The 131,598-nt window shown below is 45.0% G+C and overlaps 2 protein-coding genes across 7 annotated transcripts; one reads left to right on the top strand and one right to left on the bottom strand.

Annotated features, from left to right (window-relative positions):
- Nucleotides 1-11,565: 11,565 nt before the first annotated feature.
- On the top strand, nt 11,566-80,772 carry SFI1 (SFI1 centrin binding protein). The gene is made up of 32 exons (XM_036277282.1): nt 11,566-11,692; nt 13,629-13,756; nt 19,923-20,084; nt 21,919-21,990; nt 28,158-28,268; nt 29,631-29,725; nt 33,259-33,376; nt 35,981-36,083; nt 45,356-45,512; nt 47,680-47,841; nt 50,142-50,212; nt 51,139-51,231; nt 53,976-54,073; nt 55,434-55,500; nt 62,143-62,273; nt 68,083-68,164; nt 68,437-68,615; nt 69,366-69,441; nt 69,938-70,099; nt 70,427-70,503; nt 71,595-71,697; nt 72,817-72,913; nt 75,258-75,418; nt 75,869-75,943; nt 76,646-76,720; nt 76,864-77,040; nt 77,115-77,374; nt 78,026-78,130; nt 78,279-78,510; nt 79,571-79,902; nt 80,434-80,545; nt 80,623-80,772. The coding sequence occupies exons 2-32, from the start codon at nt 13,734-13,736 to the stop codon at nt 80,770-80,772; spliced, it is 3,918 nt and encodes a 1,305-aa protein (XP_036133175.1). The 5' UTR covers nt 11,566-11,692; nt 13,629-13,733.
- Nucleotides 80,773-80,808: 36 nt separating this feature from the next.
- Nucleotides 80,809-122,837, bottom strand: PISD (phosphatidylserine decarboxylase). 6 transcript variants are annotated; one of them, XM_036276993.1, is made up of 8 exons: nt 122,742-122,837; nt 113,165-113,244; nt 109,806-109,981; nt 83,605-83,841; nt 83,254-83,392; nt 82,844-82,990; nt 82,454-82,614; nt 80,809-82,055 (listed from the first exon to the last, which is right to left on the bottom strand). In XM_036276993.1, the coding sequence occupies exons 1-8, from the start codon at nt 122,831-122,833 to the stop codon at nt 81,831-81,833; spliced, it is 1,257 nt and encodes a 418-aa protein (XP_036132886.1). In that variant the 5' UTR covers nt 122,834-122,837; the 3' UTR covers nt 80,809-81,830. The 6 variants fall into 6 exon arrangements, with proteins under 6 accessions (XP_036132886.1, XP_036132889.1, XP_036132887.1 ...); XM_036276996.1 differs by having other exon boundaries at nt 82,454-82,500; XM_036276994.1 differs by lacking the exon at nt 122,742-122,837 and adding an exon at nt 85,178-85,343.
- Nucleotides 122,838-131,598: the final 8,761 nt, after the last annotated feature.

Below are 131,598 nucleotides of genomic sequence, written 5' to 3'. Positions count from 1 at the left end.
GAATGATCACTTGGCAACAGAGAAAACAATTATGATGAAAATGTTTTTCTTTTTCTCTAATACTGAATAAAACGTGTTTCTTACAAACTATTTTCTCTGCAAGCAAGAGGCAGAGGGAAGCGTTTGCAAATGGGCTGAGTTTGCATCCCAGCTCTACCACACCCTTCAGGCTTTGGAGAATTAGGCCATTTATTTATTCTTAGCCTTGTTTTTCCTATCTGTAAAATTAGGACGATGTTAACTCACTCACAGGGCTGTTGTCAAGATTAAATACGATAAGCTGGGTAAAAGGCTTCATACAACCTCCATAAAACTGCTGGGGGTGGGGGGTGTGTGTGAGTGAAACCCAGTACAGAGCCCTGCTGGTGTGACTCAGTGATTGAGAGGGCCCAAGCACCTGAGAGGTCATTGGTTCAATTCCCAGTCAGGGCACATGCCAGAGTTTCCTGCTTGATCCCACTAGGGGGCTTGCAGGAGGCAGCAGATGGATGTTTCTCTCTCTCTCTCTCTCTCTCTCTCCCTCTTCCTCTCTCTAAAATCAATAAAAACATTTTTTTTAAAAAAGCTCATACAGAGACACATTGGCGGTGATCACACAAGGGCCATTTTTTTTTTTTTTATCCTCACCTGAGGATATTTTTCTATTTTTTTTTTTTACAGATAGAGTGGGAGGGAGAGAGAGGAAGGGAGAGAGAGAAACATCGACGTGAAGGGACACATCGAGTGGCTGCCACCTGCACGACCAACCAGGGCCGTGGACAAACTGCAACCGAAGTACGTGCCCTTAGCGGGAACTGAACCTGGGTCTCTCCGGACCGCAGGCCAACGCTTTAACCGCTGAGCCAAACTGGCCAGGGCCACAATGGCCATTTTAATTATTACTTAAAAAATCAAGCTGCTTTCGAAATCCAGGTTTTTCCTAATGTTGGAGAAATGGTCTAATCCCCTTGCCATTATGGAATAGTAGAGAAGGCCTATTTTTTGAAGCTCTTAAATCCTGATTTCTGCTACTTAGAGTGAAACTCGAGCCAGTCATTTCACCTTTCTGGACCTATTTATTCATGCGTCGAAAAGGGATAGCAGTATTGACTTTTTAAGCTTGTAGCGGGAATCAGACATACTAAAAACACTGTTCTGGTTATTTACTGCTTGGTAACAAACCACCCCAAAACTCAGTGGCTTAACTCAACATTTTGCACCCCAGTCTGCAATTTGGGCTGGTTTTAACTGGGACAGCTGGTCTCTGCTCCATTCAGAATCAGCTGGGGTGGTGGAAGACTGGGGCTAGGATCATCTAATGGCTCACTTACATGTTTGCTGGTGGCTGTCAGTTGGGACCATTGAAACTATTGGCTGAAACACATATGGCCTCTCTGTGGTCTGAGCCCCCTCACAAGGTGGTGGCTGGATTCCGAGGGCAAGTATTCAGAGAGAACAAGAGAGTCAGATAGTTGCTGAGTTTTCTAACCTAGCCTCGAGATCACTCAGTGTCTGTTCTGCCACATGTCACATTCTGTTCTTTAGCTAAGAGTCACTAACACTGGCCCATGTTCAAGGGGAGGGGACTTAGACTCCACCTTTATATGGGAGGAGTGTTAAAAGAATTTGTGAACATATTTTAAAATTACAAATCACGTGTGAAATCTGCTCAGGGTAATTTACTATTGTGATATTGGCTTGGCCTGGAACTAGGGCCCTCTGGTTTATGCTAGTTAGGATATACTCTTCCAGTAGGCTCTTCTTTAATGTCTTGTAGAACCTTGGTCTCAACTTACCTCTCTGAGTCTCAATGTGTCCTTATGAAAGAAGACAATTACTCAGAAATAAAGGTAATAATTTACTAAAAGAGAGCATGTGTAAACTACATTTACCTGTGCCATGCAAAAACTAGATGCTTGCAAATACTTGTTTCATTGTAGCATTTTATAAAAATAAATGTTTTTATTGAGGAATTATATACATACAGAAAGGTATACAAATCTAAGGGCTCATCTCAATAAATTTTCACAAGGCAAACTCACTCATGCAACCATAACCTGGAGCAAGGAAAAAAAACATTTCAAGAAGCTCTGTTTGCTCTGGTCGACTGGCTCAGTTGGTTGGAGTGTTGTCCCATACACCAAAAGGTGGCAGGTTCAATTCCCTGTCAAAACACATACCTAGGTTTTGGGTTTGATCCCTGGTTGAGGTTCAGGTCGAGGTACGTATGGGAGGCAACCATCTATGTTTCTCTCTCTCTCTCCCTTCCTCTCTAAAATCAATTTTAAAAAAATCCTCAGGTAAGGATTTAAAAAACAAACAAAAACCTCTGCTCATGCTCCTAAATCACCAACTCTCCAAACGGTTCATTGTAGCTTTTGAATATTATTCTCCTTGGCAGGAATGATAATTTGTAATTCTAAAGGCTTCTTTTTGCAATTAATGATGAATTTTAAAATATCAGTGTGTGAAATTCCTTGATAGTAAGAGATTATTTAGTTGCTTACTAAATATTTGTAATATTTTGGTTTAGTTTCAAATTATTCAAATTTTGGCCAAAGGGGTCTCAAAGGTTCAGAACAGTAGAGAAGCAAATGAAAATATTAGAAACCTAGAAAATTTGAGAGCAGCCTTATCTCAGAAAGTTGGGATTACACCTCAGTGGTCCTGCACTAATCTAAATGGTTTTTTTTTTTTTTTTTTTTTTTTCCTATTCAGTTTTTCTTGTTTCAAGGGTAATTCCTAGTTATGAGAAACTGGGATGTAAAGTTTCACAGTTGTGCCATCATGGACTCAGGTTAAGGACTATAAAAAAATTACTAAGGGACTTCCAGAAAAGCACATAGCAAATTATTTGCAGAGCCTAGACCCCCTTCTGGCATTTCACATCTGATTTTTTATATGGGAAGTACTTAAAATAGAACCTGACAACGTGTAAGTGTTGAAGCACTAGCTATTATTCTGTACTCTTATGTTCTAATCTTTCCCAGCAGGACTATTTTCATCATAACTCAGGTGGAAATGCCTTTTGCCTTTCATCCCTTCTTAAATTAGTCCAAGCTGATGGTGGTAAATGCACGTGATAGAAAGCAAGCGCCAGCAAGTCATCAGGAAAGCATGCTTATTGGTTTATTATCTTGGATATATCATAATTTATATGACTAATTAAAAGACTAATTTTATAGTAATAAATATTACAATGTTAATTTAGAAACATTGATGGGAGAAACATCAGCTGCCTCCTGCATGCCCCCTACCTAGGATGGAGTCCACAAGCTGGGCATGTGCCCTGACCGGGAATTGAAGCAAGAATTGATCTGGGACCTCTCAGCCCAGTCTACTAAGCCACACCAGCTGGGCTAACCAATTTTTAAGTTACAAAAATTAACACATGTAACCCTGGCTGGTTTGGCTTAGGGGTAGAGTGTGGGCCTACAGACCAGTAATTTGAAAGTTTGATTCTAGCCAAGGGCACATACCTTGTTGCTGCTTGTCCCCAGCCCTGGTCCAGCTGGTGCAGGAGGCAACCAATCGATGTGATGTTTCCCTTTCTCTCCCACTGTCTAAAGCTCAGTTGGAAAATATCCTTGGGTGAGGATTAAACAAACAAAGGAACTCCCAAAATTAACATATCTGGAAAATAGAGTAAAAATGAAAATTACCTGTTATTCTAATCCTGAGGCACCCAACAATTTATTTTTCCTCATCTTTTTTTCTTTAAATACTTTTTTAAATTGATGTTTAGAGAGAGAAAGAGGGGAAGGGAGAGGGAGAGAGATAGAAACATGATGAGCGAGAACATCGATTGGCCACCTCCTGCATGCCCCCCACTGGGGATGGGGCCCACAACCCGGGCATGTGCCCTGACCTGGAATCCAACTGCGACCTCTTGTGCCTGGGTCCAAACTCAACCACTGAACCACACCGGTGGGGCATCATGTTTTTAATGTAAAATCTTTCAGGCATTTAAACGCATCATGCTAGCTTTTGCTCTCTCCACCGGGCATCTCGTGGGCTTTCAAGCGATGTTTTACAAAGCACAGGAGAAAAGCATATAAAAGTGTCTCACCAGCCCTCACCCAACCCTAGTAAAAGATGATCAGAGTGGACTCAAAAATTTAAATTTAACAACTATTTACTAACAACTAGTGCTTGTTAGTTACATTTTAAAGGAAGGGTTAAAAAGATATCAGCCTGGGATAATTTCAATTAGGGGGCTGCAGAACAACGCCCCCAACTCAGTAGAGAGACAATCGCCTGGTCTACGCAGGCGCGCGCTCTACTCCCTGGGGGCCACCTTACATTCCCTGGGAATTGTGGAGAACCAAGAGCCAGAGAGGCTCATGCAGGAGTCTGGAGGTGCGGGAAGGACCTTCGAGCCGGCCTCCAGACAGAAACCTTATTCCTAGTGCTTGCCGCGCAAAGCGTAGCTTGGGAATCCGCTCAGAAACAGCTCCCACTCTTTGTCCAAGAGCAGCAGTAGGAAGCTGTGCTCAGAAAGAAAATAGCGGGCCAAGGAGGTAGGGAATCCTCCATGATGCTGTCCAGACGGTGCGTTTACCCACTCATCTGCCGAATTCCCGTGGCTGGCGCTGCTAGGCTGCCGGAGGGACGAGCGCACCTGCCGGACTGAGGCTGCGCGAACTCCAGGGCCCCTGGCGCAGCGTCTCTTACGCATGCCGCGTCGCCTTGGAGACGTGGGCGGGGCCGGCACGAGACTTGCGAGTAGAGGCGCGGGAAGCGCTGAGCCGGCGTGGGCCGCTGGAGCGCCATAAGCCAATGGGCATCGGCTAGCTCCCCCGAGACTTCCTAGAGGCGCAAGCCCGGAGGGCTTGAGTTCACCCGGTGTGAGGCCGGGTCTGACCGTCCTCAGCCTCTTTGTGGCTCAGCCTCTCGGGTCCGGAGCCTGGCGGCGAGAGCATGCTTGTCCTTCTGAGCTGGGCCGGGTGACTCTCCTGTGGCAGCCTCGGCTTCCTCCTTTCTCTAGAAGTGCAGGTGAGGCTACCCACTCATGGGGCTGGGTGGAGCGTGAAGAAAAGAACACGCAGGACGGTTCCCGGAGCCTGTCCTTGTCCAGCGCGGCGCTTGGGTCGTTTGGCTGAGTGTTGCCTCTCGTCACTGTTTTGTCACCGGGCCGCGCATCTAGTGCTTTGCAGGGAGGTGCCTGTGCGGGTGTCCCTGCAAGGCTCATTAGCATTCGCTAATCCCATTCCGGGGTTTCTGGATCCCTGCTGCGTAAGCCGAGGGAGGGGCTAGTGTAAATAGACCTCAGGGGCCCCCATCTGAACCCCAAGGGGCCAACTGGGCAAACATTGTGAAGAAGCCTCCCCCTCTGTGGGAGATTAGTGCTTCCTTTTATTTGCTGGGAGGCCTTTCAGATTTCTTGTTAACCTCTTTGTAGATGTATAGTAAATATTTGTTGAGTGAATGGTGTTAGGGACCTGAGTATCAGCCCCAGCTGTACCATTTAGCAGGTCACATGGAGCACTTCGTCTATAAAATGAAATGGCCACCCTTGTTGGGGTAGTTATATTAAAACGCAGGTTTAATGCCCTGGCCCTGTGGCCAATTTGGTTGAGCGGTCGTTCCATGCACCGAGAGGTCGCAGGTTGGATTCCTGGTCAGGGCACATGCTCAGGTTGTGGACTCGGGAACGTGCAAGGGGCAGCCCAGCCCATCGATGTTTCTCCCTCTCTGCAAACAATGAACACATATTTTATAGAAAGCGGGTAATTAAACGTGCTTAGTACTATACCAGTCACAGAGTATCCACTCCATAAATGTTGTTTTTAAATCGTTTAATTGCAATCACTATTATTCTGCCAATAATCCACTAGAAATGGTTTTTGTTTTGCCTTTTTTTTTTTTTTTTCAAAGAGAGTAGAAGGGAGGGAAGGAGGTTAAGAGAAAGAACTATCATGTGAGAGAGACACATAGATTGGTTGCCTCCCACACAACCCCGACAGGGATAGGTGGGGGCAGGGACCAGGTATGTGTCCTGAACCTAAAATTGAACCCAGGACCCTTAGATCCACAGGCACATGCTCTAAACTCTGGGCCAAGCTGTCAGGGATGTATTGGTTTGTTCTTTGCCCATGTGTGAATGACCTGCACAAGTGGGTTATTCCAGGAGAAATTATAGCGGAAAAAAGACACTGATAGAAGGAAAATGTAAAGGAAACATTTAATTCTCCTCACATTTTATAACCATCTGATGATCCACATAATTTTATTATATAAACCTCTTTACAGTTTCAATTTATTACCATTAAGCCTTTTATATAAAATTTACTGTGGCTAAGAATTATATATAACCTGAAGTCCACTGAACTGCTACTAGAATTTCTGCTGATACTATTTCCAGTGTAAATTTAGGTTGAATACAGGAGTGGGCAAAAGTAGGCTTACAGTTGTGAGTACAGGAAGCAGAGTTTATTCATGTGTTATTTGTATTACAATTGTAAACCTATTTTTGCCCTCTCCTGCATAACCCCAAATAGTTTTAAAAATGAAAAACCAATAGAAATTCACCACTTCAGCAAGTTAAAAATCTTTCTAGGCTACAGTTAAAAAAGAAAAAGTTAGATAAGATAGTGAGGTTTTGTTTATTTTATTTTATTTTTCTAATTCTTACCCAAGGATATTTTTTCATTTATCTTTCAGATGGGGCAGGGAAGAGAAACATCAGTGTGAGAGAGACACATGGACTGGTTGCCTCCCACACGCCTGGACCAGGGTTGCGGACGAACTGCAACCAAGGTACATGCCCTAGACTGTTCATGGTATTCCATCGTGTATATGTAGCAGAGCTTTTTATCCATTCATCTATTGATGGACACTTGGGCTATTTCCAGATCTCAGGGGTACATATATTCTTTCTGATTGGTGTTTCAGGCTTCTTTTTTTTTTTTTTTTTTTTTATCCTCACCCGAGGACATTTTTCGATATTTTGTTCAGATAGAGTGAGACGGAGAGAGAGAGAGAGAAACATCGACGTGAAAGGGACACATCGAGTGGCTGCCACCCACACGACCCAACCAGGGCCGGGGACAAACTGCAACCAAGGTACATGCCCTTAGCGGGAACCAAACCCGGGTCTCTCCGGACCGCAGGCCGACGCTCTAACCGCTGAGCCAAACCGGCCAGGGCTGTTTCAGGCTTCTTAAGATCTATTCCTAGAAGTGGGATTACTGAGTCAAATAGAGTTCAATTTTTAATTTTTTGAGGAAACACCATATTGTTTTCCATAGTGGCTGCACAGTCTGCATTCCCACCACCAGTGTACTGGAGTTCCCTTTTCTCCATACCCTCGCCAGCACTTGTTTGATGAATTGTTGTTTGCAGCCATTCTGGCAGGTGTGAGGTGATACCTCATAGTTGTTTTAATTTGCATCTTTCTGATGATTGGTGATGTTGAGCATTTTCTCATATGTCTCTTGGCCATTTGTATTGTCCTTTTTGGAGAGGTGTCTATTTAGGTCCTCTGTCCATTTTTCAATTGGGTTCTTTGTCTTCCTTTTGTTGAGTTGTATGAGTACTCTATATATTTTGGAAATTAACCCCTTATCTGATGTATCATTGGCAGTTATGCTCTCCTATATGGTGGGTTCCCTTTCCATTTTGATGTTTGTTTCTTTTGCTGTGCAGAAGCTTTTTAGTTTGTTGTAGTCCCATGTGTTCATTTTCTCCTTTGTTTCTCTTGCCTTAGGCATTGTATCAGTGAAAATTCTGCTGCTGTGTGATGTCTGGAATTTTGTTGCTTACATTTCTTTTAGGATTTTTATGATTCATGAGTCACGTTTAAGTCTTTTCTCTATTTTAAGTTTATTCTTGTGTATGGTGTAAGTTGGTGGTGTAGTTTCATTTTTTTGTATGAGGCTATCCAATTTTCCCAACACCATTTGTTGAAGAGGCTGTCTTTACTCCATGGTATTCTCGTGCCACCTTTGTCAAATATTAATTGAGCATAATGTCTTGGGTCAATTTCTGGATTGTTCCATTTATACCTGTTCTTGTGCCAGTACCAGGTTGTTTTGATTACAGTGGCTTTGTAGTATAATATAATATCTGATATTGTGATCTCTCTTGCTTAGCGCTTATTTTTCAAGATTGCTGTAGCTATTTGGGGTCTTTTTGGGTTTCATATAAACTTTTGGAGTATTCTAGTTTTGTGAAATATGTCATTGGGTATTGCATTGAATCTATAGATTGCTCTCAGTAGTATAGACATTTTAATGATGTTAATTCTTCCAATCCATGAACAAGATATATGCTTCCACTTTTTTATACCTTCTTCTATTTCTTTTTTTAGTGTCCTGTAGTTTTCTGCGAATAGGTCCTTCACTTCTTTGGTATGTTTATTCCTAGGTATCTTAATTTTTTTTGTTGCAATGGTAAATGGGATTTTTTTAGCTTTCTCTTTCTGTGAGTTTATTATTGGTGTATTAAAAATGCCATCAGCCCTGGCCGGTTTGGTTCAGCGGTTGGAGCATCGACCTGCAGACTAGAGAGTCTGGGGTTCGGTTCCCACTAGGGGCATGTACCCCCCCCAAAAAAATGCCGTCAATTTCTTTTTTTTTTAGCTTTTTAAAAAAATTAATTAGTTTATTTATTTTTGTTACAGATGTTTCTCTATTTTTCCCCCCACTGATACCCTCTCCCTCTCCCTCCTCGCCCTGTCCCCAGCTTTGTTGTCTATGTCCATTGTTCATGCATACATGCATGTAAGTTCTGTGGTTTATTGCTCCCCAACCCCTCTTCTGGGGATTGTCAGTCTGTATCCCACTTCCACGTCTCTGGGACTACCCCGTTCCTCAGACTGTTATGTTCATTATATTCCACAAATAAGTGAGATCATGTGATATTTGTCTTTCTTGCTTGGCTTGTTTTCCTTAGGATAATACTCTCCAGGTCCCCCCATGTATTCTCAAAGGATAAGATATCTTTCTTACAGCTGCATAGTACTCCATTGTGTATATGTACCACAGCTTTTTTATTCATTCGTATACTGATGGACATTTGGGCTGTTTCCAGATCTTATCTATTGTAAATAGTGCTGCTGTGAACATGGGGGTACATATATTCTTTCTGATTGGTGTTTCAGGCTTCTTAGGGTATATTCCTAGAAGTGGGATCACTGGATCAAAGGAATGCCATCTATTTCTTTTCTTTTCTTTCTTTTTTTTTTTTTTATCCTCACCCGAGGACATTTTTTTTTTTTTTTTCCATTTTTTGTACAGATAGAGCGGGAGGGAGAGAGAGGAAGGGAAAGAGAGAGAGAAACATCGATGTGAAGGGACACATCGAGTGGCTGCCACCCGCACGACCAACCAGGGCCGGGGACAAACTGCAACCGAAGTACGTGCCCTTAGCGGGAACCGAACCCGGGTCTCTGCGGACCGCAGGCTGACGCTCTAACCGCTGAGCCAAACTGGCCAGGGCTCTTTCTTTTTTTTTTTGTGTGGTATGTGCCCCTAGCGGGAACCGAACCCAGTACTCTCTAGTCCTTATGCCGACGCTCAACCGCTGAGCCAAACTGGCTAGGGCGCCGTCCATTTCTTGATGTTAATTTTGTATCCTGCTACTTTGCCAAATTCATTTATTAGCTCTAGTAGATTTTTGATGGAGTCTTTAGGGTTTTCTGTGTACAATATCATGTCATCTGCAAATAATGACAGTTTCACTTCTTCCTTTCCAATTTGGATGCCTTTTATTTTTTCATCATGTCTAATTGTTGTGGCTAAAACTTCTAGTACTATGTTAAATAAGAGGGGTGAAAGTGGGCAGCCCTGTCTTGTTCCTGTTCTTAAGGGAAATGCTTTTCATTTTTGCCCATTGAGTATGATGTTGGCTATAGATTTTTCATATATGGTCTTTATTATGTTGAGATATGATCCCTCTATTCCCATATTGCTGAGCGTTTTTATCAGAAATGGGTGCTGGATTTTGTCAAATGCTTTTTCAGCGTCTATTGATACGGTCATGTGTTTTTTATCTTTCATTTTGTTTATTTGGTGTATCACATTTATTGATTTGCAAATATTGTACCAGCCTTGCATCCCTGGGATGAATCCCACTTGGTCATGGTGAACAATTTTTTTTAATGTATTACTGGTTCTGATTTGCAAATATTTTATTAAGGATTTTGGCATCTATATTAGGGATATTGGCCTGTAGTTTTCTTTCTTTGTAGTGTCTTTATCTAGTTTTGGAATTAGAATTATGCTGGCCTCATAAAATGAGTTTGGAAGTCTTCCTTCTTCTCCCCCTTCTTCTTTTGCAGTTTATTTATTGAAAGAACTGGGTTGTTTGTCCCGTAAAGTTTCCTGTATCATTGATTTTGCTGATTGCAAAGTTATTTTATTTGTCCCGTATATTTTTGTGTAAGTTGGTACTTAGTTCTAAATGAGACTTTATAATATTTAGATTCAAGTTTTTGGCAGTAGTACATCTCAAGTGGCAGCACTTCTTCAGATTCCTTTATTTTGCTCTTTTTCTTTCTTGGAGGTCATTTCCAAATGTTTTGTGATTCTTGACTGTCCATTCATACTGATTGTCAGCAACTGAGAAATTAGTTGGAAGCTCCCATTGTCTGAGCAGGACATGCAGGTTTGTGAGTTTCTCTCTAGGAGCAAACCTGCCTTTTCATTGATAGAGATGGGGCACAGATGTCAGAATCTGGAGGTCTGTTAATTCTTAGCTTCTGAGGGACTCTTCTAGTCTCCTATTGGGAGGTACCAGTCTAGCTGCCAGAATTCTGGAGTCAGTGTCAGGGTAGGATAGCTACATGAAAAAAAAAAAAAAATACCTGGCGGGGTTGGGGAGAAGACCAGGGGCCCCAAATGCTCACCATATAGACTTTCATTCAGTCCTCTCATTTGTGGCCTGTGGCTTCAGTTCTCTGGGAGCCTTTCCATGTTTCTTCTACTTCTGGGCTCTTCTGAGATTCTTTTGGCCTGCTTCTCTTTGGTATCTCACGCTGTCGGTTTTTACTTAAATCTGTTAGGTTAATTCATTTTTCTCTTTCCTCTTTCTTGTTGCAAAAATTTGTGGAAATCTTTCATTTCCTATGATCTCATCTCCCCTCTCTTTTATACCCCTTTATTCTTTACTGTCATCTTAGGAGGGCAATCTCTATATATTTAACTGAGAGTCCACACCTAATAATCTTTGTTTTTCTTGGGCTCTCTTGTATGCTTATCATTAATGTGTATTCCAACTCAGAGGCAAGTTCATATTCATATCCTTACAGAGATCAAACCGATGTCCTGGTCTTTCCAGTATTTATGTATCTCACCTATCAGGTTCTGGATATTGTTTTAGGTGCTGGAGATTCAGTGGTGAGAAAGTCAGATATGGCTTCTGTTTTCATGGAATTTGTACTCTAGTAGGAGAGGCAGGTATGTACATATAGTTAGAATGTTGGCACAGACTGTATAGCAAAAAGGAGTCTTTGACCACAGATCACATTCCTTAGAATCATTATAACAAGACATAAACTCAAGGAAATGACCCATTTATTATGGCAGTATTTTTTATCAAAAATCCCTATTTGAATCATTCTTCCATTTAATTTATTTACAGAAATAGTCACTAATGGTGACCTTTTTGCGTTGGAGTGTGATACCAGGAAAGACTAGGACAACCCTGGCTGGGTGGCTCAGTTGGTTGGAGTGTCGTCCCATGTACCATGTGGGTTCAATTCCCGGTTGGGGTATGTATGAGAGGCAACAGATAGATGTTTCTCTCTCCCTTCCTCTCTCTGTAAAATCAATAAATATATCCTTGTGCTAGGATAAAAAAAAAGACTAGGACATAGGTTTGATCTCAGTGAGAACTATTAATTTGTATATTTAAACTCTCTTTTCTGGTTAATTCCTTGTCCGGTTATCATTGAAATATGTGATCTTGATTATAAAGGATGATGTTAACCTTTTAGAATGAATGTCTTATTATGAATGCACCACAGTTACACAGTTGCTCAGCATGGGACTTGTCTACCCTGTTAGCTTTCCTTCACTGTGTACTTAAATCTTATTCCTTTGTCTTAGTACTTATGTTAGTTTCCAAAGGCTGCTGTAACAAAATACCACAAACTAAATGGCTTAAAACAACAGAAATTTATGAAGTTCTAGAGGCTAGAAGTCTGAAATCAAGAAGTTGACAGTGCTGTCCTCTTTCTGAAGGTTCTGGTAGAGAATCTTTTCCATGCCTTTCTCTGAACTTCTAGTATTACCAGTAGTCCTTGATGTTCCTTGGCTTGCAGACATACCCCTCCAGTCTTTCTCTTCATCAGCATATGCAGTTCTTCCTCTGTGTCTGTGTCTGTGTCTGTCTGGGTCTTCACCTGACATTCTCCTCTCTGTATCTCTGTCCCTGTGTCTCTTCTCTTTTTGTAAAGATAATAATCATATTGGATTAAGGGCCCACCCTATTCCAGTATGTCCTCAATTTACATCTTAATTACTTCTGCAAAAGACTGTGCTTCCAGCCCTGGCCAGTGTGGCTCAGTGTTTCCAGCGTCTGCCTGCACCCCAAAGGGTCTCAGGCTTGATTCCTGGTACCTGGGTTGCAGATTCTTGTGTAAGAGGCAGCAAATCCATCTGTCTCTCTCACATCTCTCCCTCTCCCTCTCTCTCCCACTCCCTTCCTTTCACTCTAAAAAAAAAAAAAAAAAAATCAATGGAAAAAATATCCTTTGGTGAGGATTAGCAAACAAACAAAAAAGGACTCTGCTTCCAAATAAGATCACATTTATGGGTACTAGGCGTTAAGACTTCCACTTATCTTTTTCAGGGACACAACTCAGCCTACAACATTGCTATTCTTTTCCCTGAGAAATAAAAGCCATGTTATTTATTCAGTTCATAATATTATTGGTAGAAATTATCTCTAAATGAAAGTGAAAACTGTACACAGTACTCTACTACTGATCAGAACTGCCTGAAGCCCTGGCCACTGTGGCCTGGTTGGAATGTGGGTTGTAGGTTTCATTCCCAAATCCCAGTCAGGTCACATACCTGGGTTGTGGGTTCAGTCCCCTCTTGGGGGGTGTACAGAAGGCAGCCAACCAATCGATGTTCTCTGTCATCCATCTATCTCCCTCCTTTCCCTTCTCTCTAAACTAAAAATACTGATCCTTGGGTGAGGATTTAAAAAACAACAACCACCATCTGCCTGAAGATTCTTATAGGTAACATTGACAATCAAGTAATCTTGAGGGAAAAAAAGAAGTTTTGGTCTCTATTGGTGCTCTTATGAAGGGAAGTTGAAGGTCTTGGAGCAATATCTGGACAGGAAGAATGGACCAATCATAACCATTTGAACGTGGTTCACTCTCCTAGTTTCCTTTTTTAGAAAGTAACTTTTAAAAAATGCCCTTAATGCCCTGGCCAGTTTGGCTCAGCGGTTGGAGTGTCGGCCTGTGGACCAGAGAGTCCTGGGTTCAGTTCCCGCTAGGGGCGCATACCAAAAAGAAAAAGAAAAAAAAAAATGCAGCTAAAAATATTTCAAATCAAGACCTTGCATGTTCACTAAATGTTAAGAAGGAGGGGCAGGAGAGTAGGAGCTGGCATGTACCTGTTCAGAAATGTGGCTCCTAAGGGGCTTCAGATAATTTACTTTCTCTTTAATTCCCATTTCTCTTGTAGTTAGAAGAGAAGATAAAACGCTTTGATTTATGAAGAATCTGTTCACTAAGAAGTTCATTATCAAGCCACTGGTTGAATTTCCATCAATAAGAGATTAAGTGGGGAATGGAGAGGAAGGTTGAGTCCAGGTGAGTGATGGGACTTGACAAAAAAGATAACTGAAATTATGGCTCATATAAAATCCTGTAAATATTTTTTGTGTGAAAATAACCAATAATTTTTTTAAAAGTTTTTCCTAAATCATAAGTGGTGAAATAGGAAGTTTGGATAAGGATATTTTGTTATTGATTTTTGGGTTTCTCATCCAAAGTATAAAGTACAATGCACATACCTTACGTTACAGTCAAAAACCATTTTGCGCCCTGGCCGGTTTGCTCAGTGGTTAGAGCGTCGGCCTGCGGTCCTGAGAGACCCGGGTTCGGTTCCCGCTAAGGGCGCGTACCTCGGTTGCAGTTTGTCCCCGGCCCTGGTCGGTCGTGCAGGTGGCAGCCACTCGATGTGTTCCTTTCGCATCGATGTTTCTCTCTCTCCCTCTGTTCCTCTCTCTCCCTCCCACTCTACCTGAACAAAAAATGGAAAAATGTCCTCCGGTGAGGATTAATTAAAAAAAAAACACAAAAAACCATTTTGCATGTGTGGCAATATCTATCATTAAAATTTTTATTTTGATTCAATTATTGAGCCCCAGGCCCTGCACTGGGTTCTGGGGCTACCCCAGTGTGTAAGACAGACTGTACTATATTCTCTTAGAGCCCACAGTGCACAGGGAAACACTACAGTGTGACAGGACTCTGTGCCTGTGGAGAGTCCTGAAGAAACAGCCTAAACTCCCTGACAGCAAGGTGGCTGGGTTGGTAAAAATTACTCTGAATGATTTGTTGCAGGGGATGAATTAAATCAGGCCCAGTGCCATGAGGGAGGTTGCAATTGATGTCCCAACTGAATAGTGATCAGATATGAGAAGACTGGAAAATATGAAACCAAAATTGAAACAGGCTATGGAATGGCCCTTTAAACAGAGTCTAGAGTCTTTCACTTGAATGGGTCTTCAGCCACCTGAAGGAGTTCTCCATGGGCCGCTTGGATGCTCTAAAAACAATGATTGCAAAGGCTTTGGCCAGTGAGAGTGGATAGAATTTTCTAGCCATAAACGGGCCTGAATTGAAGAATGAAGATGTTGGTGAATCTGAAAGAGCAGTTAGAGGGATCTTCTGAAAAGCAAGAGTAAGAGTGGTGGCTCCTTCCCCCATTTTCTTTGATGAACTGGATGCCTTAGTGGTTGAACAGGGCAGTTCTTCAGATGCTAGGAATATAGCTGACCGTGTTTTGGCTTGGCTCCCAACAGAAATGGATGGCATTGAACAGTTAAAGGATGTGATGATTTAGGCAGCTGATAATTGCCCAGATAGGACAAACAAGATCATGATGTGGCCTGGAAGAATCAATAGAATTGTCTATTTACCAGATGCAGCAACAAGGAGGGAAATATATATATATTTTTTTATCACCTGAGGACATTTTTCCATTTTTTATTCACATAGAGGGGGAGGGAGAGAGAGGAAGAGAGAGAGAGAGAGAAACATTGATGTGAAAGGGACACATCGAGTGGCCGCCACCCGCACGACCCAACCAGGGCCGGGGACAAACTGCAGCCAAGGTACGTGCCCTTAGCGGGAACCGAACCTGGGTCTCTGTGGACCACAGGCTGACGCTCTAACCGCTGAGCCAAACCGGCCAGGGCAAGGAGGGAAATATTTAACCTGCAGTTTCACTCTATGCCAATCAGTCTGGATATTGATCTGGATTAATTCATCCTCCAAACAGACGCATTCAGAGCGGAGATCATAGCTGTCTGTAGAGAGGCAGCCCTTGTGGCACCGGAAGAAGACATTCAAGCCAACTGCATTAGGAGAAAACATTTTACTCAAGCCTTGAGCACTGTGACACCGAGAATTCCTGAGTCATTGAGACTTTTCTATAAAGATTATCAAGAGCAGAGGGGACTATAGACACTGAAAAAAAAAAAAAAAACATATTCATTATGCTAAAAATGCTTTCTAGAGAAATCTTTTGTTTTTAAATTTTGTCTTGTGAGTGTTAAAAAAAGAAATCCCTAGCAAACAAAATGTCTAAAGTCCTGTATGTTGACTGGAATAAAGGGGCTTCAGTTCTTGTAGACATTTTAAATCATATGAGTACAATGAAAATAACCATGAAAATCTCTGGATAGGAGTTTTCGTCATTTTTATCTGGAAATGTATACTGAGTGTTAAAATGCAAGCTTCTAGCCTTTTCATTTTGGACCTGGTTCCTTCATCCCATGAAATGCTTTTCTTACTCCAGAATTCATTTCAGTATATTTCTTTTCCTTTTCTTTTTTAAAAAATGTTTTTATTGATTTTTAGAGAGAGAGAGGAAGAGAGGGAGTGAGGGAGGGAGAGAGAGAGAGAGAGAGATAGAGAGAGAGAGAGAGAGAAACAAACTCAACGTGAGAGAGAAACATTTATCAATTACCTCCCATATGCACCCCGACTGGGGATGAGTGGAATGAAAGCCTTATTTATTTTGGAAATTTTTGTTAATCTTTTATTTTGAAATAATTTCAAGTTTAAGAAAAAGTCGCAAGCATAGGACAAAGAACTATATACCTTTCTTCCAGATTCTCCTATTATTAACATTTTACCACATTTGTCTGTCAGTCTCTGTCTCTCTCTTGGCATCTTCATGTCATTTGTGGGCATGAGCAGAGGGGCAAAAAATTTTAGTCATCCAGTGCACATGTTCCCAGTTGAAGTCAAACAAGGCAGTGTTCTGCCTTCTTGTTTCAGCTCTTATACTGTAAACAAGTGTCCTTTTTTTGCAGCCCATGTAGGGCCATGTTTTCACAGTTTTGTGCTTTTCATTGATGATTTTGGTGTTTAAAATGGCCCCAGGCACAGTGCTGAAGTGCTGTCTAGTGTTTCTAAGTGCAAGAACGTCGTGATGTATCTTATGGAGAAAATAAGTATGTTAGGTAAGCTTTGTTCAGGCATGAGTTATAGTGCTGTTGGCCATGAATTTAATGTTAATGAATCACACTATATGTACTAAATAAGGTGTCTTTAAACAGAAGTACACATAAAACAAGGTTATGTGTTGATTGATTGATGAAAATGTTTTTGAGCCCTTGCCGTTATGGCTCAGTTGTTTAGGTGTCGTCCTGTGCACCGGAAGGTTGCTGGTTCAATTCCCAGTCAGGGCACATGTTTAAGTTTCAGGCTTGATTCCCTGTAGGGGGTGTGTAGGAGGCAGCCAATTGATATTTTGCTCTCACATGGATATTTCTCTCTCCCTCACCCTTTCTCTAAAAAATAAAATCAATAAAAAATATATTCATTATAATAACAAACAAAAAAGAAAATGTTTCAAAGACTCACAGGAACATAACCATCCTAACCATGTATTTCCCCTAAGGACAGTGGTTCAATATATACACTAATTCAGTGTTTTTGTTGTTGTTGTTGTTGTTTTACATTTATCTCAGATAGAGTGGGAGAGAGAGAGGAGGGAAGAGAGAGAGAGAAACATCGATGTGAGGGAGACACATCGACTGGTTGCCACTCACATGACCCCAACTGGGGCTGGGGACAAATTGCAACCAAGGTATGTGCCCTTAGTGGGAACCGAAGCTGGGACACTCAAGGTCCGTGGGCCGATGATCTAACCACTGAGCCAAACTGGCCAGGGCGCTAATTCAGTGTTTATTTGACTTTGTAGAACATAATTACTACACCATTTGAGAGTAAGTTGCGGCCAGTTGTCCCCAAAATACTGTTTATAGCAGACAGAAAACAACAAAATATAATAAAATTTTCTTTTTTATTCCTATCCTTTCTGGTCCAGAATCACACATTGTATTTTTCTTTTTTTTCTTTTTAGTCCCCTTTAATTTGGAGCTCTTTTTCAGTCTTATTTTTTATGATCTGAACAATCTTGAAGAATTCAGAACACTTAACCTTTTATATCTATTTTTCAATTTGGGTTTGTTCAATGTCTTCATGATTAAATTCAGCTTATGCATTTTTGGCAGGAATGTTGTGAAAGGGATGCTGTGTTCCTCTTGGGACATCAGTATCAGGAGACATATCATGTTGACTTGGTCCTGTTACTATCAATGTTAACTTTTTTTTTTTGGTTAATCCTCACCCAAGGATGTGTTTTCCATTGAATTTTACAGAGAGTGGAAGGTGGCAAGGGTGGAGTTGGGGGGTGAGAAACATTGATGTGAGAGTGAAGCATTGATTGGTTGCCTGCTGCACACGCCCCAATTGGGGCCAGGGATCAAACCTGCAACCCAGGTATGTGCCTTTGACCAGGAATTGAACCTGAGACCCTTTGGTGCGAGGGTGGATGCTCTAACCTCTGAGCCACACTGGCCAGGGCTCAATGTTAACTTTTTTTTTTTAAGTCCTCACCCTAGGATATTTTCCCATTTATCTTTAGACAGAGCGGGAGAGAGGGAGGAAGAGAGAGAGAGAGAGAGACATCGATGTGAGAGAGACACATTTATTGGTTGCCTCCTGCACGATCCCAACTGGGGCTGGGAATGAACTACAACTGAGGTACGTGCCCTTGACCAGAACCTGGGACTCTTTGGTCTGTGGGCCGACGCTCTAACCACTAAGCAAACCAGCCAGGGCTCGATGTTAACTTTTTTAACACTTGGTTAAGATTTACTTGGTTAACACTTGGTAATCTGCCAGGTTTCTTCACTATAAAGTAATGAATAAGTATTTTGTGGGGAGATACATTAATATCCTGTTTCTCATCAAACTAGCACCTACTTTTTTTTGTATCTATCAATGATTCTTATATGAATCAATTATTACTGTGGTGGTTCTTAAATGATGCTTTTATAATTCCCTTCTAAGTTTATTAGTTGGCATTCTACTGCAAAGTAGAGCTTCCCATTCTCCCACATGTATTTATTTACTCATTTATTTATTTATATCAGTGCAGGTTTACAGATTTCTACTTTATTCAGTGGGTTTTTCACCTATTACTGCTCAAATTGTCCCAGATATGGCTGGTGGGAGCTCTTTCAACCTGGCTCCTGTGTCTTTTTGACATGTCCCCATCATTCTCTGAACACTTCTTTATTTTCTGACCTAAAAAGATATTCCAGGCTCATCTCGTATTTTCCTTTTTTTCAAACCTGAAAATCATATCTCCAAGGAGCCCTGGTTCCTTTTAGTAGGGAATGATACTTTATAAAACAATATTTAAGCTCTAGGTATGCTCATTGCTATTGGAATGTCATTGCTTCTAAGTATTTCCTGCAGGCAGAGCTCTGCCATGCATTTCTTAAAAATCACGAGTTCAGCCCTGGCCGGTTTGGTTCAGTGGTTAGAGTGTTGGCCTGCGGTCCAGAGAGACCCGGGTTCGGTTCCCACTAAGGGTGCATACCTCGGTTGCAGTTTGTCCCCGGCCCTAGTTGGGTCGTGTGGGTGGCAACAACTTGATGTGTCCCTTTCACGTCGATGTTTCTCTCTCTCTCCCCCCCTCCCACTCTATCTGAACAAATATCGAAAAATGTCCTCGGGTAAGGATTAAAAAAAAAAAAATCATGAGTTCATCCCACTAATGTAATCTCTTAATATTTCTACAATGGGATTAAAAGTCTAATTTAGTGTTTAGTAAAAGTGTGTGGTTTCATATTGATATAAAAGTCACATTATCTGAAAATCAATCCTGATTGTTTTCTATATAAAACAATCTTTCTAATTTATAAATGATTATCTTTAAAATGACACATTAAAACGTTAGGACTACTGACTTCAAGATACTCTCTAGCTCTGTAGTTTCTACCTTGAGCCAGCTCAGCAATACCCACCTCCGGTAGCTGGCAGGTATTTCTGTCAGAGATTGGGTTGCTTATTGTCCTTTTTTTTTAAGTCCTCACCCGAGGATGTTTTCCCATTGCTTTTTCAGTTAGAATAGAATGGAGAGAGAGAGAGGGAGAAACATCGATGTGAGAGAGACACATCGGTTGGTTTCCTCCCATATGACCCTTACTGGGGCTGGGGATCACACCTGCAACCCGGGTACATGGTCTTGACTGGGAATCAAACCTGAGACCCTATGGTCCATGGGCCAATGCTCCAACTGCTGAGCTAAACCAGCCAGGGTATTGTCCTTGAAGCATAGTTATTTTCAGTCTATCTCAATGAGTTTATTTAATTTCAGTTGTATGTTAAAAGGTATTTATATCACATGCAGAGAATGTAATTCTATTCCTTACTCCTCAAATTTAAGGTCTTTTAGGGATGGTGCAGTTAAGAAACCTTATTCTCCAAAGATATTGTCCAAGAAGTCTTCTACTTTCTTTGGGATCCGGAGTGAGATACCTCGTTCTAGTCATCTATTGCAGTGTCACGCTCGGACCCAAAGGGGCCGATTAAGAGAATTGCGCATCAGGTGAGCATGTGAGTGGTCATCTGTCTCCAGTGATTTTTTTTTTCCATTGTTCTCCCTTCTTGGTTAAAATGGAGGGATGATTCTTATTCTCCTATCTTAACTAGTTGGACACCTTGATGTCTGCTCTTTATGGCAGAATGTTCAGAAGAAAAGGTAATATGTAGGACTCTGCAGACATAAAATCTGTTATTGAGTGTTTTCATTCATGTTCTCCAGTTGTACCCCATAATGTGTAAACTATAAAGAATCTTCCAGAAAAAGTCTAAACATGATCCAAGAAAAATGATAATTCTTATTATTTACTTTTTTGATAATCCTCAGCGGAGGATCTTTTTTCTGTTGATTTTTTTTTTTTTTTTTTTTTTAAGAGAGAGTGAAAGGGAGGGCGGAGGGTGGAGAGAGAGAGAGAAAAAAAAAAAAATCGATGTGAGAGAGACATATTGATTGGTTGCCTCCAGAGCTCGCCCTGACTGGGGCTGGGGATTGTACCTGCAACCCACGTACGTGTCTTTGATCAGGAATCAAACCTGAGACCTTTTGTGCATGGGCCGACGTTCTAACCATGAGCCACACTGGCCAGGGCAATGATCATTTTTTATATTCTTGATTAGGTCCATCAAAGGTATCATCCATTTATGCATTCAGTAAAATTCATCAGGTGTCAATTTGGCCAGGTATTGTGCCAGATGCTGAGCATACAGGGTGAATAAGACATTCCTGGTCCTTGACCTCATGAAAGCTTAAAATCAGGTATACTTGACAGACTGTTAAACAAGTCACAACAACAAAGTGTGATAAGTGCAATGAAAGGAGAGGATGTGGCTCATAGGCTCATGTGGCAAGGACAGCCATGCTAGTGTAGCCAGCAGTGACTTCCTGCAGGAAGCGAAGTTTAAGCCAAGTCCTGAAGGATAATGTAAGAATACACCAGACAAAGGGTAGGAGGAAGAAGAGCATTCCAAACCAAACCTGGAGATTAACTGGCCAAGACAGACCAACTTTTTGTGTGTGTGCCAGGACTATGCTAGGTACTGGGGATACTGTGAGACACAGTCCCTGCTCTCAGGGGCTCAAAAGGTAGAGGGAACTACAGGAACCCTGAGAGCCAACAACTGTGATTTGGTGTCATAGTGTTACATAATAGAACAGAGTGCTGAGAGTACAAAGCTATTCACTCTGGGTTGGGGAAGGTCCAGGAAGGCTATATATAGGAGCAAGCATTGAAGATGAGCCTTGATGGGTAAGTGGGCATTTGCCAGGCATTTTAGGAAGGAAGAATAATATAAACAAAAGCATTATTATGCACTTCCTTTTCCTCAACTCTGAAGTCTTCTTTGACAAAATACTTTATATTAAAAGTATTTTTTAAAAAAATAATCTCCTTGATTTAACTTTATAAATCTGTCCCATCCTATGCTCTGCTTGATGCACGATTAGCTATGATTCACCTTTTGTTTTGTTTTTTTTATCCTCACCTGAGGACATTTTTCCATTTTTTGTACAGATAGAGTGGGAGGGAGAGAGAGGAAGGGAGAGAGAGAGAGAAACATCAACGTGAAGGGACACATCGAGTGGCTGCCACCCGCACGACCAACCAGGGCCGGGGACAAACTGCAACCGAGGTACGTGCCCTTAGTGGGAACCGAACCCGGGTCTCTCCGGACCGCAGGCCGACGCTCTAACCGCTGAGCCAAACTGGCCAGGGCTGATTCACCTTTTGACTCATGCCAGCATCTCTCTCCCCCTGGGACCTTAAAGTTTCCCTCTCCTTTCCATAAAACTTATGAAATGAGCCAAATGGAGTTTTAAAATGTGTATATCCTTTTTCTTTTAGATGTGTGGCCAGGAAGTTCTTGTATTTGTGGATTCGGAAAACTTTTGGAAGAGTATTTCCTTCTAAAGCCAGGTAGTATTAGCTCAGAACAGCAGGCTTCTGCTGAATTCATTCTGTATTTTTTTTTTTTAAATTAAGCCCATTTATAACCTTATTATGTATAACATTCCTTCCCTGTTCTTCCCCCAGCCTCTGGCAGGCATATAATAAAATGGTAATTTAACACATATTAGTTTGACTGAATGAGTGTATGAAGGAATCATAAAGTAAACCAGGACAGCTAATGGCCTCTAGAAAAAAAGCTCTTTAAGGGCACTGGCAAGACCGATAAATTGACTTGATGTAGGGGAAAAGTTGGCACTGGCAATGGGAATGAAATTTTAGTCAAGACAGTCTGTGCCACAGCTTCACTTTGTATAAGCTACCGCTTACTGCTTTGAAGTTTTTGTTTTTTTTTTATCCTCACCCGAGGATATTTTTCCATTTTTTGTACAGATAGAGTGGGAGGGAGAGAGAGGAAGGGAGAGACAGACAGAAACATCGACGTGAAGGGACACATCGAGTGGCTGCCACCCGCACAACCAACCAGGGCCGGGGACAAACTGCAACCGAAGTACGTGCCCTTAGCGGGAACCGAACCCGGGTCTCTCCAGACCGCAGGCCGACGCTCTAACCGCTGAGCCAAACTGGCCAGGGCCTTGTTTGTTTTTTTAAAAATTTTTTTCTTTTTTTTTTTTTTAATCCTCACTCGAGGACATTTTTCCATTTTTTCCTCAAATAGAGTGGGAGGGAGAGAGAGGGACAGAGAGAGAGAGAAACATCGATGTGAAAGAGGCACATCAAGTGGCTGCCACCCGCACGACCCCAACCGGGGCCGGGGACAAACTGCAACCGAGGTACACGCCCTTAGCGAGAACTGAACCTGGGTCTCTCGAGACTGCAGGCCAACGCTCTAACTGCGGAGCCAAACCGGCCAGGGCGCTAAAACTGTCTTAATTAAAACTCAGCCCTGGCCGGTTTGGCTCCGCGGTTAGAGCCCACTCTATCTGAGCAAAAAAATGGAAAAATGTCCTCGAGTGAGGATAAAAAAAAAAGAAAGACAGTTTTAGCTGTAGTGCCCAAAATGGTTGGCAAGGGGAGCCACTGGGGTCAGGGACATTGTGTAGCAAGTAGTGAGGATGTAGAGAGGGGGCCATGTAGGGTATGTTTTAGAGGTAGAATTGGCAACCACTGAGAATGTAAGCTTTTTTTAGTTCATTTTATTTATTTTTTTAATCCTCACACGAGGACTTTTTTCCATCTTTGTTCAGATTGGGGTGGGGGAGAGAGAGAGAACTGTTGATGTGAGAGGGACACATCAACTGGTTGCCTCCTGCATGACCCCGACCAGGGCCAGGGATGAACTGCAAAGGAGGTATGTGCCCTTGACCGGAATCGAACCCTCAACTCATTAGTCTGCGGGCTGATGCTCTTACCGCTGAGCCATACCGGCCAGGGCCAATTTATGTTTTAAATTGCATACCATTTGGAGTAGTGTGATGAAACCTTGCACTGTCCCCCCTCTATCCTACCCAGAATGTGAATCATTTCCTTGCCCAGAGTGTCCATGTGATATATGTTGCCCATCCTGTTAGTCGCTTGGTGGCTGTCTGTTATTGGATCAACAACCGTTGTGGTATTAGAGTGTTTGTGTTCAAGTCACCCTTATTTTACTTAATACTGGCCCCAAAGTACAAGAGTAGTGATGCTGGCTGATTGGATATACCAAAGAGAAGCCATTAAGTGCTTTCTTTAAATGAAAAGGTGAAAGTTAGCAACTTAATAAGGAAAAAAAGAAATACGCTGAGGTTGCTAGGATATACCATAAGAATGGATCTTCTATCCATGAACTTGTGAAGAAGGAAGAAGAAATTTGCACTAGTTTGTTGAGAGAGAGGGAGAAACCACATTCATATAACTTTTATTTATTTATTTTCTTTATTGATTTTAGAGAGAGAGAAATGGAGAGGGAGAGGAAGATAGAAACATTGATGAGAGAGAACATTGATTGACCACCTCCTGCATGCCCCCCACTGGGGATTTGGCCCACAACTTGGGCATGTGCCCTGACCGGGAATTGAACTGTGACCTCTTGGTGCATCGGTTCAACCACTGAGCCACACCAGCAGGGCTTATGTAACTTTTATTACATTCTTTACATGCCATCTCATTGCTTCTTTTTTTTTTTTTCTGTACAAATGTTAATACCTTGCAGGTGTTTTGACTGTGAGTGGTTTGTCCTCATCTGCGTGTATTTTGGATTCATGAGGTATCTCATCACCTAGTTTTGTTGTAATTGACACGAGTTTTTGGTTTTGCTACATGGCAGTTCTGTGTGTTTTATGGGATTCAGAGATCAAAAAACATTGCCACCTCCACCATCTTCCCTAAATCTTTTTAAATTTTTTTTTTTATCCTCACTCGAGGACATCCTTCCATTTTTTATTCAGATAGATCTGGAGGGAGAGAAAGGAAGAGAGAGAGAGAGAAACATCGATGTGAAAGGGATACGTCGAGCGGCCGCCACCCACACCACCCAACCAGGGCCAGGGACTAACTGCAACCGAGGTACATGCCCTCAGCGGAAACCGAACCTGGGCCTCTTCAGACCACAGGCCAACACTCTAACCGCTGAGCCAGGGCCCTAAATCTTTTTTCTATTTAATTTTATTTAACTTATATTTGACCCATATTTAACTGGAAATCTCTTTTCAAATAATACAGATTTATATTCCAAGTAGTTAGGAATGCATTTGACTCAAGAAAGTTTGGCAGTGGCTTAAACAAATTGTCATATACTTTTTTCTCAGAAGCATTCTGGAAGTTGGTATTGGTTCAGCTATTCAGTGATGCCATCAAAGACTCAGCCTTCTAATACCTTTCTGGTTCACCATCCTTAGCATGTTGGTTCTCTGCTCTCAGAGGTGACACTGCATAATTGCAAGATGACTGTTCTAGCTTTACACAGGAAGGAGGGGGAAGGGTGGTTTCAGCTCCCTGTGTCTTTATCAGGAAAGCAGAATGTTCCTGGAAACCCCCAGCTTCGTTCTGCTTCTGCATCCTTGGCCAGAGCTATGTCACTGGCCATTTTTCTTTCCCAGCTTCTGTAATGGATGCCCATGAAGAAGCAGTCTTGGCAGTGAGTGTTGGGTTAATCATTGACTGATATTTGCTTTACTTTATTTTTTTCCTTTTTTTGCTCTTTAGTGGTGGCTGGGTATAGGGGAAAGAATATTGGACTGGAATTTAGGAGACCTGAATTTTGGTTCTAACCCAAGCTAATTGTTTGATCTGGGGATAAGTTATGGCGCTGGGCCTCCGTTTCTCAAATTATAAAATGAGAGAGTGAGAATATTTGTTTTTTTAAATCTTTATTGTTGAATGTAAAATATATTACAGCCCTGGCCGGTTTGGCTCAGCGGTTAGAGCGTCCGCCTGCGGTCCGGAGAGACCCGGGTTTGGTTCCCGCTAAGGGCATGTACCTCGGTTGCAGTTTGTCCCCGGCCCTAGTTGGTCGTGCGGGTGGCAGCCACTCGATGTGTCCCTTTCACATCGATGTTTCTCTCTTTCTCTCTTCCTCTCTCTCCCTCCCACTCTGTCTGTGCAAAAAATGGAAAAATGTCCTCGGGTGAGGATAAAAAATAAATAAATAAATAAAATAAAATATATTACAGATGTTCTACATTTTTCCCCCATTGACCCCCTCCTCCCCACTCCCGCCCCCCTCCCACCTTTTCCCACACTATTGTCTGTGTCCATTGGTTATGCATATAAGTTCTTTGGTTTATTTCTTCCCACCCCCCCAACCCCTTTCCCTTTGAGGTTTGTCAGTCTAGCAATGAATTTGTACTTCTTCTTTTTTTTTTTTTTTTTAAATCCTCACCCGAGGATATTTTTCCATTTTTTGTACAGATAGAGTGGGAGGGAGAGAGAGGAAGGGAGAGAGAGTGAGAAACATCAACGTGAAGGGACACATCGAATGGTTGCCACCCGCACGACCAACCAGGGCCGGGGACAAACTGCAACCGAAGTACGTGCCCTTAGCGGAAACCGAACCCGGGTCTCTCCGGACCGCAGGCCGACGCTCTAACCGCTGAGCCAAACTGGCCAGGGCGAATTTGTACTTCTTAATCCCTTCACCTTTTTCACCCATTCCCCCAACCCCCCTCCCATCTGACAACCAACAAAATGTTCTCTGTATCTATGAGAATGTTTCTGTTCTGTCTGTTCATTTTGTTTGTAGATTCCATTGTCAATAGATACGTATTCATTGCCATTTTGTTTGTTCATATATTTTATCTTTTCAAAAAGACCCTTCATCATTTCATATAATAACGGTTTGGTGGTGATGAACTCCTGTAGCTTTTTCTTGTCTGGAAAAGTCTTTATATGGCCATTGATTCTAAATGACAGCTTTGCAGGATAGAGTAATCTTGGTTGTAGGTTCTTGCTTTTCATCATTCTGAATATTTCTTGCCACTCCCTTCTGGCCTGCAAAAGTTTCTTTTGAGAAATCAGCTGAACTCCCTTGTAGGTAACTAGCAGCCTTTCTCTTGCTGCTTTTAAGATTCTCTCTTTGTCTTGAACCTTTTGCATTTTGATGATAATGTGTCTTGGTGTGGGCCTCTTGGGGTTCATCTTGTTTGGGACTCTGTGCTTCCTGGACTTGTATGTCTGTTTCCTTCACCAAGTTAGGAAAGTTTTCTGCCATTATTGTTTCAAACAGGTTTTCTATTTCTTGTTCTCGCTCTTCTCCTTCTGGCACCCCCAAGATGTGAATGTTGGCACGCTTGAAGTTGTCCCAGAGGCTCCTTATACTATCCTCATTTTTTTGGATTCTTTTTCTTTTTGCTGTACTGGTTGGGCATTTTTTGCTTCCTTATATTCCAAATTGATGGTTTGCTCCTTGGATTTACGTACTCTATTATTGAAGCTGTGTAAATTATTCTTTATTTCAGTTAATGCCTCCCTCAATTCTAACTGTGCATCCATGATTTCTGACTGGTCCTTTTTCATGCTCTTGAGGCCCTCACTAAGTTCACTGAGGTTCTCACTAAGTTCATTGAGCATCCTTATAAGCAGTATTTTGAACTCAGCATCTGTTAGGTTGCTTATCTCCATTTCGCTTAGTCCTTTTCTTGGGGTTTTGTTCTGTTCTTTCATTTGGAACCTGTTTCTTTGTCTCCTCATTTTGGCTGCCTCCCTGGGTTTGTTTCAGTGTATTACTTAATGAGAGGTATGGGGCTAGCTGAGACCAGATGCTGCTTGTTTGAAAGAATTTAGGAAAAACCTGAAGCAGGATTTAAGACAGGCCAATCCTATGGTTAAACAAGTGGCAACAGCTTGGGTGGGCCTGAAAGTTGGGTGGGGCGGGGTGGGGCCTCAGGGAGTCACCAGGGCGGGGCTACCAGTGTGAGCCACGTTGCTGGAGTCCCAGATATGGCCTCTGTCTGCCGCCCCAGGGAAGGGCTCACCAAAGGAACAAAAGTCCTCTGACAGCATGTTTGTCCTGGAGAAAGCCCCCTCTCCAGCCCTCGCTCCAGTGCCAAACAGCTCAGTTCTTCCCTGTATGTCTCTGGTGCCCCTTGAGCTGCCTCCCCTCCGAGCTTAGAGGGAGAGAGTCCGATAAGTTCGCGCGCAGGCCCTTTAAGGAGCTGCCTGGGGCTCCAGCCGCTTCAGCTTCCCTGAGCCTCAGTTCCCGCTGGTTTTTCCAGCCAGAAGTTATGGGGATTCTCTTCCTGGCACTGGAACACTGAGCGGGGCACCTGGTGTGGGACGGGGACCCCTCATTCCTCAGGAAGGACCTTCCCAGCCGAGGTAGCCTCCTGATTTTCATCCTCCACACTTGGGTGTGGAACCAGCCCGTCGCGCCTCCGCCCCTCCTACCAGTCTGGTTGTAGCTGTTGCTTTAATTCTGTAGTTGTAGGACTTCCATTCAGCTCGATTTCAGGCGGTTTTGAATGATGGTTGTTCTGTAGTTTAGTTGTAACTTTGATGTGGTTGTGGGAGGACGCGATACCGCGTTTACCTACGCCGCCATCTTGACCAGAAGTCCTAAATATGTCTATTTTTAATCTACTTTGGTGTTATGACATAATGAGCCATATTCTGAGAAAACAATGGTAATATGAAATTGTAATTTGGGAATAGGTATCAACTCCAATATTATCATGTATCCCTGATGTTTTCCCTTGCCCTAGGTTTTACTATAAGCAAAGAATACTACGGAAGGTCTTTGAAGAATGGAAAGAAGAGTGGTGGGTTTTCCATCGAGAGTGGAAACTCTGTGTTCGAGCTGACTGTCACTACAGGTCAGATTTCATTTATGTTACTTCAGGTTTACTGATACACATTATCAAATAATTACTTGGCATGTTCATGGTCAAGTAGAGAAAAGTTCTGAATCGTTTTCTATTTTTCTTTTTTTATTATTTTTTATTTTTTTGTTGATGTTAGAGAGAGAGAGGAAGGGAGTGGAGGAGAGAGCGAGAGAAACATCTATGAGAGAGAACATTGATTGGCAGCCTCCTGCAGGCCCTCCACTGGGAATCAGGCCCAGAACCTGGGCATGTGCCCTGACTGGGAATCAAACCGACAACCTCTAGGTGCATGGTTCAATGCTCAACCACTGAGCCACATCAGCCGGGCTCATTTTCTATTTTTCTTCAAATTATTTTAGGGTAAGCAGTATTAACCCCAAAGACATGTGCACATGAGCACGCACACATAGAGACACTCCTCTAATTCAAGTAACCATATGTGTTGGTCATGCTAATGATTCGAATAGGGTTTTCTCCTTGACTTTCATTTATATATAATTTCTAATTCTGAGAAGAATATTCTCTTCTTTAATATAAGTTGTTTTTAGTTTATACTGATTATAGGAGAAAAATAAATGCCCCATAAATCTTACACATTGTTTAAAATTGTGTTCACTTTCATTTTAATCACTTCTTTATTTAGATAGATATATTGAATAATTCTAGTAAGCTGGTAGAGTATGAAATCAAGTCTAAGGAAAGGGGGTAGTGAAAATATGGAGGGACTGACAACCTAAATGTGTCTAGAGTATGTATTGAGAAGGAAAATAAAAATAAAAATGTGTCATTGACCATGTTTTAGTGCAGAGGAGAAGTAATGTTTTGCATACTGTAGATATTAAGGTGATTAATATATGACTATCATTCCAAACTTCATGGCTTTGTGGATGCTGAAGGTGAAGTTATTCTTAGAAAAGTCAAGCCTTTTTTCCTTGAGTGACACTATAAGGTGTGGAAAACAACACTCCATCAAGGACAATAGGTTTCACTGTGATTGTAGGGAATAAAATTTTAGTTTACGATGTAGATATGGCTTTTTTTGTATTGGAAATGTTCATAGTTATTTCCCTTGAGTACAGACCAGGTATATCGGATTAGGAATTGTTTGTTTTAAAGAAATGCCTGCGGTCCACAGAGACCCGGGTTCGGTTCCCGCTAAGGGCATGTACCTTGGCTGCAGTTTGTCCCCGGCCCTGGTTGGGTCGTGTGGGTGGTGGCCACTCGATGTGTCCCTTTCACATCGATGTTTCTCTCTCTTCCTCTCTCCTTCCCGCTCTACCTGAGTAAAGAATGGAAAAGTGTCCTCGGGTGAGGATAAAAAAAGAAATGCCATTTGCTTTTTTGGCTCCTCAGATATTACTTGTACAACCTGATGTTCCAGACCTGGAAGACCTATGTGCATCAGCAGCAGGACATGAGGAACAAGTACATCAGAGCCCAGGATCATGGTGAGAAACAGAAGTGCATGTGTAAAGAAAATGCCCAGATTGACTTTTATTCTTTATTAAGACTATTTTTTAGGAGCAGTTTTAGATTCACAGCAAAATTGAGGATACGGTATAGCGATTACCCATATACCTTCTGCCTATACCCATGCATGGCTTTCCCCATTTGCAAATATTTTCTCCCAGTTGGGGCTTGTCTTTTCATTCTCTTAACTGTATTTTGCAAAGCAAAAGTTTTTAATTATGACGAAGTGCAATTTATCAATTTTTGTTTTATGGATTGTGTTTCTGATAGCTTATGTAAGAACCCTAACCCAAAGTCACAAAGATTTTCTCCTAAAAGTTCTGTGGTTTTACATATGGATCTCGTATAGACTGCAACCTTGCTAAACTAATTTTTTAGTTCTAGGAGCTTTTATATAGATTCCATAGGATTTTCTCTACAGACAGTCATCTTTGAACAGAGACAGCTTTATTCCTTTCCAAAAATGTTTTTATTGCATAGGCTAGGGCTTCTAGTATGACACTGAATAGGAGTTGTGGGAGTGGACATCCTTGCCTTATTCCTGATCTTAAGGGAAAGGCATTTGGTCTTGAACCATTAAGTATGGTGTTAGCTATAGGTTATTTGTAGTTGTCTTTTATCAGGTTAAGGAAGTTCTCTTCTGTTCCTAGTTTTCTGAGCATTTTTATCATTAATAGATATTCAATTTTTTCATATCATTTTTCTGTATTTTTGAGATGATTATGTGACTTTCTTTTTCAGTTCATTAATATGTTGAATTATATAGAGTGATTTTTGAATTTTGAACCAGCCATACATTCCTTAGATTAGCACCACTATATTGCTGGGTTAAATTTGTTAATATTTTGTTGGGGATTTTTGCATCTATGTTTATGGGGAATATTGGTCTATAGTTTTTTTTTGTTTAATGTCTTTGTCTGTTTCTGTTTCAAGGTAAGACCCTCACAGAAAGAGTTGGGAAATATTTTATCCTCTTATATTTTCTGAAGAGATTTGTAGAATTAGTATTATTTCTTCCTTAAATGTTTGGTAATACTCTCCAGTGAAATCAACAGGGACTGGAGTTTTTTTTGTTGGAGAGTTTTAAACTTTGAATTCAAGTTTTTAAATAGATATAAGACTACTTAGGTTATCGATTTCAGCTTGTTGAATGAGTTTTGGTAGTTTGTGTCTTACAAGGAATTGATCCATTTTAAATATATGTTGTCAAATTTATGAGCATAGAGTCATTTGAAGTATTTCATTATTATAATTTTAATGTTGCAGGGTCTGTAACAATAGCACCTCTTTCATTCCTGATATTGGTAATATGTGTTTTTAGCTTTTTAGTTTTGGTCAGTCTGGTGAGAACTTTATCAATTTTATCAGTCTTTAAAATAATCTAATTTCTATTTATTGGTATTTTTAAAAATTGTTTTTCCATTTCCAAGTTTCTTTATTCCTGCGTCTACCTTTATTATCTCACTTCTACAAAGTTTGGTTTTAATTTGCTGTTCTTTTTCTAGAGTCTTAAGGTACAAGCTGAGATTATTGATTTGAGACCGCCCCTTTTTTCTAAGACAAGCCTTTACTGCTATAAAGTTTTCTTTAAGCACTGCTTTAACTGCATTCGACAAATTTTAATATTTTTCAATTCTGTTTTTTTTTCATTCATTAAAAAAATATTTTCTAATTTCCCTTAAGACTTTCTTTTTGACCTAAAGATTTTTTGGAAGTGTGTTTAGTCCTAATATTTGGAATTTTCTAATATCTTTCTAGTATTGATTTTCTAGTTTATTCCATTCTAATCAGAGAATAATACTTAGTATGATTTTATTTCTTTAAGTTTGTTGACGTTTGTTTTGTGGGCCAGATAATACTATATTTTGTGAATGCTTCATGTTTACCTGAGGAATGTGCATTCTGCTGTCTTCCATTGTTATAATAAATACAGCCATATTACAGAGTATAAGGAAAAGTCACTTGGATTTTTTTAAGATCAAAAGAGTTATTTCTGATATATGACATTGTTTCAGGCCATGTCCACAGACCCAAGGGAGTGCCCATTTACTCTTGTACTGTTAAATAAGTCTGCAAGTACTTTCAGGCCTCAGGGAGAATGGTTTTCATATTGTCATCAGAATCTTGGTAGAGACAATTAATGTAGATTCCTGGTTCCATGCTGGGAAAATAACAGCTTGCATTTATTGGAGACACTTTTCATAGAAAATCTCATTTACTCTTTGCAAGCATACGTCTAAGGGAGGCACCATTTTATAGATAAGGAACTTGTACAAGGTTACTTAGTTAATAAATGACAAGGACTTTTTTTTTCTTTTTCTTTTTTTGTTAATCCTCACTTGAGGATATTTTTTCCATTCATTTTTTCTAAGAAAGCAGAAGGAAGGGAGGGAGGGGAAGAGAGAGAGAGAGAAAAATATCAATCTCAGAGAGACACATCGATTGGTTGCCTACCATATGTGCCTCGACCGGGGCTGGGGATGGTACGTGTCCTTGACTGGGAATCAAACCTGTGACCCTTTGGTCCGAGGGCTGATGCTCTAACCATGGAGCCACACCAGCCAAGGCAAACCTGGCTCATCTTACTCAGATACCAAACTCTAAACCACTGCACCACGCTAGTCTATGTCACCTGAGGTGTGTGGATTCCTGAGGTCTGGAGTGGGCTTGAGGAAGCTACATGTTAAATTTTTTTTCATATTTTGAGTCAACTTGTCAACAACTATGAAATATATAGTTCCAGTCCTACTGACCACATGTTGGAGAATGTTCTGAAAATGGTTTATATAATTTTATTTTCTCCTTTGTATGCTAAAAAGAAAAGAAATTTACTTTGTTAGTGATGACTTTCATAATGAAAATGGAATTTACCACAAAGTGAAACCTTTACACTTCCATATCTAGTCAATTCTCTTTCCTTCAGGATCATTACTGGTCTTTGTTATTCTGTTTCCCAAATAGATACGGATAGTATCCTTTTCTTCTGTCTTGCTTATGCTACTTTACAATTATTATTTCAAACAGCAAGTTTTATAACATGATTTCTTATTCTTTAATCTTCATATTATAGAAAATTTTAACTCTCTACAAAATTGAAAGATGGAATAATGAACTTCCATGTACACACACCCTCCCAGCTTCAACAATTATCAACTCACACCAGTCTCACTTCCCCACTTCTTCACAATATCATTTCATTTGTAAATATTGTATTATATATCTCTAAAAAATAAAGGGTGTTTACAATACAGGATTTCTAAACAGTGCAGTGTATTGATTTTCGTTTAAATGTTTTGTAAATATGGTCACTTCTATAACCATTCTTCACATGCACTTGCATCTATTAATTTTGTAGAGCTTCACAACTTTTCCAGCAGGGGGCACTTGAAAGCTGGAGGAATTTAGGTATTCAAAGGAGAGATAAGTACAGAAAGCCCCATGAGTTTTTACCGCAATCCAGAGTAATCCATCTCCCCCTACCCCTTTTTGAAACTCTCTTTCGTGCATCTAGATGCAAAACAAAAGATGCGACAGGCCTGGAAGTCCTGGTTGATCTACGTGGTTTTTCGAAGGACCAAACTTCAGATGCAGACCACTGCCTTGGAGTTTAGGCAGCGGAGTATTTTGTGGTGAGTGTGCTCAGATGCCCTGTAGTTCAGCAACTATCATTTTATCTCAGCCTTGCTTTATGTTGCTGAAAAGCCGCCTAAAAATCTACCTTAAAACAGTTTAAAACATAATTTTTACCTAATAAATATATATTTATTATTATTATTTAAAAAGTTTTTTATTGATTGATTGATTTTAGAGAGAGAGGAAGGGAGAAGGAGAGAGAGAAACATCAATAAGAGAGACCATCAATTAGCCGCCTCCTGCATGCCCCCACTGGGGATTTGGCCCACAATCCGGGCATGTGCCCTGACTGGGAATTGAGCTGGCGACCTCCTGGTGCATGGGTTGATACTCAACCACTGATCCACACCAGCCGGGCCCTAATAAATATTTATTGACAACTTGTTAAACTATAAGATAACTGATTTTCACATAATCACAAGTAACACTAACAGAGTACTCACTATGTTCTAAACCCTGTGTTAAGTATGTGTATGTATTAATTTTTTAATGTAAAGTGTCTCATTTAATCCTCACTATGAACTGTAAAATAAGTATTCTTATTGTGCAGATTAAGATACATAGTAATGCCCTGGCCAGTTTGGCTCAGCGGTTAGAGCGTCGGCCTGCGGTTTGGAGAGACCCGGGTTCGGTTCCCGCTAAGGGCACGTACTTCGGTTGCAGTTTGTCCCCGGCCCTGGTTGGTCGTGCGGGTGGCAGCCACTCGATGTGTCCCTTCACGTCGATGTTTCTCTCTCTCTCTCCCTTCCTCTCTCTCCCGCCCACTCTATCTGTACAAAAAATGGAAAAATATCCTCGGGTGAGGATAAAAAAAAAAAAAAAAAAAAGATACATAGTAATGCCCTGGCTGATTGGGCCCATTGGTGGAAGCATTGACTTGTGGGCTGAAGGGTTGATTCCTGGTCAGGAGCACGTACCTGGGTTGCAGGTTTGATCCCCAGCCTTGGTCGGGGTTGTATGGGAGACAACCATTAGATGTGTCTCTCTTTCATTGATCTTTCTCTCTCTCCCCCCCTCCCTCCCTTCCTCTCTCCCTCCCTCTCTCCCTCCCTCTCCCTCTCTCTCCCCCCTTTCTTCCTCCCTTCCTTCCACTCTATGTAGAGGGTTAATGGAAAAATATCCTTGGGTGAGGATTAAAAAATATATAGTAAGTCTCAGAAAGGTTGAGTAACTTCCTCGAGCTCATATAAGTTGTAAATGCATTTTTCTGATGCCAAACCCATGTTCTTAACTGCTGCCTCACACTGCATCTCGTCAGCATTGTCCAGTAAATTAGGCCTCTTAGGAAGCCAGATGTGTGTAACAATGAGGTACTTTATAATGGGACTGATTTCACTGTATGTTGTTTCTGGTGGTCCTCTGGTGTCCCGAATGACAGCATATTAAAAGCTTAGTTCCTGTCTGGCTGGTGTGGCTCAGTGATCGAGCGTCGACCCATGCACCAAAAGGTTGCAGGTTCGATTCCTGGTCAGGACACATGCTCAGGTTGCGGGCCTGATCCCCATTGGGGGGTATGCAGGAGGCGGCCAATCGAAGTTCTCTCTCAACTATGTTTCTATCTCTCTCGCCCTCTCCTGTCTTCTTTCTCTAAACTCCATAAAGGAAAAAATAAAAATAAATACAAATTTAGTTCCTGCCTGAAAAAGCTGGGCCCTGTATATACAATGGAGAAAAACATAGGCTTTGCAGGCAGACTGAGTTGGGTTCAAATCCCTGTTCCAACATGTATTTTTGGGTCATTTCACCTATTCAAGTCTCACTTTTTCCATCTGTGAAATAGGCACACTATTAAGTTTCTTTCAAGGTTGTTATGGGAAATAAGATAATATTTGTAAAATATTTAGTATAGTATTTAGAACATCAGTGGACATATAGAAGTTACTTAAAATTTTTGAAGTGATTTAAAATTTATTCAACAAATATTTTAAAATTCTAAATAAGTATGCACTTCTATTATAGTCTATAGGGGATATTTTTACACAATTTTATTTATTCATTGTGTAATTATTGAGGGCTTAAAATGTTTCTGGTACAATGTTGGGTGCTAGGGCTGCATTCAGGGACCTTATAATTCCCTGAGTACTTAAAAAGATAGCATAACCTAGGTTAGGAAGAAGGAGATTTTGGTGGGTTAGAATGATCAGGCAAATTGAGTGTTTCTATAAAGTAGAGGTTGTCAACTTTTGTGTCTTCATTACTGTTTTTGGAAAATAAGCAGAAAAGGATACATCAAGACTAGAAATCTAAAAGGTACTTTTTTTTTTTTTTGCAGGTTATTCTGTGAACTCTCCTGATTTTTTAAATGTTGGCAGTTACTTATTATATATCTTTAAAAATCTGTGTAGGCCATCCAGAGCATGCCCGTAGTGTCTGAGGCTGAATCTGACTTCAGGAACCATCAGTTTCCAACCTTTAATTGGCAGCTTTAGGACTGTTTCCCGGTTGACATTTTTAGCAGTGGCTTTAACAGATATCATTCTAGACATGGTACCATGAGAGTGAGGGACTTGAGCTGAGTCTGAAGCCTAGCCCTTACTACCCTTCTTTTATCTGCGTGGCTTTTTGCTGACTGGTTCCATCTTCAATTTGCTCTTTGACAGGGTGTGGTGGAGCGAATGGAGGCGGCAACTGGGACAGATCCGTGTGGGACACATTCTCTTTGCCTCAGCTGTGAAGCACAGGGCCCTTAGCCTCCAGCTGCAGGTGAGTCCAGCAGACTCGAGTTTTGTGTCCTCTGTCCATGTTGTCAAGCCCCTCACCCCCAAAGGGTGGGGTTGGACTTCAAGCAGAAGGCCAGTCATCATGCTGCTGCCTCTCTCCTGGGCCCTTCCTACAGCTGAAGGGACTTAGGAGGTGGTGGGGGCAGAAGCAACATTGGGGGTTGAGCTCTTCAACAGCAGAGGTTGCTGTTAGGAATATGCTAGATATGATTACCAGTGGTTTGTAGAGCATGGCTGCTAATTGTGGAACTGGGAAGGGATTTGTGAATTAGTTATAAACATGTTAAGGATACAGCAGTATACATTTTTATTTCCTCATTACTGCCTTTTTACAGCAAATTAGAAAATAATGAGGGCAGAAAAGAAACTAAGACTGAAAAGAAACCTGGCCCCCCTGCCACCTTCCCACCCCTATATAATCTTGCTTATCTTAGAGGTTTCTTTTGGGAAAGCCACTAGCTTTTTGTCAGTATAAAGGCCTAATATCTGTATCAAATCTGTGCTGTGGTGAAGCTTTCTTATGACTTTTGATTGAGTCTCTGAATTTGTCATTTTTGTGTCTGAGGACCACCAAGTCAGTTATAGAGAATAGAACAGAGAAGAGGAGAAAAAGAAGTGCCTGTTATTACTTGTAGGAATAATATCTTTATAATCTAACAAAATTTTACATCGTCCATGTAAGTGTATGCAGTATATGGAGATCACATGCAAATAGCATATAAAATTATATAGATCAGGGGTCAGCAAACTGGCTCACAGATCATATTTGGCCTGCTGCCTGTTGTTGTAAATGAAGTTTTATTAGGACACAGTTACACCTATTCATTCATGTATTGTCTAAGGCTGCTTTCAGGGTACAAAAGCAGAGTTGAGTAGTTGCAACAGAGACAGCATGGCCTGCAAAGCCTAAAATATTATCTGACCCTTTAAGAAAAAGTTTGCTGATTTCTGAACTCACAAGGTCTTCTGAGGCAATAGCAAGGAATCAGAGGTCTTGCCAGTAATAACAGTAATAACCGTTGCAGCAGTAGCAGCAACAGCATTCTTTGAGGTCTTACTTGTGCTAGATGCTAAGTGCTTTAGAAAGGTTATCTCATTTAATTTTCATAATTCTTTAATTTTTAATTTTTTAAATTTCTTTATTGGTTTAAAATTATTTTAATTGATTTTTAGAGAGAGAGAGAAATATTGATGAGAGAGAATCATCGATTGTCTGCCTCCCACATGCCCCCCCACCATTGGGGATTCAGCCTACAATCTGGGCATGTGCCCTGACCAGGAATTGAACCAATGACCTCTTGGTGCATGGGACAACTCAACCAACTGAGCCATACTGGCAAGGGCTAAATTTCTTTATTGGTTTTAGAGAGAGAGGAGAGGAGGGAGAGGGAGACAGGCAAAGACTTCGATTTGTTGTTCATTTTCTGGTTGCTTCTTGTATGTGCCCTGACCGGATCAAACCCACAACCTTGGCATATTGGGATGATGTTCCAACCAAGCAAGCCACCTGGCCAGGGCTAATTCTTTTCTTTCTTTCTTTCTTTCTTTTTTAAAGAAATCATTATTTATTATTGAGGAAACTAGAAAGTTTAAATAACTTGAATAAGGGTCATTCACCTAGCAAAGATTTCAGAGCCAGGATTTAAACCCAAGCAATCTGAAAACTGCAGAGCTGTTCTTCTGATCATCATGCTGCATTGTCCTTTATAGATTTGTAATCTCAGGAGGGAGGTGGGACTGACAAATGTGAAAATGCTATAAACACAGGAACATCATGAGACTGATTTTCTGTCACTGATGGACTGCAGCTATGTGAATGTCCTTCCCTTTCAAATAGCCACTGTGAGAGCCTATAAACTCATTCTACTGATGGCTGCTATTGCTCAGAACTCTTTTAGAAATCCCTTTTACAGTTGTGTTCAAAGCTTGCAACAACAGTTTTGATTGACTATTTTTAGTGATAGTGGGTTTTTATAGTTTGAAGTTGGGTTTAACTTATAAAACAGCCCAAAGTGATTTAGAATCAAGTCAATGAAAAATGTGAGTAGTCAGATAATATTGATATGGACTAAAAGTGATATGAGACTCTTAAGACCAGATTTTAATATGTAAATTATAAGAAATAATGCTTTGTATCTGATAAGTACTGTGGTTTTTTTTTTTTTTTTTTATCCTCACCCGAGGACATTTTTCCATTTTTTGTTCAGATAGAGCAGGAGGGAGAGAGAGGAAGAGAGAGAGAGAGAAACATCGATGTGAAGGGACCCTCACGACCAACCAGGGCCGGGGACAATCTGCAACCAAGGTACGTGCCCTTAGCGGGAACCGAACCCGGATCTCTCTGGACCGCAGGCCGACGCTCCAACCGCTGAGCCAAACCGGCCAGGGCAGTACCGTGTGTTTTACTAAGGACTTACACTGAAGTCATTTCTCTTATTCCTCACAATATATCTGAATTAGGTGGGGCAGATATCATGAGATAGGTGAAATTTAAAAAAACTAAATGTACGTACTTCAAACACAGAAACATTAAATATAAAACATTGGTAAAAATCTTTTACTAACAAATATCCAAGTACCCATTACCCAGATTTAAAAGGTGTTAGCATTTTCCATACTTGCTCCAGAATTAACTGTGATGGACATAGCTCAGACCCACTCTTCCTCCCTTCTGCCACCTCAAAGATAGCCACTGCCCTGATACTGAGCTCATTGTGCTCTTGTACAGTATTTTTTTTTTCACTTGTAAAAACGTGTGCATACATACCCATAAAGCAAAATGTTACGACTTTGTGCAGTTAGGAAATTTATGAATGGTTTTATACTGTACATTTACTTTGCAGCTTGCTTTTTTTAATGTAACAGTATACTTTTTTTATTTTTTATTTACTTTTTATCCTCACCTGAGGACATTTTTCCATTTTTTTGTTCAGATAGAGTGTGGGGGGGTGGGGGGGGAGAGAGAAACATTGACGTGAGAAGGACACATCGAGTGGCTGCCACCCACACAATCCAACCAGGGCCGGGGACAAACTGCAATCGAGGTACGTGCTCTTAGCGGGAACCAAACCCGGGTCTCTCTGGACTGCAGGCCTACGCTCTAACTGCTGAGCCAAACCAGCCAGGTCTAGCAGTATACTTTTGAGATTTATCCAGGTTGATACATAGAGATTTATCAACTGAATATAATATGCCATCATATGAATAAAGCTCAGTTTATCTGCTCACTGTTGATGGGATGTTGATTACATCTACTTTTTGGCAACTACAAACAGTGCTGCAGAGAGTCTTCTTAAACTACAATCCTTGTGTAAGAGTCTGAGTTTCTTTCCTGGTTCCTAGAAGTGAAATTGTTGGATTGTTAAGTATTTACCTCTTCATTCTTAAGTATCACCTAATTGGTCTCTGATGCCATACCAGTTTACATTCTAATGTTTCAGTTCCCATTTCTTTCAGCCTCATCAATACTTTCCATTACCAGATGTGATCATTTTCACTAATTTGATGTGTGTAGAATGGTAATTCATTGTTCCTTTAATTTATATTTCATTGATTCCTAGTGAGGCCCAGCATCTTTCCAGAGGTTTTGTTTGCCTTTTGGGTTTCTGCTTTTGAGCTTGTTTATATCCCTCACTCTTTTTTGTCTACTAGGTTATTTGGCTTTTTCTTACTGATTTGTAGACATTGTTATTATATATGTTGTCGGTACTTTCTTCCAGTCTGTATAGCTTGTTTTTTGCTTTATGGTGCCTTTTTGGTACCTTTTTTCATATAGGTATTATTAATTTCAGTGTAGCCTAATTCATTGTTTTATATTATGGCTTGGTCTTTAATATATCTTGGGTTTGCTGCTGGTGGAAATCATGTTCTCTCACGGGATTTCGAGGAAAGCATTCCCAGACCTACGCATGGGAGATTGTGTTATAGAAAGATATATTCTAGTGGAAATAACAGAAGGTTGCCCTGGCCAGTGTGGCTCAGTTGGTTGAGTGTTGCCTTGTGCACCAAAAGGTCCTGGTTCAATTACTGGTCAGGACACATGCTCAGGTTATGTGTTCGATCCCCAATCAGTGTGCATGCAGGAAGCAATTGATTGATGTTTCTCTCTCACATTGATGTTTCTCTCTCACATTGATGTTTCTCTCTCTCTCTCTCCCCTTCCTCTCTAAAACCAATAAAAATATATATTTAAATAAAAAAGAAATAGAAGGCTGCTCCTGGGTTTTCAATTTCCCTTCCAATCCATCCTGCCATGGAAACAATCCAGCCTTGTCTTTATCAAGGCCAAAACTAAGGTCAGTGTCCAGAGTTTCTACTTCATAGTAAAGCTCAGTTTTTTGTAGCCTGCATGGTTTGCTGTGGGTTCTGGTTGGCTGCTAGACCCAATTTAGAGGGACAGTAGGAAGGGTCAGTTAGGTCAAGAGGTGACAAGGAGGCAGGTTGCAGGGCTTTGCAGGCTGTGCCCATTAAAGGCTTTGGCTCTTATTCCAGGGGAGGTGGGTTTGAGCAGAGGAGTGATGTGATCACATTTACCTCTTTTTTTAATCTTTATCTGAGGATATTTTTTCATTTTATTTTCAGATAGAATGGGAGGGGGAGAGAGCAACATCAGCATGAGAGGGACATATCGACTGGTTGCCTCCTGCACGACACTGACCAGGGCCGGGGACAGACCACAACCGAGATACGTGCCCTTGACCGGAATTCAACTCGAGACTCTTTGGTCCGCAGGCTGATGCTCTAACCACTGAGCAAAACTAGCCAGGGCTCATTTACCTCTTAATAGGAACCCTTTGGTTCATTATGTGCTGCCTTTTGAGTAAGAAAGGGAAGGAGAGATACTGGAGAGAGTGTGTGTGCTTATATTTTAAAGAAAAATAATGGAAAAATAAACCAAAAACTAGCAAAATGTGGTTACCTATAGAGGGAGGGGAGGGAACAGTGTTGGAACAAAGTACTTTTTTGTTAATCTTTACCTGAGGATATTTTTCCATTGATTTTTAGATCAATGGGAGGGAAGGAGAGAGAGAGAGAGAAAGAAACATCGATGTGAGAGAGTCACATCAATTGTTTGCCTTCTGAATGACCCTGATGGGGCCAGGGATAGAACCTGAAACCCAGGTATGTGCCCTTGACTAGTAATTGAACCCGAAACCCTTTGGTCCACAGGCCAGTACTCTAACTGCTGAGCCAAACTGGCCAGGGCGGAACAAAGTACTTTAGTGAATTTACTTTGTTACATATTTTTAACTTTGGAACCATGTAGATATTTTATATAAGTTTTAAAAAGTAAATCCAAAAGGAAAAATTATCCCTAGGATTTAATTTTTTTTTACTTTTTCACTGATTTCAAAGAAAGGAGGTAGAGAAAGAAACATCGATGTTGAGAACGACATTGATTGGTTGCCTCCTGAACAGCCCTGGTCGGGGATGGGGAAGCCTGCAACCCAGGCATGTGCCCTTGACCAGAATAGAACCCAAGACCCTTCGGTCGGTCTGTGGGCCGATGCTCTAACCACTGATCCAAACCAGCCAGGGCAAAAATATCCCTAGGATTTTAAAACACACTGAAACAAATGTATCAAGTTTGTAGCAATGACTGCAGGAGAAAATAATTACTTCAAATCACTTTAAAATAAAATATTTGACTGTTCTTCCTTACTGAGATACAGTCTAAGGACATAGAAAACTGCTAAGAAACCTAAAACTGTATTCAGTAGTTTTATTGTTAGTAACAGGTTTGCTATTATGTTGAAACAATTATAGCTACATTGTAAGATAAAACAAATAACTATGGCAGTGTCGTTAGGAATCACAATTTTCAGGGTAAAAGAAAAGATTACAGGTATAAAAGCAAAGAAATTAAAAGTCCTATAAATCTGAAACTTGAAATGTAAATATCAGTATGGACACAAGATATTTTTACCTAAAAAAAATCTATTTCTGACTCTGTTTACTGAAAAGACTTAGAAATTGTGGCAGTAATACATTATTTGGCATCTCAAGAGCCCAAGTTGTGGTCTCTGCTATTTCCCACTAAAAGGAACTGAGGTTTTTTTTTTTTCAGAAATGGCTAATTCCAGGTTTAGAGCTAGAAATAGACATCATAAACCTAGGGCAGCGATTTTCAACCTTGTTCATCTCATGGCACTTGTAAACTAATTACTAAAATTCTGTGGCACACCAAAAAAATACATTTTTGCTAATTTAACAAGGTAAAAATGAAGCATTTATCTTGCCTTTCCTGTACAATCTAATCTCTGAGAAACCAGAAGGTTAATGAGAGAGTAGACTTCTTTATAGAACTCCAGCTAATAAATGCAGGAGTACTAGAATGAGAAAATCACCGTTTGCCACCCCATTGAGAAAATGGATGTAGGCAGCAGTCACCAGGTGAAAAGATGATGGGGAAATATAATGGAGGGATCAGACTGAAGCCATCTGAAGCCACTGAGCAATTTTGGCACAGAGAAAAAACGATGACAGCCAGAAATGCTGTGCCCCATGATGCAGTGTAATGGGAAATACCTAGCACCACAGTGTTACCAGACTGTTCAGTATATGCATTCTTTTTGAGTCAACTTTTGAAATTTCCCAATAAAATATTTATATATCTTAAAAAAATAGATCATAGAAGATCAAGGATAAAAACAGGGAAACCAGTTAAAAAGCTGTTATCAAATTCCAGGTGAGATTTTGGACAAAAATGTAGCAACTTGGTGTTAGATTCTGGATATGTTTTGAAGGTATTGTCAACAGGATTTGCTAATGGATAGATAATATGTGAAGTTCTAGAGAGAGTCCAAGATGACACCCAGGTTTTTGGCCTAACTAACTGAACAGTTGAGTTGCCATTTACTGAAATGGGGCGGATGGAGGGAGAAGTGGGTTTGTGGGGAAAAATTGGGAAGAGGTACATTCTCAGTTCCATGTCTTCAGCCTGGTAGGCCTTTTGAATATTCATGAGGAGATGTCAAGAAGGCAGTTGGATATATGTGTTGAGTATTGAGGACAGGCCCAGACCTGAGAGATAAATTTGGGAATCCTGAGCATGCAGATGGTGTTTAAAGCTACAAGAGACTGGGTGTGAACACAAAGGGAATGAGTAGCTAGTGAAGTTCCAGGACTGAGCCTGTGAGATGGGGAACAGCAACAAAGAGGGTCCTGTGATATCCTGAGAGCCAGGTGAAGGAAGGTGTGATCAGCTGTCAGATGCTTCTGGCAGTTCAGGGAAGGTGAGGACTGAGATTTGACAGAGAAATTTGGAGATCATTGATGCGTTTGATAAAAGCATTTTCAGTAAGCCTGGTGGTTCAAGGAAGCCTGCCTGGGAGAAGAGAAATGAGAAAACAGCTTTTTCCAGGAGCTTGGAAAGGAAGGGAAAGAAATCTAGTGTTAGCTGGGTGGCAGAGTGTGGTATAGACAGTGCTGGTGGTTGGTTGGTTTGAGAATTACTGATTTATCCTTTTAAGAAGTATTTTTGTGACAGTAAGCTCCCCCCCACTTTATTTTTGACAAATACCAGCATGAAAAAGGTGAATACTAGATACTGTTCGTTAGTTTAAGCATTGTTTACATCTTGCCACATTTGCTTTCTCCACGTATATCAATATATTTTCCAAGATACTTTAAAGTTGCAGACTAATTATTTTAGCTTATTATCAATCTAAAAATTAGGATTTTTTCTATATAACCACAATATCATTATATCCAAGAAATTTAATAATGATATGATAATATCTAAAATACAGTTTATAGCCCTGGCCGGTTTGGCTCAGCGGTTGGAGCATCGGCCTGCGGTGCAGAGAGACCCGGGTTCGGTTCCCGCTAGGGGCGCGTACCTCAGTTGCAGTTTGTCCCCGGCCCTGGTTGGTCGTGAGGGTGGCGGCCACCCGATGTGTCCCTTCACGTCGATGTTTCTCTCTCTCCCTCTCCCTCTCTCTCCCTCCCGCTCTATCTGAACAAAAAGTGGAAAAATGTCCTTGGGTGAGGATAAAAAATAAAATAAAATAAAATACAGTTTATATGCACACTGTATATTGTTGCTATTTTAGTGTCAGGTCCAGGTCTAGTGAATGGTTACCCATTGCTTTTGGTTGTCACATTCCAGAGGGATAAATTTTTTTTAAGGATGGGAGAAATAATAGCACATTCATATGATGATTTTAAAAATCTAGTAGAGCCCTGGCTGGTTTGGCTCAGCGGTTAGAGCGTCGGCCTGCGGTCCGGAGAGACCTGGGTTCGGTTCCTGCTAAGGGCATGTACCTCGGTTGCAGTTTGTCCCCGGCCCTGGTTGTTCGTGTGGGTGGCAGCCACTCGATGTGTCCCTTTCACATCGATGTTTCCCTCTCTCTCTCTCTCCCTCTCTCTCCCTCCCACTCTATCTGTACAAAAAATGGAAAAACGTCCTCGGGTGAGGATAAAAAAAATAAAATAAAATAAATAAAAATCTAGTAGAGTGAAAATCAGTGATGCAGAAGTGGGGGAATTGCCACAGTGATCAACTTGAGAAGGTGAGAAGATGGGATGTATGCTTAGTGGGAGGGGTGGACCTTTGATGGAAGCATGGACAATTTATCCAGGGTAACAGAGAGAAGGCAGAGCCTGTGGGCAGGTGGGGAGAGCTTGAGAAACTTATTTTTTGATTGCTTGTATTTTCTTGGTGAAATAGGAAGAATGATATTCAGCTGAGAGGAAAGAAATGCGAAGAATTGTTATAGGTTTAAGAAGGTATGAAGTCGTCTGAGACAGTCACCTTCAAACTAGGGCATGCATATTGCTGAGCGTACATGAAGATTTTCCTAAGGGTGTGCATTTATGGATGATCTTAAGGGAATTGTTTTGTAGGCCTCAACTTCTGTAGATATACTTCTGAAAAACTAATGTGTCTGAGAAAGGGCCTCTTGACAGTAGGCTTCCTCCCACTTTGGAAGAAAAGGCAGGCTCTCTGTCACCTATCCCAAATCTGAATGAATTATATCACCACTTGGATTGTCTGCTTCTTGTCTGCTCATTGATTTTATTATTCCTCTTTATTTTTGTTCTTAATCCAGAAAAAAACTTATTTTCTGGAAGCAGAATGCCTTTAAAGAACCTTTCACCCCAAATTCCCTTAGCTTATGATCCTGCTTAGGGATTGCCACCTCCTTGTGTCCAGTTTTTGCCTTTCCAGTGTGTGTGTATGTCTGTTTTTGTTTCTCTCACTTGTACTTTGCCTTTACTTTCCTGCCTTTCCTTTGATCGTTGTCATTTCAGGCTTGGTCACGGTGGCAGGAACAGCTCCTGCGTGTCCAGAGGGAGAGACAGAACGTGGTCTCTGCAGTGAAACACTATCAGCATTGGCAAAAGTGGAGATCCCTGAAGGCCTGGCTTGAATACCTGCAGGTCCGGAGGATAAAGAGACGGCGAAATGGTGAGCAGGAAGTCCTGGGCTCAAGAGATAGAGGGTTGGGTCACAATTTCCACTCTCCTTCCGCCAGCGGTGCTAATTTATTACGGAGAGATATAACCATATTATGCCACAAATTTTGGTAAAGGGAGATTGAGGAGGAAAATACGTCCTCCTCAACTCACATTTATTTTCTTCTGGCCTTTTCTTCTATGCATATATTTTATTCGATAGGTTTTCTTTTTTTAATAATCCTTACCTGAGGATATTTTTTTATTGATTTTTTGTTTTATTTTGTTTTTTAGATAGAGTAGAAGGGAGGAAGAGAGAAACATCGATGTAAGAGACACATCAATTGATTGCCTCCCGCATGACCCCGGCTGGGGTTGAGGATTGAACCTGCAGCCCAGGTATGTGCCCTTGACTGGAAATCAAAGCCTCAACCCTTCAGTCTGCTGCCACTGTGCTAACCACTGAGCAAAACTGGCCAGGGCTCAATAGGGTTGTTTTTTTTTTCTTTATTGATTTTAGAGAGAGAAGGGAGAGGGAGAGAGAGAAACATCAATGAGAGAGAACATTGATTGGCTGCCTCCTGCATGCTCCCCACTGGGGATTTGGCCCACAACCTGAGCATGTGCACTGGCTGGGAATCAAACTGGCGACCTCTTGGTGCATGGATCAGTGCCCAACCACCGAGCCACACCGGCTGGGCTCAATAGGGTTTTGGTTTGTTTTTATCCTCACCCGAGGACATTTTTTGCATTTATCTTCAGATAGAGCAGAAGGGAGAGATGGAGGAAGAGAGAAAAATACTGATGTGAGAGAAACATGGAGTGGTTGCCACCCACACGACCCTAGCCGGGGCTGGGGACAAACTGCAACCAAGGTACGTGCCCTTAGTGGAAACCGAACCCAGACCTTTCTGGTCCACGGGCCGACGCTCTAACCACTGAGCAAAACTGGCCAGAGCAAATGTTATATTCTTTTAATGGGTATTTAATAGGATGGCTTACCTTAATCTACTTAGCCATTCTTCTGTGGGTAGATATTTGGATTGTTTATTTGTCCCCAGTTATGAGAATGCATGTGATTTATGATGTTGTTTTTGAACATTTGGTTTAAATGGTTTATTTTCCAGTGAGAGTTCAAAAATAATAAGCTCGGCCGATGTGACTCAGTGGTTGAGCACTGACCCATGTACCAGGAGGTTGCTGGTTCCATTCCTGGTCAAGGCACATGCCCAGGTTGTGGGCCCAATCCCCAGTGGGGGGCAACCCAGAGGCAGCCAATCAATGTTCTCTCTCATCCATGTTTCTATCTCTCTCTCCCTGTCCCTTCCTCTTTCTAAAAAATAATAAAGAAAAAAAAAATTTTAAGTATTAATACATTCATAGGTCATGATCATCAGTACTCTTTGTACTTTTGTTTCTTTAGTTTACCCAGAAGTGCTCAAACTCTGTGCTAGATGCTGGGTTGGGCTCTTCAGCTTTCACCTAGACCTCTCTGCAGAAATCTCTAGCCTGCTACACTGTTTTTGGGGAGAGTTTGAATGTGTCCATTTGAGAATAGTGACAGGGCACCACTGCCTGGTTGCTCAAGCCCTGACCGTGGAGGCATTAAGCTATTAGAAATGATGAGCTGCAGACTCACATTAGACAACGTGTGACAACATTTGAATTCTGGGACCTACTCCCTTCCACTTCCTGGACTTCAGCTTATCAGGTCATTAGCTAATTAGTGTTAAAAGGAGATGAAGTTAGCAGCCTGCATCAGCCTGACTGAAAGCACCAAAAAGCCTTTGCATCTTGTTGACCAAACTGTGTGTTACCGACTCAGCCCCTGAAGTCCTCACTGGGAGACAGTAAAGAGGCAAAAATAAAACGGAGTCTTTGAAAGCAGCAGTCGCTGTTCTTACTCATCAGTATTAACTAGAAGCCTCAGCTCTTTGTTTTTATAGCATCCTCTTCCCTAAAATTATAGACTTTTTCTTTTTCCTTGGAAAGAGGAGATGTAGTTAAGGGATTCCTAATAACTCTTCCATGTTTATAAACCATTTATTCAAGGATTCTTTTGAGAACTGCCTTGAATTCCTGCTGTCTGCCAGTAGTGGGGTTCAGCTTGTATTACAGATGCTTCCTTCTCATTGCCCAATGCCAGAGGGGCAGCACTTAAGTTATTTTCTCTGTTGCAGAGATGGCTGAGCGATTGCACCGAGTCACTGTACTTCAGACACACTTCTGTGATTGGCAGTGGGCCTGGCAGCGGAGGGAGAGCTTGCATGCTCACCATGCACAGGTGGAGATGCTGGCCAGAAGGATGGTGCTGCGGCAGGTCTTTACTCACTGGAAACACTGTATCCTTTTCAGTCTGTCAGCCCTGCCTCAGCCAGGACAGCATGAACTCAGCAGTCTGTAACAAGAGTCGGGAGATACATGGTAAACAATTACTGAATCATTTGATAGTCCTGGTCTCTATTGACTTCTTTTAAAAAGTTTTGTTTAATTGGGAATATTCATACAAAATAATATGTATAACATACCTTTACAGTGTAAAGAATAATAATAAAATGAACACCTATGTTCCTACCACTCAGCTTAAAAAATAGAACATTGCTAATACCCCTGTCTGTTCCTCACTGATGGCGTTCCTTTTCCTCCTCCTCAGAGGTATTCCTACTACCCTGAATTTTTTTTTAAATACTTTTTTCTTTATTGATTTTAGAGAGAGAGGAAGGAAGAGGGAGAGAGAGAGATAGAAACATCAATGAGCAAGAACATTGATTGTCTGCCTCCTGCATGCCCCCGACTGGGGATCAGGTCCACAACTTAGGCATGCGCCCTGACCAGGAATCAAACCTGCAACCTCTCGGTGCGTGGGTTGATGCCCAACCACTGAGCAATACCGGCCAGGCTTTACTACCCTGAATTTTATGTTATAGCCTTTCTCTACCCACTAGGTGATGGAAAGAGCCACAGCCATTTCTGTTTTAGAAGGCCATCTGTTCTTGGCTAATCTATCAATATGATCATAGCTTCCATTTATTGAACTTTTACTGTGTACAGGCATTATGCATTATCTCCTTAATCATCATAGCAACCCTATGGAGTAGGTTGCACTGTATCCATTTTACAGATGAGGAAACATATATTCAAGAGGTCTAAATAATTTTTAAACTCACAGCAAGTCATTGGCAGAGCTAGGATTTTTTAAGCCCTGGCCTGGCCTTTGAGAGTGCACTCTGCCCCCACCACAGTATGTGGCCAGGTGTGAGGATTTAGATTGCCTGGGATTTGCATCCACACGTTTGTTTGTTCATCAAACTCTTGCTTTGTTTTAAACTTCTGCGTAAGTTCTGGAATATGGACAAACTCAAAGACGAACAGTCGTTCATTGTCTAGGAGGAAAATAGACATGAAAATGGGTCTTTACAATATGGTGCAATAAATGCTGTGATAAAGGTTTGTATCAGGTCCTTCAAGAGCTACTGTGGCAATTCAGCCAAGGAGATGTTTGAGCCAAAATGAAGTCTTAGGGGATGATAAGCTCCCAGCAGAGAAATCAGGAAGTGTGTTTCAGGTGGGAGGAGAGGCAAATATGCAGGCATAAATGAAGAAAAGCATCCAAGGATGGTAACGGGTCCGTAGTGGGTTGTGGGCTGTGGATGCAGTAGGGTAGTGCAGGTAGATGCTGACTGGGGACGCTTGTGTGCAGTGGTCAGGAATTTGGGCTTTATCCCGGTGGCACTGGGGATTCTCTGGAAGTATTTAAGAAGTGGTAAAGCAGATTTATACTTTAAAGGATAAATCTAGATAGAGGAGCAAAGCTAACACAGGGAGACCAGTTATAGGAGTTGGCTCTCTTACCAGCCTATGTGACGTACAAATCAAATGAATTGCAGGGTGTTGAGGGTGGGGACAGAAAAACAGGAGAGATTTAGGAGAGTAGAAGGACTTAGCCACTGAGTAGATGGAAAGAGTGGGAGGAGAAAAGATTTGAAAATAACTCCAAGGTTTTTAGCTGAAACATCTAACTGGATTGTGATGCCAAAACAGAATACAGCCCTGGCCGGTTTGGCTCAGTGGTTAGAGCATCAGCCTGTGGACAGAAGAGTTGCAGGTTCGATTCCGGTCAGGGGCACGTACCTCGGTTGTGGTTTGGTCCCCAGCCCTGGTAGGGGTTGTGCAGGAGGCAGTCAATCGATGTCTCTCTCTCACATCCAGATTCTCTCTGTCTCTCCCTCCCTCCCTTCTACTCTATCTAAAAATCAATGGGAAATTAGCCTCAGGTGAGGATTGACAAAAAAAAAACCCCAAAAAAACAATGCAGGAGAAGGAGTAGGTTCTGCTTTACATATGGTACATATAGTGATTTTGAAATGTTTGCTGTGATTGTCGGCAGTGCTTCTCAACTAGTTTTTGCCTCTCATGAAATGGGCATCGGAAGGGAGAAAGGTAAGGCCAGCAGTTTGATAAGTAACTCACATGATATCCCTTTGCCCACTCTTCTTTGGGTCATCAGGAAGAGACAGGTGGATATCAGCCCATCTGCATATTCTATGATCCCCTGCAGTCGGAACCCTTCAGGTAGGTCACTAGGATTGTACTGTGTGTGCGTGGGAACCCTGCTGAGACGACAGGCCTTAACTCCTGGCAGATGTGGTGCTGTGTGCAGAAGGAGCTGCTCAGTGGAAGGTGGCAGAAGAGCACTATAGGCGTAGCTTGCTGGTAAGCATGCCAGCCTTGCTCAGGCATCTACTCTCGGGGCACCCGGACCCATGTCATGCCCTTTCAGTGTATCTGGTCATGTGAGCTTTATCATGAAACCCTCCTCTATTGCCGGTGTCTCTGTTTTCATTTTGGATCAGAGATAGTAATGGTGTGGGATCAGAGGAGTTTGGAGCTATAAAGAAATCTTAGAGATTAGCTAGTCCTGGGGGGAAGCCTACTCGTCTGTAAAATTGGTCCAAGTAGAGATGCGGAGGATAAAGCAATATAAGAGGAGTAGTACCTGTTTTTTCCCCAACTTCACCAATACTTAAGTATCCTATGAGGTTCCACAGAGCACAATATAAGAACCCCTGATTACTTCATTTCTGTCTTGGAAAACTGAAGCCCAGGCTGTGGGGAAATGGACTTTGCTTCGGTCACATGTGAGGCATTGATGGAGCTGGATCCAGACATGCATGCCTGTCCCTACCCCAACCCCGACTCACCAAAGATTCCTCCTCTTCCTTCTACTCTTGCAAAACTGCATTTACGCTTGTGCAAGTGTAGACATTGACCCCACATGGTTAAATAAAAACATCATAGACTAAAAAAAGTCTGTCTCCTTTTTGAGAGGCAAAGTTGGTATTTTAACCTTTGTCTGTAGTGTTCGCATATGAGTCATGGGAATCTCTCCCGGTCAGAAGCGAGGGTGTGTTTGTTCCTATTATTACTATGGACAGCAGGAAGTGGTGTGACAGCTATTTATTAAGTGCCTACTGTGTGGCCTAGTTTCTGTCAGGCTCCCAATTGAAACTCAAAGCAGAGAAACGCTCTCAGGGACATGGGAGCAACTGTGACCAGCTGTACTGACTGGCAAGAGCCCCATGTTGTTTTTACAGATACTTTTGATTTGTGATCCGTTATGTCCTTTCTTCTTTTCACAGCACTTTTGTTTTAGGGCCCTAAGAGACAACGTGACCCATGCCCACCTCCAACGAATAAGAAGGAATCTTGCTCATCAGCAGCATGACATCATGGTGAGGGCCATCTTCTGTACCAGGGCGCTTCTTCTTTTTTTTAGTGCTTTACCATTTACAAATCTTTCACATACATTCCATTTGACCCTCACAACAATCCTGTGAAGTAGGCAGCACAGATATTATTCTTCTCATTTGACAGATGAGGAAAGTGAATCTCAGAGCAGTTAATTGATGTGCCGAAGGTTCTACAGTCAGTAAATAATCTGTATTGATATCAGTCTTTGGCCTAAAAATTCAGCACCCAACCTCCCCTCATACTTGCCCTACCTACTTCACAGGGATAATGAAGATAAAATGAATTCAAGGCTAACCGTATACTTTGAGAGAAAAAAGCACTATATAATTATACCCGCAAACTATAATTTTCCACGATATATGGCTCACTCCCCTTCTCATCCCAGCTTGTGCATGAACGCAGAATTGTGTGTTGCAGGGCGCCTCTTCTGATGGCCATTCTCTTTATAACCTTGGTGCTTACAGATTTGTCCCTAGCCCTTTAGACTCTGAAAACTTGGTGTTCATTTTCTTTAGTAATCCATACCAGCTAATAGAGAAACCCTTGTTTTTGCCTTGTTTAATCCCATTTTTATCTGTTTGCTAAGAAAATTGGTATTTGAATTGGAGGTCAGGGACTGTGGATTCCAACCCTGTCCTACTGAATACAGTTTAAGACTGCACTCTAGGAGGCTTTAGTTGTTTTTGCACTGTAGGTCTGTTCTCTTCAGGGGGTGCTTTACCTGAGGACAACAGACATTCCATCTCTACTTATAGATTGTGTTTCTGGGTGTAGAAGGATGGGGTTTTCTTGTTTTGTTTTTCATCATTTTTTTTAGAGAGAGAGTAAGAGAGAAGGAGGGGGGTGGCGGGCATTGATTGGTTGCCTCCTGTATATGCCCCAGCCTGCAACCTGGGTATGTGCTCTGACTGGGAATCTAAACTACAACCCTTGGGTTGCATCGGCTGACACTAACCAACTGAGCCACACTGTTTTGTTTTTAATTATGGAAATGTTCCAAATGTATAGAAAAATATAGTGTAATAAGCAGCTCTGTACTTAGCATCTCAGTTTAAGAATTGGGGCCTTAACTGGATAGCTTAGTTGGTTAGAGCATTGTCCCGATACACCAAGGTTAGGGGTTCGATCCCCAGTCAGGGCACATACAAGAAGGAACCAATGAATGCATAAATAAGTGGAACAATGAATCAATGTTTCTATCTCTTTCTCTCAAATCAATCAATCAATAAATTAAACAATTGGTAATTTTTGCCTCCTTTTTTTCTTAATCATTGCAGAGTAAATTACAGACATTATGGCACTTTACTTGTAAACATTTCAGCATGCATCACCCATAAAGAACTTTTTCTGTTGTTAATCCTCACCCAAAGATATTTTTTCCATTGATTTTTAGAGGAAGGGAGGGAGGGGGAGAGAGAGAGAGAGAGAGAAACATAAATGTGAGAGAGACACATTGTTTGCCTCCTGACAACCCCAACTGGGGCCAGGGATCGAACCTGCAACCCAGGTATATGCCCTTGACCAGGAATTGAACTCGAGACCCTTTATTCTGAAGGCTGATGTTCTAACTGCTAATCCAAACTGGCCAGGGCTAAACAGAACCTTTTTGTACGCAACCACAATATCATTATGATCCCTAACAAAATCAACAGCAATCCGTTATCCAGTATAGCTCATATTCAAGTTTCCATTATCGCCTTTAAAATGTCTTTATAGCTGTTTTTTTCAAACTAGGATTCAATTAAGGATTGATTACTCACTTCATTTGGTTATGTCTCTTAAGGCTCTTAATTAATAGCAATCCCCTTGTCCCACCCTCTTCTTCTGTTTAACATGTTTGTTTATTTTTTATTTGTGGTAAAATACACATAATAAAGCATCATATTAACTTTGTTTAAGTGTACAGTTCAGTGACATTAAGTATAGTCACATTGTTGTGCAACCATCACCACAATCTATCTCCAGAACTTTTTTTTCATTTTATAGAACTGAAACTCGGTACCCATTAGACTGTAATTCCCTATTCTCCTTCCTTCCAACCCCTGGCAACCACCATGCTCCTTTCTGTCCGTGAATTTGACTGTTCTAAGTACCTCATATTTACAGTATTAGCTTTTTGTGACTGGCTTATTTTACTTAGCATAGTGTACTTTCTTTTTTTTAAATGATGTTGACTTTTTGAAAAGGAAGACCAGTTATTTTGTACAATTTCCATGTTCTTGATTTATCTGTTTGCTTTTGATGTCATTTGATTTTCCTTTTTCCTATGTAACTCCTATAAACTAGAAGTTAGATCTAAGGACTTGATCAGATTGAAGTTAAACATTTTTTTTTTTTTTCTTTTTGGCCAAGTCTACTTTATAGTCAGTAATAATGATAAAGTCATTTTATTTTATTTATTTTTTAATCTAACCCCCCCTTTACTAATCTATAAAGTCATTTTAAATTTCTATAATGGCATTGTCTTCCACAGGCCCAGATTAGAAATAGATTCTGCTTCCCGTAGACTGGAAGATCCTTCATTTTGCTTTTTATTTTGGCCCAGAATAGTTCCATGTAGCTTCTCCATAATCATTTCACAAGCCTGTTATATATTGGGTGCTCCAAATTGAGGCAATTCCTGCTTTGGGGATCTTACAATCCTTTGATACAGAGATTTGCTAACTAATAAGTTAAGAGTGATGAGCTTGCCTTAAACTTCCATTTCCTTTCTGTTTTGTTTCAGCTGCTGCACAGGTTCTGGAACCTCTGGCAGTCTCGGATTGAGCAGAGGGAGGAGAGAGAACAGCTCCCCTTACTGCAAGCAGCCTGGGACCACTACAGGTAGGGACTCTGACCTTCTCCTTGGGCTCTCCAGAGACCACTGTGACTGTCTCACTGATCTCCAGAGGTGATCACTTACCCTTCCATGTGTTACTGCAGCAGGTTCAGAAAGGCCCTACTTTAAAAGTGGTTCCTGAGCTTGTGTTTCCCCTTTGGCTGATCAGAGGAAACATTCTGATTAGAGGAAACATGGAATGAGGATGTTTGTACTCGTTCTTGGCCCCCATAGTTTGAAGTATGTGCCTTCAGGCTTTAGTGATGCCCACCTCGTAGAATTCATGCACAGATACTGTTAAAGAGAAGGTCAGGCTAGGTGAATATTTGTGGCTTGGTCTTCAAGGGTGCAAAGAGTATCCTCAGTTTTTTAGAGTTAATCATTCAGTTAAAATAAATATGTGAATGTACCACATGTTCACGAGGAAAACTCAATATATAGGAAAGAAGGTAGAGAGTTACATAAAAGCTACCTGGGTCCCTTTCTTCCTCCCTCCCCTTAGTCTTACTCTTCAAAGGTAACCATAATTCAGTTTTTTGCTGCCAAAAATGTTCAGTATATCTCCCTTAGAAAGCCAGTTTAATCCACTTAATTTGTATAGTTAGAGGTCTAATTTTGGAACATTTTTTAACAAGTCAGTGAGAATCCCAGTGTTTAACTGACTCAGTTTGGAGTTATCAGGGTATATGTTATTATTATTCTAAGCCCTGGTTTACAGAACTGAATATTGTTTTCATTCTCAAAATCACTGTGTGGCCCTGGCCAGTTTGGCTCAGCGGTTAGAGCGTCGGCCTGCGGTCCGGAGAGACCCGGGTTCGGTTCCCGCTAAGGGCACGTACTTCGGTTGCAGTTTGTCCCCGGCCCTGGTTGGTCGTGCAGGTGGCAGCCACTCGATGTGTCCCTTCACGTCGATGTTTCTCTCTCTCTCCCTTCCTCTCTCTCCCTCCCACTCTATCTGTACAAAAAATGGAAATATCCTCGGGTGAGGATTAAAAAAAAAAAAAAATCACTGTGTGAAAGGAGAGTGGTGGTTATAAACAAGCCCCAGGTTGTAAAACAAGAAGGATATTGGGGGGGATTTCATGCATATGACCTAAGTTCCAGTGATGCTGTACTTGGTGGTCCAGTTAGGTTTACAAGAAAGTTGTCAACATTTTGGGCAAGTCACAGTCCAAAATCAGGGTTGACGGATTTCATGTTAGATATCAGTTCTTATTTCCCTCCTAGAATGAAACCCATGGGGTGCCTTTAACACTCAAGATGTAAATAACTACACCTAAATTTACCTGCCTCAAAATCAAAACAAAAATTTAAAAACCTGAAAGTGGGGTGAGCAGTAACTTGGTGTTCTGTGTTTTATTTCAGAATAAGATTGCTACGCAAGTGTATCAAGCTGTGGTTACAGCATACTCAGAAGAGGCAATACAAGCAGGTATGAGTACTTCACAGATAGCTCTTCTGGCTTATACTCTTGGATTCATTTGCTTTGGAAAGATACTTGGAAAAGGCCTATGCCAAGAGGTCTTAGTGTTCAGATTTGGAAGAGAGGGTGCTGTAAAAAGCTCAGAAGTATTTCCCCCAGTCCGCCTATGATGTGGGAACGTGTGCATAACTCCCATTCCTTCATCTGCTATGAAAATGCAGGTGTTCTCTGAAAGTGATGAGCTCGTAATGGCCATTCATTCCATGTATACTTTTACTGAAATTTATTTATTACATTAGTTAGCTAGCCCATCACCCAGTGAGACCTTTAAAAGATATGGGGAAAGGGGTAGAGCATAAGTGCCTTATCCTAGTGCTAAACAGTGTGAGACGCAGGTACCACAGTGAGTGGGAGGAGATGGGTGTCAGGCTGATGAATTAGTGAAGGCAGAGTGAGATGGATTCAGTTCCATTTAAGAAAGACTTGCTGAGCAGCTGCCGTGCCTCAGACACTGCGCTAAGCACTGAGGATACCACTGTGATACAAAGCAGACAAAGGAAGCTCCTCTCACAGGGTTGTTGTTTAGCCTCACGGTGGCAAATAAGTGTGATCTTGCAGGCCAGCTCCAGTGATGGGTAGCTGTCTGGAGTGCTGAGCTGAGAAGGATTTTGTGGCCACGTTCAGGCTCTGGGGGCCATGTATTCAATTGATGATGTCTGCATGGGCATTGTAGTGGGAAGTGATGCTGTACATACCTCTTTTTGGCCATGCCTGGCAGTGAAATGAGGCAAGACACAGACCAAACCTGCCCCCGTTATTTCTGCAGTTCTCTCTCCATCTCCACCTCCATCTGCTGCTAGAGTCTCAACATGTAAATATAAAGATTTTGGCTGATTCCTTGTAGTTTGGGATAGACTCCAAATTTTTTAGTAAGGCACACAAACTGGTCCTTGTCTGTTTCTTTACCCTTTTCTGTTACCGCTTTGTTCCTTTGCAACTGCACCCTGACCAATTAAGCTGCCGCTCCTTCCCTGAAAGTACTGTTTTCCTGCTTCTCACTGTACCTGCACTTCTCTGTTCCTCAGTACCCTTTCCGCTCAGGTGTTACCTCTTCCCCAGCCCCACCCAGGTGTATCTTGATCAGAGTATTCATCACATGGTTTTTTACTGGCCTCTCTCCCTATCAGACTGTGAGGTCCTTGAGGGTTCAGCCTGTCTCTTTCTTCTCCTTATCCCAACACATTACTTGGTGTAGGGTATGTGCTGACTCACATTTGGACAAATTAACAAACGAGTGAACAAAAAAACAAGTGAACTGCCACTGATTGCTTCAAAATTTTCCCCAGGTTTTGACTCAATTCTTGGAGTTTGGATAGTTAACTCAGGGCATGGCTTGTTCCTTTGGGTTATGTGGGTGTTTTTGGAAGGACATTAGTCACTTGATCTCTTAAGCTCACTTAATGCAAGCGCAACAGAATGTAGAGAGAGACCTTTTAGAAAAAGAATGTCAAGGCCAGAGTTGGAAAGTTGTGTTTATTCAAGGTGGAAAGTAGAAGGTCTCTTAGTTCCTTCCTGGCAAAAGAGAGCTCATTGACACTGGTAGAAGGTCAGGGGTCAGTGCTCTTATCTGTCACACTGCTCCAGCATGGCCTGCGCAGTAGGTAGAGCCCTGCTTAGTTTTGTTGTTGTTTTAAAAAAATCTTTAGCTGCTCTGGCCAGTTTGGCTCAACGGTTAGAGCATCGGCCTGTGGACCAGAGAGACCCTGATTTGGTTCCTGTTAAGGGCACGTACCTCGGTTGCAGTTTGGCCCTGGCCCTGGTTGGGGTTGTGTGGGTGGCAGCTAGTCGATGTGTGTCTTTCCCTCCCGCTCTGTCTGAAAGATAAATGCAAATATGTCCTCGGGTGAAGATTAAAAAATGAAATCTTTAGCTAACGATATTAATTTGATCACTTGGTTTAGTTATTTATTTATTTATTTTTTTGTTATCCTCACCCGAGGAAATTTTTCCATTTTTTGTTTAGGTAGAGTGGGAGGGGGAGAGAGAGAGAGAGAGAGAAACATCGATGTGAAAGGGACACATCGAGTGGCTGCCACCCGCACGACCGACCAGGGCCGGGGACATACTGCAACCGACGTATGCGCCCTTAGCGGGAACCGAACCTGGGTCTCTCCGGTCCGTGGGCCGACGCTCCAACCGCTGAGCCAAACCGGCCAGGGCTGGTTTAGTTATTGAAGGGGCACATCAGTTCTTTCTATTTCAGGAACAGATAAAAGTATTAATTATTGAGGGTTTCTTTTTTTTTTATCCTCACTCGAGGACATTTTTGCATTTATCTTCAGATAGAATAGGGGGAAGAGAGAGAGAAACATTGATGTGAGAGAGACACATCAAGTGGTTGCCACCCACATGACCCCAACTGGGGCCAGGGACAAACCACAACTAAGGCACATGCCCCCAGTGGGAACCGAACCTGGGACTCTCCGGTCCGTGGGCCAACGCTCCAACTGCTGAGCCAAACCAGCCAGGGTGATTTCTTTCTTTTTAAAACATAATATATAGCCCTGGCCAGTGTTGCTTAGTGGTTAGAGCATTGGTCTGCACACCAAAGGGTTGCAGGTTTGATCCCTGGTCCAGGGCATGTACTTGGGTTGCAGGTTTGATCCCTGGCCCTAGTCAGGGCGCATGTGGGAGGCAACCAATCGATGTGTCTCTCTCACATCATTGTCTTTCTCTCTCTCTCTGTCTCTCTCTCTTCCTCTCCCCTCCCACCCACTCTATCTGAAGATAAATGGAAAAATATCCTCAGGTGAGGATTAAAAATAAATAAATAGATAGATAGATAGTCCTATAAAAAAAGCAAACAAACCGCCAGACATTCATATATGTGTCCCCCTCAACAAGGTTTTGGATTATTTTTATGTCAGTTGTTTGTCTTTCTACTGATATATCAGTGAAATAGTAGTAGCCTTTTATAGTTACATTAAAATTTAAAGAATCTCTTATAAATAAACATCATATTGATAACATACATGACAAAGGACTAATACGTTTCTTAAAGTTGAAATTTTTTTTTCAATCCTCACTTGAGGATATTTTTTTTCCATTTATCTTTAAATAAAGTGGGAAGGAAGGAGAGAGGAAGAGAGAGAGAGAGAAACCTCGATGTGAGAGAGAAACATCGACCGGCTCCCTCCTGCAGCTGGGGACCGAATCACAACCAAGGTAAATGCCCTTGACAGAACTCAAACTCAAGACTCTTTGGTCCAAGGATCAGCGCTCTGACCACTTAGCCAAACTGGCCAGGGCCATTTCTTTCTTTCTTTCTTTCTTTCTTTCTTTCTTTCTTTCTTTCTTTCTTTCTTTCTTTCTTTCTTTCTTTCTTTCTTTCTTTTTTTAAATTTTTTTTCTTTATTGGTTTTAGAAAGAGAGGAAGGGAGATAGAGAGGGAAAGATAGAACCATCGATGAGAGAGAACATTGATTGGCTGCCTCCTGCATACCCCCCACTGGGGATCAGGCCCACAAACAGGGCATGTGCCCTGACTGGGAATCGAACCGGGAACCTCTTGGTGCATGGGTTGATGCTCAACCACTGGGCCGCACAGGCCGGGCTAGGGCCATTTCTTTAAAGTTTAAAAAGTCCATATGTAACACTGAGTTACATGCTGACAGATAGCAAAACAGGCAATGAATATGAACATTTAGGCCGTGGGAAAACAATTTAGATAAATATAAATATACATAACACATATAAATTATATGAAGAGATGCTTAATCCCCCCTTTTTTTTTTTTTTTTTTATCCTCACCCGAGGACATTTTTCGATATTTCAGATAGAGTATGAGGAAGAGAGAGAGACACATCGAGTGGTTGCCACCCACATGACCCAACCAGGACCAGGGACAAACAGCAACCAAGGTCCGTGCCCTTAGCGGGAACCGAACCCGGGTCTCTCTAGACCGCAGGCCAACGCTCTAACCGCTGAGCCAAACCGGCCAGGGCTTAATCCTATATTTAAAAAATTATTTTATTGATGTTAGAGAGAGAGGAATGGAGAGAGGGGGAGAGAGAGAGAGAGAGAAACATCAGTGTGAAAGAGAAACAGATTGGTTGCCTCTCATACACACCTCGGCCAGGAATCAAACCCACAACTTGGGTATGTGCCCTGATCAGGAAGTGAACCTGTGATCTTTTGGCACATGGGACAGTGCTCAGCCAACAAAGGCACAACATCCAGAGCTTAACCCACTTTTATTTATTTATTTATTTTATTTTTATTATTAATTAATTTTTGTTACAGATGTTTCTCCTTTTTCCCCCACTGATTCCCCCCTCCCTCTCCCTCCCTGCCCTGTCCCCAGCTTTGTTGTCCATGTCCATTGTTCATGCATACATGCATATAAGTTCTGTGGTTCATCTCTCTTAACCTACTTTTAATTAAAGTGAATAGTTTTCATCTCTCATATTTCAGTTTTTCCCTATCATGTTAACAGAGATTTAAAATGATTTAATCTTTCCTGGCCAGTGTGGATCAGTGGTTTAGCGTCAATCCATGCACCAAGAGGTAGCCAGTTTGATTCCTGGTCAGGACACATGCCCAGGTTGTGGGCCCGATCCTTATTGGGGGGCATGCAGGAGGCGGCCAATTGATGTTCTCTCTCATCTATGTTTCTATCTCTCTCTCCTTCTCCCTTCCTCTCTCTCTAAAAATCAGTAAAGGAAAAATAAAATAATAAAATGATTTAATCTTGGCTGGGTAGCTAAGTTGGTTAGAGTGCTGTCCCAATACGCCAAGGTTTTGGGTTCTATCCCTGGTCAGGGCACATACAAGAAGCAACTAATAAATGCATAAATAAGTGGAACAACAAATTGATGTTTCTCCTTTTCTGTCTTTTTTCTTTTTTTCTCTCTCTCTCAAATTAAGAAATTAAATGGCTGGTTTTGCTCAGTGGTTAGAACATCGGCCTGAGGACCAAAGAGTTGTGGGTTCAATTTCAGTCAAGGGCATGTACCTTGGTTGCAGTTTGGTCCCCAGCCCTGGTTGGGGTCATGCAGGAGGCAACCAGTTGATGTATCTCTCTCACATCAATGTTTCTCTTTCTCTCTTCCTCTTCCTCTCCCTCTCTCTCTCTCTCTCTCTCTCTCTCCCCCCTTCCCTCCTCCCACTCTATCTGAAGATAACTGGGAAAAGTATCCTCGGGTGAGGATTAAATAATGAATTAAAAAAATTTTTTTTAGCCCTGGCCAGTTAGGCTTAGTGGTTAGAGCATAGGCTTAGGGGTTAGCGCATTAGCCGAGGACCAAAGAATCTCAGGTTTGATTCTGGTCAAGAGCACATACCATGATTACAGTTGGATCCCTGGCCTGGTCAGGATCATGTGGGAGGCAGCAAATTTATGTCTCTCTCATATTGATGTTTCTCTCTCTCTCTTTTCCTCTCTTTCTCCCACTGTATCTGAAAATCAATGGAAAAATATCCTTGGGTGAGGGTTAAAAAAATTTTTTTTAAATGATTTAATCTTTTTTTGAATTTTGTGTAAGAAGCAAACCTCCCTCAAGAGTGTGACCTTGTTCTGCACAGCAAAAGATACAATCATCAAAATGGAAAGGCAACCCACTGTATGGGAGAGCATAATTGCCAATGATACATCAGATAAGGGGTTAATTTCCAATACATATAGAGTGCTCATACAACTCCACAAAAGGAAGACAAAGAACCCAATTAAAAAATGGGCAGAGGAACTAAATAGACACCTCTCCAAACAGGACATACAAATGGCCAAGAGACATATGAAGAAATGCTCAACATCACTAATCATCAGAGAGATGCAAATTAAAACAACAATGAGGTATCACCTCACACCTGTCAGATGGCCGCCATCAACAAATCATCATACAACAAGTGTTGGCGAGGGTGTGGAGAAAAGGGGACTCTAGTACACTGCTGGTGGGAATGCAGACTGGTGCAACCAGTGGAAAACAATATGGTGTTACCTCAAAAAATTAAAAATTGAACTTTCATTTGACCCAGTGATCCCACTTCTAGGAATATACCCTAAGAAGCCTGAAACACCAATCAGAAAGAGTATATGTACCCCCATGTTTGTAGCAGCACTATTTACAATAGCTAAGATCTGGAAACAGCCCAAATGTCCATCAGTAGACGAATGGATAAAAAAGCAGTGGTACATATACACAGTGGAGTACTATGCAGCTGTAAGAAAGAAAGATCTTTTATCCTTTGAGACAATATGGAGGGACCTGGAAAGTATCATCCTAAGTGAAATAAGCCAAGCAGAGAAAGACAAGTATCATACGATCTCACTTATTTGTGGAATATAATGAACATAACAGTCTGAGGAATGGGGTAGTCCCAGAGATGTGGAAGTAGGGTACAGACTGACAATCCCCAGAAAAGGGGGTGGTGGGGGAGAGATAAACCACAGAACTTATATGCATGTATGCATGAACAATGGACAGCAAAGCTGGGGACAGGGTGGGGAGGGGGAAGGAGGGGGAAATCAGTGGGGGGAAAAGGAGAAACATCTGTAACAAAAATGAATTAATTAATTTAAAAAAAAAGTGTGACCTTGAAAGGTCATTTTCTCTTTTTACTGAAAAATAAAAGTTATTTATTGTTTTACTTTAGTTCTTACAGGCCAGAGCAGAAAGTCACTTCCAGCAGAGAGCCCTGCCCATGGCCTTCCAGGCTTGGAGAAGACTCTGGCGATGGCGCCAGCAAGAAAGTGTCCTTAATGCAAGAGCGGCACGCTTTCACAGGTATGCAGCTGGGGCTGGCGTCTGAGGTCAAATTCTGCCCCCACATAGCCATTTGCTGTGCTTTTCAGCCTCTCAGACCCCTAGGCCCGAGTTCTTCCTGGTTTTTCAATAATGTGCGCTTATTGATTTCATCTAGCAGGAAGACAGTATTTTCCCTCAGGAGAACCTTGGTCTGTCTTTATTGGAAATGCTTTCAAAACAGTCTGGGTTTTATGTCCCTTCCTTTCCTCATTACAAATGACAGTGAGCTTCATTAAGGCTGCCCATTAGCTTTCTGGATCAGAGTGTAATTGGACCTTGCATTGCTTTGGCGGGCATTCTTGAGTGTGATTTCCCTGAAGCGTAAGGGTGATTTCCCTGAAACGTTGGGTTCCTGGCTTTTTGAAGTCTTGAAATTAGGAGCAGAGTTACATCTTTTAAGCTGCCATGGGGCAAATTTGCCAATAGCAATGTTGGTGGAGTATAATGAAATTATTAATCACTAACTGTTTGTCTGCCACTGTGGTCGGCATGGTGTGATGGGAGAAAGGAAACAAATAGCTAGACTTGTTTGCTTATGACATCATCATCTTCATGAATAATTTCCCTCCCCAGCAGTCCTGAGAGAACAGGTTCAAAACGATAAATGACTCACCCATCTAACACAAACAGTAGTTAACAGAGCCAGAGTTTAAATTCAGAGTTCTGTGATTCCATAGTCCGAGGAGGAAGAAGATCTTTTTAATGATTTCATAGGAGATAAGACTCACGCAAGAAATAATTGAACGGTTCAAGAGAACAGATACTTGTGTCCTCAGTTGTGTCATCTGCAAGTTCTAGAGCTCAGAGCTAGTGCTGAGGGTAGAATCTGGGGGAAACTTGGCTTTGAGCTGAGGGGCTGAGAATGGATGGTGGGAGTGGGCAGGATGAGAAGGACCAGACTGAGGGGATTGCCTGATCCTACAGATAGATAATGGACAGATGTCTGAGCTGGTGCATGCAGCTAGTAAAATGACAGTTATGGAAACTGCCCTGAGTATGGTGTTAACAACTTAGGACCGAGAGATGAGAGGGAGGGGACATGTATTGGAAGAAGTTGCAGTGATCTTGACTTAGGAGAACTCTGACTGCTTACCTGAGGGGATCGGCCAGAACTTCAGGGCTCCTCCGCACAAAGTCCAAGGACATGTGTTTAGGGCGTGGTCATGGGGAATAGTGACTGATGAGGGGATAGCACTTACCTCTATCCCTTCTGCAGAGACAGTTGCTATGCCTTTACCTGGTTTCTGTATTGACTTCTGGTATAAGATTCATTCAAAATATGGCTTCACTGCTTAAAACACATACACCTCTTTGTTTTCTTTACAAATAAAGCCATGATTGATTCTGTTTTTTCTTTTTTTTTGCACTTTAGCATCTCTCAGGGAACAAAAATTGAGAGTACCTTCAAAATAGCCAGGAGGAGCTTCTAAAAGGACTTTTGGTGGGGAGCAGTCTTGGGTGAATTGGAGACAGGGAATAGCCAGGAAACTTCAAGGGTAGGGAAGGCCTGATTCTCTTGTTTTGGTTTAATTGGATCTTTGTAGAAAGCTTAGTTTTTCAGGTTCCTGTCTTCCTGTTTTGGATAGGCCTGAGTTCAGACCTTGTTCCGCTGCTTGCCAGCTCTGTGACCCTGGGCCAGCCACTCAGTCTCTCTGAGCCTCAGTTTTCTCAAATTAAAATGGAGATGATTTGCTAATAGTCCTTTTCTCATATGGTTGTCAGGAAAACTAGTGGAATAATCCATGTAAAATAAAAGCAGGTGCCCACACAAAGTTTAACTATCCCCCTTACCCCTAGCCAGTTTGACTTGTGACTCTTACAGTAAATTAACATTCATGGGTTGGTTTGGAGTTTAGCAAATCAGAGTTCCAAATAAATATGTATGTTCATCTTTCCATAATTCTTAGGGTGTTTTTAAAATATTTTTGACTGCTTTTATTTATTTATTTATTTTTTATTGTTGAGAGTATTACAAATGTCCCCCATTTATTATTGATTGAGAGACAGACAGACAGAAACAGCAATTTGTTGTTCCACTTATTTATGCATTCATTAATTGCTTCTTGTGTGCCCTGACTGGAGATCGAACTCACAATCTTGGCATATTGAGACGACTAGCTAACCAACTGAGCTGTCCAGCCAGGGTGCCTTGGACACCTGTGGCACCTTTATTGAAAATCACTTGGCCGAATATGTTTATATCTATTTCTGGATTTTCTCTTCTGTTCCATCTGCAACCGAGATATGTGCCCTTAGTGGGAACTGAACCTGGGTCTCTCTGTACTGTAGGCTGACGCTCTAACCGCTGAGCCAAACCGGCCAGGGCATGTTTATCCTTATTACCATAAACAAACCTAACACTGTGCTGCCAGCCGTATAAAAGTATAGCACATACAGTGGGAATTATGGACAGTGCATAATACTTGATAATAAGGTACTATTTACTATACTATACTTTTATATTGTTAATTGATTTTCTTTGTAAAAATTTATTTTTCAGTGATAGTTGATATACAATATTATATTTGTTTCAGGTGTACAGCATAGTGATCAGGTGTTTATATACCTTACAAAGTGATCACCCTGATAAGTCTAGTACCCATATTTTTTACTATATTCCCTATGCTGTACTTTATACTTTTTATCATTAATTTAGAGTCTGCTCTTTTTTTTTTTTTTTTATCCTCACCTGAGGACATTTTTCCATTTTTTTGTTCAGGTAGAGTGGGAGGGAGAGAGAGGAAGAGAGAGAGAGAAACATCAACGCGAAAGGAACACATCGAGTGGCTGCCACCCGCACGACCGACCAGGGACGGGGACAAACTGCAACCGAGGTACGCGCCCTTAGCGGGAACCGAACCCGGATCTCTCAGGACCACAGGCTGACGCTCCAACCACTGAGCCAAACCGGCCAGGGCTAGAGCCTGCTCTTTCTACTTATAAAAAGCGTTTATTGCTGCTAAACAAACTAGACCCAGAGACAGAAAGAAGTATGGTTCAGACTGACAGACCTCTGAGGAGGAAGAGGGGGTGGCTGAGATAAACCAAAGAACTTATATGCATATAAGCATAACCAATGACAACAGTGACATAGACAACAATGCTGGGGGGTGGGGAGACGGGATGGGGAAGAGGTTGTCTGGGGGGGAAAAGGAAAAACATCTGTAGCAAAAATTAATTAAAAAAAAAAAACACGTTTACTGTAAAACAGTATGCTGTTATGCTGGCAGCAGCCTTGTATTTTTGTGTTTACCACAAACTTGATTGCATCATGTTTTTCTTGAATTAATCTTGTGTTGTGTGATGAATCTCGTGTCTCCTAAGTGTACAGTGCTTATAGAGTCTGCGTAGTGTGCAGTCATGTCCTAGGCCTTCATGTTCACTCGCCGCTCACTCACTTCTCACCCAGAGCAACTTCCAGCCCTGAAAGCTCCATTTATGATCAGTGCCCTATACTATGTGCCATTTTTCATGTTTAGATAGGTTTAGATAAACCAATTATTACCATTGTGTTACAATTGCCTACAGTATTTACTATGGTAACGTGTTGTACAGGTTTGTGGCCTAGGAGCAACAGGCTATACCATCTAGGTTTGTGTACGTGCACTCTGTGATGTTCGCACAGCGATGAAATCACCTGTTGGGGCATTTCTTAGGATGTATCCCTGTCGTTAAGTGATGAATGACTGTATACAATTCAGTGGCATTAAGCACACTGTGTAATGCAACCATCATCACTATCCATTTCCAGAACTTGTTCATTATCCCACACGGAAACTTTGTGCCCATTAAACAATAACTTCCGGCCCGGCCGTTGTGGTTCAGTGGTTGAGTGTTGATCCATGCACCAAGAGATTGTTGGTTCGATTCCTGGTCAGGGCACATGCCCAGGATGTGGGCCAAATCCTCAGTGGGGGCATGCAGGAGATGGCCAGTCGGTGTTTCTATCTCTCCTTCTCCCTTCTTCTCTTTTTAAAATTCAGTAAAAGAAAAAAAAATACACACAAAAACATAACTTTCCATTTCCATTGACCCCCAGCCCCTGGCAACCTGTAACCTATTTTCTGTCTTTGAATTTGCCTATTCTAAGTACCTCATATAAATGGAATCATTACAATATATGCCCTTTTGTGTCTGGCTTCTTTCACTTAGCATAATGTTTACAAGTTTATCCATGTTATAGCATGTTTAAGATTTTCATTCCTTTTTATGGCTGAACAATGTTCTGTTGTGGCTATGCCACAATCTGTTTATCCATCCATATGTTGATGGACACCTGGGCTGTTTCCACTTTTGGGCTGTTATGAGTAATGCTGCTGTGAACATTGATGTACATGCGTCTGTTTGAGATCCTGATTTTAATTGTTTTGGGTATACACCTAGGAATGGAATTACTGGATCATATGGTAATGCTATGTTTAACTTTTTGAGAAACCACCAAACAATTTTGTTCTTTTTTGTACTTTTTATTCCTCTGCTGAAACTCCCTGTCTTGTAACTAATTTTGTTCATCTCTTCATTTATACACTCAAAATTATTTATTAGAGTTCTTTAAGTTTTTACTGATTCCAACATTGTAAGAGTTTCTGTTGACAGCCTTTTTCCTTTCAAGGGTTTGCGTTTTTTTCTGGCAGGTGTGGTTCCCCTTCCGGCGGTTCCTGTGCTCCTGTAAAGACTGGTTTTATTCCTTCTTCCTGTGGGTCTTTTTGTTTGTCTTCAGTGTTAGGCATGGCTGTTACTCCTGAGGCTTCTCAGTGAATTCTCTCCTCTCTGAATGGGCTGGAACTCCATCTCCCAGTCCTGTCCAACCTCTGGTATCTCCACTTAGCTCTTGGGCCTACAGCTTGCTGCCTAGGGCAGCCTCACATAGAATTCTGGGTATTTCCCTTGATGACTGTGCAAAGTGTCCATGAGTGTGCCTGTATGTGAGGGGTGGGCCTCCCTAGGCTATAGGCACTCAGGCACTGTGGCAGCCTTGAGGTGTCGATGGTTGGGGTGAGGTCTCTGCCTGCCCAGGCTTAAGAAGGCCAGACAGGTCCACACAGTCCTTGAGTCTTCTGTCTCAGCTCAGTGAGACTGTCATGCTCTGCTTAGACGTCCTCCTCCTTCCCTCACTGTCCACGAAGTGCCCTGGGCAAAAAGCCTGGGCTGCTGAGGGGCTTACCTTGCATGCTTTCCATCTTGCAAGGATCGCAGCCTATGTTGCTTGCTGTCTAGGATCTGAAAACAGTTGCCTCATGTATTTTGCCCCATGACTCTGCCAGTGCACAGCCCCTGGTGGTGTTGACCAGTTGTCACAGCCCTGCATTTGCGGGTTTTGACATCGTTATGGTGAGTAGGTGGGCTGAGGCGGAGGTGACAAAGCAGTGCTTCCTAAACCTATCTCCCTGTCTACCTACCACTTCCTGGCAGCCTCAGACCTGCTCAGTTAGCCTGGGAGGCAGGGCATCTGTTTTTAACCACTTCACGCAAGGCTGTGTGTCCTGGCTGGCCAGCGTGGACTAGAACAGCTTTCACTAATCATTGTTGAGCACTGTTGGTAATTCAACTTGGAATCGAGGAAGATCTTGGGTCTTAAAGTCTGAGTCTTGTTCATGTTGTGTGAATGCTTGGCTGATACGAGAAATACTTGGAAGGTATTCGGTGGTTTGTAGATTTTTTGCCTGTTATTTTCTGCTTTCCTTTTCTTCTCCTTTTCTTTCTCCCCATCTAATCTTGTCTCTTAATAGCACAGTGTAAAAGAAAAAATCCACTTGGAACTTCTCATTCTATTATTTTTCTTTTTTAGGGAGACATTAGAGAAGCAAGTCTTTGCTATTTGGTGGCAGAAGATGTTTCAGCATCAAGAAAACCGCTTGGCAGAGAGGATAGTAAGTGGCTTTCCCCAAGGAGGTGCCCGGGACAGGCAGGACCTGTTTCAAGCCTCTGCCTCCTCTCAGGACATCGCCTGAACCCACACCCACCATGAAGGACATCCTGCTCACAGGGCAGGGCCAGGGTCTGGGGCATCTGTTTCCTTTGCACAGACGGCTTCTGGGCCAGGGCAGCTACCTCCTGAATGTCTGTTTCTTTTGCCTTGTCTTCCTGGCCTCTGTGTCCTCCTCCTTGACCATTCTGTTCTCTCCCTGCCGTCCTGTCGCAGGCCATCCTTCACGCCGAGCGGCAGCTCCTGCGAACGTCCTGGTCCAAGTGGCTCCAGCGGGCAGCAGCACATCTCCAGGAGCGGCAGTGGCGAGCAGTGGCCTGTGCCCACCACCGCCAGGCGAGGCTCAGGGAGGTTTTCTCCATTTGGAAGAACAGTGCCCGAGGGCTCCGAGCAGAGTGAGTGGGTGCTTCTGCCATCTCAGACCAGCTTAGATCGTCGTGGCAGCACTCTCGGCTCTGAGTGCCCCGCCAGCGGGTCATGTTAGCCTAGACTCTGGTTTTAAGTTCCGGAAATGCAATCTGAAACACTAAGCAAAACCAGGGCTGTACTGAGAGGATCCTAGACACATGTCTGTGGGTCTGGTTGGGGCCCATTCGAAGTGACCATGGCCAAAGAACAGACTGATGGGCTTGTTTAGGGGTAACTGACCCCCTGGGAGCAGCAGCTCTGGTCAGGGTCATGGTGTGACAGTTTTTGCCATACCATGTGATTATTGGAGCAGCATAGACAGCCACATGTCTGCTGCAGACACTCCTGCTTTGATGCCTTTCTGTATCCGCTTTGTGCTGCGAACATGTCTGCTGCAGACACTCCTGCTTTGATGCCTTTCTGTATCCGCTTTGTGCTGCGAGGATCTCCCCTCGTCTCAGACTCTGGCCACATTGAACCTCCTACACCGTCATCTGCACATGAACAGCCTTCAGTGGTACCTAAGCCCTGTGAGGTTGTCTGACAGAACTTGATTACACGTTCACTTTCCCAGGTGGAGAGCTCAAATCCTTTGGCAGCTCTTCAGAGTGGATCTCGACTCCCCTCCGCCCCTAATTTAAGAGCCACTAAGCAGGAGCCAGGGACTGAAGGGCACCCACGGAGAGGGCCCAGCTGGGTCTGGGCTGCGGCACTGAGCACTGACTCTCTCCTCACAGGAAGATGGGCAGGGTGCTGGCTGCAGAATTCCACTCAGCACGGCTTCTGCGTTGGGCCTGGAACAGGTGGAGGGAGGTAAGGCTTTGGCACAGGTGCCACCCACCTGTGGCTCGTGGACAGGTGGAGCTGTGTGTCAGCGTGACTCAGCAGCCATATGGGTCCTCCCCAGTCCCTCTGAAACCACCTGCCTCTGAGCGTAGGGAAGAGGCCGGGCAGCAAATGAATGTTAACCTGATTTCATGAAATGATTGGCTCAAAATTCCTGTTCTTTTACGTGTTAGGCTTTTCTTATCTGAACTCACTGAATGTGAAATTCCTAGTCTAACCATTGATAGGCATCTTTCTCTGAGCAAAGGTATTTATGATAATGTTGCTGGAGCATTTACCCTAAGTCAGGTACTGGCTCCGTTTGATCCTCACAAAACCCCTAAAGATACCTATTTATAGATGAGAAAGCTGGGGCTCCCAGGTTTCATACCTTACCCAAGCTCACCCAGACTGTGTAAAATGGAGGCAAAGCTGAGCCTGCCCTCCTTGGCCCTCCGTGACCAGCTCTCTCCTCTGTCCACAGTGCCTGGCCCTCCGGGGCGCTGAGCAACAGGAGCTAATGCGAGCAGACCTGCATCACCAGCACGCCTTGCTGCACAGGGCGCTGCAGACCTGGGGGGTAGGAGCTGCTGTTCCTCCGCCTCCCTTGTCTGCCCCTCTTAGAACAGAGCAAGTACCGTGGACAGTGAGTCTACAGCCATAGGGCTAAGTTCTTCCTTCCTTGCTCAGTAAATACAAACAAGAAGAGTAAAAAGTGTTTGGGGTACCAGCCTTACTGTCAGAGTTGCCCCCGATCCAGGAGTCCAGTGGTTGGACTTACTAGCTGAGGGCTTAGTGAGACATTCCTCTCCCTGCTGTCCAGGTGGTCTCCTGGCCTTTTGCCCTTTGGCCTCTTCCCATCCTCTGGTCAGTGCTCTGGGGATCTAAGTCCCTGCTGAGAACCTCTGAGGCCTTCCTGGGAACGGGGGGAACTGTGGGTGCAGGGGCAGCCTCCAGTCCTGGTCTCCTGCAGACTTACCAGAGCCGGGTGCGGAGCATCCTACAGGAGGTGGCGTCCAGGGAGAGCCAGCACAAGAGGCAGCTGCTGCGGTGAGTCTCCCAGCGTCTTTCGGGCCCAGCCTGAGGATCAGGGAACAGACTCCAGACACAGGCCGAGCCTGGCTGCCTCGCGCTGCTCATAGCGTAGCTTTGCTTTTCCACAGTGAGCGCTCCATTCGCTGGTTCCCCTCATGTCTCGAGTGCCTGCTGTGTGCAGAGCGGGACCTGTGGGAAGCAGGTCTCACCTGCATGTCTGTGAGATCCGCCACTTGTCTTGCTCCTCTGAGCACTTCCCCTCCCTACTTCAGACCTGGAAGATTCCGCTTCTCGAGGCCCCTTTAGCACCCCTCCTGCTCTAGAAGCTGCACTGGCTCCCTCCTGTTGCCTCTCAGTTCCCAGTCAGTCGCCTCCCCACTTGACTCTTCAGACTTCACAGACTCCAGAGTCATCTCTCTACTGCTTAGGCCCTTCTGCGTCTGACAGCTTTGGAGGTTACCTACTGCCTCGGCTCCAGCTCCCTCCTGGGCCCATCCTCCAGCTCCTGCTAAGCCAGGCTCTAAACTCGCTCTCGTGCAGGGCTTCCTCATTCTACTCTTTCTGTTCTTTCCTCTGTATTTGTTCCGTATACACTGTTCGAAGCTGCCTGTGGGTGGTGGGCCCTGTGGACTTTAAACACCACTGTTCTTCCTTCAGGGCCCCATAAAGTGTCCAGTTAGCTCCTCAGACAGAGTGGCATAGAAGGAGGGAGTCCCTGAGCTAACTCAGCACCAGCGCAGGCGCTGAGGTTCTGGTGCCTTTCCTCCAGCTTCCCTTTCTCTCTAGCTCCCTTATCATGGCATGAATCACCTGTCCTGTCACTGCCTGATTACATCTCTGTGTTCCTTGTAGCGCATACATTCGTGAGCATGTAGTTTGGTCTTGTCCACTGCAGTGTCCCCAGTGCTGCCTCCATGCCTGGCACAGGGCCGGTGCTCAGCAACCATGAGCTGCATCAACATAAACATGGCTGTCAGGGAAACATGTTCTCAGGCATAGGGCATCCTTGATTCAGGAGTGGGCTGAAGAACCAGGAGTGATTCACAGAAACCTCACCCTGCCTCTCCACACCGGTGTCACCCCTGTCCCGGCCTGTGTCCCTGCAGGGATGTGTTGCATCGCTGGAGAGAGAACACAGTGGCCCACATGGAGGAAGCAGAGAAAACCTCTCGAGCAGTTGCTCACTACAGAAGGAGCCTGTGTTTCAAGGTGAGGCACGGGAGCCAGCTGGTCACCCGCGAGGGTTCGGGACCATGCTTCTACAAGATGGTGTGGGAGTTGGTGCCGGGGATTTGAACTGAACAAGGAAACCAGAAAACACGAAAACTCCTCCTCTGCCATGTGAGCAGTCGGGTTTTATTTATTTTACTGAATTATGAACCAGTCTTCATTAAAATCAGAACCAGTATTTTCCATATGTGTGGACTTTTCCACTGGGGGAAACTGCTGAAGTCACCATGCCCCCCGTCTCTGCGTCTGTCGGAAGAGGACGCTCGCTCCTGTGCGTCAGCCCCACAGGTTTCACGGCCAAGGGACTTTCTGGAAAGCATAGAGCATCTCAGGAATGTGAGGCAGTTGGTCACTGCTGATAGGAAGTGGCCCCAAAATGCCCTGTGGTGGGGTCTGGTCCCTCAAGCTGGGGGAGGGGAGGGTGTGGCAGGACACGCTATGGGAAGAAGACGTGTTACAAGACAGGGGACTCAAAGCAGATGAAATGACAGAGGTGGTGTCTGGACTCGGGGACGCTTTAGAAGAAAGCGGGGAGCCCTGCTGGCAGGACTGCTCCTAACACCTGGGAAGCATCCGCAGATGAGGAACATTGCATATGGTCTCGGCCCAGCCTGTTCTCGGGATAGCTCCGAGGCCAGCGTGTGGGTTCCCTGCTCTGGAAGGAGGGTCAGGACTCTGCTTGGCTTCATGGCTCGGAGGGGAGGAGGCCTTTTTGGGGTGAATGGAGTTTGTGATAGTTTGGGGAGCAGGCACCAGGCGTCCCCTAGCTGCTTGACTTTTCAAAGTGCTCTGTTTCTGTGATTTTCTAAGTCCCACATAATGGTAGTGTGCGCATAACATCGTTTCTGTCAAATAAGTAGAATGAAAGCCCATTGTGTCTTCACGGCATGGTGTGACCTTTAACTCTTGGTAGGAAATGCCATCACCTGAGGTTCTGGGCTTCCTGTGCGGGCCCTGGGGCTCTGCCTGGTGCCTCCTGGACTGTGGTCAGCGCCTTGTGTCCACCACTTGGCCTCCTTCCAGGAAGGCGCTGCCAGCAGAGCTGGGAGTCCCCAGGACGTGCTGTGACCGCCTCGCTGTTCGTTGTCTGCCTCTTAGGTCTTGGTCCAGTGGCGGGAGGCCGCGTCAGTGCAGATATACTACCGACAGCAGGAGGACTGTGCCGTCAGGGAGGCCCAGAAGGTGCTGGACAGGCGTAAGTGGGGCCCCTGGAAGCTGAGGAAGGATGAAGGACCCAGAGCTGTCACATTGCGCTGTTTGCCTCCCTGGAGTCTTTGTCTCCTTCTTGTGTACTAGTTTCCTGTTGCTGAGGTAAAGCACCTCAGACTGGGAGGATTAAAACAACAGAAAGTTGTTCTCCGAGTTCTGGAGGCCAAGTCTAAAATCAAGGTGTTGGCAGGGCCATGCTCCCTCTGAAGGCTTAGGGAGAACCCTTCCTTGCCTCTCCCAGCTTCTGGGGGCTCCCAGCAGTCCTTGCTGTTCCTTGGCTTGTAGACGCATCACTCTGGCCTTGGCCTTCATCGTCACTTGGCTCTTCCCTGTGTGTTCCTGTCTCTTCTTCTAAGTCAAGTCACACACTATCAAGGAAGGGCCTACCTTACTCCAGTGTGATGTCACTTATTACACTGCAGCGACCCTCTCACCAAACAACATCAATTCTGAGGTTCCGGGACGGACATGAATTTGGGAGGGTGTAACTGTTTGAGCCAGTACATCACAGCATTCTCCTCCCAACTGATTACTAACCAGTTTGTTACAAATGAAAAGTCAAGGCTTGAGATCTACATCAAAACGAGGAAATGAAGTTGGAATGGAAGAGTTTGAGGGAATGGAGGGATGGTTGTGACAGGAATTCCTTCCAGTGGCTGCTGCTTATCAGGTCAGCCTCATCATGGGAGGGCCCTGCTCCCTCCTATAGTTGGGCCCTTGGGAGCAGGGACTTGCTCAGTTGGCCTCAGGTAGTCCCACTACCTGCAAAACAGACAGCCTGGGGAAGACAGTCTCTGCCTGTGAGATACCCGGGAACTGGTCCTGCAGCGTGGGACCTGACACTCAGGGGACAGCCTACAGTCAGGACAAGTACAAATGCAAATGGAAATGGTTTAAGTCAAACTGTAGAGAAAACAGATCAAGTCGTTATGTTGGCTTGACAGAGTTTGCTCCAAGACAAGAATTCAGCTGTGGTTGGGCTAACATGTTTGTGTTGATGAACACAGGTCTCACTTTCCTCTAGGCAGAACTCTGGGTTAAACGTGCTGCTCTGTGTCCTCAAGCTGTCCTTCACCCCAGAAACCAGTTGCTGTTTCTAGTTCACTTCCAAGAAAGCAGCTGAGGGGCTCAGCCCAGCCCTTGGTCTCTGCTTATACAGGGGTGTGGCACCTGGTGCTGCACAGGCCTCGGCAGCTTGGGTCAGTGCACACTCCTGGCCCAGGCGGCCACTCCGGGGAGTTAGAGGAAATGGGCACAGGACTCTGGGGCAGGTGGCTTTCCTTAGAAGGCAGTCCCTGGGATTGCCATGTCCATAAGAAGCTCGGGAGACCTGTGACAAGACACTGGTGTTCTCAGCACATAGTAGATGTGCATTCGCTACCTGGGGGACCATATCTTGGCTTAATTAAGGCCCCGAGGTGTGGGCACACCTTGGCAGTCCGAGCATGGGGCTGGGCACTGGAGGGTGAACTAGGAGCAAGGTGTCATCATGAAACAGAGGCTTAAGAAGTACAGGCAGGAGTCAGATGCTGGCTGTGCAACCTGGGCTAGTCCTCTCTGAGCCCTCGTTTCTCCATCTATGAAATGGGGATAATGCTCCCTGTCCCTTGGGGTTGTCATGAGGACCCAATGAGAATAATATATATGCACTTAAGCAGGGCCCAGGAAGTGTCAGCATTTAGCACTAATGCTTGGCCTCCAGGCTTGTGCATGCCGCCCTCCCTGTTCCTCTGGCATCAGTGCCCTGGTGTCAGCCCTCTTCGGTTGTCTCTGAAAGAAACTTCTCTCAGGGCCTAAGAAAGTAAAAATTCTAAAGTAAACAATCACCCTTCCTCTGTCTAAAAAAAAAAAAAAAAATCAGCAGAAGGAAGTGTTTGCTTCCTCAAGAGAGAATCTGGTGACACAGAAACAAAATGCAGGATGCGGCCCTACCTGGCTCAGGCTGCTTGGACTTCTCTGAGCCTCAGTTTCCTACCTGGCACAATAGGGCCACCGTCTCACACGGTCAGACAGAGGGTCTTCTGGGTCACGCAGCAGCTCTTGCAGTCACTCTGAGGGACCCTGGCACATCTGCAGTCTCGGCTCATGGGCCCTTGGGAAGGTCACACCAGCAAACAGAAGACCTGGTTCCAGTCTCCAGGGTGCTCAAGGTTGCTGAAGGTGGCCAGAGCTGTCCTCAGAGGAGTGTCCACACGTGGTGGTTTCACCCAGTGTGGGATGACACCCCAACTTTGTCCCCACACAGCCTTCTTCATTCTGCACTCTAAATTTGGTGACGTAGTCATGCAAATAGACCCTAGAAAAGAGCAAACTGATTCGGTCTGCCTCAGGCTGTCTCAGGACCTGGTTTTGGCACTGGCGGGACCGTGGCCAGAGAGCAGCCCAGCAGAGAGCCCAGCTGGAGAGGGCAGCACAGCATCACCGTCGGCAGCTACTGCTGCAGGGCCTGGACCGGTGGAAGGTGCACCATCTGGGCTGCATCAGGAAGAGGGTGAGGCAGGCTGCAACTCCCCGGTTCCCTTGCGCGGGCGAGCCCTTCCAGGCCGGGACACCAGGCCCCAGGGAGGAAGAGGTCCTTCCCGCAGAACTCAGGCAATGCAGCCAGTATGGCTGCTGGGTGGTCTGGGTCCTATGGGCACAAGGTTCAGGAGCCTTTCTGGGATGGCTGGGGGGATGGTACCTGAAGATCTGGTCTCTCCCACATGAAAAACAGTTGAGTAAAAGCCTCGTTCACCCTGAATCGAGGCTTGTCAGAGCGGGGGACCTGTGGAGTCATCTAGAAGCCCCTGCCTGGTGCAGGAGGCTCTTGGCTTCATGAGGATACCTGGCAATGGGAGAACCATTTACTTGGGCAGAACTTCTCACTCTGTGGCTGCCCCCAGGTGGTCTGGGTATGGGGCACCTTTTAACGCAGCTCCCTGTGCACCCACTCTCCGTTCAGCTCCTGCAGAGGCAGGGCGCCCGACTCCTGGTCCATACACTCGTCCGGTCCTGCTTCCTCCAGTGGAGACAACAGGTGGGAACTTGACAAACCCTTTTCCCCAGGTGTGCCCCCCACCCGACATTTCTGGGTATTGCCAGCTTCCGGGCATCGCCAGCTTCCATCCACCTGTGACTGTGTAAGGCAGAGTTACTTCAGGGCCCTGTTTCTATGTGTCACATTGAAAAATATATCAGAGGCCCTGGCTGGTTTGGCTCATCAGTTAGAGCGTCAGCCCGTGGACCAAAGGGTTTGATTTTCGGTCAAGAGCACATACCTGGGTTGCAGGTTCAATCCCCAGCCCCAGTTGGGGTTGTGTAGGAGGCAACCAATCGATGTGTGTCCCCCCCCACTTACTTCCCTTCCACTCTATCTAAAATCAATGGAAAAATACCCTCCAGTGAGGATTAATAACAAAAAACCCCATGAGGGTAGTAGTCAAAAAGTAATGTGAAATGCATTTTAATCTTCATGAGGCCTTGATTGAAATGCCAGGCAGGATTGTATCCAGCTCAGCAACCCTTGACGCGCACGGGTCCCTCACTCCTTGGACTGCAATGTGAGGGCGGCCCCAGCTTTTCTTGCCAGCCCAGCATGCTGCCCACCTGCTCCTCCCCCAGAGCTGTGTGTTCTTTCCAGAGGACAATTCCTCAAGGGGTCTGAGAGTGACAGGGCCCTGTGGTCAGGCTGGCCTCCCCGGAGGTGCTATTTCGGTAATCTCTTCTTCCTGGCCCATAGCTGGTGAACAGGAGGCGGGAGCAGCAGGACACAGCCCGGGCCCTGTGGTTCTGGGCCTTCTCGCTACAGGCAAAGGTAATGGGGGCTCTATACCCCGCTGCCCCTGCTCTTCCCAGGAGAGGACTGTGCCTTGGTGGAAGGTAGGGTGGGTTGTGGGCTCAGCCCCTGGGGAAGCCTAAGCAGGGAGAGCTGGGGCTCACCTCCTCCTCCTCCTGGAGGTGTGGGCTGCGTGGCTGGGCTTTGTGCAGGAGAGGAGGAGGAAGAAGGCACGGCTGGAGCGGGCAGTGCAGACCTACCACCAGCAGCTCCTCCAGGAGGGTGTCATGCGCCTCCTGCGGTTTGCAGCTGGCATGAAGGCCCTCCGGCAGCAGCTGCATTGCCAGCAGCAGGTGCAGGTAGGCCCAGGGTACCCTCACTTTCTCGTGGGGAGTGGGCCGGACATGGCATGACCTGACAGAGGCTGTTGCAGGCAGCCCACAGTCTCCACCGGGCAGTACATCGCTGTGCCATGCTCTGGAAAAGGAAGGTGCTGGGCCCAGGCAGGGGGCCTCAGCCTCCCACATCCACCATGCCCAGGAGAGTGACATTCAAGGGTCCCTTTCCCGACCGCATCACTGCTGGTGCTGGGGATGCCGCCCTGGAGACCACGAGGCCACGAGCTCCTCGTGGGCCACTGGGAGCTCTGGGCAGCCTGGCGCCGAATGCCGGGGACCCCCAACTCCTGGAGCTGTGAGTAGCTATCTCTTGTCTCTTTGTCCCATCTGTGGGTCACTGCTGAGTCATAGGGACCCTTCTCTCCAGCAGGACGTCTCTCCTCAGCCCTGGGAGAGAACACAGCAAGAGGGCAGCCCCACCCTTCTGCCCCCAGACCTGCCATTGTCCTGCTTCTCCCCTTACAGCCAGGAAACTGGGCTCCTCTCGGAAACCCCACTTTTTATGCTCTGGCCCCTGCCCCATACCCACACGCTCTGCTGATACAGCCGTTTGTGTCCAGAGTGCCCAGTGCTGCCTGAGCCTGGGGGAGAGGTCACCAAGGGGAGAGGCACCAGCCTGGGCCTTGGTCCTGCTCTGTCTGCTTCATCCCCCACCCTGACCCTAACAATGGCCTGTTCCCCTATGATGTGGGACAAACAGCCACATCACCAGGGTTGCTATAGAGGTCAAAGGAGATGATGTGTGTGGGTGAGACATCAGCCTCGCTTCATTAGAATTGCTAGAAGTTCTTTGTGGTCCAGAACCATCATCCTTTCCTTCTCTGGCCTTAGTCTCCCCGTAAGATTAGAGGGGCTGGATTGGATGATGGCCCCTTACCCCACAGAGGTCTCAGGCCCCCTGCAGCCCCTGGGCAGCTTGGAGGAACAGGCCCATGTTTCTTCCCAGCAATGCTGTCCGCTCAGCAAGGAAGCAGCCACGACGCCCAAACTTCTTGCTGGAGCCCTTGCAGAGCCGGAGGTCCCTGGGGTGTGGCACCATCAGGGGGCAAGGGTAGGTCATGTAGTCCCTGGGCCCTCAAAAATAGATGGTACCTCCATCCAAGGCTTGTGATTTGGGGTCTGAGGGTGAGTGGCCCTTTTATTCCTGTTTCATAGGAGGGTACTGAGGTCTGACCAACTCCTGCCTTCCCTCTGCTTAGGCCTGAGACACTGAGGGAGCAAGGCCTAGGCATGGCCCAGCCAGCAGGCCCTTCCCTGACGAGGCCCTTCCTGGAAAAGACTCAGACAGTACTGGTCCCCAGTAGCTCCCTGCCCCAGGCTGGGGCCCTGCCAAGTGCCCCTGGCCGGAAGCTGTCCCCCATGGCGAGTGCAGGCCCAGAGCTGCTGACCCCTTCCTCCTTCATGCCCTGTGGAGTGGACGCACCCACTAGGGTAAGTCCTGTCTGGTCGTCTGAAGTTCATTCTGCGGTCTGGTCTTCAGTGCTCTGTGTCATGCACTCGGGTGCTGCAGCCACAGCTGTCCTTGCTGCTTCTGGAACACTCCCACCTCAGCAAGACGCAGCGAGGCCCCTCATTCACTCACCAGATGTACGTGCCACAACTAGGGCCTAGTGAACAGCCCGCGGGGCCCTGCTCCTGAGGTGTCCCGCTGGTGGAGGCTGCAGATCCTGAGGGTCATACAGGCTCTGGTGAAAGTTTGGGTTTTAAGGAGAGTAGGAAGTTGTGGAGGATGGTTGGCTTCTGTGATCAGATGGCCTGGCAGAAGGTGCTGGCAATACCGTGGTGGGAGGCAGACTAGGCAGGACTTGCTCTGATGGGTTTGATACGAGTGAAGGAAGGAGCCTGGCTCGGATAACTCAGGGAATAATGAGTTATTTTACTGAAAGAAGGAACAGTGGGGTCCCATTTGGGGTGAAGCATGAAGTTGTTTTGTACCTGTCAGACTTGAGATAAAGCAACAGGCTTGCGAGTCTGGCCTTCGGGGAAGAAGTTGGGTCTGGAGATCAAAGTTGAGAATTGAAATCAAGTTGTCAGGCAGGGGAGTGAGAAAGGAGGAGTGCTAAGTAACGGAGGGGGCAGCAGTGGGGTTGCACCCCGAGGAGCTGGTGCCTCAAGAGAGCCTTGGGAATGGTGAGAGAGACATTGTTCTCACCAGGAGGGAATCGGCTGTAGGTGGGTGTTGGACATTTACAGCTGCCTCTGATCACTTCCTCACTGAAAGACAAGATCACAGTTCAGAGCGAGCAGGGGTGAAAGATCAGGAAGGCTCGAAACAGCTGCTTGGAGCAGGGCTGAGCCAAGCCCTGCAGAGGGTGGGGTGATCCTTGGGTGGTTTGGTGTCTGGTCCTGAGGGAAGAAGGGCAGGGCCAGGACTCTGAGTGAGCTGGCTATGGGAAAGCCCAGCTCCTGGGGCTTTGCCTACCCTACCCCTGGCACCCTGTCCCAGGCCTTCCTCCAGCTTCCCTGCTCAGTGTCCATCCTTCCTTTATAGGCATCAACATCACTGACCTTCCCTGGCCTTACGCCCCAGGCTCCTCTATCCCTAGCCTGTCTCCCTAATCCCCACCTGCTCCTTCCTGGAGACCTCACAGGCCCCCGGCTTGGGCCTGGCTCTGAAGCTGCAGGTGTGTACCTGAGGTCTGGCAGCACAAGCATTCAGCCCACTCCCAGCACCTGGGCGCCCTCCTTTCAGCCTGGGCCCAGCTGGGAGAGTGGTCAAGATCAAGCTTCTCCTGTTGCCATGGGCCACACTGACCTGGAGGCTGAGCTTGAGGGCATCCAGTGGCAATTGCAAGACTACCAGAGCATGAAGCAGAACCTCTGGTAAGATCCAGAAACCCCTGCCCACAAGGAACAGCTGGCTGCTGGGGTCCTAGGGGTGATTCACCTCTACTGTGTGCACTGCCAGCCCCCCTGCACACAGGTGGCACCTTTACCCCAGTCCTGCTCAGGAAGGCCAGGTTGGCCTTACCTGTGGGATGGGGACACAACAAAGCTGAGCGAAACTTGAAACATCACTGGATCATGTGAAAGCTGGGCCAGAGGTCTACCCAGTGATTGAGACATGGGATGAAAAGGTGCAAAGACAGGCCTGGGTCCCAGCTATAGAGAGTGGTGCTGTCCTCTCTTGCTTGTGGTCTAGGTCCATAGTCTGTAGCCCCCAAGCCCAAGCTGGGGACCCTCACCCTTGGAGGAGCAGGGACAGGTATCCCCCTGGGTCCAATCTGAGTTGCTGTCCTCCAGACAGTGCAGAGGCTGGGAGAGGAATGGGAATTACCCCCCACCAAGAAGCCCTAAGCCTGAGGCTCCACCAAGGGCCAAGCTAGGCACACAGCAAGTATCTCAATGCCTCAGGTCCTACCAGCGGCAGGCAAGCAGCCTACGCCAGTGGCTGGAGTTGAGCCGGGAGGAGCCCAGGCCTGAGGACCAGGAAGCTGAGCAGCAGGTGCAGGAAGAACTGCAGGAGGTGAGGTCCTGGGCAGTCCTGGGATGGGCTCTGGCTGTGCTTCCTCTCAGCACGGCCTGTCCTTTCCCGGCCCCCAGGTGGAACTGCAGATCCAGCAACTGGCTGTGGAGCTCCAGGCCCGGCGCCAGCCCATCAAAACCTGCATCTCCCGTGTGCAGGCCCTGTACCAGAACCATCACCCACTAGGGAGGTCTCAGCCCACCTCCAGGAACAGAATGCAAAGCTAAAATAAATTTTATCTTTTTATTTCAAAATGTTGCAATTAAATGAATTATGGTTCAGAAGTCTCCCACTTTTCTTACAAAAATACTGTGCTACTGATACAGTTGAAAAAGTTCAAATGGCTTCTCCTGCAGGAGAAATTCTGAGTCCCCAGGAGACATGAAACCTGGCCCTGTCCTCGCCATCAGCGGCTCCCTAAGGACTGCATACCTGTTGCTTGGGGACAGATTTTCTAGGCACTGACCCTGCCTCCCCACCCCGATACACCAAGGCTCCTCTCTGCCCCCAACATAAACCCCTGAATCAATAGCAGCAACTTTCCCATATTTAATGTAGGTCTGGATCTGAAAAGGGGACACAAGCTCTCCCCTAGTCCCAGTGTGGCCAACACTACCTGACTGCCCCATTCACATGGGACACTGGCAGGGGGGGTTCAGTAACTGGTCTTGAAAGCGCCAGAAGGTTGCTCTCTGGGATCTGAAGAGTGCCTCGCAGTTTAGTCACCCTCCTCGGAAGACGCTGGCAGAGTCGGGTGATGTATTCACCACCAGTGTGAAGACGACAGCTTTCCCAACAAGCAAGGTGGGGCGAATTTGGAAACAGAAAGCAGTTACAGTAAAGGCTGTGTGGTCCTGCTCTGGGGCAGGCGGGCCCACGGTCAGTGCCAGGAGGCACCTCACCCGTGCAGGGAAGGCCGAAAGCAGTGACGGGAGGAGCAGCAGAAAGGTACATTCCCGCTTACCATCCTAACAGAAACCAAGACCAACGGAATACTCAGCCAGGTTTATACGACAGGTTAAAACCTCTCCAAAAGGGAATCCGAGATCATCCCGGCACTCACTCCTCTTCAGGGTGGGAAGAAGGAACGACATAGGTCTAGGGCACAGTGGGGCTCGGGCCTCGTCTGCACCTCTGGGACAGCAGTCACCAGGTCCTGCCTGGTCAGACCCTGGTCCTGAGAGAGTCCCCTCCTGACAGCTGAGGAGGTTCCCTTCAAAGGGATTCCCACTTCTCTGTTCAGGAAAGATCCCTCAGCAGCAGCAGCCAGGAAAGAGGCTTTAGATTAGAGGGAGCCCAGAGCCTCCCCAAATCTGATTTTCTGTCCTGCTTTCAGCTTGAAATTGAAGTCCTTGGGGGCCTCGAAGATGAGCACAATGGTGGAGCCCAGGTTGAACTCGCCCAGGTGTTCGCCCTTGCGCATGGGGATGCCCTCCTTGTTGGCATGCGTCACAAAGCTGAAGTCGTTGTAGGAGCCCTTGCTGTACCGTGGGCTGTTCGTGTGCAGGTCCTGGGGGAGGCCAGGGGCAGAGTATGTGGAGACCTGCTCTCTGGGCCTTGAACACACCCCTGCAGCCTGTCCCCAGTCCAGCAACTCGGCCCATGGGCCAGGTGTCTAACCAGACAGTTCCTGACACCCACTATGAACTGGGCCTCAGGGATATAGAGGAATCAAACCCCACCGTTCTCTAGCACAAATGATGCTGCAAGACCAGCACCTAGGGAGCAAGGGGCAGTCACAAACTGACACCAAGAAAGTCCCTCCCTCTCCAGCCACCTCCAGAGAGGACACAGGGGTGGGTGTGTCAGCACTTCTAGACCTGAGGGAGCTGGCTACACAGGAGACAGGGCAGTGGAACCCCAAGTGGCCTAACCATTGGGCTTCACCAGGGCCTGGGCTCTGCTTACCCGGTCGAAGTAGATGCGAATGGAGCCCACGTTGGTGGCCCCCACAGCTGTCAGTGAAAAGAAGCCATGTTTCCAGTCCCCAGTCAGGACTACCCGCTCGTTGTGGCAGAAGAGTTCTTTGATCCAGCGGGCCATGCCAGGGTTCACGGACATCAGGGAGCCTGTGAAAGCAGGGACACTGCTGCTCCCCGCCCAGCAGGAAGACCAACCTCCTGGAGCCCAATGGCACCCCCATGTCACTGCAACTACAGAGTAGGCTGGACCCCAGCCTACCCCCCCTGCTGCCCACACCCAGCCAGGCTAAAGCAGTCAATTCCCAGCCTTAGCACCCCATCTCTGCAGCCTGGGGTTCAGAGAGGCCACTCTCAGCCACGGGCCGCCCTGGCCTACCTGGGAAGTGGCGCCGGTGGGACACAGTCCAGTCGGTGGGGGAGTGGAAGCAGTGGTAGTCCCCGGGGGCCAGGTAGATGACGCAGTGGTAGAGCTCATTCCCTTCTTGGGTGACCAGCTGGTTCCTGAAGGAGCTGCAGGAGGCGGCTGTGGTGGGCAGACACGAGGAGAAGGCCATCAGACAGGCACCCAGTGCTACCCAGCTTGGGGCCTGCGTGTAGTCTGGACACGGGCTCGAGGGAGGCCTCGAAGCTCTGGGCAGAGCGATTCCTGGTTCAGGGGCAGCCCTCAGTTCCTACAGCCTTCTCAGAGTCCCTTCCCTCCCCAACCCATTCCAACCTTCACCCTCCAACCTCTGGCACAGCCACACTGCAGCAGAGCGACCAGGTTGTGACCAGGCAAGGACTCACCTGGTGGGAAGGGCAGGTCTTCCACAGAGGTTCGAGGGCCCAGGAATGACTCCAGCGAGTAGGTGACCCCCTTCACCTGCTCCACCTCAGAGTTCTTTACCTGCCCAAAGTTGAGGATCTTCCCATCCGATGGGCTGATCTGGAAGGGCCAGGAGAGGTTTACTGCCAGGGATGGGAGATGAGAGGACACAGAGGAGGAGAAGGGACCTCTTCTAATGCCTACACTGATGGCCCCGCCTGGCGGGGCAACACCCTTAGACCACCCATGGAGGCTGTTGGAACTGATTCCCACAGGCACAGGATAGAATCACATTTCTGGAGGGAGGAGTGGAAGGCAGGGTTGGGCCTCACCACACTGTGCAGGCAACAGACAGGCCGGGCCTGCGGCTTCAGCTTGCGCCGGAAGAACTCGCTGAGGTTGCGGTAGTGGTGCAGGTCCTCCACGGCGGCCTCCTTCATGTTCACCCCGAAGGTCCAGATGTACAAGCTATAGACGGGCCTGCGCAGCCAGTGTGGCAGCTCCACCTGGTTAAGACGGCCCCAGGCTCGAGACAGCAACCGTGTCGGCACTGACTTGTACAACGCCACCTGCAGGCCACAGGCAGGCAGATGAGTCAGCCAGCTTCCAGCCCACTGCCCTCCTCAGAGGGGGCCACTTCCAGAGGCCTTGGGCAGCCCATGTAGGCTTTGTGATGTGGTTGTTTCTCACTAGGAACCAGACTGAGCTTGCCAAATACTCTCCCAAACCGAGTACTGGCTGAGACCCTGACAGTGACAACTCAGGTGTTGCAGTCACTTTATGCAGGCCGAACGGCAGCCATCCTAGTCCCTGGGGAGAGAATGGCCAGCAGTCTTGTATCTTGAAGGGAGGAGGGAGCATAAATGGATCTGATACCATCACAGACAGGCTATGCAGGAGACAATGCCTGTGTCCTGGACCACAGGAAGGAGCAGGAGGCCCCTGGTGGACAGGAAAATCTACAGCCCCAAGTGTACATCCCTGTCCTAACACAATACTCCCTTGGTCAAGATCAGGGACTTTGACATCATGCAGAGATGCTTTATCACTGTCGCCAGGGCCTGGTCACACCCTGCTGAGCCTGCCCTGCCTGGCACTCAGAGGCATTCTCCTGTGATGGGCCAGGCCACAGGGCTTTTTGCACTCGGGGCTCCTCCCAAGAGGAACAAGGGAACCAGCCCCTCCAGCCACACTCTCTGGGCCAGGTGACCCATCTAGGAGCTGCTGACATAATGGGACCTGCCTCTAATCATCAGCTGTTGCTTGTCTGAACACAACCAAGATACCAAGTCCCCAAGGTGTAAAAGTAATTTCATTCCAACTTAAACACCTCTAGGAGGTATTGAATCAGTGCCTCCCAGAACTCCTCCCAGCTGACGCCTGTACATTGGAGTGGCCACAGCTGTGTGACTCCAGGTCTAATGCCCAGAGCTCTTTAGCTTTCAAGCCCTCCTGACACCCTACCATGGCTGTCCAAGGGCCAGAAGCAGGGTCTCCTCCTTGAGGTCAGCCTGCCCTCCAGGGAACTGGCCAGGGCTCCCAACCTCAAAGGCATCTCCACCCTAAGAGGCCCAAACAGGCTCCAGCCTTCCTGAACCACCCTCTGACACCAATTTAGTTTTCTCAAAATACCTCTAAACTCACACAGGAAATCAGAGACACCATTTTCAGAATGCCCACTAGGGGTTCCTTCTAGAAGCAGAGCCCCTAACGGCACAAATGCAGGCAGAGAGCTGGCAGTGGACAGCAAGCCGGCTCACACAGCCACCGACCAGCACCCCGTTCTGGAGGGCTCAGACCCCACAACCATCACTTCTTATCTGACAACTGTCTCTCCTAGGTCTCCTGTGTCCCTACCTCAGGCTGCCTGGGGGTGGTCTGGGCCAGCAGCCTGCACACACTTACCCTGCTCACGGGCCTCCATCCCACCCGGCTGAGCGGTCTGAGGGCACCGAAGGGCAGGAGGTAGTAGAGGACCGTCAGGGGCCAGGAGCGCAGTTTCAGGGCAGGTCTGGACATGCAGCTCAGCTGTCCCAGCCTCCGTCTCAGGGCCAACTGGGGGAAGTGCAACCTGCGGGGCACATGTCCACTCATGACTGGGGTCAGCAGAAGGGTCTAGGAGCTCCCATCCCACCTTTATGAAGCCCACTTCTCAAGTCCAGCAGCACTGGCCATGCCTCTCACTTCCCAGTCCCTCACACCTGCCTGCCAGCTGGGAAGGACTGGAGATGTCAGCAGCTGAGACATAGAGGCTGAAGTCCAGCTCCTAACCTCTCAGAAGCAGCAGCTCTGAACACAGGAGCGGCCCCAGTGAGGCCCTTCAGAGCCAAGCACCACCTGGGCCTAGTGCAGGGAAGACAGGGTGCAGAGCCAGCTTCACAGCCCCTACCCTCCTGGGGCACCAGGAGACAGTCTGATTTCCCAGAGCCCCATCAGCAAAGCCACACATAGGCGTGGGGGAGCCACTGCAGGATCTGGGGAAACCTATTTATGGCTGCAGGCCTCTTATTTCCTCATTTGAGATATTAAGGGATTGGGCCTGAGAAGATAAAGAAAAACTCACACACACACACCCCTAACAGTTACTGCTCCATCCACCTACAGGGTCATTCTATACCAGGTCAAGTTCTCCAAAACTGACCCAGAAATTGGTAGGGAGAGCCTGTCCCCATCTCAGGCCACCTGAGGTCTGCTGGGGCCACACACCTGACCCAGGCCCCTCCTTCCAGCAAAAGAGAGTGGGCCTTTCCCCAGGCCCCACCAGCCCAAACCCAGCGTGCTCAGCACAGGCGCAGCCTTTTCCACCAGAACCCTGGCCTCCCGAGGCACATCAGTGAGGCCCATGTCCCCTCTCACAGGCTGAAGCCCCAGAAAATGCTCCTGAGGCCCTAGTGTAGCCATCAGGAGGCTACAATGCCACCCACTGTGAGAATGTTCCCAGGCCTCAGCTGCAAAAAGACTACATTCATCTGGATGATCTATGGCCCCCATCTATGCCAGTGCACTCTCAGAGAGGCTGTGTCCTCTGCCCCCACTTGCTAAACAGACCAAGGAACAAAGGCATCTCAGCTGATAGGAAAGCAGAGAATGGAGAACGGAGCCAAGGCCAGGCCCGGTTCAGTGCCGGCAAAGAGGCTGCCGCATCCCCCGCTCCCGACCCCATCCCCGCGTCCATGCTCTCACCACCCCCATTGTGTTTGTAAAAGGTCTGGCTGCTGATTGGGGGGGGTGGGGGGGCAAGCAAAGCCAAACAAATCACTGCTCCCCCCTCCCACTGCCCGCACCTGCCCTGCTCACTGCAGAAGCACAAGGACCAATCCTGGAAGAGCTGCACCGAGCAGGGTGGGGGCGCTGGGGGGGTGGGGAACAGCAGTTTGGGTGCAGCACAGACACTGGGCCACCAGCCCGCTCGGCCTCCCCAGTACCTGAAGCGAGCTCTCCGACTCAGGCCCCCAGGGCCGGGACCCTCCAACCGCGGGGGAGTCCCGGGGCCCCTGCTGCCACCTCCACTGCGGGGCCGCTGGACATGAACTCTGACCTTGTGGAGGTCGTGGCGGGGAAGAGCAGGGTTAGGAGGCCGCTGGCAGCATCTCACCATTTCGCCGAGCTGAGCTCAGGTCCTCGCCTCGCCTCTGACTGACACATGGTGGGCGGGCAGGGAGGCGGTGCCAGCAGGATTGCCTTTGTTCCTCCTCCTTCCGCCCTTCCCCCCAAGGAGCTCCTGCGCCGTCACTGCTCCACGGTGGCTGGTGGGCCGCTTCCTCTGCTCAGAGACTACAGGGTGGAGCTGGGACTATTGCAAAGACAGGCACTGGTCACACATCTGCTCCGGGCCTGCAGCACCAGCCCTAAGCTTGGCCCACTGTCTCCGGGCTTGGCCACCAGCCTGCTCCGGGGAGCTGATGGCATGGAGGGGGCCAGGCCCCTCTGGGCTCAAGGAGCACAACGGGAATCTGAGCCCTGCACTCCAGGCAGGCGCCCAGCGTCACCCTGTCTGCAGCTCAGGTGGCCCCTCCCTTGCCAGGCCCTGACCCATTTTCCATTCAGGTGATAAAGTAGCATCGGAGGAATGAGGGAGGGAAGGCGAGAGGTGGGCCTGGTGAGACCCTGGGCATGACCAGCTTTGGCTCTTCCTCATTGCCCATGCCCCTGCCTGTGAGCCCCCCATACTGGGCACTAACCATCAAGGCCTCCTCAGAAAATGAGCACCTGGGTGACATCAAGGAAAACCGATGTGGAGCTGGGAACAGGCCAGGAATGAAGTCCATACCTGCCCCCCTCCAACCTCCCCATCTTTACTTGGGAACAGGGACAGCACTCTGGCCAAGGGCCCGCATGCTATGGGGAGGACACACTGCCTCCACAAAGCCCTTCCCATCACCTCACAGATATCAGGGAAGGGGGAGAACAAACATTCCACGGCTGTTGCTGTCTCAGCCCTGGGAAGTCAAGGTCTTGGGAGGATGCTGCACCAGCCTGGCCTCCAATCCCAGCTGCAGGCTGGCAGGGGACAGAAGCCTGGCCACCTTTACAGGAAGTGTGAAGAAGCACCACTCCAGAGCGGCTCCAAAGGCAGAGAACCGACCCCGCAAGGCCAACGCATTGTGACCAGCCAGAGGCCCCAACTCAACATGGCTTTATCACACAAGGGAGACCACTGCCACCCAGTGAACACACCTCAGCCACAGAGGTGAAAAGGCCAGCTTGGCACTTGCCAGGTGTGCAGGGGCCCATGGCAGCCTCAAGTCTGAACATGAGCATGGATTTCTGCCCTGACCGAGGAGACAGTACAGCCTGGCCCACGCCAGACCAGAGCAGGTCCAGTTCACTGTGGGTGGTCCAGGCCTGACCCAGAAGCAGATGAAGGCACATGCCTCCTCTGGCCCCAAAGGACAGGCCCACAGCCCCATGGACAACCCTGCTTCAGGTTCTGGCGACCTCCAGCTAATAGTCCCATCCATGATGGTCAGGTCACCTCAACCACACCACCCACATGCTGAGTGTACCCCCACTCCTCCCTAGTCCACCAGGCCTTGGCCTCACATTGCTCCCCAGGAAAACAGGCCCACAAGGGGTAAGTCCAGATCAGGGCTGCCTCCCTGCCTCTAGAAACTAGAAAACTCAGACTAAGTGCACACCCAGGATTCACGGTGGGGGCCAGTGAGGAGGGGACAGGAGCCCAGCCGCTTCCTGCCATGGCGACCACTGCATGCTGTTGGAAAGGCACATTCAAGAACCCACAGACAAACCTAGCTTCTCTGGAAACCTCAGATCCTCAAAGCAGATGCACACACTTGCACTTCACTGTGCCCCGGGGCTGCCAGCCACCAGGGCAGGGCAGACTCCCCCTCTCCCCCCAGTGGAGGGAGCTCACCAGGAACCTGCCCAAGGATATGCAGTCCTGGAGAGACTAGAACTGCCCTGAAGGGTAGGGAAGGAGGTCCTGCCTCCTCAGTACCATCTCTGCCACTCTTCTACCTCTTCTAAATCACCATCTGTGGCTCTTAAAAGGGCTCCAGGAAGCAGACATGAATTCATCTTTCTCTCAGGAAATGAGCCGAGCGCCCTGTCCAGCTTAAAGCTGCAGGATGGAGGCAAGGGGATCCCTAGAGGTCACTCACTTCCCAAGGGCAGGGCCACTTCTATAGCCAGGAGTGCTCCAGGCTTCCCCATCTCTGAGCCCCATTTCCCTCCACACCTGTGACAGCCCTTGGAGCCCAAGCCAGAGCTTCTCCCTCTCTGGCTCGGCTCCCTGAGTGTGACTGGGGGGCAAGGGAGTGCCTCAGGCCCAGATGAGGGTGCTCTGCTAGGCACCTACTAGGAGGGTGCTCTGAAGTGGGGAAGGACGGACACCCTCCTCTCTCTATCCTAAGTCTCAAGGACACTCTGTGGAGGTGAGTTTTTGGCTGTGACCAGGACTTTAAGTCATTACAAGGCCTAAGGAACAGCCACATGGAACATGAGAACTAGCGGTGGCCTTGGTGGAGGACAGTGACAATTTGGTTACTGCAAATCCTGGCTGCCTTCCCACACTCCCATCCTGAGTAGGGAAAGGCCTTGCACACCACAGGGCTCTCTGAATGGTCTTTCCTCCTGCTCATCCCCTGGAGGCTCAAATCACAGCTGTGACCACGGCCCAGAACAACTCTGCTCAGAAACCCCATGCTTCCCTTCCATGCAAGAGTCAGTGCAGCCTCACGCCCCAGACCTGGCTCCCGACATCTCACCTTCCCTTCCAAACCCACACTCTGGGTGGACAGGTTTCCTCCTTTGTGAGGATGGAAGGAACAGGGTAGAGGCTGCCCCTATGAATAGGAAGAGATGGCTCAACAGGACCACTGCAGGGACATCTTTGTCAGGATGTACTGTTCTTGGGGGTTTCACTCGAACACGTCAACTGGAGGAGGACTGCCTGACCCAGGAAGTTACCAGCTACTACAGAGCGGGCAGGCCTGTGTGCTCCTGCCTGGTTCTCTAGGACCCTGGTAGATTCAGCAAAGCCAGGAAGGCAGGGAGGGCGTCAGAACTGACCACCCCTCCACTACCCCCCAAGAGGTTCTCCCCGAGCACAAAGGGCCTGGCAACCCTGGTCATGCCCATCTGAGAATTTGCTTCTGCACCCCGAGTGGAAATCTCACTGGGTGCCAGGGTCACTCCTCTTGAAGCCTCAGCAGAAACTCGGGCCCCCTAAACGTGTGTCTGCCACCTGACTTCTGTGTGCTCCCACCTGGAGGGCAGAGCCGCTTTCCCCTCCAGCTCCCCTGAGGCGCAGCCACCAGGCAGCTGTGTCCAGGTGAGGCCACCAACCCTTCCTCCTGTGTTCCAGGGCTAGAAACAGACAAAACTTCACAAGTAGGAATGGGGAAATGTATCTCCCAGTGAAATGGGTGAGCCATTCTGGGGAAGCCCTGGGCAAGAGGAAGCAAAGAGAGGGGCCCAAAAGCGCCTCTTTCAAGTCTGCACAAGGGAGGCCCAGGAAAAGTGGGTGGAGGTGGGGGCAGTACTCTCCCAAAGGAAAGGAACCTCTCAGGCAATCCCCGGAGCCAGCAGGGAACGGGGCTCGATGAAGGGCAGCATGTCACCATATCACCACAAGAGGGGCAAGGGGCGGGGAGGGGGTGACAAGTACTGACACCTCCAGGTCCTAATGAGGAACAGTACAGCGTCCCTCCTCCTCTGACATCCGCCCTTGGCTCTTTCTGCAGCACAGAGGAAATCAGCGGGCGCTCCCAGCGCTGGAGGGGCCTCGGAGCCGCCCTCCTCCCCCATCAAAGTCAGCACTTCCCTTTTCCCACCCCCAGGCTAGGAGATGCTAGAGGATGTAGAGGAAGTGAGCTCATCCAGCCGCCCGGTGACTGCCATGTGGGGCTGGGGAAGCACACAAGTTGGTCGAGACTATGGGGTGGGCTACTTGGGCCCCCAGGCCTCAGGTTCCAAACTCTAAAGGTGTGCCCCGAACCCAGGGGGCTAGATGGCTCTCCTAGGTCTCAAAGTGGCCTCCCAGCGGGTGTCGGAGAGGAGAGGAGCCCAGCTCACTCACCGGCAGGTGGTCCCGTGGTCCCGTCCTGCTCGGCTTCCGGGCAGCCGACTCAGAGGAGGCGCTGCTCCTCCACCAAAGACTTGGGTTGGTGGGCGGGGGCTCGGGCTCCAGCCACTCAGACAATCAGGGCGGGGCGGGGGCAGGAGGGCGGACACCAGACACCATAGCTGTACTCCGCCCCCCAGCCCAGCCCCGCCTGCCCAGGGGCCCCTTTAAGGGGGAAGAGGAGACCAGCACTCTGCAGATCACCTTCAAGGGACCTCCCCAGTGACACTACCGGGGTTGGGAGTGGTCTGCCCTCACAGGAGTTGGTTTCCTGGGGTGGCTGCCTCCCAGAGATCCCCTCCACAACCTGCCCCTTTAGGCAGGCTGGGCCTTCAGGTGCTGGCCGACTTCTCTGGACGGAGTGGACTTGTCTAGCCCTCCAAGTGAGAAAGTGAGACAGGTATCTAAGTCTTTGCTCCTTCCCACACCCCATCCTGAAGACACAGGCTGCCCCCACCCTCACTTCTCCTCCTCCAGGCAGACACACCCCTGACATACAAAATCCCTGGTGTAGACCAGCAAACAGGACCAGGGGGCAAGGTTCACCCCTGGGCCCAGCACTTAGGATGAAGAACATATGGAGTGATTCTGTGTCCAGTCTTTTTGTTGTTCATTTTACTTTTCAATTACAGTGGGCATTCAATATTTTATATTAGTTTCAAGTGTACAGTATAGTGGTTGGACCCTGTCTACCTCACTAGATGGCAGAGACCTAGCCTGTGGGGCCAGTAGCCTACCTACATGCCCAAGTCAATATGAGAGGGAATGAAGCAGCTTAACATATTTTACCAGGGAGAAGACGACTATTCACCAAAGAAAGGGTGTGGAATTCAGGAGCCTGGTCACTGTCTGTGCAGGTCATGCCCCAGGGCAGCATGCCACCCACTGGTCAGACTGCCTCAGAGGCTCATTCTTCTTGCTCAGGCTACTGAACAAACACCCAATCCAGCTTCTTCCACTGAGAATTTGGATTCTAAAGCAATGTTTAGAACAGTTAGACAGACCTACAGGTGTAGACACAGCCCACATACCTGTCCTAACTTGGACCCAGACCAAGCAACTTATCCATGACAACCTCTAGACCTGAGCTGCCACCGTGGGCTGAAGAGGAGACAACAGGGAGGGTCCCACCTCAAGGACTTCAGTGAAATTCCACACCTACACCGCACCAGTAGGAGCAGAGAGACAAGGGTGATCCATGCAGAGCTCCAGTACTGGGGGCTCACTACATTCTCCGAGCCCTGGTGAGAAACATTCTCACTTCAAAACAAGCAAACTCCAGGTAGGATGGGATAAAAAAGAGTTAAAGCACAAGAAGGTACCATCACAGAATCCTAGCAGCACAAAATGCCAGAAAGCAAAAAGGTCCTGGAAGACCATTCGGACTTCCCCAAAGCCTCCAACACTTCCAGACCAGGCCCAGCCCACACCAGACCAGAGGGCAAAAACAAAAGTCTATGGGTCAAAATGAGCTTCTCATTTGCTGAGCGGTGGCACCAAACGATCTCCCAGAGATCATGACCACTCAAAGCCCCTTGGATGATCAGTGTTTAAAGTGATGAGTGTTTAGAAAAATCATAAACAAGCCCAAGATCTGCCCTGAGATCAGCCCTCCCTGGCTTTTAACCTCACCTCCACCACCTATCAGTAGGGAAATGCCTTCCAGATTTCAGACAGTAGCTGAAAAATCATTTCTGAGAAAAACAAAAACCCTTTGGTAAGTTCACGTTCCCAACCTGAATGAGCCCCTTCTGGCCACACTGGGTCCTTAATTTCCAGTCCTCCTAACTTGTTTGGACTCCTGTGGGTGGGAGTACCACCTCACACCACCGTGAGGCTCTGTAGGTTTCAGGCCTCTTGGCCACCAACACATGTGGACAGACTTGTCCCTCTAGGTCAACCCACTGCAGCTCCCTGCTGAGTGTCAGGGCACAAGGCGGCGGTGGGACAGGGGTGGCAGGTGCTCTCTGCTAATTCTCATTCCCTGGGGGCTGGTCGGGGCCCATGAGGAAGGCTGGTGTTTGCAAATGTTTCTTACCAGTCCTACCAGCGCACAGGACTTCTCTGGCTCAGGCATAGCCCCTCAACGGCTCTGAAGAAGGGCGGCATGCAGTATGGTGAAGAAAGCAAAGTACATGTACAAGAATAAACTCAAAATACATTAAAGACTTAAAGGTAAGACCTGAAAACACAAAACTCCTAAAAGAAAAAAAATAACACAGGCAGCAAACTCTCTGACATCACTCTTAGTGATATCTTTTTGGGTATGTCTCCTGCAAGAAAAACAAAAGAAAAAACAAACAAATGGGACTACATCAAACTACAGAGTTTTTGCACGGCAAAGGAAGCCATGAACAGAACAAAAAGAAAATGTACTGAATGGGAGAAGATATTCACTAATGATATACCCATAAGGAGTTAATATCCAAAATATGTAAGGAACTCATAAAATGTAACACCAAAAACAAACCGATTTAGAAATGGGCAGAGGACCTGAACAGATATTTTTCCAAAGAGGACATACAGATGACCAACAGACATACAAAAAGATAAGATGCTCAATGTCACTAATCATCAATGAAATGCAAATTAAAATCACAAAGAGCTATCATCTCACACCTGTCAGAATGGCTACCATCAATAAGTCAAGAAACGCATGTTGACTAGAATGTGGAGAAAAGAGAACCCTAGAGCACTGGTGGTACAGCCACTGTGGAAAACAGTGTGGAAGTTCCTCAAAAAATTAAAGCTAGAACTATCAGCCCCAGCTGGGTGGCTCAGTTGGTTGGAGCATCATCCTGTACACCAAAAAGGTTGTGAGTTCGATTCCCGATCAGGGCACATACCTAGGTTATGGGTTCAATGTCCCATCGGGATGCGTACAGGAGACAACCAATTGTTTCTCTCTCTCTCTCCCTTCCTCTCTTAAAATCAATTAAAAAAATAAATCCTTGGATGAGGGTTAAAAAAAAATAGAACTACCATATTCCATTTCTGGATATTTATCCAAAGCAATCCAAAACACAAATTCACGAAGATACACGCACCCCTATGTTCACTGAAGCATTATTTACAATAGCCAAGACATGGAAGTGTCCTTCGACAGACTACTGGATGAAAATGTGGAACAGAGCCCTGGCCAGTGTGGCTCAGTTGGCTGAATGTTGTCCCATGCACCAAGAGGTGGCCAGTTCAATTCCTGGTCAGGGTATTTCAGGCTCAATCTCCAGTAGAGGGCATGTAGGAGGCAGCCAATAAATGTTTCTCTCCCTACCTCTCTATCTAAAAATCAATAAAAACATATTTTTTAAAAAGATGTGGAACATATATACAATGAAAAGTTACTTGACTACAAAAAGAATAAAACTTACCATTTATAACAACATGGATGGACCTAGAGGGTATTATGCTAAGTAAAAAAGGGCAGAAAAGACAAGTACCACATGATTTCACTTGTATGGGGAATCTAAAAGACAGAAACAAACTTATATATACAGAGAACATTCTGACGGCTGCCGGACGGGAGGGGGATCGTGGGGATGAGTGAAAAAAGAGAAGGGATCAAGATGTGCAAACTGTCCATTATAAAAACAGTCACAGGGATGCAAAGTATGGCACAAAGAATATAGTCAATAATATTGCAATAACTATGTATGATGTCAAGTGGGTGCTAGACTTAATGGTGATCACGTCGTAAGTTATATAAATGTCTAATCACTATGTTGAACACCTAAAGAATATTGCAGGAGACATATTCTGAAGAATATTGAAAAAAATTTTAAATCAGTGAATTTTACTGCATATGTCTTATAGTTTAATAAAATAATAATAAAGGAAAAAAAAAATAAAAAGAGAACAAGGTACTCTGAGGTAGAACAAGCCCAAAAGAAAGCAAGCTCCCCACAACACCCTACAGGCCTCTGAGTCAGCCACCTGGACCCCTTCCAGCCCAGAGCGCAGCCTTGTCTGTTCCACATCTTCAGGCAGAGTCTCTGCTCCACACACTGGCTGCTCAAAGCTATGGGAGGCAGTCTCCAAGTGGTACAGGCACACAGCTGTCCTTGGGCTGGGGGAGGCAGGAGAGCACGGGATGAAGTAGGGGACTGAGCTACTGGGGAGAGTGCCTACCACAGGTACACAAGAGGGGCCCCGAGGCCCACTGAGGTCGCCTCCTGCCCTGGAACCAGGAGAGGTTCTTTGAGGACAGAGCTGGGCTGTAAGTAAACTGCACCTGAGGCGGCAGGGGGCTCTGCTTCCCTGCCAACCTAATTGCCAATTTTAATATTCACAATTGTTTTCTCAACACCTATTAGAGAAGAAAGTAAAATAGTATTTACTGAATCTCTACTCCCTGCCAGCACAGGACCAGGTATTTACACATATATCATTCTCACTTAACCACTTTATGAGGAAGTTAATATCCTGTTTACAGATGAGAATAAAGTTATAGTAATTACATAAAGTTTAAAAACGCGCAGAACATGCTCTCTACTGTCCAGGGTCAGGGACACCATAGAGAAGAAGCATGCTGTGTGGAGGCTGAGGGGCTATGGATGGGGATGAGAACAAGGACAGAGGGTGATGAGAGAATGGTTGGGCTGGTCTGTCTGTATACCTTTTCATAAACTGAAGTGCTGCACCACACATTTTTAAAAAATGTTTTGGCTTGAGAGAGAGAAAGGGAGAGGGGAGAGTGAGGGAGAGGGAGAGGGAGGAGGGAGGGAAAGGAGGGACAGAGAGAGGGAGAGGGATATATATGGAGAGAGAGAGAGAGAGACATCGATGTGAGAGAGAAACATCGACCAGTTGCCTCCTGTATGAACCCTGAATGGGGACTGAACCCACAACCTGGACATGTGCCCTGACTGGGAATCAAACAGGTGACCTTTCAGTGCACGGGACAATGCTCAACCAACGAAGCCACACTGCTTGGGCACCATACATTTTAAAAATTCTAACCTGAGGCAAGAAATAAGGAAGTGGTGGTAACACAGGGAATGAGCGTGGAGCCCAGCTGTTCCTGACTAAGGCCTATTGTCTACATGGCTGCTCCCCAAACACCTGACCTCCCCACAAGCTCCCCATGGCCAGGTTAAAATGAACAAAACTGCATTAGTATGCTCAGATGCAGAATGATGCATTTGGGGGTGAAGTTTCATAATGTCTGCAATGTACCTGCAAACAAACAGTTCAGAGAATAACATACACAGAGATAAAGCAGATGCGATAAAACATTAACAACTGTTCAGTCAAGGGGTGTGTATGTGGGTAACAACTCTTAACTTTTCTAATCTGTTCAAGTGTTCACAATAAAAGAATTGGAAGACTCTGCTTCACAGAAAACCCTCTAATTCTATTACTAGGGAGAGTACTTCTCTGGCTCTGAGTAAGGCAGAACAAGCCAAGTCTGCTCTCAAGGTGCCCCACGCACCCACTGCTGCTTCCCACGCAAGCACTCAAGACCCAACCACTCAGCCAGGGTATAATCAGCACTCCGAGTGCCCGGCTCTGGGCTGGGTGCTGGTGTCCAGAGAGTGCTCTTCATGCCCAATGGGATAGACCAGCTGCCAACCACAGCTCATTCTGCAGCCACAGGCCTTCCCGCTTCCATGAAGTCACCTCCATGGCTTGCAGAAGGAGAGCCATATGGACTGCTTCTTCTCCAAAGGGCCCCCCCATTTCCACCAGGCCAGCTTTTCCACCACATGCCCCTCTGTGTTCAGGTCAAGGAAGAAAGGACACATGGGAAACACCAGAGACCGAGGGGATTCCATTACCAGGTGTCATCCTACGTGGAACTCAAATCACATGTTCACAGGAACCCTGCAGTCACCATGCTGCACAGCTGTGCACTCCCCCAACACACCTGACATCACCCAGTAACTTCAGGTATACAGCACTACACACCTTCCACTGCCCCCACCTTGCTGAATACTTATGAAGGTTTTGTTCCCCCTTTCTGACTTATCGTGACAAGAAGACAGCATATCTGACATCACAAATGCAGAACCTGCCACAGCTCCAGGCACACCTGGCTGCTCCTATCCTGTTTGTGCTGTTCACGCAAAGGGAACTCTCCATAGAGGTCCCTGAGTCAACCGCCCTCCTTTCAAAGGCCAAACACCAGGTCTGGGCAGCCCAAATGAACAGGCACTTTGACCACAAACCCCAAGCTTTTCCAAGACATCATGAGTTCCTGGAAAAAAACCAACAACTCCTGGGCGTCTCCTCCTCTAAGGGCAGGGAGTCCATGTGGTCTGACAGGGCTGAAAGCCTTGTTTCTGGAGGAGCATGGATTTGTTCTGTGCCATTCAGTTTAAATGTTAAATTTATAAATACTCTGAGCCAACATAAACAAAGAATAAACATGTGAAAAATGTTGAAGTGGATTCATATAGAAAGAAGAGCAAATTACAAACCATACTGAGGTACCAGGGTCCTGGCATTCTCTATTTCCTCCAAGGCTCTCAGTAAATAGCCACTCCACTCCTCCATCTGCTCGAGTCAAAAGTCACGAATCATTTCCCATTTCTCTCCCCCCACCCCCACCCTATACATCAGTGCATTTTGTCCATTCTCCTTTCAAAACACACTCAGAACTGCCCTGGCCCGTGTAGATAAGTAGTTAGAGCATGGGCCCTCGAACCAAAGGGGGGTGGGTTCTATTCCTGGTCAAGGGCATGTATCTGGGTTGCAGGTTTGATCCCCAGCCCTGGTAGGGGTTGTGTGGGAGGCAACCAATTGATGTGTCTCTCTCACATCGATGTTTCTCTCTCTCTCCCCCCTTCCTCCCTCCCTTCAACTCTCTCTAAAAATAAATGGAAAAAATATCCTTGAGCGAGGATGAACAAAACAAGCAAATCTCCAGAATCAAGTCTTTTCCCCCACCACCTCCACCACTCCCACCTTGATACCCCCACGGCCTTCTCTTGCTGGGATACTGTCAAAGCCCCCCCAACAAGCCCCCATCACTTCTCCCTAGCTCCCCTACAGCCAGAGCGATCCAATCAAAAAGTTACCAGACAGGGGACCTGGCCCTGAGTGGGTCTGCCTAGAGCCAGCCTGTAGTGTGTGTGTTCTTGACTTCGTGCAGGAAAAATTTCACAACACGAGTCCAGGTGAATTTTAGAGGATAGACGTTTATTAAAGCTGGGGACAATGAAACAAGGAAGGGCCTAGGATAGAAGAGGGACTAGATGGGGAAATGAGCCTAGGCTGGGCTACTTTGGATCACTAAGAAGTCAGAGAAAAGGGGGCCTTGGGGACAGGGTAAGGGGGTTTGCCTGGGACAAACTGCTGCTGCCCATCACTGACCAATGGAGGTATCTTTTGTTATAATAACTGGTCTTTTTTCCTCAGTTCCTAAAATCTTCAGAGCCACAAAGCTGAACTGGGTGTCTTGTTGTTCATAACAAGTTCCTTTCCATCACAACTGGGTTTATCTTAATGAGGTGAGTCTTGGAAAGCACCTAAGGATGGGGGCTGGTTGCAGGGGAAGCAACCAAGAATAGAGTGTTGAAATTTTCAATCCCACACTGGGCGAGGGAGTTGAAGGTTGAATCAATCACCAATGGTCAATGGCTTAATCAATCATGCTTATAAAGCCTCCATAAAATCCCAAAAGGACAGGTTCAGAGAGCTTCCAGGTTGGGAAACCAGAATACTTCCATGTGCAGGGCTCCAAACTCCACTAGGACAGAAGCTCCTTTGTTGGGGACCTGGCCCTATGTATCTCTTTGTCTGGCTGTTGATTTGAATCCTTTAATATCCTTTGTAATAAACCAGTAATCTAGTAAGTAAAATATTTCTCTGAGTCCTGTGAGCTGCTCTAGCAAATTAATTGAACCTAAGAAAGGGGTCATGGGAACATCTAATTAAAAGTCATCTGGCCCTGGCCGGTTTGGCTCAGCGGTTAGAGCGTCGGCCTGCGGTCCGGAGAGACCCGGGTTTGGTTTCCGCTAAGGGCACATACTTCGGTTGCAGTTTGTCCCCGGCCCTGGTTGGTCGTGCGGGTGGCAGCCACTCGATGTGTCCCTTCACATCGATGTTTCTCTCTCTCTCTCTTCCTCTCTCTCCCTCCCACTCTATCTGTACAAAAAATGGAAAAATGTCCTTGGGTGAGGAAAAATAAATAAATAAAAGTCATCTGAATGACTTCAAAAAGAAAATGTTCCATAGTCCAGACAGCCAGACATTTGAAGAATACACCCTTGGACCCAATTCATCTCAACAATGTACATTTTACTACAAAACTCACAGACTTTTCTTTCTCCCTCAGAACACTATGGGTATTGCTTAGTTGTGTTTCTGGTTTGCAAATCCTAAGACCCTTAAATAAATCATTGTCACTTATTTCTAGCCACAGCCTCCTGATTCTTTGTATGTTTGAAAACCTGTAACCCCAGGAGGGAGTCATTAGAACCTCTGATCTATATAGCCAGTCAGTCAAGCACAATGACAACCTGGATTTGTGACTGGCATCTGAAGTGGAGGGCAGTCTTATGGGACCGAGCCCTTAACCCGTAGAATCTTATCTATCTCTGGGCAGATAATGTCAGAATTGAGTTGAATTGAAGGACACCCAAGCTGGTGTAAGATTGTTTGCTGGCGTGGTGAAGTATATGTCCCCACCTCCTACACAAATGTTGGAATTGGTCCCAGAACCCTTTAAGAACAGTAATTTTTTTAAAACTTCAAGTGTCCCTTCTTAAATGAGTCCTGCTTGGTTTCTAATGAAACTGAGATGTCTTTGTACTAGTAATAAGCTAGGTTCTCTAAGGTAAAGAATAAGAAAGGAACCATGTAGAAAATCTACAGAGGGTTCCCAAGTCTCTTGCTGAGTACGAGGCCATGCATATCTAGGTTGTTAAATTTCAGAAGGCTCACAAAGAATAATCAGAGAGCCATAAGTCCATTTCCAGAGCTCACAAAGGATCAGGAAACATTTGCATTTCAACAGGCCAGACGGAAATTTAGTTGGCATCCCCGAAGAGTCACACTCTAGTAGAATAGTAGGGCTAAACTAGTCCAAAGTAAAGAATAGTCTAAATTGATCCTAACAAAGCTTCAAAACAAGCCTAAAAGAATCAAAGTGATCCACACACAAATATAACTGCCTACTAGAATAAAATCGAATACCATGTGATAGAAAACAAAAACTCACAATGAATAGTACTGAATCAAAACAGTTTGATAATTTCTTGTAAGGTTAAGTAAAAATTTACCTATGACCAAATAATTTTACTTTTAGGTATTTACACAAGAAAAATGAGAACAAATGTCCACATAAAAACTTATACACAAATATTCATATAGAATTTATATACAACAGTCAAAAGTTGCAAAGAACCCAAATGTCCACCAACAAAGGATTAAAAATAATTTGTGGCCCTGGCTGGTTTGGCTCAGCAGTTAGAACATCAGCCCACGGACCAGAGAGTCCCAGGTTCGGTTCCCACTAAGGGCACATACCTTGGCTGCAGTTTGTCCCCGGCCCCAGTTAGGGTTGTGTGAGTGGCAACCAGTCGATGTTTCTCTCTCTTTCTTCCCCTCCTCTCTTCCTCCTGCTCTATCTGAAGATAAATGCAAAAATGTCCTCAGGCGAGGATTAAAAAAATAAATAAATAAAAAATAATTACGCCAACATCCTGAATAAAATACTAGCAAATCGGCTCCAGCAATACACCAAAAAAATTATCCACCATGACCAAGTGGGATTCATCCCAGGGATGCAAGGCTGGTACAATATTCGCAAATTAATAAACGTGATACACCACATAAATAAAATGAAGAATAAAAACCACATGATCATATCAATAGATGCTGAAAAAACCTACGACAAAATCCAGCATCCATTTCAGATAAAAACGCTCAGCAGTGTGGGAATAGAGGGATCATATCTAGACATAATAAAGGCCATATATGAAAAACCTACAGCCAACATCATACACAATGGGCAAAAACTAAAAGCATTTCCCTGAAGAACAGAAACAAGGCAAGGATGCCCACTTTCGCCACTCCTATTTAACAGTACTGGAAGTCTTAGCCACTGCAATTAGACAGGAAGAAAAATTAAAGGGATCCAAATTGGAAAGGAGGAAGTAAAACTGTCATTATTTGCAGATGACATGATACTATACATAGAAAACACCAAAGACTCCATCAAAAGTTTACTAGACTTAATAAATGAAGTTGGCAAAGTAGCAGGATACAGAATTAACGTCAAGAAATTGATGGCGCCCTGGCCAGTTTGGCTCAGCAGTTAGAGCGTCGGCCTGCGGTCCGGAGAGACCCAGGTTCGGTTCCCGCTAAGGGCACGTACTTCGGTTGCAGTTTGTCCCCGGCCCTGGTTGGTCGTGCGGGTGGCAGCCACTCGATGTGTCCCTTCACGTCGATGTCTCTCTCTCTCTCTCTCCCTCCCTCCCACTCTATCTGTACAAAAAATGGAAAAATATCCTCGGGTGAGGATAAAAAATAAATAAAAAAATAAGAAATCGATGGCATTCTTATACACCAATGATGAACTCACAGGAAGAGAAACTAAGAAAACAATGCCATTTACCATTGCGGCAAAAAAATTAAGATACCTAGGAATAAACTTAACCAAAGAAATAAAGGACCTATTCGCAGAAAACTACAGATCATTGAAAAAAGAAATAGAGGAAAATATAAAAAAGTGGACGCACATACCCTGTTCATGGATTGGGAGAATTAACATCATTAAAATGTCCATATTACCCAAAGCAACCTATAGATTCAATGCAATCCCCATCAAAATACCAATGGCATACTTCACAGAATTAGAACAATTACTTCAAAAGTTCATATGGAACCAAAAAAGGCCTCGAATAGCCACAGCAATCTTGAAAAGGAAGAACAAAGTTGGAGGGATCACAATACCAGATTTCAGGTTATACTACAAAGCCACTGTAATCAAAACAGCCTGGTACTGGCACAAGAACAGGCATATAGACCAGTGGAACAGAACAGAGAACCCAGAAATGGACCCAAGGCAATGTGCTCAATTAATATTTGACAAAGGTGGCAAGAGCATACAGTGGAGTAAGGACAGCCTCTTTAATAAATGGTGCTGGGAAAATTGGACAGCTACTTGCAGAAAAATGAAACTAGACCATCAACTTACACCCTACACGAGAATAAACTCAAAATGGATAAAAGACTTAAATATGACTCATGAATCCTAAAAATCCTAGAAGAGACTGTAGGCAACAAAATTTCAGACATCATACGCAGCAGAATTTTTACTGACACATCACCTAAGGCAATAGAAACAAAGGAGAAAATGAACACATGGACTACATCAAACTCAAAAGCTTCTGCACAGCGAAAGATACAATCATCAAAATGGAAAGGCTACCCACTGTATGGGAGAGCATAATTGCCAATGATATGTCAGATAAGTGGTTAATTTCCAATACATATAGAGTGCTCAAACAACTCCGCAAAAGAAAGACAAAGAATCCAATTAAAAAATGGGCAGAGGAACTAAATAGACACCTCTCCAAACAGGACCTACAAATGGCCAAGAGACATATGAAGAAATGCTCATCATCACTAATCATCAGAGAGATACAAATTAAAACAACAATGAGGTATCACCTCACACCTGTCAGATGGCTGCCATCAACAAATCATCAAACAACAAGTGTTGGCGAGGGTGTGGAGAAAAGGGGACTCTAGTGCACTGCTGGTGGGAACGCAGACTGGTGCAGTCACTATGGAAAACAATATGGTGTTACCTCAAAAAATTAAAAATTGAACTTCCATTTGACCCAGTGATTCCACTTCTAGGAATATACCCTAAGAAGCCTGAAACACCAATCAGAAAGAATATATGTACCCCCATGTTTGTAGCAGCACTATTTACAATAGCTAAGATCTGGAAACAGCCCAAGTGTCCATCAGTAGACAAATGGATAAAAAAGCTGTGGTACATATACACAATGGAGTACTACACAGCTGTAAGAAAGAAAGCTCTTTTATCCTTTGAGACTACATGGAGGGACCTGGAAAGTATCATCCTAAGTGAAACAAGCCAAACAGAGAAAGACAAGTTTCATATGATCTCACTTATTTGTGGAATATAATGAACATAACAGTCTGAGGAATGGGGTAGTCCCAGAGACGTGGAAGTGGGGTACAGACTGACAATCCCCAGAAGAGGGGGTGGTGGGGGAGAGATAAACCACAGAACTTATATGCATGTATGCATGAACAGTGGACATGGACAACAAACTGGGGACAGGGCGGGGAGGGAAGGGGAGGGGGGAATCAGTGGGGGAAAAAGGAGAAACATCTGTAACAAAAATTAATTAATAAAAATAAATAAATAATAATTTGTAAATAAATAATAAAAAATAATTTGTTGTATATCCACCCAATAAAATACTACTCAGCTATAAAAATGAATGCACTCCCAATATATGCAATGACATGAATGGATCTCAACATTATGCTCAATGAAATAAACTACATGTAACAGAGTATATTCCATTTACATAAAATTTCTTAGCAGACAAATCTAATCTATAATGACAGAAAGCAGATCAATGACTACATGCAGCCATGGGTGGCAATGACTGCAAAGGAGCACATATTCTCTATCCTGAGAATAGCAGTTATTACACAGGTATATACAGTTATCAAAAACCAATTAACTGTATGTTTTAAAAAGGTGATTTTTATTAAAAGTAAATAATACATCAGTAAGGTTGACTTAAAAAATTAAATAATTATGGCAGTATTTATAATAGGTAGACATGGAAACAACCTCAGTGTTCACTGATGAATGAGTGGATAAAGAAGTTGTGGCTTGCACACGCATACATACACACACACACACACACACACACAATGGAATATTATTCAGCCATAAAAAATGGGGACAACATGGATAAACCCTGAAGGCATTATGCTAAGTGAAATAAGTCAGAGAAAGATAAACACTGTGTGATTTCACTTATATGTGAAATCTTAAAAAAATAAAACAAGCCCTGGCCATTTTGCTCAATGGTTAGAGCATTGGCCTGCGGTCTGGAGAGACCCGGCCGGGTTCGCTTCCCACTAAGGACACGTACCTTGGTTGCAGTTTGTCCCTGGCCCCGATTGGGTCGTGAGGGTGGCAGCCACTCGATGTGTTTCTTTCACGTTGATGTTTCTCTCTCTCTCTTCCTCTTTCTCCTTCCTGCTCTATCTGAATAAAAAATGAAAAAATGTCCTCGGGTGAGGATAAAAAAAATAGTAATAATAAAACAAAAAAACCCAAACTCATGAAAGAGATCAGACTGCAGAGGGGAAGGGAAGTTGGAGGAATGTGGTCAAAAGGTACAAATTTTCAATTACAAGATAAATAAGTACTAGGGATTTAATGTACAGCATGATGACTTATAGTTAACACTACTGTATAACTACTGTACAATATATAGGAAAATTGTTCAGAGTTAATTGTGACAATTCTCATCACAAGGAGAAATTTTCTTTTTAGCTGAATCTATTGTGGTAATCATTTCACAATATATGTAAACCAAATCAGCTTGTTCTATGCCTCATTATATAGTGATGTTATGTCAATTATTTCTCAATAAAACTGGAAAAATTCACAATAACTTTGAATACAAAAGAAATGTAAGGATGGAGAGATTTTCTGGAGAGATACATGAGAAATGTAAAAAATGCATGCTTGTTGGCCCGGCTGATATGGCTCTGTGGATTGAGCATCATCCCATGGACTAACAGGTTCTGGGTTCGATTCCTGGTCAGGGCACATGCCCAGGTTGTGGGCCAGACCCCCAGTCGGGGGCATGCAGGAGACGGCCAATCGATGTTCTCTCTCATCGATGTTTCTATCTCTCTTCCTCTCCTTGTCTCTAAAAATCAATAAAGAAAAAAAAAAAAAAAAAAGTTCCTTTGTTGCTACAGAATTCCCTTAATTCCATAGCAGTAAACACATAGGTTTATTTCCTCTCAGTCAACTGCAAAAGCTTTTTTTTCCTACCATAAAAAGAACATGAACCTTAGAGCAGGCAAAGATCTTAGAAAGGTTTCCTTAAACATGTAAAAACAGAACTCAGAAAGGTGAAACAATTTGCCCAAGGTCACATAGCTGAAGGAGCCCAGAGCTCAAGTACCCTTCCACCCTGTCCAACCCTCCTTCCTCAGCACCCCTCTGCAAGAGCTGTGCTCTCTCCTCCCATATAGATTTTGGAGTTATAATTTCTTCTATACTGGTACCACAAAAAAAAAAAAAAGAAAGAAATTCTATTTCAATAAAGGAAAGTTATTGATATAAATTCTTCAAGACTGTGATGTTGTAGGAAGGAGACCTAATGTGAATGCTCATCTGCGTTATCACAGACAACTTTTCAAGTCAGCACCTGCAAATTTACCATACGTTTAACCAATCAGAGCCCTCAGAGCATGGATGCACCAAGTACATACAAACCCTGTTGGGCAGGTAGTTCACCTCCATCTCTTGCTGTAAGAGCAACTTTTACTAGTAACATGGCATTGTTCAAAGAGCATGAAATTTTATGTCAACAGATCTGTATTCTGGAACCTACTCGGCTACCTACTAGTCTTTCCCTTTATAAAAATGGCTCTAATATCTGCTGTGCCCACCTCAGCAAGCTGTTGTAACTAAAAGGGTTCAAAAAACTGTGAGGTGCTATTCAACATAAGGTATTACACAACTATGCTCTTAAGAGTTTTGATACAGAGGGACAACCAGATGTTCCTACGGCATGAGACATTTATTTACAAATGGGAAAGGGGAGCCAAGGCCTCGTGTTGGCATACTGACCATAGGGACTAACAGGAAATGCTCCACGTGTGGGGAGGTTTACAGCACCACTTGACCCAATCTCCTGGAAAACTACTATTTGGTAAAAAGTCATCCAATCACCTCAACTGTGTCACTGACCCAAGGGCTCATCTCAGCAGTAACTACCAGCCTGTCCTCTCTCAGCTCTAGCGATGTCAGGGATAATGAAGGGATTATATTCCAGCAAAGTCATCACCAGAAATTTTGTTGCTGTTAATCCTCATCCGAAGATATTTTTCCATTGATTTTTAGACACAGTGGACAGGAGAGAGAAACATCTACGTGAGAGAGACACATCGATTGGGTTGCCTCCTGCACGACCCTGACCGGGGCCAGGGATTGAACCTGCAACCCAGGTACGTGACCGGAAATTGAACCTGAGACCCTTTGGTCCATGGCCATCACCCTAACCGCTGAGCCAAACTGGCCAGGGCACCACAAGAAATTTTCATGTGCCACTTAAAAACGGAGCCCTGGCCCTGGTCAGTTTGGCTCAGCAGTTAGAGACTCAGCCCACGGATCAATGAGTCGCGGGTTCAATTCTGGTCAAGGGCACATACCTCGGTTGCAGTTCATCCCCTGCCCTAATCTGGTCCTGTGGGAGGCAACCAGTCGATGTGGCTCTATCATGTCTATCACATTTCTCTCTGTCTCTTTTTCCCTCCCTCTCTCCCTCCCACTCTATCTGATGATCAATAGAGAAGTACCCTCGGGTGAGGAATTAAAAAAACAAAAAAACCGGAGCCCTGCCCCAGCTGAGGGGACCAGCTGGTTGGAGCATCGTCCCATGCACCAAAGGGGTTGTAGGTTCGATCCCCAGTCAGGATGCATGTGAGAGGCAATTGATCAATGTTTCTCTCTCACATCAGTGTTTCTCTCTCTCTAAAATCAAGAAACATATTCTCGGGTGAGGATTAAGAAGAAGAAGAACAACAACAACGAAGCCCTACAACAACAACGAAGCTCTAAAGGAAACCTTACAGTTCATCTGCCTGGTTCCTAAATCTGACTTGTTATCAGAATCACTAGAGGGCTTTTTCAAATCAAACTCTTGGGCCCTGGCTAGTCTGGCTTAGTGATTGGATCATTGGCCCTTGGACCAATGAGTCACGGGTTCAATTCTGGCCAAGGGCACGTACCTTGGTTGTGGTTCAGTTCCTGGCCCTGGTCCGAGTTGTGTGGGAAGCAAGCAGTCAACGTGTTCCTCTTATGTTGATGTTTCTCTTTCTCTCCTTTTCTCTCCCTTTCTCTCTCTCCCACTCTAACTGAAGATAAATGGAAAAGTATTCTCAGGTGAGGATTTAAAAACAAACAAACCAAAAAATGACCTGGCTGGTGTTTCCATTAATGTCATGGAAAATAAACAGAGTATAGCCTGGTCAATGGATTGAGCATCGTCCCATGGGCTGAGAGGTCCAGGTTCAATTCTCGGTCAGGGTACATGCTTGGGTTGCGGGCTCGATCCCCAGTAGGGGGTGTGCAGGAGGCAGCCAATTGATGTTTCTCTCTCACATCAATGTTTCGCTCTCTCTCCCTTCCTCTCTCTCTCTAAAAAAATCAATAAAACATGTAAAAAAATAATAGTAATAATAATAAATAAAATAAAAACAAACTCTCAGGATGAGTCCAAAGAATCCACAATGTTTAAAGTTCCCCAAGAATTCTAATGATCAGCCAGGTGGTGTACTCGTTCATTTTCCATATGAGATGATAGTGATTAGGTGGGGTCAGGGGTGGAACTAAGATACAGCATTCAGCTGCCAGTTTCGAACTATCCCTTTCACAACTTGCTGCCTGTCTTGAAATCTTACAATGTCTACTCTGAGTCCAGATCATTTCCCCTTCATAAGGTGAACTGTTGCAAATCTATTTTAAAATTCAGAAGCAGCCCAGCCAGTGTGGCTCAGTAAATGAGCGTTAACCCATGCACCAAGAGGTCGCCGGTTCGATTCCCGGTCAGGGCACATGCCCAGATACTGGGCCTGATCCCCAGTGTGGGGTATGCAGGAGGGAGCCAATAGATGTTCTCTCTCTTCCTCTCTGTCCCTCTCTGTCCCTCTCTCTCTTCCCCCCTCTCCTTTTCTCTCTCATATCAATAAAAAAAAATTTTTTTTTTTTTAAATTCAGGAGCAGTCCTGTGACCATTTTAGTCAACCAAAAGAATGGTATCTACCTTAAGCCCAGTTCTTTACTAACAGGGGCTTCAGAGCTCATGCTCCACTAGGCCACTCCACTCCAGTATCCTGTCACTGTCCAGGCCCTAGAACTTATGAGCTAATCAACCCTGTCCTCATTACAAACAATCATCTTTCAGCTGATTCATATATGGCAGTAATCCCTATTATACAAACGGTGGATGCTAAAAAAAAAAAAAAAAAAAACAACTACTGACATTGGTCTCTTATGATTTAGGAACTAGCAAACAAATGTCTTCCAAATGTAGCTTCTCTTGGGATACCTTTGAAATGAGCGGGGATTTCCTGAAAGCAGGAAAGCTCCTCACAGGGTGAGTCAGCCTGACAAATGCCTAGGGTCAGAGAGAAGACAGTTTGGGTTTAACACTTGACTACTGTCTTAAGATGTCTTACAAATACTTTACTGGTCTAAAGGAAAAGAATATGCTTACAGAGGAAACCATTAATGTCATGGAAAATAAACAGAGTATAGCATACTTTGAAAGTGTGCCTCACATGCAATGCAATTACCTTTCACCAAAGAATTTTATGGCATAATACCAGAAAATCTTTCTCTTTTCTTGGTCTGAGGTAGATTATTATAAAGTTCAAGGCATATGAACAGGCCAAAGGGAAGACACATGAGCACACAGACAGATTACTCTTAGGATAACAGCCACATGTAGCTCTGCATGGTCAGTTGACCAAGTCACAGTTTTACAGGACTGTTGGGAATCAAATGAAATTCTTATACTGGATTCTGTTGGAGGAAGAAGGTTGAAACCAAAAGTCAAAACAGAATTTTGGGAGGAAGCCTATAATGTGTATCATGGAATGCCAACAATTCCTAGACAAACTACATTAGAGTTGGAAGGAATCATAGTCATGTTCCAATCCAACCCACTGGTTTTTGTTTTTAATCCTCACATACTGAGAGGGGGTAAGGAGAGAGAAACATTTGTCGGCTGCCTTCTGCACCTGCCCCAACCAGGGATTGAACCCGCAACACAGGTATGTGCCCTGACTGGGAATTGAACTGGTAACCTTTGGGTGCACAGGATGACACTCAACAAACTGAGCCACTCAGGCTGGGTGAACCCAGTTTTATAGTTAAAGGCACAGGGGACCAGATGGAAAGTGTTATGTCCTATTTCATACTACTGAGGAGCATGCTGGGATCGACCTTCAGGAGCCAGACGCCTGGCCACTGGACTCAGCTGAGCTGGATTACCAATATAGAGTGGCTCATGAGGAAATCCATGCATCATTCCAAATACTGCAGTGTCTTTACTTTCACCCCCTCTTCTATCCAGGCTACCAAGATCTACTGATATTTTATATTTTTCATTTGTTAAATTATGACTGCAAAGAAGGCAATTTTCAAATTTACACATTTATATCCAATTTCAATATTTACTGAATGTCTGCTCTGAGCCAGGTATCATCCTGGGCTACGGGAAAGCACAAATAAATAAGACAGTTCATTATGCATCACACATGGTCCAACAACATTGAAGCCTGCCCCCATCATATGGCCCTATTGTGGAGGGAGTATTCTGAGCAATAATGATCAAAATTTTTTATTATTTCAGTCTGGTTCCTGGTGAGAACTTATCCACATCTCCAAAATCCAACCGTTTCAGCTCATCCTCAGACTGAGAAGAGCATGAATGGCTAAGATGCCAGACCCAATTTAAGGCATGAACTCTGAGGGTTTCAACAGCAGGAAATTTCTACTCAGAGCCCTTGTGGGTCTGGAGACAGAAAGGAAGCCTGGTATGACGCTGAAGATATAACTTCTGAATCTGGCCAAAGGCCCATTGGAGACATGAGCTCCAAGAAAGCACATTTCACTTTTTCAAATATTTTAATTTTGAGGCAGTGACAGGCAGTTGTGCTAGATGAGCAATCAAGGTGGTTCCATCTTATTCCTACCTCCCAGTGACCAGCCAGTTTGGGTGGAATCTCCAATCCCAGCTTCTCCAGCTCTTGCTCCCTATACTTCTCATACTGCCGGTAACCTGCATACCCGCCGCCAGTCACAAACAGAAAGGGCAGGGGGCGCAACAGGAACAAGGTTCGAGCAGGGGCAGTGTGGACTTTTCTGGCATCTGGAACAACAACAATAAAAAACAACAACAGAAAAATGTTGAGCCTGGGAAAAGGGACAAGAATGAGTTATTTCAACACAGCACCAACAGGAGGGCCAGAAAAAGTCAATGCATGTTATAAGCCCCCAGTAATGGTGAGTGGACCCTGAAGGGATCTAACAGGAAAGTGCAACCCTGAGTCACTACTGAGACCCTTCTGTCTCCAGATTTATCAATTACCAAGGGACAAGCATCTTTCCTGTGAAACTATAATGCATCTCAATTATCACCAGAGTCACAGAATTTAAGACAACATTGAATAACAAAGAAGCCAAGAAACTAATCAAGGTTACCCAGCTGGTCACCAACAGATCCAGGACTGGGAACCAGGTACCATTTCTCAACCAGGGCTCTTTGATCTTACTTTAACAATGCAGGTCCAATTCTGATTGGACACTACTATTCTCATATGCAAAATCTCATAAGCTTTTACAGTTCAACAATAAAAAAGACAATCCAACTTAGAATGTACAAAGGATTTGAAGAGACATACCTTCAAAGAAGATATATGAATAGCCAATAAGCACATAAAAAGATGCCCAACATCTGTTATGGGTTGAATTGTGTCCTCACCAAAATTCATATATTGAAACCCTGGCCCCCAGTAACTCAGAATATGACCTTACTTGGATATAAGGTCTCCACAGAGGCAATCAAGTTAAAATAAAGTCATCATGGTGAGCCCTAATGACTGGTGTACTTATGAAAAGGGGACATTTGGACACAGACATGCACACAGGGAGAATGCCATGTGAAGGTGAAGGCAGAGATTGGGGTGATGCTTCTCTATAAGCCAAAAAAGCCAAAGACTGCCAGCAAACTATCAGACACTAGACCAGTGGCATGGAACAGATTTTCCCTCACAGCCCTCACAAGGAAGCAACCCTGTGACACCGTCACCTTGGATCTCTAGTCTCCAGAACTGTGACAGAATAAATTTTTATTGTTTAAGCTACTTGGTGTGTGATACTTTGTTACGGCAGCCCTAGAAAATCAATACATCACTAGTAATCAGAAAAATGCAACTCAAAACCACATACCACTTCACGCCCACTAGGATGGTTAAACCAAAAAGATAAGTGTTGCCCAGCTGGTGTAGCTCAGTTGGTTGGGCACTGCCTCGTGCACCAAAAGGTTGCCAGTTCCATTCTTGGTCAGGGTATATGCCCAGGTTGCAGGCTTGATTCCCAGTAGGGGCCATGCAGGAGGCAGGAGATCAGTGTTTCTCTGTCATCAATGTTTCTATCTCTCTCCCCCTCTCCTTTCTTCTCTCTCTAAAATAATCAATGAAAACATACTTTTTAAAAACAAAGATAATGTTGGCAAGGACTGGAGAAATCTGAACACTCATATACTGCTGGTGGGATTGTGAAATGAAGCAACTACTTAGAAAACAGGTTTGTCAGTCCCTCAAAATGTTAAACATAAAACTACCCTAGAACCCAGCAATTCTGCTCTTATGTATATACCTAAAAGAAGTGAAATATACACCTAGGCCAAAACTTGTACAAGAATGTTCAATAACAGAAGCATTATTGATAAATGGAAAAAATGGAAACACTTCAAATGCCACTGAGACTGGAAAACAAAATTTGGTATGTCTGCCCTGGCCGGGTTAGAGCGCCGGCTATTGGACCAAACAGTCATGGGCTTGATTCAGGTCAAAGGCATGTACCTCCACTGTGGTTCGTCCCCGGCCCTGGTCAGGGTTGTGCAGGAGGCAACCAATCAATGTGTTTCTCTTATGTTGATGTTTCTCTCTCTCTCTCCCTCCCCACCCTTCCTCTCTCCCACTCTATCTAAAGATAAATGGAGCCCTGGCCGGTTTGGCTCAGCAGTTAGAGTGTCGGCCTGTGGACTGGAGAGTCCTGGGTTCAGTTCCTGCTAAGGGCACATACCTCGGTTGCAATTTGCCCCTGCGTGTTGGTGGCAACCACTTGATGTGTCTCTCATGTTGATGTTTCTCTCTCTCTCCCTCCTGCTCTATCTAAAGATAAATGCAAAAAAAAAAAAAAAGTTCCTCAGGTGAGGATTAAAAAAAAAAAAGATAAATGGAACAATATCTTCAGGTGAGGATTTTTTTTCTTTATTGATTTTAGAGAGAGAGGGAGAGGGGGAGAGAGACAGAAACATTGATCAGAGAGAACATTGATTGGCCACCTCCTGCATGCCCCGCATTGGGGATCAGGCCCACAACCTGACCAGGAATTAAACTGGCGACCTCTTGGTGCATGGGTTGACACTCAACCACTGAGCCACACTAGCCAGGCTCGGGTGAGGATTTAAAGAAATGCAAAAAACAAATGAACAAACAAAAACACAAAAAAACAGCTTTTGGTGTGATGAATAAAAAGGGTATTTAGATAATAAAAACAATACTTTTTTTTTTATCCTCACCCAAGGACATTTTTCCATTTTTTGTTCAGATCGAGTGGAAGGAAGAGAGAGAGAGAGAGAGAGAGAAACATCGACATGAAAGGGACACATTGAGTGGCTGCCTCCTGCATGCACAACCCAACCAGGGCTGGGAACAAACTGCAACCGAGGTACGTGCCCTTAGCGGGAACCGAACCCGGGTCTCTCTGGATCGCAGGCCAATGCTCTAACCGCTGAGCCAAACCAGCCAGGACGATAATACACATTTTTGAAAGAGTTCAAATAGCTGCTTACAAGATCAAAAAAGTTCGTAATCCACGGTGTGGGTGTGGAGAACTAATGTATTCATAAGCACTTCCTGCTTGTATGAGGGTAAACTGGGATAACCCTCTTGAAGAGCAATTTGACATAAATACCAAGTTGTAAAACTTCTGATTCAGCAAATCTACCTTTATAAATATACCCTAAAAATGCACAAAAATATGTTACTACAGAATCACTGACAGCAGAAAAACACTAGAAACAAATGCCAACACTAAATGGTACAGTCATACAACAGACTACTAGGCAGCCAGTAAAAACAATGAGATAATAATAGCTACTGCTTCTTTAGTGATGACTGCATGCCAGGCACTATAAGCACTTCACAGGTACAATTTCATTTAATTCTAACAACAACTCAATGGAATCAGTGCTATTTTTAACCCAATTAACTGATGAGCAAACCAAAGCACAGAGAGGCCGACACCACCTCTAACTGCTACTTACTTGTAGAAAAGGCTCTGAGAGGCAGCTTCCTTACAGGTTGTAGAAAATGGCTTAGGGCAGTGTTTTCACAGTGATGGAGGCTACAATCAAGCAAAAATGAATCATTACACATTTTTCTTAAAATTAAAAAGAAATTAATAGATCAAATGGCAAAATTGGAATACAGCCTATAGATTCAACAATAGTATTGTATCAGCATTAATCTCCTGGTTTCGACCACTGTACTGTGGTTATGTGAGAAAATGTCCTTACAGGAAAAAGGCTAAAATATTTAAAGGTAAAGGGGCATCAGGTCTGTAATTTACTCTTAAGTGTTTCAGAAAAAAAGAAAAATACATACATACACAGAGAGAGAGAGAAGGAATGAAAAGAATAAAGAAAAGTTAGTCAACATATTGGGAATCTGGCTAAAGGATAGTTGGGAATTCTATATATTATTTTTCTAATTTTTCTTTAAGTCTGAAACTATTTTACAATAAAAAATTACTTTTTCTTTCCGTGGCCAGTTTGGCTCAGTGGTAGGCCATTGGCCCATGGACCAAAGAGTCACGGGTTCAATTCCAGTTAAGGGCACAACTTTGGTTGCGGATTGGTCCCTGGTATTGGTCCAGGTTGTGCGAGAGGCAACCAATTCATGTGTCCCTCTCACATCGATGTTTCTCTCTCTCTCCCACTCTATCTGAAGGTAAAATGGAGAAAAAAGTATGCTTGGGTGAGGATTAAAAAAAAAAATTACTTTTTCTTAATTAAGCACAAGATCATAATAGGCAGTAAAGCCAGCACTCTTACACAAAGCCACATTTCTGCACCACAAAAGAAAAGCTGTACATAGCCTTGTAAACACCTAACCCCTACTCGTGAAAGACTCTAATATTGCAGGTGGCTGAAATTTTACATTTTAAATGGCTTTCCTAGAAAAAAGGTCACAAACAAACCATGTTGAACTATTCTAATCTATTTCAAGTCTGAAAGGCTCAACTGGTTTAGAATTTTTGAATTATCTCCCAGCTGGTGTGGCTCAGTGGTTGAGCACTGACCCATGCATCAAGAGGTCACCGGTGCGATTCCCAGTCAGGGCATGTGCCCAGGTTGTGGGCCAGACCCCCAGTAGGGAGCATGCAGGAGGCAGTCAATCAGTGTTCTCTCTCGTCGATGTTTCTATCTCTCTTTCCCTCTCCCTTCCCTTTCTCTCTAAAAGTAAAGGGGGAAAAAAAGAATTCTTGAATTATCTTTTGTGGCAACTTTGCCACAAAAGCTACTTTGACAAAGTGAATAGGTTTCAACTGTTCTGAGAAAAAAATTACCAATTATTTTCATAGCCTTTAAGCTCTAAGAAAATATATATTTTTTTAATTAAAAAAAATTTGTTTTTCTTTATTGATTTTAGAGAGCGAGAGGAAGGCAGAGATAGATAGAAACATTGATGAGAGCATTCTGGTCGGTTTTGCTCAGCGGTTAGAGCGTCGACCCGCAGTCCAGGGAGACCCAGTTTGGTACCTCGGTTGCAGTTTGTCCCAGCCTGGGTTGGGGTTGTGTGGGTGGCAGCCACTCGATGTGTCTGTCTCTCTCACGTCACTGTTTCTCTTTCTCTCTCTCTCTCTCTCTTCCTCCCTCTCTGAAAATAAATGCAAAAATGTCCTCAGGTGAGAATAAAAAAAGAAACATTGATGAGAGAGAACATCAACTGGCCTACTCTTACATGCCCCTCACTGGAGATTGGGCTCACAACCTGGGCATGTGCCCTGAAGGGGAATTGAACCAGAAACCTCTTGGTGCATGGGTCGACGCTCAACTGCTGAGCCACACCGGCCAACCTAAGAAAATATTTCCGATTTAGTTTCTCTTCTGTTTCACCTTCGCTCAAGGAAACTGGACATATTCCCAGGGGCAATGAGTGACTATGCCAGCAAATAGAACATTAATGAATTTTTAGGTAACAGTTGGATCTCCCCTTAATTAAAGAGCAAACGTCTCACCTTTAATTCAGACAGCAGTTCCATTTCCCCAAATACTGACCTGAAATCTAAAGCAAAGGAACTATATCTTTGTCAGTAAAGGTTTCTTTTTCCCTTGGAGTCCTTTATGATAGCTGTAATAACTTATTTTAAATGTCAAATTTGCTATTTTTGTGGAAAATAAAACTACATATATGATTTTCACACAATAATATTTATTTGCATGGACATTTAGTAGTTATATCTTACACAGATATCCTGTAAACATTATCAGATTTAGGCACCCTCATTTTTTCACATGAAAGTTCCTTAACTTAAAAACACCTTTATGGCCCAGCTGGTGTGCCTCAGTGGACTGAGCGTTGTCCCATGGACTGAGAGGTCCCAGTTTGATTCCTGGTCAGGGCCCATACCCAAGTTTCAGGCTCAACACCCGTAGGGGGCGTGCAGGAGGCAGCCGATCCATATTACTCTTTCACATCAATGTTTCTCTCTCTCCCTAAAAAAAAATCAATGAAAACATTAAAAACGAACAAACACCCTTATAGGCCCTAGTCAAGTTGCTCAGTTGGTTAGAGCATCAACCCAATATGCCAAGGTTTTGGGTTCAATTCCCGGTCAGGGCACATATAAGAATCAACCAATGAATGCATAAATACATGGAACAAATAAATGTTTCTCTCCCCCCCACCAAATCAATAAAAAAAAACAACAAAAACACCCTTACAGCACAGAGCAAATATGGCTAATGTGATGAATCTGACCCTCCTATGGGCAAATAAATTTGTATGGAGAAAAAGCATGGGACCACGACAACCACCAGCCCTAAGGCCAGAAAGATGTACAGCCATGAACAAAGAAGGGCCTGTTTCAATATATGAACGCTCTTTCAGCACTGAACAATGCTCATCTCTCAGACTCGATACTCTGACCATAAAAGCTAAAAGCCTAAAACCCTACTTTCCAAAAAGAATTAGAACAAGAAGTGTAAAAACTGACTAAAGGGTACATTGTTGTGTTTTCTATATTGCTGTATATTTGTTCTAGAATTAATGCTGAACTCCCTAACTAAAAAAAGAATGTCTGCAGACTACTGAGAAAGGCTTTGGGGGTGGGGGGGTGGGGGACGCTGAGAAGATACAAATGGGAGATAATCGGTTATCCACTGTAACCGGTCAGGGATCCTGATTTACCTCCTACCTCTCTGCTCTCTCCCTAACTTTAAACTGGTGCCATGCCAGCGTCCAGACATCTTCCCTGTCTATGCTCTCTCCCTAGAGATACTCATCCCGTCCCACCTTTAAACAGCTAGATACTAATGATTCCTACACTGCTGCTTCAGAGACCTCCAGCTCCATGTTTCCAGCTGGCTACCCAACATTTCCACTTTGAATCATCCTAAACTGAGTTTAGATGAATCCCTGACCCTCCCTAACTCTTCTTCAACCTATTCTTCCCCCGTAGATGTTCATCTGTGGCAGACACTAGCCAGATGTCTACCAAATCCACTTCTTCTTCCTGGGTACCCAACAGACTGTATTTCCCAGCCTCTTTTGCAGTGGGGTTTGACCATAGGACTGAGTTCTCACCAATGTGAGGACCACTGAGGCTTCCCACTGAGGTATCTACCTCTAGGCTTTCCCCTTTCAGCCTACTTGATGTCTGTCACATAAACATGCAGACGTTGGGAAGCCATGAGTTCAGGACTCGGGTCTTTGAATCACTGCTGCTCCGCCTATCAGGAGCACCCACTGGGACTTTACAAGATTGAGACGTAAATTTTTATTGTGTTAAGTCACTGAGATGCTGGCTATTACAGTAGCACTACTATAATTAGTACACTATCTCAGAAAAAGGCACCTCCATTCACCTAGCTACACAGGTCAAAACCCTAGGACTCATTCTTTTTTTTTTTATCCTCACCCGAGGACATTTTCCCATTTTTTGTACAGATAGAGTGGGAGGGAGAGAGAAGAAGAGACAGAGAGAGAGAAACATCGATGTGAAAGGGACACATCAAGTGGCTGCCACCGCACGACCAACCAAGGCCGGGGACAAACTGCAACCGAAGTACGTGCCCTTAGCGGAAACCGAACCCGGGTCTCTCCGGACCGCAGGCCGATGCTCTAACCGCTGAGCCAAACCGGCCAGGGCCTAGGACTCATTCTTAAGTCCTTTCTCAACGTCCACATTCAATCCACTGACAAGGAGTAAAGACTGTACTTTTGCCCTGGCCAGTTTGGCTCAGCGGTTAGAGCCTGCGGTCCGGGGAGACCCGGGTTCAGTTCCCGCTAAGGGCAAATACCTCGGTTGCAGTTTGTCCCCGGCCCTGGTTGGGTCATGTGGGTGGCGACCACTCGATGTGTCCCTTTTACGTCGATGTTTCGCTCTCTCTCTCCCTCCCACTCTATCTGAACAAAATATCGAAAAATGTCCTCGGGTGAGGATAAAAAAAAAAAAAGACTGTACTTTTATTTGTCTTTAATTTTTTTTATTTTATTGATTTTTAGAGAGAGAGAGGAAGAGAGGGAGAGCTAGAAACATCAATGAGAGAGAACATCTATTGGCCGCCTCCTGCATGCCCCCCCACTGGGGATCAGGCCCACAACCTGGGCATGTGCCCTGACTGGGAATCGAAACAGTGATACTCAACCACTGAGCTAAACCAGCCAGGCTAAAGACTATACTTTCAAAATATATATCCTCATCTGCCTATTTCTCATCACTGCCATTTTAGGCATACCTCAGAGATATTGTGAGCTTGGTTTCAGACCACTGCAATAAAACAAGTATCACAATAATGCAAGTCGTAATCTTTCTGGGAGAGTCTTGCTTTCAATTTGTAAAAAATGCAACATCTGTGAAGTGCGATAAAATGAGGTATGCCTATAATCCAACCCTAACCCAAGCCACCTGAGTTCTTACCCATGCCTGCAATAGCCTGTTCTCCCTGCTTCTACTCTTGGCCTTCCAAATCCTATTCACCACAAAACAGCCAGAATGATCTTTTCAAAACAGAAAATAGGACCAGACTCTATGTAATTGGTCCTTGCTGAATTCTCAGATCTCCTGCTGTTTTCTCTCTCCTCTTCCTCACTCAGTCCTCTTGGAACTCCTTCACACCTGTGCCCCTTGCACACCTTTACATTTGCTGTTTGCTCTACTGAGCACACCCTTCTATGTGGCTCATTATTTTACCCATTCAGTTCCCTGCTCAAAAGTTTCCTCCTCAGCCCTGGCCGGTTTGGCTCAGTGGTTGGAGCGTCGGCCTGTGGACCAGAGAGTCCCGGGTTCGGTTCCTGCTAGGGGCATGTACCAAAAAAAAAAAAAAGTTTCCTCCTCAGTTTGGTTTTTCCTGACCACCCTGTGCCCAAGTGTTGCCCTCTAAAGCACTCTCTGATCCCTTAATTACCTTCTTTTATTTTTCTTCCTAGCACTTCTCACTGCCCGAAATAAACAGAGTCTATATATATATATCCACTTATTTGTTAACTGTCTGTATGCCTGGATGAATGCAGGGGTTTGTCGTCTTCTCAATGGCCTGCAACCTCAACAATGAGATTAAGCTCCAAGGCAATGAATAATGGATAAGAAAAATCAGATCTCTTCCAGGTGGTGAACTACAGTGGGCATCCTCCAAGCAGGTGATCATAGCCTGTGATTAAGCACTCAAGTCTGATTGTGTGGCTGAAATCTCAGTTCTGCCACTTATTTGCTGTGTGACCTTAGGAAATTTCTTAACTAATTTCAAGCCTCAGTTTCTCCACCTGTAAAAACAGGACCTATATAGCCCTGGCCAGTTTGGCTCAGCGGTTAGAGCGTCGGCCTGTGGTTCAGAGAGACCCGGGTTCGGTTCCCGCTAAGGGCACGTACTTCGGTTGCAGTTTGTCCCCGGCCCTGGTTGGTCGTGTGGGTGGCAGCCACTCGATGTGTCCCTTCACGTCGATGTTTCTCTCTCTCTCTCTCCCTTCCTCTCTCTCCCTCCCACTCTATCTGTACAAAAAATGGAAAAATATCCTCGGGTGAGGATAAAAACAAACAAACAAACAAAAAAACAGGACCTATAGTTCATTAAGAGACAATCAGCCCAGCTGGTATGGCTCAGAGGTTAAGCAACACCCATGCACCAAGAGGTCGCCAGTTTGATTCCTGGTCAGGGCACATGCCCAGGTTGTGGGCCAAATTCCCCGTGGGAGGAGGCATGCAGGAGGCAGCCAGTAGATGTTCTCTTATCGATGTTTCTACCTCTCCCTCTCCCTTCCTCTCTCTCTAAAATCAATAAAGAAAAAAATTTTTAAAAAGAGTGAGACAATCAATAAAACCCTCAGCCTAGAGCCTGACACCTAGTTATACATTACTGTATATTAAAAGTTAGATATTACTACATATATGAAAAGTAATAGTTGATATTAATCTGGCATACACTGGGATGGCCATGTCAACTGTCTATGACCAGTGTCCATGCTGACTAGTCTGTGCCCATATTGTCATAGCTATAAAAATATTCTTTAAAAATATTTTGTTTATTTTATTGATTTTTAGAGAGAGAGAGAGAAACACTGATTTTTTTGTTCCACTTATTTATGCATTCATTGGTTGCTTCTTGTACACACCCTGACTGGGGATCGAACCCACAACCTTAGTGTATCAGGGTGACAATCTAACCTACAGAGCTAACCAGCCAGGGCCTAAAAATATAACATCACCTCTGGTGGTAACATTTTAACTGCTGTTATCTCTCTCCTGCTTTCTAAAGCTGTGAAAGTTCTAAAAATGAACTGAAAGACCTTTTGATGGCCTTTTTTTCACATTCTATCATATGTTCTTTACTAGAGTGTTTTTTCTCTCTCCTACTAAACTGTAAAGTTCTTTAAACAAAGGCCTATTTCAAATATATCTTTTAATTCCTCTCTCTGCCCTCACTCTCCCCAAGGTCCTTGGCACCAGGTTTGCAGTGGTGGGTGAAAGGGTTAATAATGTTTTAACAAAATTAAACTCCATTCTGACCAGTTATTACTGCACGTAAACACCCGAGCAGTTTTCTAAAAAACCTGGGACTGACACCCAGAGGAACCATAAAAATAAGGGGTTAATGACGGCCTTGGGAAACTTGAAGGGACCATAAAAAAGAAGGAAATTAATGATGGCCCTGACCTCTGCTGGAGCAGACTCCTTACCTCTGAGACAGCTTGTATCAGCACCCCAGCACCAATTACTTGGTGCCAAGAGAATGTGGGGGTGTTTTTAATGTAGTTTTTTTTTAGTTTCTGTAGTTTGGGCCTATAAAAACCAGAGACCAAAGCAATTTCGAGGCTAAGCTCAACATTGCGACTCAGTCCGCCTGCACCCAGGCGCATGCAATAAAGCCATTTGGCTCTACACTGGCCTTGCGTTGTGGATGTGATCTCCCACCAGCTCAGACCTTTTAGCAGGAATGTCATAAATACTGTTGAATGCAAGTCTTAACACAACCAACCACTCCCTAAGTAATATGTCAATACTTGCCTAAGAATTATCAGGGCACTGTCGTCCCAACCTACACACCTACTGAATCTGAATTTGGCAGCAGGGTAGGGATACATCTGGGAATTTCTACTTCTAATAGCTATTCCATTCTTTTATCAAATAAGTTTGGGCAACATGGTCCTAAATGTTCACCCAAAATGTTGCTTTCTCTTTGTTCTATCACCCGTCACACATCACCATTACTGAAAAATTTCCCTGCAATATGAGGCTTTCATCTATATGTCTTACAGATGGGGCTTTACTGAAAACTCAAGAAAATGTTATCTTTTTTCATTTTTTTGTATCAATATAATTTCTTTCTGTCTTGAGATGTAAGAACTTTGAAAATTAAGGCATCTTATTGTACCCCCATTTTTTTTTTTTTTTTATCCTCACCGGAAGACATTTTTCCATTTTTTGTTCAGGTAGAGTGGGAGGGAGAGAGAGAGAGAGAGAGAGACATCGACGTGAAAGGACACATCGATCACATCGAGTGGCTGCCATCCGCACGACCAACCAGGGCCGGGGACAAACTGCAACCGAGGTACGTGCCCTTGGCGGGAACCGAACCCAGGTCTCTCGGGACCGCAGGCAGACGCTCCAACCGCTGAGCCAAACTGGCCAGGGCTGTACCCAAATTTTTATCCCTCCAATCACTGCATCTAAATCTAGTCTTTTGTACCTACATTGGTACTAAAAGTGTGACTCCCCCCTCCCCTTTTAAAAATGTTTTTATTGATTTTTTTTTGTTTCTGTTTTTACTGACTTTTTTTTTGAGACAGAAATATTGATTAGAGAGAGAAACATGGATCAGCTGCCTCCTGCACGACCCCTACTAGGGATCTAGCCCAAAACTCGGGCATGTGCCCCGACCGGAATCAAACCAGGACCTCTCAATCCATGGGGGGACGCTAATCCACTGAGCCACCCAGGCTGGGCATGACTCCCCCCCTTTTTAATGATAAGTAAGTAAATCTTCCTCATTATCATTTAAAAAATATCTTAGGAGTGTCATTTTTAAATCTTTACAACTCATGACACAGTTTAAAATAATTTATGGCTGACTCAAACGACATACCTAGTAATAACATTGAAATCACCTGTCCAAATCCTAACAGTTACCACTGCATTGCAGAGCCCCCTCCTGAGAGACATACACTATCTTTGAACGGCTAATAATGGGAGAATTAAGCTTTCATGTCAAGGCCAATCATAGCTTTTGTTCCCTCAGTCCAAATTCAGAGTCCTTTACTTCCCCAAATTACAATGATAGGTCACCTCAGGTCACAGAACAAGCTTTGGTCAACGCCTATAAAATGAACCTGGAAACACAAAAGTACCGCGCGCCTCAAATCTTCCTGCAGACACCAAGCAGCTGACTCTGAGTCACAGCTACCAACATTTTAATCCATTTTCTGAGAGTCCAACTGCTCGCAAGCTGTTTGGTATAATAATAATGATGATGATAACAAATGCTCACATGGTGGGCAGCCTAAGAGAAAAGTTCTTACATGAGAGAGAGATACCTGGGTTGGGGTCCTGGCTCTGCTACTAAACTGACTGACTGGGTGAAAATGAGCAAGTCCCTCCTCCCTCTCACTTCAACTCCAACTCCAAAAAGAGCTGACCCCTCAGGGTTTTTTCCAGTTCTAAGAACCGAAGTGTTGGGAGTCACCAGGGTAACCAAGACCCCAATTCCACACTACTACTTTGAGATGACAGGATCCAATACCCTCGCTTCAAAGAACAAGACTCCGAAGTGAAAGCCGCCCGACTCCCGTCCAGTGCTCTGCCCACATCACCCCATCCCATCCGGGAACTCGAATCCCTGCGCGAGGCGTCCAGTCCCGCCTCGGCTCTAGAGAGGGCGTGCAGGGTAAACCCTCTTTTTCTTGTCCCTTGGGCACTTCTACCTAGTTGGAAAGGGCAAAGTCAGAGCGCTTAGCCCAGACCCTGACTAAACCCGGACCGCCCCACACGGCAGCAGTCGTACCTGCTCCCGAGCTCGAAGTGAAGGTGGGTGGCCCCTCTCCATGAAAGCACTCGTGAGGGCGAGCCGGCCATAAAGAAAGGACTCCTCTTTCCCCACCCTGGTGTGGCCCTGGCTGTCCCCCTACCTGAGACGGCTTCCTTGAGCACTGTACCCGCTCCGCCACGGCGCGACCTCACGCTGTAACCTCAAGCAACGCTGCCCCACGGAAGCCGCCATCTTGTCTCCTCCTTCTCAGTGAGGCACGCCCCCTTTCACACGAGGGGCGCACGCATGGGCGTCACGAGCCTCGAGCTACGGGGCCAATGAGAAACGCGGGGAAGTGTGGGCGGAGTCGACGAACTCCTCCTCCCAGAGGCTCCCGCCCCAGCAGCCAGGGCCTCCGGCAGTTCCGCAGGCAAGTGTGGGTGGTATTCTCTTCTGCCGTGCTGGAGTTGGGCCAGCGTGAAGCGTTGCCAGTGGGGAGAGAGATGTTCATATCTCCAAGTATAATATATTCTTGTGTATTTTTTAGTTCTGACGATTTTTATTTAATATATTTTAATGTGCCCTGGCCCATTTGGCTCAGCGGTTGTAGTATGGGCCGTGGACCAGAGAGACCCGGGTTCTGTAGAGACCCGGGTTCAGTTCCGCTAAGGGCACGTACCTCGGTTACACTTTTTCCCCGCCGGGTTGGGGTTGTGTGGATGGCAGCCAGTGGATGTGTCTCTCTCACATTGATGTTTCTCTCTTCCTCCCTCTTTCCCTCCCGCTCTATCTGAAGATAAATGCAAATATATATGTATGTACATATATGTATATGTATGTATACACACATATATACATGAATGTTTATGCGACTTCTAGATTGTTATATTTTCCTACTGGATGTGCCCTTTTTATCATGATGAACGTCCAACAGCTACTGGACATTATTTCTTCTGAAATTTCCCTACTGCCACTAGAGGGCAGAATTAGCCTAGCATTTAAGAACCAGCGTGCATTTCCAGTGATACAACTTTAAATTTCCAAAGCAGTTTTGCAAACTGAATGGTGGTGGGGGAGCTGCATTATGCTTTTTGTGGGCCCGAGGTACGTTTCCTTTAGTGGACCCTTTTGTCCATTAAAAAAATATTAAAAATTTGCCCTGGCCGGTTTGGCTCAGCGGTTAGAGCGTCGGCCTGCGGTCCGGAGAGACCTGGGTTCGGTTCCCGCTAAGGGCAGTACTTCGGTTGCAGTTTGTCCCCGGCCTGGTTGGTCGTGCGGTGGCAGCCACTCGATGTGTCCCTTTCACATCAGTGTTTCTCTCTCTCTATCTCTTCCTCTCTCTCCCTCCCACTCTATCTGTACAAAAAATGGAAAAATGTCCTCGGGTGAGGATAAAAAAAAAAATTAAAAATTATATTTTACAATAGTGTTGATGTAAAGACAATAAATTCCAGGCCTAGTTCATTATTATATTCTTTTTTTTTTTTCTTTATTGATTTTAGAGAGATAAAGGGAGCGGAAGAGAGAGAGAGAGAGAGAAACACTGATGAGAGAGAACATTGATTGGATGCCTCCTGCATGTTCTCTGGGGATTTGGCCCACAATCTGGGCCTGTGCCCTGACCAGGAATTGAACCAGTGACTTCTTGGTGCATGGGTTGACGCTCAACCACTGAGCCACACCAGCCAGGCTCCTGTCTCATTTTAAGTTAATGACCCCATTTAGCCCGCCAGTGTGGCTCAGGGGTTGAGTGGTTGACCCATGCACCAAGGGGTTGCCAGTTTGATTCCCGGATCAGGACACATGCCCAGGTGGTGGGCCCAATCCCCAGTGGGGGGCATGCAGGAGGCGGCTAATTGATGTTTTTTTCTCTCTCCCCCTCTCACTTCCTCTAAAATCAATAAAGAAAAAAAATTTAAAAACACAGAAAATAAGTATTAGAGAGGATGTGGAATCCTCATACAGTGTTGGTGGGAATATAAAATGGCCCAGCCACTGTGAAAACTAGTTTGGCATTTCCTTAAAAAGTTAAACATAGAATTACCTTATGATCCAAAAATTCCACTCCTAGGCACATACCCAAAGTCACTGAAAGCAGATACTTGTACTCTAGTCTTTACTGAAGCACTAGTCACAATAGCTAAAAAGTGGAAACAACCCAGTATCTATCAGCAGATACATGAATACACAAAATGTGGTCTATACATACAATATATTATTCCTCCTTAAAAAGGAGAAGGAGCCCTGGCCAGTTTGGCTCAGCGGTTAGAGCGTCGGCCTGCGGTCCGGAGAGACCCGGGTTCAGTTCCCGCTAAGGGCACGTACTTCGGTTGCAGTTTGTCCCCGGCCCTGGTTGGTCGTGCGGGTGGCAGCCACTCTGTGTGTCCCTTCACATCGATGTTTCTCTCTCTCTCTCTCCCTCCCACTCTATCTGTACAAAAAATGGAAAAACATCCTCGGGTGAGGATAAAAAAAAAAAAAAAAAAAAAAGGAGAAGGAAATTCTGGCATGTGCTACAATGTGGATAAATCTTGAAGACATTATGCTAAGTGAAATAAGCCAGACACAAAGGACACATATTGTATGATTCTATTTACATGAAGTAACTAGAATAAGCAAATTAATTGAGACAGAAAGTAGAATGGTGGTTACCAGAGCTGAGATGGAAGGAGGGTAGGATAAAGTTTTACTTAATGATTTGAATAAGCCAAATATAGCTATCTAACTCCATGAACAAATTCCTGTTGTTGACATTACACTCGACACTAAAACAGTGACTTTCCAGTTTGTTACAGGTTTACCAGCTTCCTGTAGTTTTCATTCCTAGCACTCATCACAGTTTGTCATTTTCTCTGTATGTATTACAATGAAAAAATTACCGCCAATCAGTGTGGCTCAGTGGTTGAGCATTGACCCATGCACCAAGAGGTCGCTGGTTCGATTCCTGTTCAGGGCACATGCCTAGGTTGTGGGCCAAATCCCCAGTGGGGGGCATACAGGAGATGTTCTCTCTCATTGATGTTTCCATCTCTCTCTACCTCTCTTTCCTTTCTCCCTAAAATCAATAAAAAAGAAAAAGAAAAAATTATCACTTACTGCTGTCTCTCCCCCTACCCCCCAAGGTCAGAACCCACTGCTCTGTTTGCTCACTGTTAAATCCCTAGAGCATACTAGAATGGGACACAGGACATGGGAGGTGCTAGACAAATGCTTGTAGAATGAATGAACCAAAGTAATCTGGACGTCATTGAGATGTGCAGAATTCGGTCATCTTAAACTGGAGCCTAAAGCTGAAAAAGATGAAGCAACTGCGCCCTTAGGAAGCACCATGCTTTGGGGGTATTAATCAATTTAACATGAGGAAATTGTCCCATTTCTTGCTGCTGTCTTCCTAACAGTCTTTCCTTAAAGTTCCCACACCTACTCTCACTTGAGGTGGCCCTTGAGTCCAAGGAAAGGAGTGGAGAAGCTGATGACTTTTATTTATTCAAGAACAGCTTTTTCAGGGACCTGGGACTGTTGGATAGAGAGGGCTTTGCTGGGTCCCACTTCCCTTGCAGCATGCACCCACGGGGCAGCCCACCCTGTCTAACCCTTATTGATCCCCATAGAACAGCTCTTCAGAGCAGATCCATACAAGGTAAAGTCCTGGCCCCAGCCAATTTTATATTTATCTCCCTTCTCTTTCTTCTGTGTCCTTCCAAGACACCCATTCCAGCCACACTTAATCCTGAGCACACCATGTCACCTTCGCTGGTCCCATATGGTAGAGAGTACAGGCTTGGGAACTAAACGGAGCTCAGTTCGAATATCAAGACCTTGATTTGATTCCAGCTCTGCCACAAAGTAACTGTTCACTTGGAACAGCTAACTCAACCTCTGCTCAGTTTCCTTATCTTTATTTATTATAATTTTTTTCTTTATTAATTTTATTTATTTATTTTATGAATTTTTTTATTTACTTTTTGTTACAGATATGTTACCTTTTTACCCCATTGGCACCCCCACCCCACCCCACCTCCGCCCCGTCCCCGGCTTAGTTGTCCATGTCCATTGGTCATGCATACATACATATAAGTTCTGTGGTTTATTTTTTCCCACTCCCCCACCCCCCCCACCCCCTTACCCCCTCTTCTGAGGGATGTCAGTCTGTGCCCTACTTCCATGTTTCTGGGTCTACTGTATTCCTCAGACTGTTATGTTCATTATATTCCGTATATAAGTGAGATCATGTGGTATTTGTCTTTTTCTGCTTGGCTTCTTTCACTTAGAATAATACTTTCCAGGTCCCTCCATGTCGTCTCAAAGGATAAGAGATCTTTCTTTCTTACCGCTGCATAGTACTCCATTGTGTATATGTACCACTGCTTTTTTATCCATTCGTCTACTGGTGGACACTTGGGCTGTTTCCAGATCTTAGCTATTGTAAATAGTGCTGCTATGAACATGGGGGTACATATATTCTTCCTGATTGGTGTTTCAGGCTTCTTAGGGTATATTCCCAGCAGTGGGATCACTGGGTCAAATGGAAGTTCAATTTTTAATTTTTGTTTTCCATAGTGGCTGCACCAGTCTGCATTCCTACCAGCAGTGTATTAGAGTCCCCTTTTCTCCACTCCCTCGCCAACACTTGTTTGATGAGTTGTTGATGGCGGCCATTCTGACAGGTGATACCTCATTGTTGTTTTAATTCTTTATTAATTTTAGATAGAGAGGAAGGGAGAGGGAGAGAGAAATAGAAACATCGATGAGAGAAAACATCACTTGGCTGCCTCCTGCATGCTCCGCCCTCCTGGGGATTTGGCCCACAACCTGGGCATGTGCCCTTACCGGGAATCCAACTGGTGACCTCTTGGTGCATGGGTCAACATTCAACCACTGAGCCACACCAGCTGGGTAGTTTCATTATTTTTAAAATGGGAACAAGGCAACCAGCTCAGTTATCTGTGTGAAGCACAAAGAAAGTGCTTGGTAAGTGGGTACTGCCATCTTTGTAGCCATCATTGTTATCAGTACAGGGCTGTTGTCTTTTCTATTTTTATTTTTTAAATCCTCACCCGAGGACATTTTTGCACTTATCTTCAGATATGGAGTGGGAGGGAGAGAGGGTGGAAGAGAGAGAAAGAAACATCTCAATGTGAGAGAGACACATCGAGTGGTTGCCAGCCACAGGACCCCAACGGGGGCGGGGACAAACTGCAACTGAGGTACGTGCCCTTAGCGGGAACCGAACCCGGGTCTCTCTGGTCTGCAGGCCAACACTCTAACCACTGAGCAAAACTGGCCAGGGCCAAAGCTGTTGTCTCTTCACCTTGCCCATACCTTTCCTCCCTTCCCAGAGCTGCACCTGACACTCTGGTCAGAAGTACTTGCTTCTTCATTCACCTGTATACGTACTTACTTATTCATTTATTCAGTGAGTATGTGTTTATGGGAGCATGTCCTAGGTATGGGAGTGGGCATTGTGCCTCCTTTATGAAGCCTGTCTAGTGTGATGAGGCATCAGGGAGAGGCATTTCTTCATCTCTGTTCTTGAAGTTCAACCCCACCCCCCAACAACAAAATTAATGTTTTATTCTATGATTATTGTTGCATAAGGAAATTATTATTGAAGAATATTTGTAAGGCACTGTGTTGTTTTTTAAAAGCTAATTATTAGCTACTGTCTGGAGACAGTGGTTTTCAAAAATCACATGCTACCCTGCCCTGTGTGGCTCGGTTGGTTGAACGTCATTCCGCATGCACAGAGGGTCACGGGGAAAGAATCACACATTAAATGTCACATGATTAACTTTACATATGGTTAACATTGTATTAGAAAGTGCTCTCAGAAGTACTGCAGCTTCCTTAATTTGGGTTGATGGCAGTCATTGGTACAGAGGCTTCCGGAGGAGGTGATGTTTGCAATGAGACTTGCAGTAAACAAATTAATGCCCCCCTGCCAAGATGTTCACATCCTAATCCTCAGAACCTATAAATATATTGTTACATGAGAAAGGATATTAAGGTTGCAAGAGGAATTAAGATTATCCTGGTGGGCCCTATATAATCACGGCTCATTAAATGTGGAAGAGGGAGGCAGGAGGGTTGGGGGTGAAGCATGACATTCAACCAGCCATTGCTGGCCTTTATGATGGAAGGGAACCAAGCACCAAGGAATGCACATTCTCTAGAACCTGGAAAAGGCACCAGGGCAAACAAACAAAAAAACAACAGCAACAGCAACAACACACCTCAGATTCTCTCCTAGAGCCTCCAGAAGGAATGCAGTTCTGCTGGCATCTTGACTTTAGCCCAGTGAGACCCATTTTGGACTGTTTGCCCCCCAGAAATGTAAGATAATAAATTTGTAATGTTTTGCCCTGGCTGGTTTGGCTCAGCGGTTAGAGCGTCGGCCTGTGGTCCTGAGAGACCCGGGTTCGGTTCCCGCTAAGGGCGCGTACCTCAGTTGCAGTTTGTCCCCGGCCTTGGTCGGTTGTGCGGGTGGCAGCCACTCAATGTGTTCCTTTCACATTGATGTTTCTCTCTCTCTCTCTGTTCCTCTCTCTCCCTCCCACTCTACCTGAACAAAAAATGGAAAAATGTCCTCGGGTGAGGATAAAAAAAATAAAATAAATTTGTAATGTTTTAGGTCACCAAGTCTGTGGTGATTTGTTATAGCAACAAAAGGAGAGACCTTTTAAAAAGTAAATGTGATCCACCATATTTATGCTCTCCCAGTAGTCTCCTAGCCAGCTAGGCTCTTATTCCAAATAGTTAGCTAATATTTAAAACATGTTTTGACCTGAATTTATAACTGCTTTTGGATTTCCCAGCCATGTGAGAAAGTAAATCACGCTATTTAAAAATCACACCTAAAATACTTCCTTAGCAACCCTACCCAACTTAATTGGGTATGACTTGCATCTGAATGAGTCCTGGCTGTTTTCAAATATCAAATTCCCTCACAAAAGATGATCTACCACCACTGAGTAAGTTGAAAAGCTCCACTGCAGGCTCAGAAGTCCACCCAAAGGTGGAGTTCTACGCGTCCTGAGCACAGGCAGTCCTTAGGATGTGGTGACCACTTTGGAAGGAATATACTTATTTTGATTATAACTTTGCAGTGTCTATTTTTAAAAAACCAACCACATGACATTACAGGTAAAATTTTAACTTATTAATGCCAAACCACAAGAATAACAGCCTTGAGAATTATTTGAAAGGTTTCAAAAAATTTTTATTTTCATAAATTAACACACATAACGGTGGGAATTTGAGAGGCACAAACTACCAAACAGAAAAGGAACTGCAGGGGCATCATGTATGCCAATGTTACCCCCAAAAATGTACAAAATTCCACTGAACTATTGACCGTGATAATATATAAACACTTCAGGCAGCTATTTACTGGCCCAGACCAGCCCAAGAAGATGCTGAGGCCTCTTACCAAGAATTCAAATCCAAATTCAGCACCAGAGAGGGACTCGTGAAGACACACAACGAACAAGCATCAAATCTGAGAGTATGCTGTGCTAGATGGTGGACTATATAGGGACCCTCACTTTACAATCAAAATAGCCTTTGCTGCTCAATATTAAATTTAATTCTAGTAAAATTGAGCCTTCCTCCCTAGCCAGCTTTTTACAGAAGTTCACTTGTGGTTAAGGAGCCCTTTCCTTGCATGAATTCAGGAAAGGCTACTCCACATATCTGGCCAATTATTTTAGACTTTGGATACAGCCAACCACAATGTGGTGATTAAAAGGTCCTTTCCATGATATCCAGGGGAAAGCATACAGAAACAAAACAAGGGAATTAAAAAAAAAGCACCAACTGCATACACCCTCCCACCCCCAGGAAATGGGAGAAAGGATCACGGCCTAAATGTCAGTCTCTTGCAGATGTTGATGCACACGGTGTTGATTATGAGATGGAATCCCACCTGAAGACGAACGCTGGCTCTGCGTTCCACGAGGCTGCACCAAAGCCTGGGATCTGCTGTCCAAGTCCCACACACTCTGTGCAGCTCTTGGCCTGGCAGGCAGGGAAGGAGCCGTGGGGGTTGGGGCGATCATGCCCAGAGGATAGGATCTGGAATTTACCTCAGATTGGTTCTGGCACCCATTCAAAAGACTTTCAGGCAAAATTGTGACAAAGTGTCATGATTTTCACAGCTCTTGGAGGAGCGCAGAGTTTTGGAATTCACAGCATGAGTTTCTGAGCTTTTCAGGCTCCAATAAGGCAAACGCTACATGTTTTTCCACTGTACCTCCCTCAGCTGTAGCTCTCAGAGTAAGGTCAGTAAGAAAAAGTGGACATAATCTGGTTTAAAAGGTGATGAGGTATGAAGAAATGAAGTTGGAAACAAGGGCAAAGGAAAAGAGGAGGGGAAGGTGGTTGGGAAAACAAATACAGCTATAAACTAAACGTTGAGAAAACCCACAGTTAAGTTTCAGTGAAAAATCGATGGGCGGAACCCCAATTGGACCTGAGATTTCTCTTCTCTTTCCCACATTAATAACACTAAACCAGAGTTGAGTAAGTTATAGTCCACTATAACTCCCTACCACTTCGGTGGGAAGTCCCCAAACTCAGAAATTGTACCCACTCCCACCCCAGAACCAGACCTCCTGTAGCTCTGGGCAGGTGGTGTGCCAGCAGCTGACCAACATCTCCCATCATCGGCAGGTAACACAGGCTCTAAGGACCCCAAGCAGCGCTACAGCTGGTTAGGCCAATGGCAAAAATAAATGTTAAGACAGGTGCGGCTGAGCATGGCTAGAACCTGTCTAGCGACTTCAGGTAAGCAATTTCAAGTCTGCAATGGGGACCTGTTCTTAACTTTGAAACAGGGAAAGGCCCTAGCCAGAGGGCATGCCAAGAATTTCAAGGATAGACAGGGTTGGCCTCAAAGCAGCTTTTCTCCCACATTCCCAGGACAAGGAAGGAACCCAGGTCTCCATTTCCTCCAATTCTCCCTTCCCAGATGCCAATGTTCCAAATCACTGCTCCTGGCTGTTAAAATGCCTTGCCTG

This window comes from Molossus molossus, unplaced genomic scaffold (assembly GCF_014108415.1).
Source record: "Molossus molossus isolate mMolMol1 unplaced genomic scaffold, mMolMol1.p scaffold_m16_p_22, whole genome shotgun sequence".
Classification (NCBI taxonomy): Eukaryota; Metazoa; Chordata; class Mammalia; order Chiroptera; family Molossidae; genus Molossus; species Molossus molossus.
This window is presented reverse-complemented; position numbering and strand designations above follow the sequence as displayed.

Excerpts from the sequence above, each read along its gene's own strand:
- SFI1 (XM_036277282.1), top strand. The coding sequence starts at position 13,734 with ATGGAGAGGAAGGTTGAGTCCAG. Across the intron at positions 72,914-75,257 it reads CCAGAAGGTGCTGGACAGGC|GCTGTCTCAGGACCTGGTTT; the intron begins GTAAGTGGGGCC and ends GGTCTGCCTCAG. Across the intron at positions 78,511-79,570 it reads GAGTGGACGCACCCACTAGG|GCATCAACATCACTGACCTT; the intron begins GTAAGTCCTGTC and ends CTTCCTTTATAG.
- PISD (XM_036276993.1), bottom strand. The coding sequence starts at position 122,833 with ATGGCGGCTTCCGTGGGGCAGCGTTGCTTGAGGTTACAGCGTGAGGTC. Across the intron at positions 83,842-109,805 it reads AACTGGCTGGTCACTGGGAG|GTGGCGTTGTACAAGTCAGT; the intron begins GTAGGAATAAGA and ends TGTGGCCTGCAG. Across the intron at positions 83,393-83,604 it reads TCTGTTGCCTGCACAGTGTG|ATCAGCCCATCGGATGGGAA; the intron begins GTGAGGCCCAAC and ends TGGCCCTTCCAG.